Source organism: Dendropsophus ebraccatus, chromosome 13 (genome assembly GCF_027789765.1).
Source record: "Dendropsophus ebraccatus isolate aDenEbr1 chromosome 13, aDenEbr1.pat, whole genome shotgun sequence".
NCBI lineage: Eukaryota > Metazoa > Chordata > Amphibia > Anura > Hylidae > Dendropsophus > Dendropsophus ebraccatus.
This window is the reverse complement of record NC_091466.1, coordinates 47,322,060-47,466,238: the sequence shown is the minus strand read 5'-3', so window position 1 is coordinate 47,466,238 and position 144,179 is coordinate 47,322,060. Positions and strand designations below refer to the sequence as shown.

At 44.2% G+C, this 144,179-nt stretch overlaps 3 protein-coding genes across 4 annotated transcripts in view; all 3 read left to right on the top strand.

The window, feature by feature from the left end:
• The window catches only part of PRKCH (protein kinase C eta), a 139,532-nt gene extending 133,645 nt beyond the window's left edge, over nucleotides 1-5,887 (top strand). For both annotated transcript variants that reach the window (XM_069949153.1, XM_069949152.1), the window contains 2 exons: nucleotides 5,335-5,478; nucleotides 5,629-5,887. In XM_069949153.1, the coding sequence (XP_069805254.1) occupies nucleotides 5,335-5,478; nucleotides 5,629-5,808 (324 nt within the window). In that variant the 3' untranslated portion in view covers nucleotides 5,809-5,887. The remainder of the gene's footprint in view (nucleotides 1-5,334; nucleotides 5,479-5,628) is intronic.
• Nucleotides 5,888-69,380: 63,493 nt separating this feature from the next.
• On the top strand, nucleotides 69,381-106,233 carry HIF1A (hypoxia inducible factor 1 subunit alpha). Its single transcript, XM_069949487.1, has 15 exons — nucleotides 69,381-69,705; nucleotides 96,297-96,487; nucleotides 98,053-98,198; nucleotides 98,789-98,873; nucleotides 99,338-99,450; nucleotides 99,770-99,972; nucleotides 100,273-100,379; nucleotides 100,557-100,704; nucleotides 102,169-102,395; nucleotides 102,484-102,752; nucleotides 102,998-103,120; nucleotides 103,345-103,718; nucleotides 104,042-104,150; nucleotides 104,319-104,445; nucleotides 104,953-106,233. The coding sequence occupies exons 1-15, from the start codon at nucleotides 69,674-69,676 to the stop codon at nucleotides 105,102-105,104; spliced, it is 2,406 nt and encodes an 801-aa protein (XP_069805588.1). The 5' UTR covers nucleotides 69,381-69,673; the 3' UTR covers nucleotides 105,105-106,233.
• A 4,668-nt stretch (nucleotides 106,234-110,901) lies between these two features.
• Nucleotides 110,902-138,213, top strand: SNAPC1 (small nuclear RNA activating complex polypeptide 1). The gene is made up of 11 exons (XM_069950372.1): nucleotides 110,902-110,977; nucleotides 118,810-118,965; nucleotides 119,413-119,572; nucleotides 122,025-122,165; nucleotides 123,526-123,630; nucleotides 124,291-124,446; nucleotides 125,962-126,015; nucleotides 127,288-127,350; nucleotides 127,828-127,972; nucleotides 130,153-130,230; nucleotides 136,555-138,213. Exons 2-11 carry the CDS (start codon nucleotides 118,841-118,843, stop codon nucleotides 136,587-136,589), a joined length of 1,062 nt encoding a protein of 353 aa, XP_069806473.1. The 5' UTR covers nucleotides 110,902-110,977; nucleotides 118,810-118,840; the 3' UTR covers nucleotides 136,590-138,213.
• Nucleotides 138,214-144,179: the final 5,966 nt, after the last annotated feature.

Sequence of the window (144,179 nt, the reverse complement as noted above, 5' to 3'; positions counted from 1 at the left end):
TCTCCGTTACTTCCTGTAGAAGGTGTGACGTTTCTTTCTAAGGAGGCTTTGCATTATATTTGTAGGCTAGTTTATACCTAGATATAGTATCCATAGTGCTCAGGTCCGGCCTATTATTGTTCTCAGCCTAAGCACGTCCAGAGAATTCTCTCCTCATTTCTCCCCCCAATCTTGTGAATTTATTAACTAAAGGCGTAAATATCCAATTTATTTAACTTCTGGAACTGTCTATAAATGTGTTGCTTACTTTCCCCACCTGCTAAAGCTGTAACAGAACCAGTATTCAGCGCTCCGGGGTGGAATTTCTCCTGCTGGAGCTGTGCCAATGCAAACTTGACAGGCATCAGGTAGTCATGAATGAGATGAACTAACAGGGCAGACAGAGTAATAAAAAATTATTTCTTTTGGTCCTGAATAATCGGCAAAGCTTTATGCATAAAGAATACTTGATTATGAAGTTATAAAGGCGTCTTCAATCTTGGTTTGTTTCAAGGAAAAAGAAAGGCGTAGTTTGGCTTACATAAAGGAGTGAGGATGAAAATGGTGCCGCATGTTGCCACCCTGGATGTAGTTAGGGTGGCAACACCATAACCCTTGGGCCTATCCCCCTTCCGCTGTCATTCGGTAGTCAGGACTCCAACTTTATACAGTCCTGGTTCTTGCTGTCCAATAGCAAAAGAGATGGGACTAGCCAGTACTGGTGCTCCCCTCTCCTTATAGCAACCTCACAAGCTGCCATGATAGTACGTACACTCTTGGGCATGAAGAATTGTAAGGTCACCCCTTTACTGTATTTGTGGGCATATAATGCAGCCACTGAGTACACGTGACATTTTCTAGCCCTGGGGTGTAAATAATATAGAGGTAGCCGATGTAATTGATATTGGACCTTGGAGAGAGATTCCAAATCAATTACGTTAGGGTGGCAAGGTCCTGCACAGGGTGGCCCTCTCCAGAGGAACCAGAAAGGAGAGGGATTTCCCCAAGGACAATGTAAAGATGTTCTTTCCGTTTTATGGGATTCTTTACGGGATAGATGCACAGATGGGGGGGTGATGCTTAACAGTAGACTGGCCCAGTTCCAATTCACTGCTTTTAAAGTTTTCTACTTGAAAAGAGTGCCCCTTAAACAGTGACTTCCAGAGAGCCCCCTTTAAGAAAAACTTTAACCCTTTAACGACCCTTTATTTTCGTCATGGGTCCTTTAGGGTACGTTCACGCATACAGGATCTGCAGAAGATTTGATGCTGCTGATTTAAAGCTGCAGATTTGCTTTTGAATCTGCAAGTTCAAATCTGCGCCATCAAATCAGCTGCCGATCTGCTGCAGATCCTGTACCCTTAAAGGGTAAGTGAATGCACCCTTGAAGGGTAAAATTGGTACCAGCCTTTTAAGAGTGAATTCATTTTAAGAATGAATGCAGCGTTGGTCCTTTAAGAACTATTTTGATAGCGGCCCCTTAACAGTGACATCCACAGCGACCTTGTAATTGTAAAGAAAATTGCTTGGTTACCATGACAATATCTTGTGGAGATCTCTATTTATGTAATTGAGGCAAACTAATAAGGACTTGCCTTCTTCTATTGGCCAATAGGGGACATGTGACTGCATGGTTGTTGTCGGGCACTGAGTCAAGGACCTGCGACTTTCTATTGGCTGCTACATTTTAGCTATTTGCATTTGTGCTCAAGGACTCTATTTAAAAAAAAATTCTTTAAAATAGATTTAAAGCGCTACCGTCATTTACAAAGAAAACCTTTTGATGTATAGTGCAGACATGTAAAAGGATTTGAATAGTTTGCCACTTACTTGAGTGGATTGAGTGCCAAGCCCAGGAATAAAGTGCTCTGCTGCATGTGTCCCTTAGCTATATCTAGAGATTTGATGGGGATTTTGGTGGGCACTGACTCCCTGATCAATCAAAATTTATGCCATGTTGAAAGTAGTTTTTTTTCTCTAATAAGTGACAGTAGTTAATACATTATTTTCTAATCCTTTGCAGTTGAGACTAGAGATGGGTGCAACTTGAGCATGCTCTAGTTCCATTGTTCGGGATTTTAATACCGGTGCCTGAGAAGTTGGATGCAGCCCTTGGGAATCTGGGAAAACATGACTGCATCAAACTGCTTCAGCCACCGTTATTCGAATGCCGAACAATCGGACTTGACTTACACTCTTCTCTAGTTGAGACATTAGTGTAGTTTCGTGGTTTTGCCTGCAGTTGTTGAAGACCACTCAATCTGCTGTATTACTATCTGAAACAGAAGGGGGATATGTGTAGGGATTGACAGAGGCAGTTTAGGGTGTATAGGGTGAGTTACCCTTATTGATTGTTCTCTCAGTTGGAATCGGCATAGTCACAGACTACGGTATGGTACATGGATCCTTTTAAGTAGGACCTAAAACCTGACAAAAAACAATTCCGCCAGGGAGATTCCTGATTGCCACTATTTTGGGTTTTCCTTATTCAAGTCAAGAGCTTGTCTGTAAAGAAAATTTGCAGTATGTGTGACACTTGACATTATCTATTGCCGTCTGAACCGTACAATGTGTCAGCTAGACCTCTCTTCTTCATCAATGATTGAGAAAAAAACTTGGAATGTTTTTTAACATAAAAACACAACATTGTTGCCCAGAGTTGATGGCAGCTTCCATATTAAAGTGACAAGTTTGTTAAGATGTTATTGATGGAGGCGATCTCCTGACGGCTGATGTCCTTCCCGGAAGGTCATCTACAGTAAGACATGCAGCTGCTGAAAATATCAACGTGCCTGGCACAGCAGTCATTACAGTAAGAGCCTTGATCGCTGCCTGGAGAGGCTGACACTGACAAAAAGGACTGAAAACTGAGCTGAAAATGATGGCTGGGAGGAGAGCATTGTTCATAATTATTTAACCGCTTTAGTCATGAATAGATTGTTGCAAATAGTCAGTCATAGAAAATTTTTATAGAACGAAGAGAAAAATATTTTCTGTCATGTTTGTGTCAGCATCTTTCTCCTCTTCCTTCTACATGTTGGCTGTCATGCATTGTACCCTGCTTGTCACATGAATTGAAGCTTATATGGGTAACAAAATAATATTCTAAACAATCCCTTTTCCCAATACCACCCTATGTCTAATATACATGTATACCTATCTTGCACCCTTTCCCTGTTTTTTTTTTTATCTCATACTTACCCGCTCTGAGTTTCTAAAATCATCTTCTCTGTGTCCTCTCTGACAATGCACTGCTCCCTCTTCCCCCTCCCTATGTAGACACAGGACATGTGATCTTCTCTCTGGGGGCTGGGTTAGCTTTCTAATGACTTGGTAACCTGGCCCCCAGGAGACATCATCTTCATGCACCTGTGCTGCTTCCATAGATTTACATGTGTCCCTGAGCCTAGGTTTTTGTAATATGAAAAGTTATAGTTCTGTCTCTGCTTGCCGTCAGTGCATACAGGCATATGTACCTGTCTTTGTGTCACAGCTCTGCATATTGTAAGTGCTATGGATTTTCTTAGAGTCTGGATGGAACTAGAATGTTTTCATTCAGTCAGCAAGCTGAGATCTAAACCTACACTACACCCCTCTGTAAAAAGATTCCCGCTATGCAGGGCATAGCTACACCATGCGCGCCTCAGCTCTGCTACATCATTGGCAAGTACATACTGGGGTGATGTGATGCAAAATCAGTGATAAAAACAATCCTGGGTTTACTGTGCAATCGTAATGACAGCAGTGGTCAGTAATGAAAGCTAAGGGAGCGTGAACGCAAATGGGACTAATCAAGGAGATAGGAAATGTAGTTTCCTATCTTGAATGTAGATCGGCTTTTAGAAAAACATGTAACTCAGGAATGGCAGCAGCTAGAAAGATGGGAGACCAGCTAGGTTTAGGTGGATAAGCCCTTTAAACTGTCAAACTTGTAAGACATTTAGGAAATTGCACAAAAGTCTTTTCCAAGTCTACAGTAAATTTACAAAAAAGCTATGATATAATAGTTTGAACAGTTCTAGAGAGGTTTCCACAGTATCCTGAAGACTCTTTAACAGAAACAGGTGCTTATACTTGGATATTCCAGCAGCAGGCTCTGGATATCCCTGCCAGGGCTGTAGCTGTCATGAGGCGAGATTAGTATCTTGCCTCAGGCAGCAGATTGCAGAGTCCATGAGGGGCAGCATATTCCATGGAGTAGCCAGAAATCATACTATCTGGCATCTTCTTCACCTCCACCACCATTTTTCACATTTTCTGTTTTCTGTTGACCCCATGACCTGCAAATGACAGCTAGATACAGATGTGGAGTGCAAAGTGGTCAAGGCTGGGCATGCAGCAATTATTTGGTGACACTACCACTGTTATATAGAGGTATCACAGGCCATCACTGAATTTCACCCCTGGCAGTACTGGACTTCTCATCTTGCCTACAGAGATGGCTGTCAATCAGTGAATACAATGACCACCCACTGGACTCCTAAGCCCAGCATGAGAAATAATTATACTGAATACAATACTGAAAATAAAAGTTATATTGAATCTTTTCCTACTAAATTATATCTATTAATTTGCTTGGTCTCTCCTGCTCTATAACATAATGCATAACGATGAGAAATCAATTTCAATGTAACTGGGTCCCTTTTAAATGGTCTGCAAAATGCAGTGCCATTTATTCCAGTGTCTGTTGTACCAGATGTGTAACAGTGTCTGTTGCCTGAGGAAGGCGCTCATGTAACATAGCGCTAATAAATGATTAAAATTTTTCGGTTCACACTTAGGGTAGATTCACACGTACCGTATCACAGCGCATTTTTGCAGATTCGTAGCAGATTTGACAGTGCGGATTTAATGCTGTGTTCATTTATTTAGTTAAATCTGGTGCGAATCCGCAGTAGAAAATGCGCTGTGATACGGTACATATAAAGCTACCCTAAGGGTATGTTTACACTGAGTAAATCTGGCGGAATTCCGCGGCTCTCTACTCAAAGAGGTGTCATGTCACTTATTTGAGCAGAGAGCGGCGGCAGCGGAGGAGCGCTCTAGCTCCCCCATAGACAGGCTATGGGACACTAAGACAGGTGGGAATTTTTAGGGTGAACATACCCTAAAATCCAGTCTTGTTGCTGCAGTTGTGGCAGGCCTTCATATGGTCACCAACACGATGTGTAACTGCCCAGAGTGACACCCCAATACCTGCGCTAAGTCCAAACAGACGGGCCTTGGTCCCAGATGATTCTGGTTGGAATAATCTATCCATGTTGTACCAGATGTAGCACATAAAGAGTTTTTGTTTAATTTTACTCTTCCTGTGCTTATGTATTTCATTTTTTTTTTTTTTTTTTTTTTTTACAGTTCATGAAGAAGAAGCCCAGTAAAAGGTTGGGGAGCCTAGCGCTGGGTGGAGAGAAAGCCATCCTGTGGCATCCATTCTTTAAAAATATTAATTGGGATCATCTGAACAAGAAAGAGATTGAACCTCCATTTAGACCGAGGATTGTAAGTATTTAACAGTTTGCTTAGTTATGTATTATTATTATTATCATTTATTTGATTTAATACTTTGTCAGCTTTGGAATCTGTATACAGTATATATGATTTCCCCCAGTTTATATGTACCTACTTACATGTTTTGTCTCTACTTCACAGAAATCCAAAGAGGATGTGAGCAACTTTGACCCCGAGTTCATCAAAGAGGAAGCAGTATTAACCCCCATTGACGAAAGGTTGCTCCCAATGATTAACCAGGACGAGTTCAGAAACTTCTCATACACGGCTCCCGAATCCCAGTGCACGTCACAGTATGGAAATGCCCAGATGCTGCAATGAAACTAAATAGGAAGGAGTCGCCTCCAAACCGAACCAAGAAAACCTGGCTTATGTGCCTTTGTTGGCTTAGTGCAGCTTGAGAAGATGAATAATTTATCATGCTGGTACTGTATCTCCATGCCCTGAATTTAAAGCATCTCCCGGTGTTTGAAAGCAGAAGGCTCCAGCGTTGGACACATTAATGATGGAGGAAGAGGGAATTTCTCCAGAGCATTAAACTTCACATTCTTGCTAAATCTTAATTCATCTAAAGCCATGCTTGCAAGCCACTTAAAGAAGATTTACGCTGCAGGCTATAACTCCGGTCTCTGCTCCAGAGCTGTGTATGTGAATGCTTAAATGCTTTGAAGGCAACACGGTGCATCCTTGCGTGTGACGATTGGCTCAGGTGGAGCAGTTATAACCTAGCCAACCCGTCACTTCCATCCCGTAGCTACTGTGTATGGAGTTAGATATATATAGCCCAGCACATGATACATTATGAGATATAGAAGAATGGTAGAAACAGCAAAAAGAAATTTAAAGGATACAACTGTTACAAAGTGCAAAAAAAAATAAAAAATACTGACATAGAAAATAACCTGACAATAGCTAGCTACGTCCCAATGGTTTATGAAGATAGTGAAGATTTGCCGTTTTACAGTGAAGGACGTAAACCTGGTACCGTCCTGCTCTACAAGGCCAATAAAAATGTCAGCCAAGTGTTGTTTATATCTGGAACTGAAGAGGAAAGAAAAGACAGTGGTTGGCATGAAGCAGATGCTCGATGCCAGGCGGTGAAAGTAGAGCAGTTACATAACAGCACAAAGTACGGGACGAACTAATTCCTTAGTTTTCCAGTTTTCGATGCTTCCTTTTTCTATTGTATCTCTTCATTAAAAGACGATATAGAACCAAAAAGCACAAATAGCGTGAGGTTTAGAAGTCTTTCTACTGTACTTATTGTTGATAGATAAGCTAGGAGGTTCCTATACTGAACACATGGAAAGATCCTTAAAGTGCACACTTGAAGTAAGCTGTAACGTCAATCAATCCAAGGCTATGGCTAGATTAGAAAATTTGGTGCCTTGAAGTTGCTCCTGTGACTGAGATGACCCAAAAGGTTGGTGGGTTGTTCCATTGAGCCAGCAACGCTTCAGGGAGTCAATGTTGTTTCATCAACCGGACGACCCACCAATGTTTCTGGTGTTTATCATCCATGACCGTATCTTAGTAGGTCATTTAGCCATAGCCTAAAACCATATTGATCTATCGAAATGATGAGCCAAAGCCTGTAATAGTCTGCTCCATTGGCAGATGTACGACATTTATATTCTAGTCTGATTTATGAATGTGTGAATAAATGCAATACCTTCTGGAGTTTTTAGAATATATTCTCAGATATGGAATGTAAAACAAAAACCAGAAAAAAAAAAACTTGCTTATTGTATTGAACTATTTTGACTTTTAGAAATATATTTATAAGAATGATTGTGATGTGTTGTATTTTTTGTTGCTTATTGCCGCTTGGCGAAAATACATGCGATGACCTGTCTTTTTTAAAAGAAATCAAATGTCGTTACGCTGCAGTGCCTCCACAGGGAAAATGGAGTATTACATGGTGGTGAGTCCTCCAGGCCAAGAGATGCCTATTTTAGCCAGACTCCACTATGTGATGTAGGACCAGAATTCCCTAACGGTTTGACAATTAGTTTTTTAAACCAGACAAGCTCTTTAACCCCTTCAAGACCAAGCCTATTTGCACCTAAAAGACCAGGCTCATTTTTCAAAATCTGACCTGTCTCACTTTATGCGCTTATAGCTCAGTGATGCTTTAACGTATGCTAGCGATTCTGAGATTGTTTTTTCGTCACATATGGCACTTTATATTAGTGGCAAAATTTGGTCACTACTTTGTGTGTTTTTTGTGAAAAACATCAAAATATCATGAAAAATTGAAAAAATTTGCATTTTATGAACTTTGAAATTCTCTGCTTCTAAAAAAAAGAAAGTCGTATCACATAAAATAGTTACTAAGTCACATTACCGATATGTCCCCTTTATTCTGGCTTCATTTCATAAACATATTTTACTTTTTTAGGGTGTTACGGGGCTTAGAAATTTATCAGCAAATTACCACATTTTCGTGAAAGTTTCCAAAACTGATTTTTTTAGGGACCAGTTCTTATTTTAAGTTGATTTAGGAGGTTTGTATACTGGAAACCCCCATAAGTGACCCCATTTTGGAAACTAGACACCTTAAAGAATTAATCTAGGGGTATAATGAGCATTTTAACCCTACAGGGGCTGGAGGAAAGTATTCACCATTAGGCCGTAAAAAATGAAAAATTAAAATTTTCCAATAATATATACGTTTAGATTAAAGTTTCTCATTTTCAAAAGGAACATGAGAGAAAAAGCACCCCAAAATTTGTAACGCAGGTTCTCTTGAGTACTACGGTACCCCATATGTGGGCGTAAACCACTGTATGGGCACACAGCGGGGCTCAGAAGGAAGGGAGCGCCAATTAGCTTTTCCATTGCAGATTTTTCTGAAGAAGTTTCCGAGCGCCAGGTGCATTTGCAGAGCCCCTGTAGTGTCAGCAGAGAGAAAAACCCCCATAAGTCACCCCATTATGGAAAGTACACCCCTCAAAGAATTCATCTTCGGGTAGGATGAGCATTTTGACCCCACAGGTGTTAGAGGAAAGTATTCAAAATTAGACAGTAAAAATGAAAAACTCTAAGGGAGGCATTTATTAAGTCCGGCGTTTTTACGCCGGACGTAAAAGATCCCCCGCAGCTCCGGCGCTACGGAGATTTATGTAGAGGCGGACTGCCTCTACATAAATCCCGTGCGCCGTTGCGCACCGCCGAAAACCTACGCCAGCTGAGGACTGGAGTAGGTTTTCGGCGTACATTTTGGCGGAACGGATGATAAATGGCACGGACTCTGAGTCCGCGCCCTCCGTTCCGCCCACTCTACGCCCCTTTTCCGCCCCCTTTCTGCCCCCTGGTGTACTCGGCGGAAAGTGCCGATTTGCGAATATTTTATTCGCAAATCCGCCATTTTTGCTTAAAAAAAGACGCAAATCGGCACTTTCCGCCGAAAATCATCCATTCGCCGGATGATACATGTGGCCCTAATTTTTTCCAATAATATGTTCGTTTAGTTTGAAATTTCTCAATTTCACGAGGAACAAGAAAATATTGTAATGCAGGTTCTTTTGAGTAAAAAGGTACCTCATATGTGGGCATAAACCACTGCATGGGCACACAGGAGGGCTCAGAAGGGAAGGAGCGCCAATTAGCTTTTTTAATGCAGATTTTGCTGAAGAAGTTTCTGAGCGCCAGGTGTGTTTGCAGAGCCCCTGTAGTGCCAGCGGAGTAAAATCTCGCCATAAGTCACCGCATTTTGGAAAGTGCACCCCTCAAAGAATTCATTTTGGGCTGTGGTGACATTTTGACCCCACAGGTATTAGAGGAAAGTATTCAAAAGTAGACAGTAAAAATGAAAAACTCGAATTTTTCCAATAATATGTTCCTTTAGTTTGAAATTTCTCAATTTCACGAGTAACAGGAGAGAAAATGCACCCCAAAATCTGTAACGCAGGTTCTCCTGAGTAGAACGGTACCCCATATGTGGGCATAAACCACTGTATGGGCACACAGCCGGGCTCAGAAGGGAAGGAGCGCCAATTAGCATTTTCTGTGCAGATTTTTCTGAAGAAGTTTCTGAGCACCAGGTACGTTTGCAGAGCCCCTGTAATGTCTACACAATAGAACCCCCCCAAAAGTCACCCCATTTCGGAAAGTACACCCCTCAAAGAATTCATCTTGGGGTAGGATGAGCATTTTGACCCCACAGGTATTAGAGGAAAGTATTCAAAATTGGCCAGTAAAAATGAAAAACTTGAATTTTTCCAATAATATGTTGGTTTAGTTTGAAATTTCTAAATTTCACAAGGAACAGGAGAAAAAATGTACCACAAAATCTGTAACGCAGGTTCTCCTGAGTACAACGGTACCCCATATGTGGGCATAAACCACTGTATGGGCACACAGCAGGGCTCAGAAGGGAAGGAGCGCCAATTTGCTGGAGCAAAACCGCAGCTAGTAATAGTTATTAGAATAGTGCAGTTACTAAAATAAAATAAAAAAATTAGATTACAGGTAATGTGGGGTGGTTACGGACAGTCTGGGGTGGTTCCGAGTAATCTAGAGGTGGTTACGGGTAAGTCTGAGGTGGCGGGCAGTCTGAGGTGGTTACGGGTAATCTGGGGTGGTTACGGGTAATCTGGGGTGGTTACGGGTAATCTGTGGTTACGGGTAATCTGGGGTGGATACGGTCAACATGGGGTGGTTACGGCAACCTGGGGTGGTTACGGGCAACGTGGGGTGAATACGGACAACCTGCTGTGGTTACAGACAATCTGGTATGGTTACAGGCAACCTGCTGTGGTTAGAGGCAACGTGGGGTGGTTACGGACAATCTGGGGTGGTTACAGGCAACCTGTGGTGGTTACAGGCAACCTGGGGTGGTTACAGACAATCTGGGGTGGTTACAGGCAACCTGCTGTGGTTACGGATAAACTGAAGTGCTAATAGGTAATCTGAGGTGGGTACCTGTAATCTGGCGTGGTTACGGGCAATCTGGAGGGGGTCACTGGCAATTTGGGGTGGTTAGAGGCAAGGTGCAGTGTTCAGAGGCAAGGTGCGGTGGTCAGAGGCAAGGTGTGGTGGTCAGAGGCAACTTGCGTGTAATATGGGGGGTTACATGTAATCTGGCATGATTACGGGCAACCTGGGGGGGTTACAGACAATCTAGATTTGTTACGGATAGACTGAAGTGCTTATAGGTAATCTGGGGTGGGTACATGTAATTTGGGGTGGTTACAGGCAATCTGGGGTGATTACGGACAATCTGGAGGGGTTCACTGGCAATGTGCGGTGGTTACGGGTAATCTGGGGGGTTACGTGCAATCTGACGTGATTACGGACAACCTGGGGTGGTTGTGGGCAACCTGCGGTGTTTACGGGTAATCTGGGGGGGGGTTAGGGGTAATTTGGGAGTAAACTGCAATTATTACTATAATAAAAAGTGTGTGTTTTATTTTTTTGTATGTTTGTCACTTTTTGTACTTTATACATTCATTTTCACTGTATTACTATGATTACTGTGATATTTTCTATCACAGTAATCATAGTTCAGTGACCGAGACCAAATTGGTGTCTGTCACTTTAAATTTTCAGAGCTGGCTGGTTGTGGAGCGCATGCGCACTTCATAACCAGCCAGGACACCGAAGAGGAAGGAGCTCCAGGAGCTCCAGGATCAGGTAATGTAAGGAGTAGGGGGGGACGAGGGTGACAGGGGGGGTGGGGGGGACATCACTTTTTATCCCCCGTCACCAATCATTTATGGTGACAGGGGATAAAAAGTGCCTGGAGCACATGGCACAAGCGATCAGCGGTTTATACCGCTGATCGCTTGTACCGGGACCCCACAGGGGGGGGTCCCGATGACTGCCCCATGCTCTCCGCTACCTCCAGTGGCGGAGAGCATGGGGCTTTCATTCATTTTTCTTTTTTGATCACTGTGAACAGACATTAGTATGTTCACAGTGATAGCGGTGGCCATCTTGGATCCGATGGCCGGCGCGGGAGGGGGGGGTTAGTGACTGGGGCACTAGGGGGGCTGATCTGGGGGCTGATTTTACTTATTTCATCAGATGAAATACAGCGGCGGCACCAGCCCATTAGTGACAGCCGTTTTGGCGGTCACTAAGGGGTTAATGGGGGTCAGCTGCGGGATCGCAGCTGATCCTCATTATCTCCAGTGCTGTACACAGATGAGAGCGGGATCGCTGTCCCTGCAGCGATCCCGCTCTCATCACAAAGCCCCCTCAAGTCAGGAACGTATATGTACATTGCTACTGCACGGGGCATGTGCAATAGGAACGTATATATACAGATTGCTGACGTGAAGGAGTTAAGCTGAAGCTATCCATTAATGGAAATTTACATAAATTTAAAAAGTTTTCTATTGTTTTTTGTATTGCAACTTTTTGTTTAGTCCTGACTAGAGTGTTTGTGGATCTCATCTTCCATCTCATCTTCTCATCCACGATCAAAAACACACAAAAAAATAAACAAAATAAAAAACATTGGTTCTTAACAGGTTACTAGGGCTGTGAAGTCGGAGTTGGAGCTAGTTTTGGATGGAGTCGGAGTTGAAGCTAGCTTTGGCTGGAGTCAGAGTTGGAGTTGGAAAAAAAATGTTCTGACTCCAGCTTTAAAAAAATCTTTAAAAAATATGTAGAATTGAATTTTAATATGAACTTTACAAGTTGTGCTCATGAATATATGTTATGAGCAACATTCTAATAGGATACTGGTCCTATTACATAAGGGTGGTCATGGAAAAGTTGTCAGTCACTATTTGGCAGTTTGTTTCTGAGCTGGAAGAGTCCATTGTGTGGGGGGAGATCTGTGCTGTTCTCTTCCTGGATGCTGGATGATTGTATATGAGCAGCAGTGTAATATGGAGATATCCTGTGTAATATAGAGGAGGAGGAGGAGACATAAGTAGTGTAGCTGTAACCTCTGTCCTCAGTGTGGTGTTTTCTCTCTGGGAGAAGATTGTGTGTTTTTCTTCCGTGTTCTATGGCTGCAGCTGTGTGTGTGTGCTATGGCTGCAGCAGGCTGTGTGTATGTTTCCTATGGCTGCAGCAAGCTGTGTGTGTGCACACACTATGGCTGCAGCAGGCTGTGTATGTGTGCTATGGCCGCAGCAGGCTGTGTGTGTGTGTGTGTGTGTGTGTGTGTGCGTGCTATTGCGTGCCCCCACAGTGACCTTCTATATCACTGTGTGACCCCTCTCTATATCACTATGTGTGACCCCTCTCTATATCACTATATGTGACCCCCTGTGTATCACTATGGCTGACCTCTATATTACAGGGATCTGGCATTGTTAGCAGTGTTTCTTGTATGGTGAATATTTAGTTAGAAACATAGAAGATGTCAGCAGAAAAGACCACCTGCTCCATCTAGTCTAGTTCTGAGTTGTTCAGGACATGGAGGCTGGAGACTGGCTGCATCCACTGCACACACAGGAGAAGCTGCTTTATATCTTTCCTTATTCCCTCAGAAGTCACCCCAGGATCATGTAGGACATTAGGGAGAAACTGATAAGCCAGTGTGATATATAACTCCCTTGGTATATGACTGGCCATTTATGAAGGAGCAGGAGTCGGGAGTCTGAGTCGGTCCTGATAAAATTCAGGAATCGGAGTTTGAGTCGGAGCTGCTCATTGGTCAGCCAATCGCTGGGCCTGTTACACAGGGCAGTATTAGCATGGTCAGACAATAATCCCCCTATGTATTAGGGCCCTTAGACCAAAACCACCGCTGTAGGAGGGAGAGCAGGAGGATGTCAGCAGGGGTCTGGGAGCAGTAATACGGCACTGCTGGGCACGGGGATGGTTTCCCCTGCCCCTGTCTTCACCTGAGTTTTTATTTTCATTGGACTTCTCCTTTAGGCCTATTGCTCCACAGAGATACAGTTGTAAAGTATGTCAAACACAACCCATGACATTATGCAGTCTTTTTTATGTAGCAGAGCCCTGGTCATGTTCTTCAGAGACAAGACATTTTTATTAGGGATTTGAATCAAAGCAGAAAATGTTTGTATCCTTAGATTTAACACTGTTTTCTGGAATGTTCTTTTAGGAACATATTGCTTTCCTTGAGGACGCTATAATTTTGATTTGTTTAGCTTTGTCCTGGTGGATCACTGTACCATAAGATGCAACATACACTTGTTTATTAGGCGCTGGATATAGAAAGATTCCTTTATATACTTGTATGATTAGAATGACTATAATACTGGATAAAATGGGATTATGCAATAATAATAGATCAGAAACATCAATGAAAATTCATTTCTCTGCAGCCCCACATTCAGCCTGTTGTGTAGGCTGCCATAAACAGCAGCTCATACACTGGCAATAGTGTAGAGAACAATTGGGTTTCTGGCCACTGTTCTGCTCTGAAAATTTGTGTAAATGTAGCTTTATAAAGTGGCTCGCCTTGTCAAGAGGATCCCTGGCCATATATTCAGTTCATACGGGTACCATAGCAAGAATTCAATGAAACAAAGGACAACTGCTAAGGTGTCACAAAAGAAAGTGCAAAGGTAGCAGTCACACGCTGTTGTGGATGCTGCCATCTTGCCCGACCTATTGTAACATCATTTAGAAATTTGGAAACTCCATGGACCATGGGGAACAATAAACAGGATTTGTCCCATTCAGATGAATAAGAAGGGCTTCTGGGCATGCTCAGTGACCTTTTTATGGAGGTCATTCTATAGAGAAGGAGTTGCCAAATTGTGAGCTATTGTGTATTCCTCTGTTATCTATATATTGGTGTCACCTTTCACTGTACTCCTGTCTGTGATTATAGGGAGGACACTGCTGGGAGATGAGCTATACAGAACAGCACGCCTCTGCTAAGGTTTAAGCTGGCCATACACCTTAAATGGGGGAGTGTTCCTGTGTTCTTAGGGGAAAGGGCAGCTCTAGCTGCCGCTTATCTTTCTCAGAACAAAAGGTGTTATTTTCCATCACACCCGGCCACTATCTCCACCAACATCATCTGTCGGTCCCATACACCCTATACCGACGTCTGAACACACCGTGAGTAACTGGTTTGGCTGACAAAAGAATAATGTATATGGGGACCTTTATCTCTGTTGACCAGAATGACACATGCAAGGTTTCAGGATTATTTTAAAATAGAGACAGTAAAATGGAAAATTATTAAAAACCTCACAAAAATTCTCACATCTGTTAGAGTTTGTATTCAGGATCATGAGCTACAGTCATGGCCAAAAGTTTTGAGAATGATACAAATATTAATTTTTACAAAGTCTACTGCTTCAGTTTTTAAAATGGCAATTTTCATATACTCCAGAATGTTATAAAGAGTGATCCGCTTAACAGCAATTACTTGCAAAGTCAATATTTGCCTAGAAAATGAACTTTATCCCCCAAAACACATTTCAACATCATTGCAGCCCTGCCTTAAAAGGACCAGCTAACATCGTTTCAGTGATTGCTCCATTAACACAGGTGTGGGTGTTGATGAGGACAGGGCTGGAGATCAATCTGTCATGATTAAGTAAGAATGACACCACTGAACACTAAAAGGAGGCTGGTGCTTGGCATCATTGTTTCTCTTCTGTTAACCATGGTTATCTCTAAAGAAACACGTGCAGTCATCATTGCACTGCACAAAAATGGCCTAACAGGAAGGAGTATCGCAGCTGGAAAGATTGCAACCCAGTCAACAATCTATCGCATCATAAAGAACTTCAAGGAGAGAGGTTCCATTGTTGCCAAAAAGGCTCCAGGGCGCCCAAGAAAGACCAGCAAATGCCAGGACCGTCTCTTAAAAGTGTTTCAGCTGCGGGATCGGGCTACCAGCAGTGCAGAGCGTGCTCAGGAATGGCAGCAGGCAGGTGTGAGTGCATCTGCACACACTGTGAGGCGTAGACTCTTGGAGCAAGGCCTGGTCGCAAGGAGGGCAGCAAAGAAGCCACTTCTCTCCAGAAAAAAACATCAGGGACAGACTGATATTCTGCAAAAGGTACAGGGAGTGGACTGCTGAGGACTGGGGGAAAGTCATTTTCTCTGATGAATCCCCTTTCCGATTGTTTGGAAAATCTGGAAAACAGCTTATTCGGAGAAGATGAGGTGAGCGCTACCACCAGTCTTGTCTCATGCCAACTGTAAAGCATCCTGAAACCATTCATGTGGGGGGTTGCTTCTCAGCCAAGTGAATCTGCTCTCTCACAGTCTTGCCTAAAAACACAGCCATAAATAATGGTACCGGAATGTCCTCCAAGAGCAACTTCTCCCAACGTCCAAGAGCAGTTTGGTGATCAACAATGCCTTTTCCAGCATGATGGAGCACCTTGCCATAAAGCAAAGGTGATAACTAAATGGCTCAGGGAACAAAACATAGAGATTTTGGGTCCATGGCCTGGAAACTCCCCAGATCTTAATCCCATTGAGAACTTGTGGTTAATCATCAAGAGACGGGTGGACAAACAAAAACCAACAAATTCTGACAAAATGCAAGCATTAATTGTGCAAGAATGGACTGCTATAAGTCAGGATTTGGTCCAGAAGTTGATTGAGAGCAGCCAGGGAGAATTGCAGAGGTCCTGAAGAAGAAGAGTCAACACTGCAAATATTGACTTGTTGCATTAACTCATTCTAACTGTCAATATAAGCTTTTGTTACTCATAATATGATTGCAATTATATTTCTGTATGTGATAAAAACATCTGACACACATAAAAACCAGAGGGCAGCAGATCATGTGAAAATATATTTGTGTCATTCTCAAAACTTTTGGCCATGACTGTACACATCTGGTAAGAGCAGCTCATGCTCTGCTGGACCTAAATTAATGATGTTTTATATGATCCCTTATTATAAATTTCACATTTTAATATCTGTTGATTATTGATTGTTCCAGATGATGGGCTCACAGCATTTAGCTGATTTTGCTCCTTAGCAGGTATCAACCCTGCCGGCCTCCCCCAGCTTTCTGCACCTTCCCCAGGCCGCCAGCAGGGGAGGCCAACAGGGGTGATCAACTCTGAGGGGAAAAAAGGCAGTACACACTGGGAGCAACATGAGCCGGTGGCATGGAGAGAGGTGCTGGGGGAGAATGGAGAGGGGGATCTCTTTAGCAGAGGGACTACAGCAGCGTGGGATGGACTGGAGGAGGAGGAGCCGTCAGTTTATTTGACGTGACATCACCAACTTTACTGAGAATTAAACATGCCATGATGTAGTAAGTGCAGGGAAAATGCACTATTAGTGATTTTTTATAACTTTTGTTGAGCAATAACATATCTTAAAATTCATTTTGCCCGGACTTCTACTTTAAAGGGGAACCCCAGGTAGAGGTTAAAATAAAAGAAACTTCTGCAGAAGCATAACGGATTACTTACCTATCTATCCCAATTTTGAAACTACCAAAAATCAATTTGTTTGAGGGGGGGGTTGTTCTGTATTGTTTCTGTACTTCCTGGTTGAGTAGTTCCCAGAATGCAGTACTGGTTCCAGAATGCATTGCTTTCCCTCAGCTGTTCATCACAGTCCCAGAGAAGTTGCAGCAGCTGCTTCTGGCCGTTCAAAGATGGTGAATCACTCAGGGGATTGGGGGATCCAGCCAAGCCTCCTGTGACATCACGCCCTGCCCCCTGTCTGCATCATCAGCCTGTGCTCAGCAAACACACACAATGTGAGACAGAGGCATGGAATATTGGTCTCCTAAGGTGGGAGAGCAGTGGGAGCAGGAGACAATGTAAATTGGCACAGAGGCCATTTTTCTTCACTTCCTGGATTTTTACCATACTGATAAATGTTCACAGATTTCGATAAAAATAATCATCGATTTCCACCTTTTTTGTGAATTTGTTGTTGCTATTCTTACAATGTTCTCAGAATTCATGAGATTCACGTTTGTATGTCAGGAGAGGCTGGGATTGTCTGCAGATGTGCACATTTCCTGACCTCCGGACATTCTGCAATGTTATTTCCTTACTTTTGCCCACGATGTAAAACACATTGGCTTCAGCGGTTTCATTTCCAGACAAATTTCTAAAGTTCAAAAGGAGCCTGACAAACATATTTTGAAGCCACATCTATTGTTTTCTGTTTTAACTCCTACTGTCTAAGATTAGAATGTTTTGTTATCATGTAGGGGTCTACTGAAAGGAAATGTCCTCTATAAACAGGGCTGCGCATTGGGAAAACCCTTAACAATTCAGTAAAATATTTCTGGAAATATCCACCGTTATAAAGGGGATTGTCTGGGAGTACAAAGAAAATGAAAGTGGCTGCAGGAAATATTATAACAACCAAACCATTGCTCACCTATTAAGCCCTCCGCTGCTACAGCAGTGATGGACCGATAGACCCCTCTAGACTCAGCAATATTTGGAAGTCTCATAGGCAGTGAATGGAGTGGTTGCTGGAACAGGAAGAAGCCACTGAGTCCACCCCAATGACCCCAGGTTCAGGCAGTATAAAACTGTAATTTTAAAGTGACACTGTCACCCCCTTTTTGCATTATGACTTCTCTACACAGGTGTAAAGCGTAAATTTAGCAGTTTTCATAGCTTATATCATGTGTCATGGTGCTTGTTCCAGTTAAAAGTGATCTTTATCATCTGTGGACTGTACCACCTGGACGGGGCTTCTCGACTGAAGCACCACTTAGCCCTGCCCACAACGTGCCGTTGACCCCACCCTCTGTGAAGTCATAGCTGTCTAAGCTCCACACCCTCGATGGCCATTGGAACATCTGCATGATGATCTGCAGATGATTAAAGATCACTTTCTACTGCAACAAGCCCGATGACGTATGATATAAAGTCAGGTATGAAAACTGCTAAATTTACCCATAACACCTGTGTTGGGAAGTCATAATGTAAAAAGGAGGTGACAGTGTCACTTTTAAGTCTGTGTGTACTGCCACCAGTGCTTCATCCTTGCATCAGCCAATCTGAGGTGGGTGAGATGGCTAACTAGTCTTATGCGGACTGTTTGGAATTTTATAGAAACACATTCATTTGCATGAAGGTCCCAAACTAGGCACCCCTCCCTTTTATACTATCTAGAATTCCTTAATGGCCATGTTCACGCAGAGTAAAGAAAGCAGCCGTTGTTTGACGTGGCCGTGTCAAGCAACGGCCATTGTCTTACATGTTTGCCCAGGCGATACTGCAGTATCGGCTAGATAAACATCATTTGATTTTGATTGGAATGCGGGTACATTAGATTGGCCCCGCAATCCAATTTACTATTGACCACAGTGTAAAGTACAGCCGGGAGCCGTACTTTACTCTGTGAGCATAGCCGTGGTTCGACCTGTCAGTTATTTTATGCGGCCACAGTAAACAACGGCTGCAGTTTATACTGTGTATGTACACTACTGCTGTGTTCCTATTCACTGCAATGGACCAGAGTACTATTAATAAATTAATAACGGCCATTGTTTAACAAACAAATATAGAGTGTGAACTTAGCCTTAGGCTATGTTCCCACACACTATTTTTGCTCAGTATTTTGCAACCAAAACCAGGAGTGGATTAAAAACACAGAAAGGCTCAGTTCACACACTGTTGAAATTGAAAGGATGGACACCATTTAATGGCAAATAACAGCCATTATTTCGAAACCACGGCCATTGTTTTAAAATAACGTAATTATTTGTCCATAAATGACGGCTATCCAGTCAATTTCAACAATGTGTGAACATAGCCTTTCTGTGTTTTTAATCCACTCCTGGTTTTGGTTGCAAAATACTGTGTGGGAACATAGCCTTATACAATATTTTATGTTTTGTACAGCAATAGTATTGTTGGTGGGTAACCTACTGAGAGATCTCTATGGAATATGTAAGTGCTATGCCTACTTATAACAGTAAATGGTTGTATGGCTAGAACATACAGGTGTTTTATTACCCCCCTCCTAATAGAAATAACTGAGATTTATTAAGTTTCAGCAAGCAGAATGTAATGGAAGAAATGGTGTGACTGCACTCCTATTTCTGCATGACCAGGCCTGTAATATTAATAGGTAATGTTATCTGTGTAGGTGTTATATACATGTATAGGTATGGTTATTACAAGGAACACAGAACTCACTTTCCAGCTATGGTTTATGGATAGATTAATATGATGCATTATTAGAGATGAGCGAACCAGACTAAAGTGAGGGTTTGCACAAATCCAAACAATCACTATTTGAATCCTGCTGCCTGGAGAAGGTACAGCCATAGGCTGTATTCAAATTTCCAGGCTGTCCTCGGGCTGCATGCACCTTCTCCAGGCAGATGGATTCAAATACTGATAGTTTAGGTTTGAGCAAACCCGAACTTTCAGTAGTTTCATTCATCTCTATATGCATTACTTAGGCTGGCAACTATTTCCCCTAAAGGCCCCCAATACACATTAAAAAGTAGGCCAAACCCTCCCATTTTAGCGATTTTAGTGTGAACAAATGTCTTTTAATATGGGGACCTCCAGACTCTTCACCAACAGATGTGGGGAGGGGGATCGGATGTGTTGAATTTTAACTGCCTGATCCCCTTTGTTTTCTAAGAGATAATCCGCTGCTAGATGAATGAATGTTTAGCTGATAACTATGGGTACCTTAACCCCTGCCCCATGCTTGTATGTATTTTTAACAGGGAGAGGGGCATCTTTGCTGGAACTTTATCTCTCATAGTGCTGCCCTTGACTCAGGGCAAAGATTCAGGCAGCTATCCTAGCCTTATATCTATATATTCTGGGTATGGCTCATTGACTGAACTCACCTGCACTGGCACCCGGGTAACACCCTTCCATCTCAACCACTATACTGTATATTCCAACTTTGCATTGTTAAGTGATACTTATGAACTTAGCAATCGCTTGCTGTAATCTTAAAGGAGAAGTCCAGCTAAATTTTTTATTAAAGTATTGTATTGCCCCCGAAAAGTTATAAAAATCACCAATATTCACATATTACGGTAAATGCTTATAAAGAGCTTTTTTCCCTGCACTTACTACTGCATCAAAGCTTCACTTCCTGGATAACTTGGTGATGTCACGACCCGACTGACAGAGCTGTGCGGCCTGTGGCTGCTGGAGAGGATGATGGCAGAGGGATGCTCAGTGTCCCTCAGTGCCCTGTGTCCCTCAGTGTCCCCCTGCCGTCATCCTCTCCAGCAGCCACAGCCCGCACAGCTCTGGGAGTCGGGTCGTGACATCACCATGTTATCCAGGAAGTGAAGACTTGATGCAGTAGTAAGTGCAGGGAAAAAGCACTTTATAAGCATTTCCCGTAATGAGTGTATATTCAGGATTTGTATAAGTTTTTGGGGCGATACAATACTTTGCCGGACTTCTCCTTTAAATAGATCTTTGTTAGAATAACTTCATGCATATAGAAGCCGTATAGCAGCTACTTCACGGTAAGAGGGAATGAGTAAAAGCTGGGAGTGGGGACGGAAATAACGATATATGTGTGTGTGTGTGTGTGTGTGTGTGTGTATATGTGTTGTAATATTCTAATGGGAAGTCTATACGTACAATGTAAAATCTGTTCTCTGTTTTTTCCTCTGAAATACTTTAGAAAATACAAATTGCAGATTTGAGCAGCTTTAATCTAATCTGATTAAAAATCACTTTCAAAGGGAGGGCTGTATCTTCCTGTAGAAGCTCCAGTATATGAGAGGCATAGCTGTAGGGGCTGCAGAGGTGGCAGTCACTATCAGGCGGGGAGGGGGAGGGGGCACAAAGCCTCATTGGCACATAGGACGGCAGTGTTATAAATAGCATATGGTAGGTGGGAGCCCGTTAAAGATTTTGTGCTGGGGGCCAAGACTTTTCATACTACATCTCTGAGCTATACATTTGGCAGAAGATTAGACGAAAACATATGTAGGCGGAATAACCAGCCATCTCCTAAGGATTAGGTGGGGCTTGTAATATGCAGTTTGTATTGACAAGTGCATTGGTGCTCATGATGAAGATGGCAAAATGCCCATTGAATATATACTCTGTCAGTTTCCTATATGCACTGCACTTCCCATAGGGTGGTTTAGGTGTTTGGATGACATTTCTGTGACATTCCTGGTGTCTTTAACCATTCCTTTCCCCAGGTATACTAGTTACTGCTAAAGGGGAACTCTGGGCCGCCTTGTTTAAAAACAAAACAAAGAAAAAAACTTCCAAACAGTGCAGGTTTCTATTCCTCCCCCCCTGACCCTCTTCACGTGGTTTTACAGTAGTCCTGCTCCTCTGATGCAGTTTTCTGTCTCTCTTGCTGTTCCTCTTTCCCTGCACTGAATCAGACTACAGAACCAGTGGAACCATGGAGGCAGACCATGCAACTGCTATGGGGCACATCAGGGTGTGGTCTGTCTTCATGGTAGCTATGGGTAACAGCTCCCCTTGTGGCCGGCATTGCTCCTCCAGCAGCGTTCTCTGACGTTCCACTCTCCGAGCACCTCAGTGCGCCAGCAATGTCACTCGTTGGCCAGAGATCTGGGAGAAGTGGGACTGCATCGGCTCATGAGGAGGGGGGATTTATGGGGCGCTGTCCAGCTTGGGGCTCAATGAATACCGCTACACACCTGTTCAGAACATCCTGTTTTTCTCGCCTTCATGACCCTGCTAACTCCTATACATGCCCTACCCCCTAACACCTCCTCTTCCCCCTCTACCCTCCCCCCCGGTCATGTCTGCATCCTTATTCTGTGCTCGGCAAACAAACTCAGTGGGAGACAGACGTCACATGATCTCTGTCTCCTAAGGTGGGGGCAGCAGAGGGAGAAAAAGACAGAGTGGATTGACACGATAATTTTTTTTATAGAAAATAACTTTCTCTATGTGGAGTTGCCCTTTCATATTGATGCTATAGGTTAGCTGCAGGACCTTGCACTACTGCTACTATAAGTTGTTTTGTTTTTTTTCATCTATTCATCATAGGGGCCATCTACTGTAGGAGGATGTACAATAGGGGAGACATGCTTATAGTTAAAGGGGTTATCCAGCGCTACAAAAACATGGACACTTTCTTCCAGAGACAGCACCACTTTTGTCTCGAGTTCAGGTGTGGTTTGCAATCAATCTCTATTCACTTTAATGGAACGGAGTTACAAAACTTGCACCCAAGCTGGTGTGGTGCTGTCTCTGGAAAAAAGTGACAATGTTTTTGATGCGCTGGATAACCCCTTTAAATCAGGTACCCTGATTGACAGTGCTGTCAATGCCTGTAGACACAAGAGGCCGCTCTGTACCTCTGTTCCAGGTTGACGTGCTATATAGGGGAACAGAGTATACCGAACTATTATGTGGGGGCACAGAGGGACCTAAATACTATGTAGGACCAAACTATGGGACCCAACTACTATTTGTGCTGGAGCAAGGAGACTGAAATGTTTCTTTGGCAGATCCTAGAGAGTGGATTGGTGGCAGGGAGAAGACTTCAAGCCTGGCCCTGGCTGGATGGAGAATAAAGGGAAAAGGAGAAGCTATCCCCTGCCGCCAAAAGCAGATTCCACACAGGGGGCCATCTATCCTAAGCAGGGTCGGATTAAAGGGAGGGCACCCGGGGCATGTGCCCTGGGCCTCCACCACTTAGGGGCCCCCACCAGCCCGAACTCTTAACAGAACGGTGCTGCTTACCTAGGATATCAGGACATGAAATAGGGCCCCAACACAGTGGGCAACAGCGCACAGAAAGTGCTGTGTTCTCACATTGTGTTATTAACACAAACACAACGTGGGAATACACTCTGATACTTAGTCTCCCCTTCCACCCCGCTCCTGTCTCTAGAGCCTCGCATCATCCTCTGCACTGCAGCCTCTAGTGACCACGTGCATAACAGAGAAGGATGCTGAGCCATACAGCCTGGAGCGAGGAGGGGTCTGTGCTAAGTCACCTGCAGTAAGCAGCCATCTGTATGGATCTTGGTATAGTTTTTTTCTTTTTTTTTGGGGGGGGGGGGGGGTTTGTCATTGCCCGGGGCCTCCATCAACCTTAATCCGGCACTGATCCTAAGCTCTGCCCTGCCTGGGGACAGGGGTGGTGCTGTTTTTTTTCCTTCTAATCCTGAATAACCCTTTTAAATTATTTCAATTGTACAAAAAAAAATTAGTTATGGTCAATACAAAAGGAGAAAACCCTATGTACAGTATGAAGTGTTAGTTGTTTTTAACAGGATTTCACTGGTTACATAGAGGCAAGGTTTGTGGTGCACAGTAATTTAGTTGCCACCCCTAATGCCTTATAGTCAGGCAGTGTATAACCTATCCTATGGGTCCAGAGCCCCACCATTCTCCATGGCCACCATTAGCAGCTTCAATATCAACTTCTATTATGTGTAAGCGTATGCCCTTAGACATGATGGAGGACTGTACATTTTGTGTCTGGTTTGCAGTCATCCTCATGTAACTATGTCTGCAATCACTGAATTGCATCAAATACAGTATATTATGACCTTTGATACTTCCTTTACTAAGTTTGTTTGCTCAGCAATTTATAGGAAGGTTTGTAAAAAAAATAGAAAATTACCAGGAAGGATTTGTTATGAGGTAACGCCAGTTGTGTGCATGATCTGTGAACTGCATGTGACCCAATGTGATCTCCTAACACAGTACATGAATAGATACAAGGGGGTGCTGATAAGTCTTTGGCTTTAACAAGAAAGAAATGAGATATGTAACTTTATATTCTGCACGGTTGAATGTTTGAATTGAAAGGTGTGAACATGAGGTAGCTGCTGTCTAAACAATTTCTCCATAAATTTAAACAGGACCTGATGGGACTTAAAAACAAAATCCGATGGTGGCAAATATTGGGGATGCTCTGTCAGTTTCTATAGATATCAGGTTGTGATCAGCTCATCCAAGAAACATTTGAGTTTCCACCCAAGACAGCAGCACCTATTGTGCACACCTTGGCCTATACTGTTAATCCAAAAACACCACAATAGTTATAATTAGTTAACGCGAAAGAAAGTGTCTATAAAAGTGACAAAAAATTCCTAGAGCTACCCATCAACATAGCTGTCCACATCAGATAACATAGGACGCTGGCTTGTTTTCTTCATAAATCTCATACACAGATGTTCTCACGTACAAGAATCATTATTGTACATTGCTAATTTTCTCCGGATCCTCTCCCAGAAGACTCTCGCAGAAGACTGCATGTGTGCTTGGACTCTCCAGGAAACAACTTGGACTTTGGGAAGGGTCCAGCTCTGTACAGGTCAAGATCATGGGGGTGTGATAAGACAATGCCAAAAAGCATAATGGAAAGTCGTTAATCTAGCCAACCGTAGGTATGAGCACATCTGTATTTTTAATTCAATAACGGAAATGCAGATCCTGCGGAAATAGCCAATACCTCCACGGCTGAACAATGCTTGGTTATTTTAAGTTGTCAAGGTATTGGTAATGACACATATTTGGAAGTGTTTCTGCATTATTCTCATGGGGTGGGGAATGTCCCACAGGGGCGTAAACTTAAGACTGAAGTTCAATAGCAAAACAAAAATGACAGTCTACCATCATGGGGCATTGTAATCGTCTATTGTCATTGTCTAGCAATTGGTCCATATTGTTGCCACATTTTTTCCCCAGTCTTCACAAGGATCGGCAGAACTGCTGGTTACTGGGTAGACAATGTGCTATAAAAACTGTAGCCAATTTCAGAATTGGGCAGCACAATATTTTGGAGGAGAAAACTAGTAGATCCAATAGTACTGACCTGGACTACTTCCAGATCAGGTAGTTTAGTATAATTTGGCTGAATATAACAACACATGACCTTATGTTTTCCAGAAAAATGTAATATTTCTCACTACAGCCACGTAATTTACTTAACCAATGTAGTAACATTCAATGTATTGAAACCAGCACAGTGTGTTTATTCCGAAGCCTTGCCTACAAGCCTTACAACAGAAGGTGGCTACAAGAGGAGTATCTATTGGTCTGTAGGACCTGAGCTGTCCTTCACTTAGATGGACAACCCATTGATGTAATTGAGTAATGGTTTATATCCCCTGTGGTGGCGCTGCAGGGTAACTGAACACTTGTTACTGGATTAGCACACAAATTACAGCTGATTGCTTTATATTTAGCATAGCATTGTGGCTTTCTAACAGATAAGAAATTGTATTTTCACTATCACCTATAATTGTTGGCCATTTACAATAAAAATGCTGATATAGTACCCTCATGTTGAAGAAATCAGGGTTGGGCTAAATTTTTTTCCAAATCTCTGATGATCCCCTGAACCAGAGCGTGTGACGTTTAATAACCAATGGCTGCTGAAGTTGCATGCAGACCCAGAGAGTCCTAGAAAACATGGATAATGGATAATCCTTCTTTTTGCAAGGCTTACAGAATTTGGAATACCGATGTAAGAAGTGTGTTGACACCAGTGGAGAGTATGGGGAATAACATTCATATGTATGGGGAAATAGGGAGAAATAAATGTTGTCCAACTCACTGGGAGAGAAGATATGTACCACTGACCTATGCATCATATAGGCTTCTCATAGGCAGGAGATGTGTGTTATTTAGATGAAAGTTTAGATGTTGACTTTGTGATATCTTGATATACAAATGTAGCTACAGAGGTTGTACTCGGTTTAATAGAAGCAACGATCAGCTGCTGAAACAATCATCGGCTGATCGTTGTTTTAGGTTTGGACCTAAAATTGTCGGGCAATGACTGCGCATTGCTACGTGTAATAGCATGACGACAGCTAACGATTGCTCAAACACGTGACACCTTACCTCTCCCCACTCCCGGTCTTCTCTCCTGTGCTACGGCCATAGTTGGCCTGTGTAATACTCTCTTAGGCTCCAAGGCATGGGTGCACTCACAACCTCTTTACCCCCTGTACAGTTACTGTATATACCAGGTATGGCTCTAATAGTACATTTTGCAGAAACAGCCATACTGGTCCATGCTGAATTTTTTTGGTTGCTCACACCTGCTAAACATGCTCAATCACATCAGTTGAAGGACAAACAAACATCCTTTTTAGAACATTCCGAAAATATTACAACATTCTTTCACGTAAGAGCATTTATTGACAAAATATTTTTTTCCAAACAGAAGAACTTAACTTGGCGAAAAATAACAAACGCAGCCAACTTCTTTCCAGACAAGTAAGATCTGCCATCAGTTGACCCAAACATTTATTCGTTGCTAATTTCACCCAATGAACTATTGTTTTGGTTGAAATTGTTTGTTCTCATGATATTTATTCTAATGTGTATGGGCGCCTTTAGTGCATGCACTCTATAGTATGTCATAAAACCTATTTTACACTAGAAATACCATAGTGCATCTGTATTGCCCAGAGTGTTCCTTTAAAGGGGTTGTCCGGCGCTAAAAAATTATTCACAGAATAATACACATTACAAAGTTATACAACTTTGTAATGTATGTTATGTCTGTGAATGGCCCCCTTCCCCGTGTCCCACCACCCCCACCCGTGTACCCGGAAGTGTGGTGCGCTATACATACCTGTCACGTGCCGACCACGGTCTCCGATCCTCAGCAGTGACGTCTTCTTCGGGCGGACGGCGGATCTTCCCGAGTGCCGGCCCCCCTCTGCCACGTCATCAGCTGCTCAGCTGCGATTGGCTGAGCACAGTTATGCTCAGCCAATCGCGGCTGAGCTTCGGATGACGCTGCAGAGGGCGGCCGGCACTCGGGAAGATCCGCCGTCCGCCCGAAGAAGACGTCACTGCTGAGGATCGGAGACCGTGGTCGGCACGTGACATGTGAGTATAGCGCACCACACTTCCGGGTACACGGGTGGGGGTGGTGGGACACGGGGAAGGGGGCCATTCACAGACATAACATACATTACAAAGTTGTATAACTTTGTAATGTGTATTATTCTGTGAATAATTTTTTAGCGCCGGACAACCCCTTTAACCCTACTAAGCCTCTTCATTGTAATTTTCATTATAATGAAAAATATAGCCTAAATGTTAATGTACATGAGCTTGCAGCAAACCACTAGTTCTGCATTTTTTGATACTATAGTGGTTGGTCGTTCACACAGAGCAAAAGGGGCGGATTACGCGAGGAAATATTTCCGCCTGAAGTCAATTGACGCTGAATTCCAAGCAGAATATAAGCAGAATGTAAGCAGAATCCCTGCGTATTCTGCTAGGAAAGTGTTCAGCTCGTAATCAGCTCTTGACAAATTCAGCACGGAATACTCGAGGAATCCGCACTGAATCCGCATGCATTCAGCGCTGAAATTCAGCTAGTATTTGGCGAGTAAACTAGACTATACCAGAATATATACTAGAATCCTCCTCCCCCCCTTTTCTCCCCATTTCCGCGCTGATTCAGCGCGTAATTTCCGCTTGTATTAAGTGCTGAATACGCGCGTATTCCGCGCTGAAACAGAAAATCAGAGCCCCATTGATTTGTATAGGCTTTCGCTAGCGGAAGAATGAACATGTTCATTCTTCTGGCAGAAAGCGGATTAGTTCAGTGTGGAAATTCCACCGTGTGAACTGCAGAGCAGAATTTCCATTCAACACAATGGAAATTAGCTCTGCACCTATTTTGCTTATTCAGCGCAGAAATTCAGCTGCTTTTGCTCTGTGTGAACAAGCCTTTGCTTCCAGCTTCTGCTTTTAGAGTTCACGTTGTTCTGCGCAGTTCAGAGTAATTTGCAGGAATTATGAGCTGTGCTTGGATTTGTTACCCGCAAGCTTCATATTGCATCACACTAACACATCTGTCTGTCAGTCTTCTTGGCAGAACTGTATTCACACACATCGTGCCATAACACTAGTGATCTATATCCTTTGCTATGCTAACATTAGCCAAGAATAGTTCGATCCTATGTTGTCAGTCACATCTAAAAATATTCCACCACTCTGATTTATAACCATTGCTGTTGGAAATCCACCAAGTTTTAATTTGTGGTATACATGTTGTGGAGCTACAACTCCACAACTTGTTTCTCATCAATAGATGACCATGGAATTAGGCATCCCTTAAAGGGGTTATTCCAAGATTCTGAACTTATGACCTATCTGCAGGATGGATAATAAATAGCTGATGGGTGGGGTTCCGTCCTAAAGAACCGCCATTATTCATAGGGTCCCTTTTCTGATCGCTCCTCAATTCACTTGCTATGGGATTGCTGAAGATAGCAGAGTGCTGTACTAGGCTACCTTTGCCGATCCTATAGTGAGTAAATGGAGCAACAGTTGAGCATGCATTTCCCATAATTCACGAGGGCCCCATTGGTTTGACCTTCATTACTTAGCTACTTATGATCTATTTCATTTATAGTTCATAATTTTTAAGCGGTTACCCTATGATTCTAACTTGGATTGCAAAAATTATCATAAAGACATGTCAAAATTTTGATTTTAATTGTCTGGGTACTGAGACTTCGTTTGCTAGAATGAGTCATGTATCTATATATCTTGTATAACTCTATGGAGTCTGCAGCATGGAGTGTGATTGGGAGAATGCACTTAGCTGAGTACTTCTCTCTACTCGTGATGAGTGAAGGTCTCAGCACCCAGACACTGACACTTTATTAGGAAGCCCTGATGGCTCTATGTTAGAAAGTGGCCATAGACTGCTATGGTCCCATATTATAGCATTATTCTCATAGGCATCTCATGTGCCCCAGTATGGTGCTTTGATGAAACACCCTATATTCTACCCTATATGTAACACTATGGTGGAATACTGGTGGCTCATTACACCACCAAATGTTGCTTCTAGGGAAGATTGTACCTAATGGAAAAAAACACATGGATAATAATAGGATAACCCATTAAACCCTAAGCAACCCAGTGAGAAAAGGGGCAGAGTAACGTGTGGAAAAAAAAAAAAATCCGGCTTAACCCTTTGAGGACCAGGCCCAAAATGACCCAGTGGACCGCGCAAATTTTGATCTTTGTGCTTTCGTTTTTCCCTCCTCCCCTTCTAAGAGCTCTAGCACTTTCAGTTTTCTATCTACATGCCATGTAAGTGCTTGTTTGTTACAGGAATAGTTGTACTGTGTAATGGCGTCTTTCATTTTACCATAACATGTATGACGGAATCCCAAATATATTATTTATGAAGATGTAAATAAGTGAAATTGTAAAAAAGAATGCAATATGGTAAGGTTTGGGGGGTTCCTGTGTCTACGTAATGCACTATATGGTAACAGCGACATGATACCATTATTCTATAGGTCAGTCCGAACACAACCATATGCAGGTTTACACAGATTCTGTAATGTTATATATATACATATATATATATATATATATATATACATATTTTTTTTTTTTTTTATGAAATCCTTTTTTTTTTTGCAATTATTAATAAAATGGGCCTATTGTGACGCTTATAACGGTTTTATTTTTTCACCTACGGGGCTGTATGTGGTGTCATTTTTTTCTGCCATGATCTTTAGTTTTTATTAATACCATATTTGTGAAGATCAGACGTTTTGATCACTTTTTATACATTTTTTTTTATATAAATAATGTAACATAAAATTGGTAATCTGCGCACTTTTTTCCCTCTTTTCGTCTACGCCGTTCACCGTTCACAATGACGCTTGTAATATTTTAATAGATCGGACAATTACACACGCTACAGTATATTATATGTTTATTTTTATATGTTTTATATAATGGGATGGGGGGTGATTTAGACTTTTATTGGGTGAGGGGCTTTGGGGTAGTGTATTAGTGTTTTTAACTTTTTTTTTTTTTTTTTTTTTTTTTTTACACATTTGAAGTCCTTTTGGGGGACTTTTACATTCATTACTTTGATTTAATACACTGATCATTGCTATGCCATAGGCATAGCATTGATCAGTGTTATCGGCGATCTGCTTATTGAGCCTACCTGTGCAGGCTCAGTGCAGCAGATCGCCGATCGGACCGCACGGAGGAAGGTAAGAGACCTCCGGCGGTCCGTTTTAACGATCGGGACCCCCGCAGTCACACTGCAAGGGTCCCGATCGGTAAGCTGACAATAATAAATTTAAAGGGCTACACAAACAATCCATCCATTGTTTGTCCATCCTGGTCTACAGCTGATCGAACCATGTAAAGGTTCTTTAAACGATATTGACAATCGTTTACAGGCATAGATCTGCACATGTAAATTCGCCTGGAAACAGCAAAGTTATGGCGGACATTTTTGTTAGTTTTTGAAGAGAATGAATCTGTTTACCATATATTAGGAGTTAGCAAGAAACGTTATATGTGGCAACACTAATTTAGTAGAACAGGTTATATTTACCAATCAGTTTATGTAGAATAAGGATAAATGTATGTGTAAGGGACCCGGGACCTGGATGGAATACAGGGACAGACAGACTGTGAGCCCTAGTGCTAGGCCCCCCAGTAATGTCCCTGACTACTTGTTGGTCGTGTGGTGACCGCTAGTGGCAACTGGGCATTGATCCCTACACTGGAAGCAAGACAAGATGAACAAAGACAATAAAGAATGGTCAGGCAGATATAGGTCAAACCAGAGATTGCAAAACCAGTACAAGAACAGCAGGCAAAAGTGAGGTCAGAAAGACAGGCAAAGGGGTCAAAATTTCAAGTAATCAAATACAATAAGAACGCCAGCTCAAGCTGCAAAAGACTATGGCAAGCGAGGTCCCAGATCACAAGTAGAGTTCTTATGAGATGTCGGAGTCACCGTCTAAAACGTAATTGGACCAGCTGTCTGACATCCAGACCCAACACAGAACACAGACCGTCAGGTAAGGGAGGTAAGTGGAGGAGGCAACTGTGCATCACTACTCAGTCTAAACTATATACAGACCGGGACTAGGCTAGCAGAAGAAACCAGACGGGTGTGGTGGGACCTGTCAATCACACAGCAAGTACTAGAATAGAAAAGACTGGTGCAAATAAAGGCACAAGGCTTGCAGGCACAAGACCAGGCTACGGTCTGAACAGGTGCAGACATGACAGTATGTCAATAGAATTCCAAAAAATAAAATAAAAAAGAATAGAAAAAGTCAAGCATCATTCGGCCTCATATGTAACTCTGATCTTTTTATTGTGCAGCTCATTTCCTGGATATGTTTGTTAGATGTTATCATAACCTCTACATGAAGGAAACACGAGTCTTACTTTCATCCTTGGGGCTAAACCAAAATGACTGCTGACGTTCTGTGGTGTTTTTCACTGCATTATTTCCCAAAAGCAAGGTTTAAAAAATAATAGAAAGAGGAAATGATTTCAGTTCATTTGTAATTGCGCAAATAAACAATACAGCTTACCTCATTGCACTTTAGCATTTGCATGCAAGAACCTTTACTCCCGAAACTTGTTTGCGACCTGTATAGTTGGAGGTGAAGGGGCTTTTCCAAGACTTTTACGTTGATGGCCTGTCCTAAGGATAGGTCTGGTCAGCACAAGTAATGATGACATCTAATGTGGTAGTTTCAAATCTGTGGCTCTCTAGGTGTGGTGAAACTCCCAGCATAATGGTAAGGACTATATCACTAATGTAAGATCTGCTAGATTGGCACTCTCTTACTGAGCCTATTACATGGATCCATAATTGGGCAGCACTGACATTGTTAGAGATGTCCGTGCAGTCAGGGCCGGCGTCAGCACAGGACTCACCTGGGCAAGTGCCAGGGCCCCAGCACCTCCAGGGGCCCAGAGGGCTTAAGAGGGACACTTGTGGATCACTCTAGGAAAATTTTACAGACATTTCTGTACTTTTTAATTCAATGATACATTCACACATACAGGATCTTCTGCAGATTGATGCATTTAGTTACATTAATATCTGCAGGAGATCCTGTATGTGTGGCTGCATCCTCAGGTCCCATTCACACATCAGTAACCCTGTCTGTAATTTCAGACCTGCAACCACAGAAAGGATTACGAGTGTGTTTCAGTAACTGTCCATGTTTGCAGGGACCCATGGTCAAGTGGGTGACATGGACGCATAATGGCTTAATAATTTTTTATGGCACGGATAATGGCCCCAAAATGGAGTCGTAACACCTACAGATGTGTGTATGGGGTCATAGAAATCAATGAGTCTGCATGTGAAAGGGGTCATAATGTCACATGATTCATCTGAATATAATAATTTTTTGGATCCAATTTGCACCACATGATGGAATAATATGCAAGTTTGGGTCTATTATACAGTAAGCAACCAGACACTTTTTAGAGCAACATAAAAAGTAAATTGATGCAAATCTAATTCCTAGGTCAGAAAGAGGGACAGAGGGACATGGGTAAAAAGTAGGGACCGGCCCTTCCAAAAGAGGGACACTTGGGAGATATGTGTATCAGTCCGTAATGTATGTCAGGCAGTAAGTGTCTCAGCCAGTAATGTGTGTCTGTATATTAGTGGTATCTCAAGTGATTGTGCATAGTGGATGGTTGTTGGGCCCGCTCAGGCACTATCGCTCCAAGGGCCCACAAAAACCTTGAGCCGGCCCTGCGTGCAGCCCTTGCTTTAACCCCTTAACGACACCGGATGTAAATGTACGCCCCCGCAGCCCGTGCCTTAACGCAAACGGGAGCCAGTACTCGGGAGAAACTGCTACATATTGTGTTTTTTTTTCTTTCATACCCTTGTAAAAATGAAAAATTGAAGGCTAGAACAACCTTTTTTAGTGTAAAAAGTTTCATTTTTCACACCCTATTGTTCTGAAAATCTGTGATGCACCTGTGGGGTCCAAATGCTCACCGCACCCCTTGTTACATTTTTCGAGGGGTGTAGTTTTCTAAATGGTGTCCCTTTTAGGGGTGTTTTTTATGTTTTGGCACCCCAGAGCCTCTGCCAACCTGAAGTGGTACAGTCAGAAATGACCAAATATAACGGAGGCCTTGAAATTCACTAGGCGCTCCTTTGTATCTGAGGCTTGTGGTGGCATCAAGTAGCGCAATAGGGCCACATATGGGGTATTTCTAGAGACGAGCAAAACTCGAGCATGCTCGAGTCTATCCGAACCCGAGCATTTGGCATAGCGGGGGCTGCTGAAGTTGGATAAAGCTCTTAAGCTGTCTGGAAAACATTAATACATGGATATGTTTTCCACATAGCCTTAGGGCTTTATCCAAGTTCAGCAGCCCCCGCTATGCCGAATGCTTGGGTTCGGATAGACTCGAGCATGCTCAAGGTTCGCTTATCTCTAAGTATTTCTATAAACTGCAGAAACTGGGCAATAAATATTGGGGTGCATTTCTCTGGTAATAGGTTTATAATTATGAAAGATATTGGATTACAATAAAATCTCTGAACAGAAAATTAAAATTTTCAAATTTCTTATACACTTAGCTTTTATTTCTGTGACTCAACTAAAGGGTTAAAAAAAACTTTCTGGATGTGCTTTTGCAGAGTTTGGGGGGTGCAGTTTCTGAAATGGGGTGCCCTGTGGGGCTTTCTTACATACAGTCCCCTCAAATACACTTTAAGGCTATGTTCACACTGCGTATAAGTCCGGCCTGAATTTCGTATGCCGCCGTACATGTGCGGCTGAAACTACGGGCGTGGGAAAAATAGACATGCGGCCGAATGCATACAAACTGCGAACATACGCCCGTAGTAGAGTTATGCTTCCCTAGCTTGTTTCGAAGTGATCTGAAACAGGTCATTTACTTGGAAATCTTCACCCAGCCCCGTAAACCACACAGAACCTTTTGGATTGAAAAATCAAGTTCAATTTGGCTGAAATAAGTACCCCGTACCGGACCGCAAGGAAATATACGGCCGTCCTCAAACAATGGTCTTGTTCATTATTCACGGCGCCGCATACGATCCGGCCGTATGCTCATACGTAGTGTGCATTGTACGGCCGTATATCGTATACTTTCAAGCGAACGCATCAACCTCAAAACTACGTGCGTATATTCGCGGTTCGCACTACGGCCGGGAACATACGCAGTGTGAACATAGCCTAAACCTAACATTTTTTAATTTTACTGAAAATTTTGAAAATTGCTGCTATTGTTTTAGGCTTCCTATTGTCTGAATAAATTGAAAGATAGTTTAATAAATGCCGCCAACATAAAGTAGACATATTGCTAATGTTATTTAATATATAATTTATGTGGCATAACAGTTTTCTGTACAAGCAGAAAAGTTTCAAAGTTGGAAAAATCAGCAGAAGGTTCTGCAGGGTGGAGGTACAGCCAAGCAAAAAGTCCGGGACTTTGGTGGCGCTGACGGCAACAGATGAATTTCACTCCTTGAATGATGGGAGTAGTAGTGTTGGATGTAAAGTCAAAACTTTATTGCAAGAATTACGCGTTTCAAGGCACAGCCTCTTCATCAGATTTGTATAACTGCAATTTTTCACAATTTTTCACGTTATTTTGGTTTTTTTCCATAAAGATTTGTTATAAGTATCGACTCCAATTTACCAGAAAAGTACCATATGTCACGAGAAAACAATCTCAGAATCAGCCGGATATGTAAAAGCATCCCCAAGTTATAAATGAATAAAATAAAACAGGTCATATTTATAAAATTTGCCTCTGTCCTTAAAGAGGTTCTCCAACATTTTTTGCTTATTGAAAATGTGAATAATAAATAATCTGTCCCTTTCCCTGAGTGGTTTTCTCTCACCTTTTTTTTGCCTCTGTGGCCCCGGGCCTCCTCCTCTGTTGCTGCTTTTTGGATTTGTGTTTGTTTACATAAAGAATTTCCAGGTCACAGGGGTCAGCAGTGACATCACAGCTCTGCACGCCTATAGCTCCACCCCTTCCCTTCGACTCTAGCTCCGCCCAGTCTACCCGTAGGCAGGAAAATGTCTGTATTACTCCAAGTGCCTATTAAGCAGCATGGTGGCTCAGTGTCTACCAATTTCTTACATTACCAAATTAACTAGTTTTTTCACTCTTATATCTGTTGTAGTACTACAAACCCCAGCACACATGTACATGTTAGGAGTTGTAGTCCTGGATTACATATACAATAAGTAGCCATCCTACAGGTGGGGGTTTCGATAAGGCAGGATTTTGCTGCGGGTTTACCTCAGCAATAGATAGAATGGTGACTGCCATGAGGTGAAGTCTCCTCTCTCCTCTCCATATTACAGACAGCAGCAGCTCTGCCCTAACACATACATCCTTACAGTACAATAGTAACAATATAGGAGAAGATTTAGCAAAGTCTGTGCAGGGGAGCAGTTACCCATAGCGACCAATCAGATTACTTCTTTCATTTTTAAAAAGGCCTTGGAAAATGAAACCTAGAATCTGACTGGTTGCTATGGGCAACCGCTTCCCTGTTCCTCTGCACAAGTTTTGATAAATCACCCCCATAGTTTATTTATTTACTGTTTATAGCTCCAACCTCTGCTGCAGTGCTGTACACAGATTATAGTCTATCATGCTGTCCTTACTGCTGCAGTTTCTTCTGGGCTCAGATGTTAGTTAGATGTTAGGGGTGGGGCTAAATCCATGTGGATACATAACCCCACCCACCTGATGACTCAGTGTTCCCTCACTGGCAGAAAACAGGGAACGTGACATCACAGGAAGTAAAGAAAACACAGGCACAGTGGTCATGTGACTATGTATGTAGAATATGCAACACCCACCGAAATCAATGCAATGATTATTTATTGAAAAATCCCGGAAAACCCCTTTAAGGCCATTTCAGGCCCGGTCCTTAAGGGGTTAAAAGTGTAAAATAATAAACTTTATACATACCTGTCCACAATCCCTGCTGGTGTTCTTCCTGCAGCTGCCGCTGGACCTTGAGAGCCGGTCTCTGAAGTCAGGCCGCCCAGCCAATCACTGGCCGCAGCACTGTCCCGTCTCGGCCAGGGACTGACTGAGTGTCTTGTAACTTTAGAGGCCGGCTCTGAAGTTCCAGCGGCAGCTGCGAGCAGCTGGCAGAAGCAGGGAGAACATCGGGGGCGTGGACAGGTATGTATAAACTTTACTCATGTTTTTTTACCTAGTCATCAGCTGTCAGACAATTACATATGTAGTGGTGTGCAGTCCACGGCCGATGATTTTAATTAATTTTAATCTGGAATCTTCAATAAGAATGTGACGCATACAGTGCTGTGCTTTATGTCCAGCAGGGGTATAGCTACAGGTGGTACTAAGGAAGTGGTAGCACCTGGGCGAAGTTCAATTCACACATAGTATTGATAGCATTAGCTGTAATACAGGCTCAAAAATGATCATTGTGGACAAGTTTAGTCTGGCGATAGTGACAGAATATGGTGCCTGTGTGTGCTGCCAAATTACACAACCTGGTAAGGGTGTGACTTATAGAAAAAATATAACACAAAGGGCAGACATGAGCTCACAAAAACATCTTGCGCAATACATTTATTGCCATTTTGTCCTGAATTATTATTTTGCCGACATAGTAGGTAACACAAAACAGATGAATCCTGAATAGTCATGTTACTTGGTGGTCCCGATATACTGTGCTAGAAAACCTTTTGCAGTCCCACTTTTTTTTTGTAATCCAGAGGTAAACTGGTAGCCTGTGTGTCTCAATGTAAGATCTGCAACACGATTAGTGATTAAACTACCAATGTCATTGAGCATTCTCAGGCACCAAGGCCAATGCACTTACCAATTCTATACCCTCAAATGTCAACTTAGAAGAGCCCTCCACAGGGTGATATTTCAGCAGCAGGTTGTGGCAAAACTTACATAGCTAATAAGGTTGAAAAAAAAGACAAGAGTCCATTAAGTTTAACCTATAACTCTATTGTGTTGATCCAGAGAAAGGCAAAAAGCCTCATGAGGCAGACGACAATTGCCCCACCACAGGGAGAAAAATTCCTTACCGATTCCAATATGGCAATCAGAATAATCCCTGGATCAACGTCCTATCTCATGAAATCTAGTGCCCAGGCATCCAGGCCTCCCTTGAACTTATTTAAGTAATCAGCCATGACAACATCATGTGGCAGAGAGTTCCACTGGAGCGAGTGCTCCTCTGCACCCGCTTCAGTTCAGCTGTGTCTTTCTTAAACTGTACACAGTATTCCATATGTGGTCTGACCAGTGATTTATAAAGAGGCAAAACTATGTTCTCATCTTTAGCATTGCTGCCTCTTTTGATGTATCCCATTATTTTATTAGCCTTGGCAGCTGCTGCCTGGCACTGATCACTAAAGTTGCGTTTACTGTCCACCAATACCCCTTGGGTCCTTTTCTAAAGAAGTTTTACCCAGTGTTTTATTATTTAGCACATAACTGTACTTATTATTTCTACGGCCCAAGTGCATAACCTTACATTTATCCACAATAAACTTCATTTTTTCGTTTCTCTGCCTCAGGCCTCCAGCTTCTCCAAATCCATATTTAATATTATATTATCCTCCTCTGTGGTGATTACTTTACCCAGTAAATTAAGTTCCATCAATAACCACCCTCTGTTTCCAATCACCCAGCCAGTTACCCATTTACATACACTTTCCCCTACTCCCAGCATCCTCATTTTATAGACCAACCTTTTATGCGGCACAGTATCAAATGCCTTTGGTAAGTCCATATACAAAACATCCACAGCCTCCCCCAGGTCCAGTCTATAACTGACCTCCTCGTAGATCAGATTAATCTGACAGGACAGATCCCTCATAAACCCATGCTGGTGCTGTGTGTTAAGGTTACTTTTAAAACATACTCCAGTATAACATCTCTTAACCCTCAAATGCTTTACCCACAATAGATGTTAGACTTACAGGCTGATAGTTTCCAGGATCACTCTTTGACCCCTTCTTGAATATTGGCCCCACATTGGCTATGCGCCAATCTTATGGAACAATCCCTGTCATTATAGAATTTTTAAAGAGGAAGTCCCACAAAAAAAAATTGACAGGCAGGTAGGGGTGTGAGAGAAAATAATAAACAAGTAAATTCACCCATTCCTGTACCTCTGTTGGGCCACTTCCGGGTTCTGTTCACAGCACTCGCCTGTCATTTTCTGCTGGAACCTGGGAACAAGACGTACCAGCAGCATCGTCACGGTCTGGCTAAGCGATTACCCACTCAGCCAGTCAGTTACTAGGGCTGTGTCCTGTCCTAGTCACTGATTGGCTAAGTTGGCAGTCACTCAGCTGGAGACATGACATTGCAGCTAGCAGAGCTGCAGGATCTGGCTGCAGTGAACAGGACCTGGGAGCATCGCTACGAGGCAACAGGAGGGGTACGTTTACTTGTTAATTATTCCCCCTGCCTGCTCATTTTAGTGTTTGTGAGACTTCTCCTTTAAATACTAAACTGAACGATTATCGGCCTTACTTGGCCAATTAGCGACCTTCAGGCCAATAATCATTTAGTTTACTAGTGCATGTTAAAATGATCAGTAACTGATCTAAATCTCATAATTCAACAATCATTTAATCAAACTCCTTGTGCATTTTAAAGCATGCCGGACTATGAGATGTAACATCTGACCAAGATCAGCATACAGAGCAGTAAGAACTTCCACACCAGGCAATCCCTGCCCATTACTCTCCACTTTTTATCTTCTGCTTTGGTGCTGCCATTGCGTCATTTTCTGGCATAGTGACATATGAATGTATGTCCAAGATAAGAGGGTATGTTACAGACTATTACGTACAAAATGTACCCCTGTTACTGTAATAGATAGGGAGGGGAGGCATGGTGTAGATATCATGTCTCAGACAGGTTTGCATATGGTAATTACTTTTGGTTTATTATTTTCTTTATTTTTGGTTTGGTTTTTAGCCAATACAGACTGTCACCCAGTGTCTTACCATAAGCCCAGACCCTTCAAGAAATCTATGTATGGTATTTTCTATAATAATCATAAGATATGATATACCATGGAAGCACACTTTATTATATTACAGATTAAATATGATTAATTTACAGTAATTTGTGTGTATTAATCATGGATTCACTTGAAATGTATTTTGGGCTATATACTGGTACAACACAATTTTACAGTAATAAAAATAGGCAATGTTCCCATGCAGTATTTTGGTACAATAGTAAAAGGGCCCTTTATCTAAATTAAAATTAATTTTACAGCCACAAATTGGTGCCCTGAGGGCTGTAGTCCCGCCCCCAGTGCATTAAACTGTCTAATTTGCATATTAAAGGACAACTCCTGCGAAAAAATTTTTTGGCTTATTTAACACACATTACAAAGTTCTATAACTTTGTAATGTGGTTAAATAACCGGTCTGGCCCCCTTCCCCCACTTTCCGACTCCCGACCCCCCACCCCGGAAGTTAAAGAATGTATACATTACCTATTACGGTCGTCACGGTCCTCTTCTCCCGGGCGGCATCTGGTGACGGGTGACGTCAGAGCTGGGGGGCGGTCCGGGTCTTCTTCCTCTTCGGCGTCTTCATTGAGAGTGAATGGGAGAGAAAAGGCTGCTGGTGCACATGCGCACCAGCAGTCTTTTCATTGGCTGGAGCGCATCACATGGCTTCCAGCTTGCTCAGCCCTGATTGGCTGAGCTTGCTGGAAGCCATGTGATGCGCTCCAGCCAATGAAAAGGCTGCCGGTGCGCAAGCGCACTGGCAGCCTTTTCTCTCTCATGGACCCGGAAGCAAGAGACATCGCTGGACTGCGGACGCAGGTGATGGTGAGGCGGACGGCGGGCGAATGGAGTGGCGATCGTCACCGGAGGGATTGTGAGTATGGTGTCTGTGTGTGTCTGGTTTTTTTTTTTGGGGGGGGGGCCCGCCGGAGTTGTCCTTTAATTAAACAGATTTAAAGAAGTCCGGTGAAAATTTTTATTAAAGTATTGTTTTTATTAAAGTATTGTATTGCCAAACATTATACAAATTACCAGTATACATTTATTATGGGAAATGCACATAAAATGCTTTTTTCCCTGCACTTAATTACCCCCAGAGCTGTGCGGGCTGTGGCTGCTGGAGAGGATGATGGCAGAGGGATGCTCAGCATCCCTTCAGTGCCCTGTGTCCCTCAGTGTGCCCCTGCCATCATCCTCTCCAGCAGCCACAGCTGCACAGCTCTGGGAGTCGGGTTGTGACATCACCATGTTATCCAGGAAGTGACATCACCATGTTATCCAGGAAGTGACATCACCATGTTATCCAGGAAGTGACATCATCATGTTATCCAGGAAGTGACATCACCATGTTATCCAGGAAGTGACATCACCATGTTATCCAGGAAGTGAAGCCTTGATGCAATAGTGAGTGCAGGGAAAAAAATCACTTTATAAGCATTTCCTGTAATAAGTGTATATTGGTGATTTGTATAACTTTTGGGGGGCAAAACAATACTTTGATAAAATGAAATTACAGCTGTAAAATTACTGAATGGTTTAAAAAAAACCTGCCGTTTTGTTATGGAGTTTTATGGTCTAAAAACGGCTTTGATGTTTTGAGAACCAACTATGCCACATCAGAAACAAAAACAGTGATAAATGATATAATTTAATTTATTATTCATAAAATTGTCACAGATATAGACAGACAGTTTTATTAAAGGGGAGCTATCAGCAGGTTAGACAAATCTGCTGATAGCTCCCTAGTGGGCAAGGACCCGACTAGGGCAAGGGGCCGACATACCTTTATCCTTAGTGCCGCTCCTGTGCTGTTAGCTGTGAAATCCTCTGCCCGATAAGCCATTAGGAGCACTGTTGGCCCCCTCCATTGAGCACTTAGGTGTGTAAGTGCCTACAAATAGTCTTCAATATGAATGCAACTCACCACAGCAAGGGCAGTCCTCATTATACTCAGCACTGGGGAATCAATGCAGGCTGTAAAAGATTAGTGAGTCCTTGACTGTGTAGGAAGAATGGGAAATGAGGTCCCTCTGGAGCATTGTCAATATCTGTTATCATGGAACACTAATGCACATGTAAACTTTTCCCAATTTATAATGAATGGCTCCAGCAAGAATGATGTGTGGAAGCTCGAGCACACCATGTCTTGTCTTAGGGCCCTATTCCACCGGACGATTATCGTTCAGCTTATCGTTAAATCGTTCGAATCTAAACGATAATCGTTCGGTTGAAATGCAGTTAACGATTAACGACCGAATGAGAAATCGTTGATCGCTTTATAAGACCTGGACCTATTTTTATCGTTACTCGTTCGCAAAACGTTCACAAATCGTTCGCATTGAATAAGACATCGTTCGGTCATTCGCAGCAGATACGAGCGCAATAGCGAAGAAAAAACTATCGCAAATACGATCATAAGTAACGGGCTGGCATAGATTTTTTTAGCCTGTATCGCAGCAGCCACCACTATGCTAGGCTTGCACTGCTTGATAAACCCAGTGGTGGGAAATCTGCCCCTGAGTTTTTAATAACACCCAGTTTTTTTGTGCATTTTTAGGCCATAAAATCTTGAACTTTAGGGCCTAAAAAACATTTTTCCCTACTTTTGAGTTGTATTGGACTCAATCGTAAAACACCTCTTTGTTCATATATACATTAATGTAATGTTATGTAATGTAATTTTAATTTATGGCATGTTTTTTTTTTCCCAGCCGAAATGGCTCAGCTAATAACTCACACAGACGTCTGTGAAATGGGACCATCTTTTCGATATGTGGCTAAATAAGGGTATAAGGTGGAATCACCTGCACCAGATGAATTACTATGGACTCATCACCTACCCTACATTAGCCCTGATCATTACACGCTGAGAAAAACAGGCGGAAATTTCGAGCAGAATCCCCGCTGTGGACTTCGCTCGGAATCCCCCCCTGCCTCACTGTCTCAATGTTATGTATAAGGCGCCTCCGCTCTCCGCTCAAAGAATTGACATGTCAGTTCTTTAAGTGGAGAGCGGAGGCGCCCAATCAATAACATTGAGACAGTGAGGCAGGGGGGATTCCCGAGCAGTGTCCATGGCAGGGATTCCGCTCAGAATTTCCGCCTGTTTTCCTGTGAAAGTACCCTAAGCTATTAGCATCCTGTGGCTTTCACCAACAACACAGGATATGCAAATAGAGACTAAGCAGGTTTCAAAACAACCACAGATACCAACCCTTTCATAATTAAAGTAAAGTTTTTAAAGAGTGAAACTGGGACTGGGCGAGCAATTGTTATGCTACCATCGACCTTCTCTATATCCCTCTCTGGTGGAACCTGTTCAGCATCAGCAGATCTGCATTGTTGCAATCCATGATATGGCGTCTATCTCATGGCCCTGTACATTTTACATAAAGCTTTAATCCAGTCTTTTGGAATTGTATATATTGTCTATGCAGCACAGAACATAACGTGATATCCAGTGGAGATTTTCCCACAGTACTTAGGTATATTACACCATAACAACATCTTTTGACACGATAGAGGACATGTGATTATGTTCCGAGAGCCAAGTACTTGGCAGAGGCCGGTGGACTAGTGCCAGCTTACGTGGTGTGGTGGGGTGTATGGTAAAACACAGCATGTACCCGCCAGGCTTGTAGGTGCTGCTCTAGGATTTTTCTCACTGATCTGGTTACAAATTGCTGACTATATCATTACATAGATGGTTACATCATACAATTATAACGTATAAGCTTGTATCTGAGTATCAATTACCTTTGTTATCCAGCTACTAGATCTTGTAACATAACTATAGGCGGTGCGGGTATGGTGGTCCACAAGGCAACTCTTTACACAAAAAGATACCAGTCACCTTATGGAAAGCTCCCTTTTGTACCCTCTTTGCTTTGGTTCAAAGATGAGGCCCAAACTGGAGACCCTCTTCTATGATGTTTGTATGCTCTGGGGTGTAGAGAGCACAATGTTACCTTCACACGTACTGCTGTAAAATGTAAAAAGACTAAATGATACGATATGCTGATTTATGGTGCAGTTTAGGCAGTGGCACAAATCCATTGGACTTGCACAATCACAGTGCCTACCCTTAAAAGAGTCAACAAGATTATACCAGTTTATATGCCTGTATGGCGTCATATTTTGCTCAACTCTTTTAGCTTCATGCGTTATTATGTATTACATTTTTTTAAATGTAAATGTAAATGTAAAAAATGTAAATGTAAAATGTAAATGTTCAATAACAATTGTTCAGCCAACCGTTCTTCTCTTATCTTCCCTATACATATTCCTGTGTTCTTTATGGGAAGGGGAAGCCACTGCTAGACAGCTGCTTAGAGGGGGCCAAGAAATTTATGACGCTGGACCCCTATTTCTGCGCATCGCAGGAAAGACAGCGGGAGCTTAGGGAGTTAAATGCATGGCTCAAGTCATGGTGTAGAGGAGAAGGGTTTGGGTTTTTAGAGCACTGGGCTGACTTTTCATTGGGGTACAATCTGTTTTCCGCAGATAATTTGCACCTTAATGGAAGGGGGTCCGCTGTGCTGGGGGAGAGAATCCTAGAAGGGGTGGAGGGGTTTTTAAACTAGGGATGTGGAGGGAGGACAATGTAATATGTAATATAGTGGCAGATAGGTTAGAGAGGGGACAGAACAATGAGGAGGGAGGAGAAAGGTCCTGTGGGGGGAGGATAAAAACAGTGCCTAGGGAGATCTATATGTTGCGGATGAACAGTGAGGATGATTGTAGCCACAGCACAGTAATAAATCCCATTTCTTATAATGAAGAGGTTAAACTCGATGGTAATATAAAGTGTATGGTTACTAATGCCAGAAGTCTAGCCAGCAAGATGGGGGAGCTAGAGGCCTTGGTTCTGGTGGAGTCCATTGATGTGGTTGGTGTGACTGAGACATGGCTGGACTCCTCACATGACTGGGCTGTCAATATTCAGGGATTTACGTTGTTCAGAAGGGACCGGGTGGGCAGAAGGGGAGGAGGAGTATGTCTGTATGTCAGAAATGATATTAAAGTGAGTGTAAAAGATGCAATAGTGGGAGATGACTGTGATGATGTGGAAGCATTGTGGGTAGAACTACAGAAGGAGGAAAAGAGGGAAAAAAATATTCTTGGTGTAATCTATAGACCCCCCAACATTACTGAGGAGGTAGATGGCCAGTTGAATAGACAAATAGAGCGAGCTGCCCGGGAGGGAACAGTAGTGGTAATGGGGGACCTCAACTACCCAGATATAGATTGGGGTCACGGTTTAGCTAAAACCACAAAGGGGAGGGAATTTCTTAACCTCCTGCAGGATAATTTTCTGGGCCAGTTTGTGGAGGAGCCAACTAGAAGTGATGCCTTGTTGGATCTGGTTATTTCTAACAACGCTGAGCTGGTTGGGGATGTCACTGTCCATGAACACCTGGGTAATAGTGACCACAATATAGTGACTTTTAGCTTAAAGTGTAGAAAAGAAAAACATGTTGGGAGGGCAAAAACTCTTAATTTTAAAAGGGCCAATTTTCCTGGGTTAAGGGCAGAACTTCAGGGCATAGACTGGGAGCGGCTGCTGTCACATACTGATGCAGCTAATAAATGGGAAATCTTCAAATCCACATTAAATAACTGTACTGCCAAATATATTCCTATGGGTAACAAATATAAACGGTTAAAATCCAATCCCACATGGCTTACAACCGAGGTTAGAAGGGCTATAAATGAGAAAAAAGGGGCATTCAAAAAATATAAATCAGAGGGGTCAGCTGTAGCATTTAAACATTACAAAGAAGTCAACAAAACCTGTAAAAATGTAATAAAAGCAGCAAAAATTCACAATGAAAGGCAGGTAGCTATAGAAAGCAAAAGAAACCCCAAAAAATTCTTCAAATATATTAATGCAAAAAAACCAAGGTCAGAGCATGTAGGACCCCTAAATAATGGCGACAGGGAATTAATAACTGGGGATCAGGAGAAAGCTGAGTTACTTAATGGGTTCTTCAGTTCTGTATATACAAAAGAGGATGGAGCTGTGGTGGGTGGGGCCAGTACTGAGGTGGGTGGGGCCAGTGCTGCTAACACATGTAATGTACTGAACTGGTTTACTATAGATATGGTCCAAGATAAATTAAACAAACTCAATGTAACCAAAGCTCCAGGGCCTGATGGATTGCACCCCAGAGTTCTTAGGGAACTCAGTTCTGTAATTTCACTACCCTTGTATGAAATATTCCGTGATTCTTTGCTTACTGGTATTGTGCCAAGGGACTGGCGTAAGGCAAATGTAATGCCGATCTTCAAAAAGGGCTCTCGAACTTCCCCAGGTAACTATAGACCCGTAAGCTTAACGTCCATTGTGGGGAAACTATTTGAGGGGCTTATAAGGGACTACATCCAGGAATATGTAGTGGCTAATAGTATTATAAGTGATAACCAGCATGGTTTTACTAAGGACAGAAGCTGTCAAACCAACCTAATATGTTTCTATGAAGAGGTAAGTAGAAGCCTGGATGTCGGCGCGGCTGTGGATATAGTGTACCTGGATTTTGCAAAAGCGTTTGACACAGTTCCTCATGGACGTCTGATGGGTAAGTTAAAGTCTATCGGTTTGGAAAATTTAATGTGTAACTGGATTGAAAACTGGCTTAATAATCGTACCCAGAGAGTGGTGGTCAATGATTCCTACTCCGAATGGTCCCCGGTAATAAGTGGTGTACCCCAAGGGTCAGTACTGGGCCCTCTTCTGTTTAACTTGTTTATTAATGATATTGAGAATGGAATTAACAGCAATGTTTCTATCTTTGCAGATGACACCAAGCTTTGTAGTACAGTACAGTCTATGGAGGATGTGCAGATGTTACAGGATGACTTAGACACACTGAGTGTTTGGGCGTCCACTTGGCAAATGAGGTTCAATGTGGATAAATGTAAAGTTATGCACCTGGGTACTAATAACCCGCATGCATCATATGTCCTGGGGGGAGTTACACTGGGAGAGTCGCTGATGGAGAAGGATCTGGGTGTACTTGTAGATAATAGACTACAGAACAGCACACAATGTCAGTCAGTGGCTTCTAAGGCCAGCAGGATATTGTCATGCATTAAAACAGGCATGGACTCTCGGGACAGGGATATAATATTACCGCTTTATAAAGCTTTGGTGCGGCCTCATCTGGAGTATGCCGTCCAGTTTTGGAACCCAATTCATAAAAAGGATGTTCTAGAGCTGGAGAGGTTACAAAGACGGGCAACTAAACTAATAAGGGGAATGGAGCATCTTAGTTATGAGGAGAGATTAAAAGAATTACATTTGTTTAGTCTGGAGAAGAGACGTTTAAGGGGAGATATGATTAACTTATTTAAATATATAAATGGCCCCTACAAGAAATATGGGGAAAAGATGTTCCAGGTAAAACCCCCTCAAAGGACAAGAGGGCACTGCCTCCGCCTGGAGAAAAAAAGGTTCAATCTCCGGAGGCGACAAGCCTTCTTTACCATGAGAACTGTGAATCTGTGGAACAGTCTACCACAGGATCTGGTCACAGCAAAAACAGTAGAGGACTTCAAAACAGGGCTAGACAAGTTCTTAGACCAAAATAATATAGATGCATATGTATAGAACATATCACCCCTCCCCCTTCCCTGTATCCATCCCCTCCTTGGTTGAACTTGATGGACATGTGTCTTTTTTCAACCGTATTAACTATGTAACTATGTAACTATGTAACTTCTGTTGGAGGAGAGTCAGGAGTCCCTTATACTGTACCATATACTGAAAGCAGTGGATTTGGGTAACTTTATTATACTATATATAAATAGACAAATCTCTAGCATACAGTATGCCCCATAAGTCAGTTTTAGCCAAAGATGAAATTAGCATGAAGACTATTGATATGCAATCCTCTGTTCATCCTGCTGTGGCACTAGTGGGACATTGGGCAATAATGAAGCAGTTCTTTGTTATTTGAAGCTTTAGGACTGTTTTAGATAAAGAGAATGCTTCCCAGGGCGAGCACTGATCAAGTGGACGGGCAGGTGTTAAGGAAGTCATTACACAGCTCCACTATTATTTGGGCAGGGCCACACAAAAGATTGCTAGCTTGTTTGTGTGGCCATTTACTTCCAACAACCTCTAAATGGCTCACCAAAACAGATAGCTTCTTTATAGTATAAAGTAAACTTTACAAGTTGTTAAATACATTTATTAAAGGATGGAATTCCCTATTACTAATGGCCTTCTCCCCAGGTATTGCAATAAACGTGCAGAGGATTAAAGAGAAGCAAAGAGTAAGCATTGCCATTAAAGGCAGAGAAATAGTCATTTCAGAGGAGCAGTTAACATTTTGCAATTTATTATTGGCATCTTCACTTCCTCTGATGAAATCTTAAGATATTAAAATACTTGCTTGGCTGCAGCAGCTTGGACGAAACTCAAGCGTCTCATTCTGGAACATAAAACTATTTACTGTAAAAAAACAGCCATGGAAAAATAAACTGGAATAAAAGGGGCGGTCTGTTAGATTCCCTTTGGGGATCTGTAATAAAATTGTGTTGAATGAACATAACGGTAAAGAAAATTTGACCATACTTTAGTGTGGACCTGTCCTAATGGAATTTACAGTACAATCTAAATGCTCAGAAGGCTGGATATGGCTGAATTTGAGGCAAAGGAATAAAACTATGTGCCAAGAGGAGACTCATTCAGACTAGAGGAGAACCTCCCTGTACTCTGCTCCATCTGATACAGTGGACTTGAGACCCTTCCTTTACCTTTTTTCACATTTTGAGGCACATTTATTAAAGTCTGTGTCTAGCGCAAACTTGAAATTTTTGAGCAAGGGCCCCTCGTGCAACTGTGTGCTTTTTTTAAAGTTTGCACCTTGTGTGACATATGGGCAAAGAGAGGGGACAGGGAGGGGGTGCAGCATTGTACAAGGAGGTGACTCCTCCCTAGGCTCAAAACTTTTTAAATTTTTGCACCTGTCACGGCCGCAGCGGCGTCCCGTGCTCCGGGCCGCCGCCGCCGCGACCTCCCTCCATCTCATGCAGCTGCCGGGGTCCCTGTGCAGGGACCCGGCGCTGCTACATGTTCGGCCCCGGGGGGCGCCTTACCTGGTCCCGCTCCTGCCTCCGTCTGTGCCGGCCGGCGCGCGCGTCCCCGCCTCCTAGGGCGCGCGCGCGCCGGCTGTCTCAGGTTTAAAGGGCCAGTCCGGCCCTTATTTGCACCTTTGCTCCTGTGTATTGCCTGTCACCTGCGGTTACGTCCACTGACCTCTGCAGCACCATCTCCTGCCTACTGCTCCTGCCACGCCTCGCCTGCCGTCACCAGCAACCAAGCCAGGGGTAGCGACCTGGGGGTCGCCTGCCGCAGCAAGTCCATCCCGCCTTGCGGCGGGCTCTGGTGAAAACCAGCAGCCCCTTAGACTCCGCTCCCTGGGGAGGTTAGTGCCATCGCTGGTGACGGTCCAGTGGATCCACTACTCCAGGCGATACAGTAGGCTCCAACCATGGATCCCGGCGAGGTGCCTGATATCCGCGAGGTAGCCCGAGTGGTCGCCCTACAGGCTCAACAGATTCAGCAACAGTCACAGCTGATCCAACAACTGACTGCAGCCGTTCAGCAGCATACCACAGCTCAGCAGTCATCACCTCCGGCAGCCTCTTCTAAACTACGACTGGCTCTCCCAAGTAAATATGGAGGTGACCCCAAGTTGTGCAGAGGATTCCTGACCCAATGCACTATGTATATCGAACTTTTAAGCAGTCAGTTTGCCACCGAGCGCTCTAAAGTGGCTTTCATTATCAGCCTATTGGAAGGAAGAGCTCTGGCCTGGGCCACACCACTATGGGACCGTAATGATCCGGTTGCTGCCAATTTCCGAATCTTCCTGGACGAGTTCCGCTCTGTCTTTGAGGAACCTGCCCGTGCGTCTTCGGCTGAGACTGCTCTTCTCAATCTATCCCAAGGTACTTCCTCCGTTGGTGATTACGCAATCCAGTTCCGCACCCTGGCTGCGGAACTAGACTGGAATGAGGCCGCTCTGATTGCCACCTTTAAAAAGGGCCTATCCAGCCAAGTGAAGGATGTGCTCGCTGCCCGGGACCTGCCTACCTCCTTGAACGAACTTATCCTACTGGCTACCAGAGTCTACACCAGGTTTTCCGAGAGAGAGGAGGAGGTCTGGCAAGGACGGCGTCTGAGTCTGCCCCGTCGCCATCCTCGGCTGGCACCGGTGTTCCAGAATCCCATTGCTCCTATGTCCCAGTCGCCTCCAGAGGTTCCTATGCAGGTTGAACGTGCTCGCCTGACGACTGATGAGAGGAACCGTCGACTGGACCAGAATCTCTGCCTCTATTGCGGTGGCGTGGATCACTATCGGCAGAGATGTCCCCAACGCCCTCAGCGTCCGGGAAACGCTCGCACCTAGGTCCGGTGGGAGAGGCCTCCCTAGGTGTGAATGCCACCTCTCCAAGGTTGACTATGCCCGTCTCCATCCAGACACCCTCAGGGCAAGTTTTCCAGACTACTGCCCTCATCGACTCTGGCTCTGCTGGCAGTTTCATCTCTGCTTCGTTGGTCCAAAGATGGCGGCTACCCGTGATCCAGCTAGCCCAACCCCGGTCTATCTCTTCGGTTACGGGGGAGGTTCTTACCGAAGCTGTGTACTGCCAGACGGCACCCCTAGTCCTCCAGGTGGGAGCCTTACATCAGGAGAGGATCTCCTTCTATGTCTTGCGCCATTCCTCTTCCAACCTCCTGCTGGGTCTTCCTTGGCTGCAATTCCATACCCCTAGGCTGGACTGGAGAACTGGGGAGGTTCTCAGCTGGGGCCAGGACTGTCAAAACCGGTGTCTGAGAGCTCCTCAATCCAAGTGCTCTACAAGGTCACCTGCTTATGTCAAGCCTCTATCCGGGCTACCAGAGGACTACCAAGACTTTGTCGATGTTTTCTCGGCCAAGGAGGCGGACTCACTACCACCTCATCGAGCCTATGACTGCCCTATAGACCTTCTTCCAGGGGCGTCTCCTCCACGTGGTCGAGTATACCCTCTCTCTGTGCCCGAGACTGAAGCCATGTCCTCCTACATCCAGGAGAACTTACTAAAGGGCTTCATCCGTAAATCCACGTCTCCAGCTGGCGCTGGATTTTTCTTTGTTCAGAAGAAGGACGGTTCCCTCCGCCCATGCATAGACTATCGGGGCTTGAATAAGGTGACTGTTAAGAACCGCTATCCTCTTCCGCTTATTCCTGAACTATTCGACCGTCTTCGTGGAGCTAAGATCTTCTCCAAGCTGGATCTCAGGGGAGCGTATAACTTGGTCCGTATTCGTAAAGGAGACGAATGGAAGACCGCTTTCAACACCAGAGATGTGCACTACGAATATCTGGTCATGCCATTCAGCCTATGCAATGCCCCAGCGGTCTTCCAGGAATTCGTGAACGATATCTTCCGAGACCTCCTCTATGTCTGCGTCATTGTCTATTTGGACGACATTTTGGTCTTCTCCCGGACCAGCAGACTCATGTGGCACAAGTGCGTCAGGTCCTACGAAGACTACGGGCCAACCATCTATACGCCAAGCTAGAGAAGTGTGTTTTCCATCAGCGCAGTCTTCCATTTCTTGGCTATATCGTCTCCGACCAGGGTCTACAAATGGATCCAGCCAAGCTCGCAGCTGTCCTTCAGTGGCCCCGCCCTGTGGGACTGAGAGCCATCCAACGTTTCCTTGGCTTCGCCAACTATTATCGGCAATTCATCCCTCACTTCTCTACCCTGGTCGCACCCATAGTGGCTCTCACTAAAAAGAAGGCGGACCCCAGACGTTGGCCTCCAGAGGCCGAACAAGCCTTCAATAGCCTCAAGTCTGCCTTTGCCTCTGCTCCTGCTCTAGTCCGCCCGGATGTCTCCAGGCCGTTTTCTCTCGAGGTCGATGCTTCTTCTGTGGGCGCAGGAGCCGTTCTCTCGCAAAGGGACACGTCAGGCAAGACCAGAACCTGCGGGTTCTTTTCTAAGACTTTCTCCCCTGCCGAGAGGAACTATACCATTGGGGACCGTGAACTCCTGGCCATTAAGTTGGCACTGGAGGAGTGGCGTCATCTATTAGAGGGGGCTAAACACCCTGTTAACATCTACACGGACCACAAGAACCTCCTCTACCTCCAATCGGCTCAACGCCTCAATCCCAGGCAGGCTCGGTGGTCCCTCTTCTTCTCTCGGTTCAACTATACCATCCACTTCCGTCCAGCCGAGAAGAATCTAAAGGCTGATGCATTATCCCGAGCATCCGATGTCATGGGGCAAGAGGAATCTCCTCGTCACATAATACCTCCCGACCGCCTAGTACCAGTTGCCACTTTTGCTCTGCAGAGACTGCCTCCCGGGAAGACTTATGTGCGCCCCGCACTCCGTAAATGCATCTTGAAGTGGGGGCATTCCTCTTTGGTAGCCGGGCATCCAGGAGCCCAAAAGACCGGGCAATTGATCTCCCGTCACTACTGGTGGCCCAATCTCCTCCAGGATGTCAAGGATTTTGTGGCTTCCTGTGCAGTCTGTGCCAGGAATAAATCTCCCCGTCAAAGACCTGCCGGCCTACTATTGCCCTTGCCAGTCCCGGACCATCCCTGGCACCACATTGGGATGGATTTCATCACAGACCTACCTCCATCTGCGGGCAATACCGTTATTTGGGTGGTGACGGACCGCTTCTCTAAAATGGCTCACTTCGTGGCCCTTCCTGGTCTGCCCTCTGCTCCTCGTCTGGCTCAGTTGTTCTTCCGACACATCTTCCGCCTGCATGGACTTCCTCTCCACATTGTGTCCGACCGAGGCTCTCAATTTGTCTCTAAATTTTGGCGTGCCCTATGCTCGCAACTCCAAGTGAAGCTGGACTTCTCATCGGCCTATCATCCTCAGACTAACGGGCAAGTGGAGAGAGTCAATCAGATTCTGGGTAACTACCTACGCCATTTTGTTTCCAGCCGCCAAGACAACTGGTCCGATCTACTCCCATGGGCAGAATTCTCATATAACCATTTGGACTCGGCTTCCACAGGCAAGTCCCCTTTCTATGTGGTCTACGGGCATCATCCTCGTCCTCCTCTGCCTCTCTCTCCATCCTCTGAAGTCCCAGCCGTGGAGGAGTTGTTATCTGACCTGCAATCGATCTGGGAACAAACTCGACAGTCCTTACTCAAAGCCTCTGAACGCATGAAGGACCAGGCTGATAAGAAGAGGAGACCTGCCACGAATTTTCTCCCAGGTGACAAAGTCTGGCTCTCGGCCAAATATGTCCGACTCAAGATTCCCAGCTACAAGTTGGGCCCTCGATTCCTCGGTCCTTTCTCGGTGCTAAGACGCATCAACCCTGTCACCTACAAACTCCGCCTACCCCCCACTATGTGGATTCCGAACTCCTTCCATGTTTCCCTCTTAAAACCAGTGGTCCTGAACCGGTTCTCCGATAAGTCTTCGTTCTCTGCTCCACAAGCCGTCTCTGACGACGTCTACGCTGTTAAAGACATTCTGGCCATGAAGACTGTCAGAGGGAGAAGGTTCTTCCTGGTGGACTGGAAAGGATTTGGTCCTGAGGAGAGGTCCTGGGAACCCGAGGCTAACATCCTGGACCAAGATCTCATCAAGAGGTTCCTGCAGGCTAGAAAGAGGGGGAGGCCAAAGGGGGGGGTACTGTCACGGCCGCGGCGGCGTCCCGTGCTCCGGGCCGCCGCCGCGACCTCCCTCCATCTCATGCAGCTGCCGGGGTCCCTGTGCAGGGACCCGGCGCTGCTACATGTTCGGCCCCGGGGGGCGCCTTACCTGGTCCCGCTCCTGCCTCCGTCTGTGCCGGCCGGCGCGCGCGTCCCCGCCTCCTAGGGCGCGCGCGCGCCGGCTGTCTCAGGTTTAAAGGGCCAGTCCGGCCCTAATTGGCCAGTTGCACCAATCACTCCCTATTTATTCCAGCCCTGCCCCACTACAGGTGTTGGAGCCTCTACTTGCTTCCCATAGCGTTTGGCCCAGCTCCCTGTTGTTCCTGATTCCCGTCCGCTACCTGGTTCCTAGTCCCTGTTCCTGATTCCTATCCGCCACCTTGTCCCTAGTCCTTGTTCCTGTTCCCCTGCATCACGTTTGCTCCTGTGTATTGCCTGTCACCTGCGGTTACGTCCACTGACCTCTGCAGCACCATCTCCTGCCTACTGCTCCTGCCACGCCTCGCCTGCCGTCACCAGCAACCAAGCCAGGGGTAGCGACCTGGGGGTCGCCTGCCGCAGCAAGTCCATCCCGCCTTGCGGCGGGCTCTGGTGAAAACCAGCGGCCCCTTAGACTCCGCTCCCTGGGGAGGTTAGTGCCATCGCTGGTGACGGTCCAGTGGATCCACTACTCCAGGCGATACAGCACCCCGATTAGCCAGGAAACATGCTCCAAATGAATGCCAGCCCTGAGCTTGCTGCTTGTTGCGCAGCAGGCGGCTATGCTGGATTTGTTAAGAAGTGCATGCCTCATAGAAAGAGGTGTGCTCCTTTTGATAAATCCAATCGCTAGAAACCTGAGAAATTTAAAATTAATTGTGCATGGAAAAAAAAAAACCACGCACACATTGATAAATGTGCCTCTTTATGTCTTCCCTTACCATTTTACACTTATTATCCCATAATGACAAATTTGATGATTGTTTGCCATTCTTCTCCATAGATCCTCTCAAGCTCTGTCAGGATGGATTGGGACCGTCGGTGGACGCCATTTTCAGGTTTCTCCACAGATGTTCCACTGGGTTCAAGTTAAGGCTCTAGCAGAGTTGTCCCTAAGCTCCTGTGTTGTCTTGGCTGTGTGCTTAGAGCCATTCAATGCACTATCCTGCCCGCCTGCCAGCTCGTACATCCTCCCCCTTATTCACATTCATATATATATAAGAAGTAATGTTTCTTTGTGCTCTCTAGATCTTGGACATGCGCGGTAACAGCCCCACGTCCGACACTGGGCTGCTGGATAAGATCTGGAGAGACCAGAGAGTACTGATTACTTATGTGAATGGGCTGTAGAATGCTCCCAGTTCACCAAAACTGCTGATCGTTTTCCTTTAACTGTACAGTATATAAGGTTGGTGGCCATGTTAAAGATTTTGCAGAAATTAGTCTTCAAAATTGTCTGCAGATTTGTATTATTTCTTGATGCAAGCTGCTGTTACAACAGACATTTGTGAAAGCTTCCTTCCTCTTATTACATAATATTATAATATTTCTATAGTAATAAGATTTTATTGTTGCAAAATTGGTGTTTCTGGTAGGTTTACTGCCACAGAGGCATATTCAGACCATAACTTCTTTATAATACTTATGGTTGGTCTTGGATTTTGGCTTCCGTCCCCATTCACTGTGTAGTGTCGGCACCAAACACCTGATCGGCGGAGGTGATGGGTGTCAGCACTCTGTTGATCAGTGACTGATGACAGCTATACCAGATAACACCTTTAACGTATAGAACTAATTTATGTACAAAGAGACTTTTTGACACTTTGAGGGCCACAGTTATTCATGACACCAGAATGAACCCTATTTGGAGGATACAATAGGTTAGGGTCCTTTTACATGGGCCAGATTATCGGTAATGAATAGAGATGAGCACAACATGAGCAGGCTTGAGTCTGATCATACGGACAACTTCGGTGGCAGAAGAAAAAAAAATACTAACAGACACAGATCCTATACTCCCCATCCCTCCTGAGTCGATCACCATTTGAAATTACCGCCGGCCGCGGTCCCCATCAGCTTCCTCCACGTCTTCAGATCTTCTGTACTTCCAGGTTACTCTGGCATGAATGGCAGCCTTTTCATTTACTGTATCGCATCACAGGGCTACCAGCTTGCTCAGCCAATCGGGCATGATGCATTCCAGCCAATGAAAAGGCTGACAGTGCGCACGTGCAGCAGTAGCCTTTTCGCTCCCATTCATTCCAGAGAAAGAAGCTAAAGAAGAAAAGAACAAACCTGACCCACTAGGCCCCCCCCCCTTTGTGACGACATTGTCACAGAATGGCGGCGGGCGAAAAGGACGTGGGTGACAGTGAATGTGTAATTCCAGTCACTCCCTTATCCCATATCCCTTACTCCCTAGGGCTACATCCAATTTCTTCAGCCACCAGTATTCACATCAGTCAGGCACAGGAAACTTGAGTCTGTATCATATTATTTCTGTTGTGTGTCTGTGATGTAGTCATTGTGGTTTCCAGCTCTTTTCTGTGGAAACTCAATGCTGAGCAGTGCCAAGCCGGAGGACCTCAGGGTATAAACTATATACAACCTAGATTAAATCAAGTGCCCCGTGCTTTATGTACTATCCAGTATATGCTTACAACAAATCATAGACTACACTATAAACAATCCCAATGTGTGATAATGCATGCTTTATAATTCATCATCCATGTTTACAGATTGTTCTCCGAGTACAGGACTGTGAGTCCTCATGGGCTATAACTACTAGACTTACTTCTATTTTGTATAGTTACTTGTGCAATACAAGGATTCTTGGAATTTGGTAACAGTTCCTCAGAAAGCAACAGCCCCCCCCCCCCCTATACTAAAATGGTTCTGAACTACTGCTATAATATCTTGCTAAAGCTGGCTATATAGGAAGAGCTTTTGCTGAACAGTCCGAGAGCTCAAAAATCAGGCAGTTGAAATCCAACATGCCTGATCCTTATTGTCCGAAATCATTTACTGTTGGCGGGAAGTTGGGAGACCAACATCAACATACATATTAGATGGTTGGCTGGTCCTGCGAAAATTGTGAAATGCTTCCTATTCAGCCAATGCCCTGGTGTCCTGTCTCAGCCGCCGCTTGGCTAAGAAATAGAGACGAGTACTGCTCAATCTAATAGGTATTCGATCGAATAATAATACACTATTCAAAGTAAATAACAACAAATAAAATATAATAAAAAATATAATAAAAACAAAAACGCAGTAAAAATTTCATTCCCCTCCCCCCTTTCCCTGCCTTTTTTTTTAACCAATAACAGCGGGGGGGGGGGGGGGTGACCTCCAAGTGGTCGAATTTTGGTTTCCAAGAAACAGGCATTTTTCTCACATAGACTTTAATGGAATTCTATATTCAATCGAATAGTCGAGTATCGGGGTCTACTCGAATCGGATTTTGAAATTCCAAATTTTTCATTACTCGCTCATCTCTACTAAGACACAATTAGATCTGTACATTATTACATAGAGAGATGACACCAGTAGATGGCAGAGACAATAGCACCTCTGCTTCCCCCTCTCTTTGTACAGGTCACAAAGGTTACAGGACGTGCAGAAAGTGTTTCCCATACAAAGAATAAGGTCAGGAGTTGTTTATTGTGCTAATGTCTAAGACATAAAGCATGAAACTAAATGCTGTAAAATCTCAGGCAAGATGGCTGTCCCCATAATAATGTTCTAAATTTTAAAAAAATATATAAGCTCAGAAAATAGAAACAGATAAAACAGATAAAAAAGAACATGTTTTAGTATCTGACTGTAATCCATAAAAACAAATCTAGGCGATATATTCCCTTTAGGCTTCCAAACAGCCAAGGGTTAAAACTGACAACATTGGTGAATTGTGTTTCGCTGTCTTGATTTGTATACATTAGCTTTTATGTTGTCAGACTTCCTGTTCATCCAGAATTACACAATCCGGATGGAAACACAGAAATTTTGTACTTTCTACATACTTGGTGATCATTGTGATGCTAGTGCCAAAACATAAACTTGTCCTTGGCATTGAATCCTTCCTACATTTGCATGCCCAGAACATGGCCTGTTCCATGAAATACCCAACATCAAATATTAAAGAATTCATATAAATGCCATTCCATGGATTGCAAATCGATATTTGAACCTGATATTGACCTGAAAAATCACTTAACGTGTGAAGGAGGACTAACACAGTGCTCTCTGCTGCCACCTCTTTCCATGATAGGAACTGTCCAGAGCAGTAGCAAATCTCTATAGAAAACTTCTCCTGCTTTAGGCTGGGTTCACACTACGTATATTTCAGTCAGTATTGTGGTCCTCATATTGCAACCAAAACCAGGAGTGGATTAAAAACACAGAAAGGATCTGTTCACACAATGTTGAAATTGAGTGGATGGCCGCCATTTAATGGCAAATATTTGCTGTTATTTTACTCTTATATGGCGGCCATCCACTCAATTTCAACATTGTGTGAACAGATCCTTTCTGTGTTTTTAATCCACTCCTGGTTTTGGTTGCAATATAAGGACCACAATACTGACTGAAATATACGTAGTGTGAACCCAGCCTTAGACAGTTCCCGTCAGAGTGGAAAAAAGACACCACTTCCTGCAGGACATACAGCAGCTGATAAGTACTGGAAGACTTAAAAGCTTAACTTCTATAACGCAGGGGCAGTGGTGAATTATAATAGGCATGATTCAGGCGTCTGTTCTGGGCCCAAAGTTCTAATGGCTGCCAAAAGTTCACACCTTATAATCTACCACTACTCGTTATTCCTTCATCTGGGGTGTCATCATCATGCATGCCCTGTGCACACAAGGCCAAAGACTTGGCAGCAATGTCAACACTGAACTGGAAGGGAGCAAACTATGCTTTTTTAAAAATTATTTCAATTACTATAAAACTGGAAAGCCCCTTTAATAGAGATGAGCGAACCGGGTTCAGGGTCGAGTCGATCCGAACCCGAACGTTCGGCATTTGATTAGCGGGGGCTGCTGAACTTGGATAAAGCTCTAAGGTTGTCTGGAAAACATGGATACAGCCAATGACTATATCCATGTTTTCCACATAGCCTTAGGGCTTTATCCAACTTCAGCAGCCACCGCTAATCAAATGCCGAAAGTTCGGGTTCGGATGGACTCGAGCATGCTCCAGGTTCGCTCATCTCTACCCTTTAACTTTCTATTGATCAGACTGCACTTCCCTGAGTGCATATTATAAGAACAAGCTCTATGAACACTGACACCTAACAACTACTGCTATTTAACAATACGAGCTGTAGACAGCTGCAAAATGGTCACACCATAGGGCCCACATTACATCTGCAACACTATGTAAGGGAACGCTGCACCTTGATGGAAGATAGAGACAGATGGTGTGAGCCTTAGTGCTAGACCCCTCAACACTGTCCCTTCTGCCTACTTGCCTGCCCGACCCTAGGTGGTCGGCAACAACTGGGCGAAGCTCCCTTCATTAAGTAAGTGAAACACAGAATGAGACAAGACGACCACAATAAAGAATAGTCAGGCAGATATAGGTCAAACCAGTACAAGAGCAGTAGGCAAAAGAGGTCAGAATTCCAAGCAATCCAATCTCAAGCCTGGCTTGAGAAAGGTGTTGTATGTGCACCGAAACGCGTCGCCCCGAATCCCTGAATTGTTATGTTTAATGCATGGAATAAATCGTGGAATTGTTTCATTGACGAGCATCGATCTTGATTTGGCAAACATGGGGGGGGATATACTTTCTTAGTTGAAACTTATCCCCCAACCAAAGTAAGTTATATACTTCTTGCTAACTGTATGCACTACTACCTATATGGTTGATCCTTTCAGCGCCGGAAACTTTTTTGTTTCTATTGCATGGTTATATATCGGTCACCGCTGGTGGATCAGAGGAATTTTCTAGTTCATGCTGTTCTCTTATTCGAGATGAGTGAACTTCAAGTATGTTTTAATTTTTCCAAACCCAAACTCTCAACCTTTGATTACCGGTGGCTGAAGAAGTTGGATACAGCCCTAGGGAGTCCTGGAAATCATGGATACAGCCTATGGTCTATGGCTGTGTCTTTCCCAGGACTCCCTGGGGCTGCCAGGGCCGGCTCCAGCTTTTTGTGGGCCCTTGGGCGACAGAGCCTCGGCGGGCCCCTTTGAGGAGCAAATCATGGAGAGACAGGCGAGGAAAGATTTGCAGCAGAAGAAAAATGCGGCTGCTACATATCTTTCTCCTCCTGTATCTCCTGATCTCTGCAGTAGTCAGGACTCTGGAGGAGTCAGACACAGTGACAGGAATATATATATATATCATGCTGGTGCTGCTAGTTCTCTAGTATACAGCTCCTTCTGTGTGTGTGTGTGTGTGTGTGTGTGTATATATACATACACACACACAGAGCAGGAGCTGTATACTAGAGAACTAGCAGCACCAGCATTATATATATATATATTTATTTATAATATGAACATGGTGAGACCTCTAGTTCTCCTATATACAGGCCCTGCAGTGATATACAGTGTGTGTGTGTATATATATAATATATATATATATATATATACACACACACACACACACACACACACACACACACACACACACACACACACACTGTATATCACTGCAGGGCCTGAATATAGGAGAACTAGAGGTCTTACCATGTTCATATGATAGATAGGAGATAGGGAAATAGATAGATAGATAGATAGATAGATAGATAGATAGATAGATAGATAGATAGATAGATAGGAGATAGATAGATAGATAGATAGATAATAGATAGATAGATAGGAGATAGATAGATAGATAGGAGATAGATAGGAGATAGATAGGAGATAGATAGGAGATAGATAGGAGATAGATAGGAGATAGATAGGAGATAGATAATAGATAGATAGATAGGAGATAGGGAAATAGATAGATAGATAGATAGATAGGAGATAGGGAAATAGATAGATAGATAGATAGATAGGTAGGAGATAGGGAAATAGATAGATAGATAGGTAGGAGATAGGGAAATAGATAGATAGATAGATACAGATATCTAGTTGTTTTGTGTATAGAGGTCCTGCTGTAATATATATATATATATATATATATATATATATATATATATATATATATATATATATACTGCTGTAATAGATATAGATATATTACAGCAGGACCTCTATACACAAAACAAGTAGAAGAACCAGCACATACAGGACACTTAGTTTGCAGAGCCTACCTGCTGCCCTCTATCAGGTCATGTGTCCGATCACATGACCCGTGACATCATCAAAGGTCCTTCAGACTCAAAGGTCCTCTTTCCTACTCGGCTGTAGGGAAGATTTGTGATGGAAGACAGGTGCTCGGGGGCCCCAGTATGGATCGGCGGGCCCCTAACTGTCACATGCGGCCTCTAGGGGCCCAGTCCCCTTTGTTACTACACTTTTTTTTCTTTTTTACTAACAAAAAAAATGTAGTAACAAACGGGAGTGGGCCCCTAGAGGAGCTGGGGGCCCCGGCATTTGCCCTACTTAGCCGGGTGCTGACGCCGGCCCTGGGGGCTGCATCCAACTTCTTCAGCCATCGGTATTCAAATGCCAAAAAATCAGAATACATCATTCTTAATTTGCACTCATCTCTACTGGACATGTCCGAAAATTGAGCACTACTACTGCTACTACACATAAATGTCAAGTCAGTTTTCAACTGCAGAACAATGTGACCCAGAGCAATAAATCACTGGGCATTTGGAAAACAGATTCTAAACCACTGGTGAATCTGTAATGCTTTGATGTAGGGGGGAGACATCTGCTTCACACCACTGAAACAAGTCACATTGTTTGACAGCAGAAACAGAATATAGTGGCAAAGATGAGACATCCAGGATGTGTCCACCTACATGGATGGCGCAGGGGAAATTGGTGTCTATTTCCGTTCTTGAGGTCCCAGTAGGGCCGTAGCTATAGGAAGAATAGAGGCTGCAACCACATCCGGACCTGATGCCTGAGGTGGTCAAAGACCCTTCTGCTGGACAAGAAGACAACAGTGTTATAAATAGTATAAATAGCACATATATATAGCACATGGTTACAGATTTTGCACTGTGTTCCGGCGGCTACAAATCTCATCTCTATGCTCCAGCAGTGATCAGCTGCTCTTCAGGAACCATCTGTGTTTCCAAGCTAGATATCAGCTACTTAGATTGTCCTGTTGATTTACTAAGGCAAAAAACTTTTAGCATGCGTCTATTGAGGAAAACATATTCCAGTGTCCAAACATGGTAACACAATCGGCTTTACCCCCCTGCTCTGCAGCCGAGACATCAACGCTGATCTTCATGACTGTGATCTGTTATTACTATGACATGACTGCAAATAAATCTCCCTGTCATTACTCGTCAGTGCCAGAACATCTACAAAGGGCTTCCCATTAACCTTTTAAACGGTCCGGGACATAGACATATACACCTGTAGCTTATAATGGGGCTGGATATTATACACCTGTGGTAATGGGGCTGGATATTATAAACCTGTAGTAATAGGGCTGGGTATTATACACCTGTAATTTATAATGGGAGCTGGATATTGTATACCTGTAGTAATAGGGCTGGATATTATACACCTGTAATTTATAGTGGGGCTGGATATTATATACCTGTAGTAATGGGGCTGGATATTATACACCTGTAGCTTATAATTGGGCTGGGTATTATACACCTGTAGTATTGGGGCTGGATATTATACACCTATGGTAATGGGGCTGGATGTTATATACACCTGTAGTAATGGGTCTGGATATTATACACCTGTAGTTTATAATGGGGCTGGATATTTTATACACCTGTAGTAATGGGGCTGGATATTATACACCTGTAGTATTGGGGCTGGAAATTATACACCTGTAGCTTATAATGGGGCTGGATATTATATACATCTGTAGTAATGGGGCTGGATATTATACCCCTGTAGTAATGGGACTGGATATTATACACTTGTAGTAATGGGGCTGGATATTATACACCTGTAGTTTATAATGAGGCTGGATATTATAAACCTATAGTAATGGGGGCTGGATATTATACACCTGTAGTAATGGGGGCTGGATATTATAAGTAACCACAAGAAGGATACATTTAAAAATTGAACTTTATTTCTAATTACTAAAATATATATCACACAAGGTGAAAAGATACAAATATATACAAAAGTCTCCAAGAACAGGTCCGTAGTCAGTGGGAGGGGGGTTGGGCTGTCATGTCCTTGCTGGTATGGAGGGAACTCTGTATGTGTCCACAGATAACCGTACCAAGTCCAGTCTCATTCACAGACAGTACCATTAGTACCTCCTGACTAATCAGTTTGAACCAGTAGTAAAGGTAATCAAGCTACCTCCGGACAGTCAACAAACCATAATCCACTAGTTTCGACTCATCCAAGGCAAACAGACCGACCAACATGCCCAACGTGTTTCAGTATTAAATGTCGGATACGTCATCAGGGGCTAAACGGTCATAGCGTCATATACGTCATAGATTTGACAAGGTAAATAAGACATCACATCAACACATGATTTATGGCTAATTATACACGCCAATAGTTTATATGTGTGTGATGTTAGTATGGAGCGCTGCTGTGTTCTGTAATCACTGTACCAACGTCCAGGTGACTAACAGATATTTATCCCCCCATACGACACTGGTTGCGGATACTATATAATGTAAAAAAGTTGTATCAGTATGACCGGAGTATTATGTACTTATGTGTGATAGGATTTATCATATAGTACTTACTCTGTCGTGCTCAAGAGTCTACCTGGGTACAGACTCAAATCTAGGACCAGTCAACCTGTAAGTGAACACGCACTCATTGGTATCACAGTAACAATATGCTCAGGGCCGTACAATACCTGCCACTTCCAGCAAATAGCGCTATAATAATATAATTTAATGCTACTTACAGCCAGCGCTCCCAACTAACATCACACACATATAAACTATTGGCGTGTATAATTAGCCATAAATCATGTGTTGATGTGATGTCTTATTTACCTTGTCAAATCTATGACGTATATGACGCTATGACCGTTTAGCCCCTGATGACGTATCCGACATTTGATACTGAAACGCGTTGGGCATGTTGGTCGGTCTGTTTGCCTTGGATGAGTCGAAACTAGTGGATTATGGTTTGTTGACTGTCCGGAGGTAGCTTGATTACCTTTACTACTGGTTCAAACTGATTAGTCAGGAGGTACTAATGGTACTGTCTGTGAATGAGACTGGACTTGGTACGGTTATCTGTGGACACATACAGAGTTCCCTCCGTACCAGCGAGGACATGACAGCCCAACCCCCCTTCCACTGACTACGGACCTGTTCTTGGAGAATTTTGTATATATTTGTATCTTTTCACCTTGTGTGATATATATTTTAGTAATTAGAAATAAAGTTAAATTTTTAAACGTATCCTTCTTGTGGTTACTTGTACTTAAGCGTAAGGATAAGATCATTGTAGGGTTGGTGTATCCGGGATCACACTACTGTTTGCATATTTTGATTATATAGCTGGATATTATAAACCTGTAGTAATGGGGCTGGATATTATAAACCTGTAGTAATGGGGCTGGATATTATAAACCTGTAGTAATGGGGCTGGATATTATAAACCTATAGTATTGGGGGCTGGATAATATACACCTGTAGTAATGGGGCTGGATATTATACACCTATAGTATTGGGGGCTGGATATTATACATCTGTAGTAATGGGGCTGTATTTTATACACCTGTAGTAATGGGGCTGGATATTATACACCTGTAGTTTATAATGAGGCTGGATATTATACACCTGTAGTATTGGGGGCTGGTGGATATTATATAGTATTATTATATTATATTATATATATATATATATATATTATATACACCTTAGTCCCCAGCCTGACACCAGTGACACCTTGGTCCCCAGCCTGACACCAGTGACACCTTAGTCCCCAGCCTGACACCAGTGACACCTTAGTGCCCAGCCTGACACCAGTGACACCTTAGTGCCCAGCCTGACACCAGTGACACCTTAGTGCCCAGCCTGACACCAGAGACACCTTAGTGCCCAGCCTGACACCAGTGACACCTTAGTGCCCAGCCTGACACCAGTGACACCTTAGTGCCCAGCCTGACACCAGAGACACCTTAGTGCCCAGCCTGACACCAGAGACACCTTAGTGCCCAGCCTGACACCAGTGACACCTTAGTGCCCAGCCTGACACCAGTGACACCTTAGTGCCCAGCCTGACACCAGAGACACCTTAGTGCCCAGCCTGACACCAGTGACACCTTAGTGCCCAGCCTGACACCAGTGACACCTTAGTCCCCAGCCTGACACCAGAGACACCTTAGTGCCCAGCCTGACACCAGAGACACCTTAGTGCCCAGCCTGACACCAGAGACACCTTAGTGCCCAGCCTGACACCAGAGACACCTTAGTGCCCAGCCTGACACCAGTGACACCTTAGTGCCCAGCCTGACACCAGTGACACCTTAGTGCCCAGCCTGACACCAGTGACAGCTTAGTGCCCAGCCTGACACCAGTGACACCTTAGTGCCCAGCCTGACACCAGTGACATCTTAGTCCCCAGCCTGACACCAGTGACACCTTAGTGCCCAGCCTGACACCAGTGACACCTTAGTCCCCAGCCTCACACCAGTGACACCTTAGTGCCCAGCCTCACACCAGTGACACCTTAGTGCCCAGCCTGACACCAGTGACACCTTAGTGCCCAGCCTGACACCAGTGACACCTTAGTGCCCAGCCTGACACCAGTGACACCTTAGTGCCCAGCCTGACACCAGTGACACCTTAGTGCCCAGCCTGACACCAGAGACACCTTAGTGCCCAGCCTGACACCAGTGACACCTTAGTGCCCAGCCTGACACCAGTGACACCTTAGTCCCCAGCCTGACACCAGTGACACCTTAGTGCCCAGCCTGACACCAGTGACACCTTAGTGCCCAGCCTGACACCAGAGACACCTTAGTGCCCAGCCTGACACCAGAGACACCTTAGTGCCCAGCCTGACACCAGTGACACCTTAGTGCCCAGCCTGACACCAGTGACACCTTAGTGCCCAGCCTGACACCAGAGACACCTTAGTGCCCAGCCTGACACCAGTGACACCTTAGTGCCCAGCCTGACACCAGTGACACCTTAGTCCCCAGCCTGACACCAGAGACACCTTAGTGCCCAGCCTGACACCAGAGACACCTTAGTGCCCAGCCTGACACCAGAGACACCTTAGTGCCCAGCCTGACACCAGTGACACCTTAGTGCCCAGCCTGACACCAGTGACACCTTAGTGCCCAGCCTGACACCAGTGACACCTTAGTGCCCAGCCTGACACCAGTGACACCTTAGTGCCCAGCCTGACACCAGTGACACCTTAGTGCCCAGCCTGACACCAGTGACACCTTAGTCCCCAGCCTGACACCAGTGACACCTTAGTGCCCAGCCTGACACCAGTGACACCTTAGTCCCCAGCCTGACACCAGTGACACCTTAGTGCCCAGCCTGACACCAGTGACACCTTAGTGCCCAGCCTGACACCAGTGACACCTTAGTGCCCAGCCTGACACCAGTGACACCTTAGTGCCCAGCCTGACACCAGAGACACCTTAGTGCCCAGCCTGACACCAGAGACACCTTAGTGCCCAGCCTGACACCAGAGACACCTTAGTGCCCAGCCTGACACCAGTGACACCTTAGTGCCCAGCCTGACACCAGTGACACCTTAGTCCCCAGCCTGACACCAGAGACACCTTAGTGCCCAGCCTGACACCAGAGACACCTTAGTGCCCAGCCTGACACCAGAGACACCTTAGTGCCCAGCCTGACACCAGTGACACCTTAGTGCCCAGCCTGACACCAGTGACACCTTAGTGCCCAGCCTGACACCAGTGACACCTTAGTGCCCAGCCTGACACCAGTGACACCTTAGTCCCCAGCCTGACACCAGTGACATCTTAGTCCCCAGCCTGACACCAGTTACACCTTAGTGCCCAGCCTGACACCAGTGACACCTTAGTGCCCAGCCTGACACCAGTGACACCTTAGTGCCCAGCCTGACACCAGTGACACCTTAGTGCCCAGCCTGACACCAGAGACACCTTAGTGCCCAGCCTGACACCAGAGACACCTTAGTGCCCAGCCTGACACCAGAGACACCTTAGTGCCCAGCCTGACACCAGTGACACCTTAGTGCCCAGCCTGACACCAGTGACACCTTAGTGCCCAGCCTGACACCAGTGACACCTTAGTGCCCAGCCTGACACCAGTGACACCTTAGTGCCCAGCCTGACACCAGAGACACCTTAGTGCCCAGCCTGACACCAGAGACACCTTAGTGCCCAGCAGGGGCGTAACTAGAAATGGCTGGGACCCACAGCAAACTTTTGATTGGGCCCCCCCCCTCCTCGACCAACCACTATGCCATCAACACACCCAGCTCTACACAGGTTCTATACACCATATAAATTACACTGCAGTTATATTAAGTGACTCACAGGGGACGCCTTCTCTCATTAGAGTTGTTTCCTTTTCATTTTCTTCTCCATCTGTCCTGGGCCATTATAAGAACTCCGAGCCACGAATCCACAGAATCTGCCAGACAGACAAATTAGGCTCTGTGTAGACAGCTTATAGATTGCCCCTTGTTCAGTCCTCCATATAGATGGCCCCATGTGCATCTACTATAGTAGAGATCCCCCTCTGTGTAATCCATTTATAGTAGATGACACGCTCTGTGCATCACCTATATCAGAGGTAGGGAATCTCTGCTCTCCAGCTTCTGCAAAACTACAACTCCCATCATGTATGGACAGTCAAAAATAAAGCTGTAGTTTTGCAATAGCTGGAGAGCCAAGGTTCCCTATCCCTGCTCTACAGTATATGGTCCCCTCTGTGTAGTCCTCTTAGATGACCCCTCTGTGTCAACCCCCCCAGTGTAGTTCCCCTTATAGATGCCCCCTAGTCCCCTTCATAAATGGCCCCTCTGTGTAGTTCCCCTTTTAGATGGCCCACATTCCCCATAAAAGTAGCCCCCAGTGTTGTCCATCCCCGTCCCGCATATAGGTAGCCCCCAGTGTTGTCCATCCCCGTCCCGCATATAGGTAGCCCCCAGTGTTGTCCATCCCCGTCCCGCATATAGGTAGCCCCCAGTGTTGTCCATCCCCGTCCCGCATATAGGTAGCCCCCAGTGTTGTCCATCCCCGTCCCGCATATAGGTAGCCCCCAGTGTTGTCCATCCCCCATATAGGTAGCCCCCAGTGTTGTGCATTCCCATCCCCCATATAGCCCCCAGTATTGTGCATCCCCCCATATAGCCCCCAGTATTGTGCATCCCCCATATAGCCCCCAGTATTGTGCATCCCCCCATATAGCCCCCAGTATTGTGCATCCCCCATGTAGCCCCCAGTGTTGTCCATCCTTAGCCCCCAAGGTTGTCTATCCTTAGCCCCCAGTATTGTGCATCCCCTTCCCCACATAGCCCCCAGTATTGTGCATCCCCTTCCCCACATAGCCCCCAGTATTGTGCATCCCCTTCCCCACATAGCCCCCAGTATTGTGCATCCCCTTCCCCACATAGCCCCCAGTATTGTGCATCCCCTTCCCCACATAGCCCCCAGTATTGTGCATCCCCTTCCCCACATAGCCCCCAGTATTGTGCATCCCCTTCCCCACATAGCCCCCAGTATTGTGCATCCCCTTCCCCACATAGCCCCCAGTATTGTGCATCCCCTTCCCCACATAGCCCCCAGTATTGTGCATCCCCAGCCCCCACATAGCCCCCAGTATTGTGCATCCCCTTCCCCACATAGCCCCCAGTATTGTGCATCCCCTTCCCCACATAGCCCCCAGTATTGTGCATCCCCTTCCCCACATAGCCCCCAGTATTGTGCATCCCCTTCCCCACATAGCCCCCAGTATTGTGCATCCCCTTCCCCACATAGCCCCCAGTATTGTGCATCCCCTTCCCCACATAGCCCGCAGTGTTGCCCCTCTGATTAAAAAAACAAACACATAACTCACCTAACCCCACGCTCCCCCGTCGGTCGCCGGTCTCCTCTTCTCTCTGCCTCCGCCCGATGAGCAGCCCTCTGGTGAAGTCCCGGCAGCGTCATCGCTGAGCGCTCAGTGTGCGCCGCGGCGGCTGGGACTTCCGGTTTGTGTTCTTAGTACCGGAAGTCCCAGCCGCGGCGGCGCACACTGAGTGCTCAGCGATGACGCTGCCAGGACTTCACCAAAGAGCTGCTCATTGGGTGGGACACTCTTGTGATCGCAAGCAGAATGCTTGCTTGCGGTCACAAGAATGATTGACAGGGTGGGAAGCCTATGGCTTCTCGCGCTGTCAGTCAGAACACTGAACACCCGGCAGGCCCGCTCGGCCGCCGGGTGTTGCAAGCGTTCATCTTCGGGGGGCCAAGGCCACGGGCCCCCTGATGTTAGGGGCCCCGTAGCAGCCGCTACGGCTGCTACGGCGGTAGTTCCGCCCCTGGTGCCCAGCCTGACACCAGAGACACCTTAGTGCCCAGCCTGACACCAGTGACACCTTAGTGCCCAGCCTGACACCAGTGACACCTTAGTGCCCAGCCTGACACCAGTGACACCTTAGTGCCCAGCCTGACACCAGTGACACCTTAGTGCCCAGCCTGACACCAGTGACACCTTAGTGCCCAGCCTGACACCAGTGACACCTTAGTGCCCAGCCTGACACCAGTGACACCTTAGTGCCCAGCCTGACACCAGTGACACCTTAGTGCCCAGCCTGACACCAGTGACACCTTAGTGCCCAGCCTGACACCAGTGACACCTTAGTGCCCAGCCTGACACCAGTGAGTGACACCTTAGTGCCCTGCCTGACACCAGTGAGTGACACCTTAGTGCCCAGCCTGACACCAGTGAGTGACACCTTAGCCAGGGCCGTATTAACAGCTGCTGGTGCCCTAGGCACTAAACCTGAATCCGCCCCATCTACACGCACCTATTGGCGATACCAGACCTGACCAATACCACCATACCCCCCACCCCCCTGGAAAAGACACCAGATTTACTGGCAAGTCTGAACAGGAGGAGGGAAACTAAAAAAATAAAACAAAAAAAAAAGTTTTTTCTGTCCCCCTGCTCCCAGGTGCTGCCCTAGGCACCGGACCACGGCTGCCTAGTGGTAAATACGGCCCTGACCTTAGTGCCCAGCCTGACACCAGTGACACCATAGTGCCCAGCCTCCTCCATGACTAATCTCCCAGTGCGCTCTCCCAGCCGCTTTAGTCAGCCAGCCATTTCCGGCACTTTGTGGGTTAATCGCGCTACACTCTCCTGACCCCGCCACATGGTCACACCCCCCACCAGCTTTCGACATCAGCTGACACCATAGAGTGGGCGTGGCGGAAGAGAAACGGGGGCTCGGCTTTCAGGCGCCCTGGTTGGTGGATTGTACTGACGTCATCGTCCGCTCTGGGATCCGCCCCTTCCTGGTGACGCAGGCGCAGCCGTAGCGTTTTGTTTGCGTAGAAGCGAGAGAGAGAGAGAAAAAAAAAGAAGAGTCCGGGAGAGACCGGTGAGAAGAGCAGAGCGTGAGAGCTACGTACCGGCGACGTATTGCGTCACCACCGCCGCCGCGGCCTAGCGCCAGCACAGGGTAGTCACCGAGCAGCAGCGCCGCTTTCCTGGGCTTTTGTCTCCTGAGTGGATTATTACAGACTCGGATCTCTAACTCCAGGCCTCAGTGTCCGGCCGCACCGACAAGCCAGCGTTTGACGCAGCTCTGGAAGCCTCCTTGCCCCAGGCTGGCATGGAGGAGATAGTAGTCCCCGACAAGAAGAGGTGAGTGTGCTGTGTGTGCACGGGGGCACTATGATGGGGCTGCCGCTGGGGGGCGCTATAACAACCTGGGGCATATAGGCCGGTTATATTGTGGTGTAGTAGTTTCTGTATCTGTGCTTGGGAAAGCTGGGTGACAGTCAGCATGGCTGGATTATGGCTTATGCAAGGGTCATCCAAGCTACCCAGTGATGTGGATGGATGAATGATGTACCATGCAGGAGCCTGGGAAAGCTGGGTGACAGTCACCATGGCTCGATTATAGCTTATGCAAGGGTCATCCAAGCTTCCCAGTGATGTGGATGGATGGATGAATGATGTACCATGCAGGGGCATGAGAAAGCTGGGTGACAGTCACCATGGCTGTATTAAAGCTTATGTAAGGACCACCCAACCTTCCCAGTGATGTGGATGGATGAATGATGTACCATGCAGGAGCCTGGGAAAGCTGTGTGACAGTCACCATGCCTGTTTTATGGCTTATGCAAGGACCACCCAAGCTTCCCAGAGATGTGGATGGATGAGGTATATACCATGCAGGAGCCTGGGAAAGCTGGGTGACAGTCACCATGCCTGTTTTATGGCTTATGCAAGGGCCACCCAAGCTTCCCAGATATGTGGATGTATGGTGTATATACCATGCAGGAGCCTGGGAAAGCTGGGTGACAGTCACCATGGCTGTATTATGGCTTATGCAAGGGTCACCCAACCTTCCCAGAGATGTGGATGGATGAGGTATATACCATGCAGGAGCATGGAAAAGCTGGGTGACAATCACCACGGCTGTATATTAGCTTATGCAAGGACCACCCAAGCTTCCCAGTGATGTGGATGGATGAGTGATGTACCATGCAGGAGCCTGGGAAAGCTGAGTTTTGCCTCCTGAAAGGGTTGGCACTCAGATATAGGCGCAGGAAATCGGTCTCTGTATGGGTAGATGAGCATCAAGCTTCCCAGAGATGTGGATGAATGAGTCATGTACCATGCAGGAGCCTGGGAAAGCTGAGTTATTGTTCCTGAAAGGGTTGGCACCTAGATATAGGAGCAGGAGCGCTTGCTCTGTATGGGTTAAAGAGCATCAAGCTTCCCAGAGATGTGGATGTATGAGGTATATACCATGCAGGAGCCTGGGAAAGCTGAGTTATGGCTTCTGGAAGAGTTGGCACCATGCCTTCCCAGAGTAGGAGCTCGGTCTCTGTATGGGTAGATGAGCATTAAGCTTTGCAGATACCTGGTTGGCTCATATGTGCAGGAGATTGGTCCCAGCATAGGGATATGTATTATGCAGGAGCCTAGGAAAGCTGAGTAACAGTCATCATGGCTGTTTACAGCGTCTTCAAGAATTGTCACAAAGTTTTCCTAGAAATTGAGATGGCGTGGAAGCAGAACTCAATCTTTGCTAAGGTAAATGTGCTGTGCAGAAGTCTGGGAAAGCTGGGTATGGCTCCTACAAGGGTCACCCAACTTTGAATGCATCATAGGAGCAGACGATGTCATGCAGAATCTTGGAAAGCTGGATAGTTCCTATATACGCGGATAGCCTGGGCAAGTTATATGAATAACCACGACTGTTATGGCACCAACTGTACATGGGGGCAGGAGATTAGTCTCCGCACAGGTAGTTATGTAGGGCAGGAACTTAGGAAAGCTGGATAAGAATCCCCGTGACTGCAGCCCCTTCAGCACTTGGCATCCAGATTTCTTAGAAATTCCAATAAAACCTAGAAGCACATAAGTAAGTGTGTCCTGCAGGAGCTCGGAAAGCTGATGGCCCTATAATAACATTTTGGTGGGTGTTTATTCGTGTATGTTCATAGTTCTGTGTTTGCACAACTCTTGGTTTAATGGTGAGATGTTGACAGGATATATATATACATATATATATATATATATATATATATATATATATATATATATATATATATATAATATATGTGTGTGCACTTGGCAGATTTGGTAAAAGGGTTAAATTCATCAGTTGTGGAATTGTAGTTTTGCAACATTCGGAGAGTCGCAGGTTCCCCTCCATTCAAGTGACTAAGGACCCAATAGTCCAGGGGTAGGGAACCTTGGCCCTCCAGCTGTTGCAAAACTATAACTCCCAATATGCCTGGACAGCCAAAGCTTTGGCTGTCCAGGCATGATTGTAGTTGTAGTTTTGCAACAGCTGGAGAGCCAAGGTTCCCTATCCCTGCAGTAGTCAGACCCATGTCCTGGCATATACTAGTGATACCCCTTTAATTCTCAATGGCCGGACTGACTAGTTAATGTCTTGATTTGCAAGTCAGAGTCAAGTGTTAGCAACATGAAGCGTGTCCGTCGCTCTCTACATGGCGGCCTGTGGCTCTATGCTGCGTTGTATGGGAATTGCATGACTTCCTATTAGAGAGAGTGTCTCCCGGAGGAGCCGTGTTTCTAGGAGAGAATATCTTGGTAATATTACATGGCACATGTTTTCTTTCCATGTAAATCCTAGGGGAGGAAGAAGCCTGTATGAAATCTCCACCATACGTAAGTGTATTAGGACACTGGAGACGTTCTGCCCCACATTGCGGTTGTATGGAGGCGACCCCTTATAGACACCAATGCTAGAATCTCTCTACAAGAACCCAGATTTCTTGAAATCTCTCTGTAGCGATCTGACCCAGTGACCGAACCCATTAGCAGGAGCGAGACGGCTTATCATTGTAATCTTCAGACTTGTCACAAGCCGCAGGACTCTGTAGAATTGATGTCTTACGTGTGGTCTAGAATCCCATCTTGCACTGACACATTTGCTTCTTGGGTCAGATGAGCACTAAACATTAGTTGTGTAACTGGTTTGTGTATTGTTCTCTATAGGCCTGGGGGGGGGGGGGTAATCGCTGTTTTTGCACCCCCCTCCTCTATACATATCCAGACCCTGGGGTGAGAATTTGCCCTCTGACTTTCTGTAGTTTACCTTGTTATTGTTAATAGTTTCAGCCTTGAAACCTGCAGATCCTTATAATAATCCGGTCCTGGAAATAAGCAGCGTGCTGTATACCCCTATTGTCAGGCCCCAGACCCCTCATATGCATGGGGTGACATACTTGGACTGGGTTCACACTACGTTTTTTGCAATCCGTTTTTTTCATCCATTTTTTGCAAAAACGGATGTATGTGTGTTGAAAACAGGTTGAAAAAACCTAGTGTGAACCCAGTCTTACTGTTGCCATTATTGATTTCCTGTATAACACCGACATACCTTGCAGCGCCGTACAGCGATTGTCATTATATCCCATAGGGCTTACAATCTACTTACCCTGTCTCAGACACATGTACTTGTAATGTTTTTGCAGTATGGTGGGAAACCCATGTGAACGCAGAGAGCATACAACCTCCAGGACCCTTAAAAATCCCTTTAGTGCATATAAAATAGTCTGTGATGCTTTGCTTATGTGGTTGAGAAGGCCGTGGTCTCCAGCTACTACAGCTCCCAGCATGCACTGTCATCTGGAATTGTAGCACGGCAGCTAGTGATAGTTGGTTTGCAGGACTTGTAGATTATTGCATTGTTGTCAGGGCATGCTGGGTATTGTAGTAGCACGGCAGCTAATGATTGTTGGTATGCAAGAACTTGTAGTTTTATTGCATTATTGTCAGGGCATGCTGGGGCCTGTAGTACTACAACAGCTGGAGGGGGACACTTTACAGACTATCGCCCTCCCCAGTCCTGTATACTTTCCGCTGCAGTGTCTGCACCTTAGCAATAATTTCCAAGTAGTCTTCTAGAAACTGCAGCTCCAGGAAATGTCTGGTACTTCCCCTTTTATACAGAACTACATTCATATGTCAGCCATGACCTTGGTGCCTTATACTCTCGGCAGCGTCTGCTCAGGCTTTAGGCCTACTTTGGTTTTATGAGCGTTTGAGGCTTCCTGTAAACCTTATATCTGCTGTTGCATTGGCTCCCATACAGTGTGGGAGTCATCTCTACTGGCATTTCTATAGTAGCCTCAGCATATAGATATACCCTAGGCTCTTTACATTATGGCTTGGGATAGGCGGCATTTTTATAAATCAAATTTACACAGAGATTTTGTTACACAATAAAGTACACGTATACAAAACGTTTCCCGGCTCGGTCAATTCAGGTTTTGGATTTTCCAGAGTTTCATTCAAGCTGTAGTGAAAATGTAATCTGACCTCTTTGTGTGAACTCACCGGCATTATACCAACACATTTTCCAAACGTGTGTAAATAGGGGATGTGTGGCCGATAGTGATACATTTAAATGGCCGCACAAACAATACAGGGAACGTTTGTGCGGCTCGGCTGCAAAGTCACTGCAAACATTTGTTTGCGAATGGCTGAAGATCGACACCAGTAAGAGGACCTTTTAGGCTTAAAGGGGTTATCCAGTTCTACAAAAACATGGTTACTTTTCCCCCTCTCTTGCCTCCAGTTCAGGTGTGGTTTGCAATTAAGCTCCATTTACTTCAATGGAACTGAGTTTGAAACCCCACCTAATCTGGAGGGGGGAAAGTGGCCATTTTTTTTTAGTGCTGAATAACCCCTTTAAGTCAGCCATGCCCATCCCTTCAAAGACAAAACAAAAGTAAAATTAGGCTGTACGCCAGCCTCTTATCACTGCATAACTTGGTGGCATTACCATTCAGTAGGTTGGTAAAGCTGGAACCAAAAAATTGGTATTAAAGGGGTTATCCAGCCAAAATCAACTGGTTTCAGAAAGTTATATAGATTTGTAATTTACTTCTATTTAAAAAAAAATCTCAAGTCTTCCTGTACTTATCAGCTGCTGTGTGTCCTGCAGGAAGTGGTGTACTCTTTCCATTTTGAACTGTCCAGAATTGCAGCAAATCCCCATAGAAAACCTCTCCTGTCTCGGGCAGAGGTGGCAGCAGTTAGCAGTGTGTCAGGCTAAAAGGTTAACCCCTTTAAGATTTTAGAGGGTCAATACAACTTGAGGACGACTCAAGGTCTCGGGCTAATTTGTATAGCAATGTGGTCAGGAATGTATGAGGACAAGGGAATTCTTTGGTCAGATGTCCATAAGATGGTAGAGGCCATCACCTGCTACTGAGCCGTCTGTGACCCTGGATTCCTGGCTGCTATGGTGTCCTAGTCCTCAGTATGCTATCTATACCTTGTTATTTAGCCGTGATCTCCAGCTTGGGCATCACCACTAGTGGGATATCCAGGTTTGCTGGGAGTAGTAGTTTTGCTACCACCAAAGAGCCCTGGTGACAATGTCTGAATTATTCCCCCCCCCCCCCAGAAACCAGTCATTGCAGCATTACTGTATACGTCACCCATGGTGCTTCCATGTAGCCATGCTTTGGGTGTGTTCATACATTCAGGTTTTTAGTTGTGTTTATTAAATACAAAGCCAGGAATGGATTTAAAAGAGAAGTCTCATTCTTTCCATGTGTCAATCATTTCCAATCTCTTCCTGGCTTTGTATCCACTAATTGCAATTAAAACCTGAAGGTGTGAACACAGCCTTTACCACCGTTATTATTAGTACGTTTAGTTACCCAGAAAACTGGATGTGGGAGGCTGCGGACTTGTTACATTGCCATAGCGGGGATGTTGTTTGTGGTCTTAAGGATATAATAAGACGCTCGGCGTAATAAAGGAAACCTAAGCAACCTGTAACTAATGTACATAGGAAGCAGCTGGGTGGCAGGCTGAGCGGACCATGTATGCTGTGATCTGCTCTGTACAATGCACAGTGCTCTATTGTCATTCTGTTTTACATTGTACAGTAGGTGTATATTCACACATGAAGCAACTTCTGCATCTGAAAATATGTTCCTTACATCTGAATATGAAGCGTAGGCCTGTAGACTTCACTGAGCCCTATGTCTTTGTGCAGGGGGCCGTGTTTGCTTCTGTCTCTTAGGGTCCTATTACATGGAGCGATTTTTAACGACTAACAATAAACAACTGCAAACGAGATTGTTTGTCTGCCATATTACTCAGAACGATAGTCGTTAGTTATGATCGTTTATTCCATCTGATCCCAGCAAAACAATGAACAATGTGCAATTACACTGAACGGTTAGGGAATAAATGCGAAACTTGAGCGAATGAATGTGGAATTACAGCGAACGATTAACGATAATTTTAGGTTCAGCTCTAAATCAGCGACACAAGAAGGTTTTTTCGATCGTTGCCTGCAATTACACAGAACGATTATCCACAAGCCAAAAAGACAGAAATGGCTGCACATCGCACCCATGGCTGACACGAAAGCTTATTCAGCTACATTTAAAACCAACATCAGAAGTTAGTATATAATTTGGCCAAACCATATTGCCTCATGTACCACATGCAGGTCTTCTGATACACATGAGTCCCTAACCAAACATCATCACTGTGCCGGTCAGCGACCACAATCCCCGCAAAACTTGCGCAAGCAGAGAAGAGGGGCCACGGAATGGCCCTGCAACCCCATTGTCACAGGACCAGCCCCAAAAGGGCACCCCAAACCCCGCAGGCGCCACCGGCGGAAAAAGTGGACGCCAAGCAACACAAGTGTGAACAAGCTCCTACCTCTCTCCATTCCTCTGCAGGTAGAATGGGAGAATACTAGGAGATCCTCCCCTTATGTACACAGGTGCTTCCTGCTAATTTGGATCACATGGGTCTTACACAGCACGAGTGCTAGCCACAATGAAAAAAGGGACAGAATACATAAAATATGCACAAGCCAAAAAGACAGAAATGGCTGCACATCGCACCCATGGCTGACACGAAAGCTTGTTCAGCTACATTTAAAACCAACATCAGAAGTTAGTATATTATTTGTCCAAACCATATTGCCTCATGTACCACGTGCAGGTCTTCTGATACACATGAGTCCCTAACCAAACATCATCACTGTGCCGGTCAGCGACCACAATCCCCGCAAAACTTGCACAAGCAGAGAAGAGGGGCCACCGAGGACCTGCGCGGTGGTACACGGGGCAATATGGCTTGATCAATTCATATACAGACACTTTGGTGTTGATTTTTAATATAGGCCTAGCGGCATTAGTATCAGCCATAGATGGGATGTGCAGCCGTTCCATTCTCTCCAGTTCGTGTTTCACAGTTCTCCCTCTCTGAACAGCTAGCACTCCTTTATAAGACCCACATGACCAAAATTAGCAGGATATGCCTGTGCTCACATGTCTGGACCCTATGTCTTCCCCATTCTGTGAGAGCAGCAATGGTAAGTGTAATACCATATCCATACTTGTGTCGTTTGGGGGCAGCCTTCCCCGCCGGTGGTGCTGCCTGGGTTTTGGTGGGGCTTTTTGGGTCTGGTCCTGTGACATTGGGGTTGCAGGGCCGTTCCATGGCCTCCCTTCCCTGCACGTGCACGCTTTGCGGGGTTGGCGGTCGCTGACCGACACGGTGTGGAGTTGGCGTGGGGACCCGTGTGGACCGGAGGACCTGCGCGGTGGTACACGGGGCAATATGGCTTGATCAATTCATATACAGACACTCTGGTGTTGATTTTTAATATAGGCCTAGCGGCATTGGTGTCAGCCATAGATGGGATGTGCAGCCGTTCCATTCTCTCCAGTTCGTGTTTTACAGAACGATTATCGTTTCGTACGATAATCGTCCCGTGTAATAGGACCCTTAGTTCTGCCAGCTTTTCTATTGTACTAGCTTTTCTTCTTCTTGTCTATAAAGATGTGTCCCCTGTTGGACTTTGGTTGGCGCACATTATTTTGTCTACGGCTTTAGGAAAACATTGGATATTGTTAGAAACCTTATACCCTTCCTGATGGACGAGGCCTGACCTGTGACTTGTCCAGACCTGCATGCTGAAATCCTCATAGAGTAAATCTGTTTTTATACTCATCTGTTTGTATTGACATAGTTAACATGTTCTTTGCTAAAAATAAATAAATAAATAAGTCTCTATTCTTTCCTATGGAACTGAAACTAGTGCCACATCCTGATGAGATTGGTCGCACAGCAAAATACTGCAAACAGAATTGAGAGTTTGAAAGGGTGCCGAGTCCTAGAGGTCAGACCTCCACTGAGCACAAGGACATAGTGATAAGTCATCCCTTTAAGAGACAGAAAGACCCCTTTAAATATTTGTTTGCATGCTGCAGTTACCACATTGGTTGTCACCCAGTTTTCCCCGTTATAACTTGGAAATGATGGAAGTATTTGTAGACATTAGACTGGACAAATGCCATGTTGGAAGTGACTTGTGCCGTGTGTAATGTTAGTGTCCCTGCAGATTGATGGGATGACACCAGCCTGTGACATATGACAGATCTGCTTTGTGTACAATGCTCAGATGTCACCGCTATTATATTGCTGTATCACAATGCCTTGTAAGGAAATCACTGGGAGGACAGGTCTCCATATCGCTACACTTTGTTTAGTTACAGTTACCAAGACTGATACGTTTCCTTGTTGTAATAGTGAATTATCTCCAAAAGCCCCCCAAATGTTCCTAGTACACATATAGTGGATGTTCTGCTGAATCCCCCCATAAAGACAGGTATGGCTAAACCTGAGGGGGGTCACAACACTTGGAAGCACAGAAGCCTTATGTATACATTACAAGATGTAATATACGCTTTCTCACTTATTTACTTAAATAGGGATTTCAGATTGTAGTAGCTTTCTCTGCATTCTCATAAACCCCCTAATGTAAGTACATTATCCATTCATAGTAACTATTGTCACATTTTTACAGTATCAGCAGCAGATGAAGCCATGTTCTTAAAGGGAACCTCTCACTAGGATAAGGCTTTTTGCAGATTCCGTAGAACGAGTGCTAATTGACCACTAAATGTCCCACTAAAGTGCCAATGCTGACCATACACTCACATTAGACCCAGAAACACAGGGCTCTAATATGGATATATTTCTGTGTCTGTACAATAGCTTGTGGTGTAAAATCATGTATATGATGTAATGTGGCTTTTTTTCTTTATAATATCTCATGTTTTTCTCCATAGAGGTAATTCCACAGCATGGCATAGCCCAGAAAAGTCCAGCCCATGTCCTTGTTCTCTAGTGGCTGGCAGTCATATGGGGTAGGCAGATTTAGGAGAACATGGGTTGGATTTACCTGGGCTCTTCCCACGTTCGGGAACACCCCCTGGGCACTTGATACTCATTTGCAGAATACACTTTGGAAACTATACCATCAAGCCATAAACATTATATGCCCGTATATTATATAAAACAAACAATCCCTCTACGTATGTAAACCCTTCTGACTCTTATGAGTCAGTCCCCAGGTCATAGAGTTGTCAGGGTCTCTAGTTGGGGAAGTTTGGCTGAACCAGTTTTCTCTAGTTCTGCATTTGGAGCCAGTCTGTTTCCCCAGCACTGGGCCGGCTATGAGTAAGCTGACTGTCTCATTGTATTCCTCTGCTCACACCTCCCTGTGTACTTTGTATTTTGCCTCTTAACCTAGATTTGTAGCAGCAGCTTTCTCCGCTAATGAACAACAGATGATGGATCATAAAGAACGAGCTCGGAGCTGAAGCAACAGGCTTGGAGAGCAGCCAATGAGCCACATACCATGTGAGCAGCTCCTCCGCTCCCCACGCTACTTGTCACATATCAGGGAGGCTCGGCTTGTTTTGGAAGTTCACTGTTTATCCGTTGCGAACTGAATCTTTTTTAGAGCTGAAGGAGAAAGTACTCGCCTGGTTCATAATATGGCGTGACCCTTACGCTGATCTCATTTATGGATTATAGGATGAACCTTGGGAATACATAGGTGTCTCACCTTAGAGGAAATCACTTTCAGTTCATTCCTAAGGACAGAAGTCTGACATGTTGGCTCCTAGTAAAATGAGTTTATATGCTGTGAAATCTCTCCGAAAGACAATCCTCTTATGCAGACCAGATTGTATGTGATAGATTTTCAGTCCACTGTACATTACGTATAGTGTGCACTTACTGTGAGGAGACTGCCCCTATAGAAGACCACTTTGCAGTGCAAATTTGGGCCGTCTTTTCAAAGAAGCTGTCTAGTATTGCAGTATTTGGGTGCTAATTTGCAGCCAGGGATTGTCTATTGAAGTCGATGGGAATGCTAAATAATTGCATCCATTATGCGGTTTCAGGCTGGGTTCACACTACGTATATTTGAGGCTGTATAGCAACCAAAACCAGGAGTGGATTGAAAACACAGAAAGGATCTGTTCACATAATGTTGTAATTGAGTGGATGGCCGCCATTTAATGGCAAATATTTGCTGTTATTTTAAAACAACGGCTGTTGTATTGAAACAATGGAAGTTATTTACTGTTATATGGCGGCCATCCACTCAATTTCAACATTGTGTGAACAGAGCCTTTCTGTGTTTTCAATCCACTCCTGGTTTTGGTTGCTATGAGGACCTGACATGAGGACCAAATACAGCCTCAAATATACATAGTGTGAACCCAGCCTAATTAGGGTGCGTTCACATGTACAGGATCCGCAGCAGATTTGAAAAGTGAGGATTTGATGCTGTGTTCATTCATTTAGGCTGCATTTACACGTTCCGGGAAGTCTACTGCAATACGGTACGTGTGAAGCTACCCTAAGGGTAGATTTGGTGGTGCAGGTCTGCAGCTGATCTGCAGCAGAGTTGATATCAATGTAACAAAATAACTGAACCCAGCATCAAAACTGCACCATATCTGCTGCAGATCCTGTATGTGTGAATGCTCCCTAAAAACGGTGGATCTGTAATGGATCTGCATTCATCAGGTTAAGACAATAGAAGGTTGTAGTTTGCATTATTAATATGAGTATTTAAAGTCATTAAAAATTGAATCCAATGTGGTGTTAATACATAGGCTTTAAATGATTCTTGTTTTTTTTTTCTCCTTATGCTTCTTTAAAATAGCCCTTAAAGGGGTTTTTACTGTGAACAACACTTATTACCTATCTACAGTATTGTTGTCAGTGTCTGATCAGTTACACAGGGCAACAGAGAGGAGCAAGCGAACGCAGACCTGTCCTATTCCACAAAGCGCTGGCCTGAAAGACAAGGGTCAGCCATCATAGTGCATGTCAGCTGATCCTTGCCTTTTAACAGTGGCTGTTTCACCAAGCGATTAACGGCCAATAAGCAATTGGTGTAATAGAGCCTTTAGTTATTAATGGCCCATCGCAAGGATAAGCCATCACTATGTGGTTTTGGAAACCTTTTAAAAAGGGGTTGTCAGAGTTACCAAAACTTTCTTACTTTGTCACCTTCTTTATAATGGTTAATGCTTTGCAGACTTGCTGTCACAGAAACAAACAGGCTGTGTAGCTCTGTAACCTATGTTACCAATTTACTGTATCTTCTTTCTGTAACCTGCTGTAGGCAGGCCCGTATCTGCCATGAGGCGAGGTGAAGTGTTCGCCTCAGGCGGCAGATAACACAGCCCTTGAGGGGGGCGGCATCAGCGTCCTGTGTCCTTATCATTACAACTAGTTACGGCTCAGTGCCCAGCCGTGTTTCCTGTCAGTTGCCTCATGAGAAGGCACTATTCACATCACATAAGACATAGATATAGTGTCTCCTGCTGTTAACCCTTTCAGTAATGCAGAGTTATTATACTCCGCATCACTTACACACTGTAGAAAAGAAAAAGTTAACAGCAGCGGGGACGCTATATTATGTCTTCTCTGCAACTCCGAGCTGACCTCAGCATAGTGCAAGAGCAGGAGAAGAGGCATAAAAGTAATGTTCTGCTCTGCTGTTAACTCTTTCTGTATTGCAGAGTGTAAGTGATGCACAGTAATACTCTACATTCTGCAGTACTGAAAGAGTTAACAGAGCAGCCCGTTTTATGGCTCTTCTCTGGCTCCTGATGTTAGAGGTTATCTATAGTGCTGTCCCATACACACTGCGATGCTGCACTGTGCCTGTCCTGGATCTTCTCTCCCTGACTATTGCTCTGAGGTCCCTGCAGTTTACACTGCTGTCAGGTCACAGGATAGGATACTCAGCTGAGGCATTAATCATGTTGAATGGGGGGACCTGGTAGTGCTGGAGTTCTTGTATGGGGAATGTAAGGGGCCCTATGCACATGGTGATATTACAGGGAATGTGGGGAGGGCAGGGGGCATGATAATCTTGTAGGGGGAATGTGGGGGAACAGGGATATAATGCTGAAATGCAATTTTTCAGCTCATTCAAGTACAGCTGCTAGTACTGCTTCATCTGTCTCTTGGTGTATTTTTAACATAAAAAACAAAAAATCGAGATTTAAATCGAGAATTGTCTCAAAATTAAAAAAAAAAAAAGATTTTATTTTTTGGCCTTGGGGGTGGGGGGGGGGGGCGCTTTGTCAGTTCTCGCCTCAGGCGGCAGAAAAGCTAGAATCAGCCCTGGCTGTAGGATCAATAGAGATTGGGATTATAGTGGCAAGACCTCTATTTAGGCCACTAGCTTTCTCTAAGTAATCTGCGGTCTTCTTGGTGGAAGTGTGTTTTGCTTTGTTTCCTGGTTTTCTTTCTGAAGGAAATCAAGGGTTCTGCCCATCGTAAAGTTTTACAGCTCTGGCTTTGTTATTGATGAACCTATAACAGAAGGAAATCCTGTTACTGTGTTAGCAAGGGCTTCAGAATTTGCAGCTTGGGGTCTGCATGTGGCCCACAGTGCCGTTCTGTATGACGCCCAGCCATCTTGATAGCAATGTAATGGGATGTAGGGCCCTATGCGGATGGTACAAGGTGCTGAAGCGTTGTCCCATGTATGTGAACTGGGTCAGTACAGGACTTTGTAGTACAAGTGTGCCCCTACCTATCAGACATGTAAGGCAGTGGCATATACAGTTACTCCCCTCTAGGTGGTGATATACAGTTTTTATGTGGTCCTTTGGAGTGTCACAGTCTGCCAATATGTATAACCATTTGCAATGGAAACATCTACTTCCCAATAATCTGAGCAATCCTTACCCATACTAGATGAAGGGGCCATTTAATAATAATATTTATTTGTATAGCGCCAACAGATTCCACAGCTCTGCTTTCATTTGCTGCCATTTGATGCTTTCTTCATATCCCTGCCGTTGTAGAGGAATATGTCACTTATACCTCTCCCTGTCCCTTTGTTTTTCCAGTAGTATAATAATAGCGCATGTCTTGACCTATATAGGTTAATAGAGGAACCCGTTCCTGGGGAGTAGCCAGGCTTTGTTTTCCTTCTTGTCAGACCTGACATTGCCCCAGGCAGAATGCTCATATGAAGTCCTATTGCCTCATGAATTACATGTCACTACACCCATAGATCATGCCAGCACTTTTTTATTTTCTTATTTTTATCTCTATTGTTTCTTTGTTTTTAGCAAATGATCAAAACAAAGAACCAATGTTGCACCTAAAGGGCACAATAAATCTATATAATAAAAATAAATGCCTGCCCGTCCTTCCACCTGTCCATCCGTCTGTCCTTTGTAGACTTCTGAACGCTTGAACAGTTTCACCACAAACATTTGGCACACAAACATTGCTTATAACGTAGGTCCCCTCCTTGCCAGATGTACAGGAGAGGAGGGGGGATGGGGAAGAGCGCCCCATAGAAATGCACAGGTGAGGGAATTGGCCTCAGCCAGAGCTATAGAGACACAAATTTGCTGATCCAAAGCATCACAGTCACAGATAAGACGGGCAGGCCTGTTGGTAGCTCAAGAGGAGAGGGATGCGGAAAACAGACCCATAGAAGTAAATGGTAGAATGTTCTGGGGATCAAATTTTACTTCCCAAAGATGTCAGTGTCTGACCACACACAGACACAGTAATGGTAGTTGGGAAGCTATGCTATAGCCTTACCAACCAATAGGATTACTACTTTCATTTTAAAGGGAGCTGGAATCTGATTGGCTACTAGGGGCGGCTGCCTCAAAACAGACCCATAGAAATAAATGCTAGAATGTTCTGGAGATAAGATTTTACCTCACAAAAATGTCAGTGTCTGACTGAACACACATACGCACACAAGCAGTCTCTAGATGTATTATCATAGAGGGAAAGCGGTCAGTCACTGTCACTGCACTAGTATAACTTGCCGCATGTAATTTGGGCAGCTTGTTCTACCTGACAGGTTCCTTTTTAATAGCTTCCATGTGTGTATTCACGCTGAGACCAGATAGTGTTGTTTGTTTTTTTTTGTTTCCTTAATGCAAAGTAAAGCAACTTTATAAATTTTCCCTTTAAGGCTAGGAAATTTCTAATGAAAACTATCGGCATGTTTATTTCATTTGCTAATAAAAGGGTAATCCCGCCCCTAGTGCACCGAAACACCTCATTAGCATATAACAGCACAGAGGATGGATGCAAGAAACGTACCTTTATTATCAGCGCCCCATGGCCTATAGGGACATGTTAGCCGGTTAGATGCTTCTAACCTGCTGATGGTTTCCCTCTAAGCTGCTAACCACATAAAACAAGTCCGTCAGACATGCTTTCTGCTTTATTAGTGTCAGAAATGACAGCAGGGTGGGTTGGTTGCACAAAAGCTCAGATTGTAGACAGGAGCATATAAACCTAGGAGAAAGGCTCACACAGGCTGGAAGGAGAGGGGAGAGCAGATACGAGCTCTGTATATAGACCGTGTACAAGAATATAGAGAAATTACAGCTCAGACAGCACATTGTATAGGCTATACAAGCTAAATTTTCTATAAAGACCGGTGGGGAAAATGCTATGTACTATAGGTAAAAGACGAGAATAAAACCAATGTCTTGTCTGGGAAAATGCTGCCGCACCGTGCACTGCTGCTTGTAGCAGGTCAAGCACAGGCAGGGGTAGACATTGAGAAGACTACAGGGCCCACCTAAGCTCCGCAGACCACCAGGGGTAAGACCCCCACTGACCTAACAGTAAAGCTCTATGCTTAGGCTGGGTAACCCCTTTAAAAAAGTTTGACCAGAAAACATTGCCGAAGCCTACAGAGTCAGAGCCAGGAGTTTTATTGGATACGGTATTGCTGCGTTTACACGTGATAACAATGGCATTTGAGCAATAATCTGCTCATGTAAACACAGCGAACGATCAAGCGACGAGCGAGAAATTGTTCATTTTGATCTTTCAACATGTTCCCAAATCGTCGTTGGTCATTCGCTAAAAATTTGCAGATCGCTTTGTGTTAAGTCTTTCAGCAATTCACCTTATGTGTGAGATGGGCTTAAGTGATCGCAATAACGATTTTTCCAAATGATATATTGTTCCGTCTAAACGCTGGTCGTTATAAAAAACACATTGTTCATTCAAAATCGTTAATCGTTCGATTGGGTGAATTATGGCTCTGTGTAAACGCAGCATTTGGGTGGTCTTTCAGTATAATTTTCAAGCAAGGCTGAATGATTCTCATTATTGGTTTCCACGTCAGACCTTAGTTTGGCTAGGCCTGGCAGTCTGACAGAGCATGCCCTCATATGTAGCCTGTGTAAGGTTGAAGTCTCTAGTCTAGGCCATGTTTACATGTTATGCAAGCACCTAGTCAATGAGTAACTGCAGCCCATAAACATTACTGTAATAATCGACAGCCCAAAGGAGCCACATATACATCTGCTATTCCTCAGAATGGCTGGCTGCTTCATTCCTCCTCAGCGTGACTGGTGATGACTATAATACATGATCAGGCCGTGTCTGAGGGTCTCATAGGGTGGGCTCAGGAGACTCTTAAGACATGGCCCAATCCTATAATATGGCTGTGTGCATGTCAGAGCTTAGTGTATATGACCCAGTGACCTTTACCCTTCATATGTATAAGAACTCTAGTTCACACCCAAAGCCTGTGAATCACTATGAACATATAAACTTTGGTTATTTGTAAACCAATGAGCGGCATTACTTTGACTGGCAATGAAGGACATCCAGAAAATGATTCTATTGCCTCTTTACACACATTTGTTATTCTCTGTACAAATCCCTTTTATAGGGATATTTCAAGGTGCATTTACGCGTAACGATTATCGTGCAAATTTGCGCGATAACGATCGAATTCGAATGATCGTACGTGTAAACGCAGCGAACGATCAAACGACGAAGAGAAATCGTTAATTTTGATCTTTCAACATGTTTTCAAATCGTTGTTCACAAAAAATTCGCAGATCGTTCCATGTAAACAGTCGTTCACCGATTTAACCAATGTGTGAGATAGGCTTAAGTGATTGCAAAACGATTTTCCGTACGATATAATGTACCGTCTAAACGCTGATCGTTATGAAAAAAAATCGATACTCCGACATCGTTAATTGTACGATCGGGCCAATTATCGTTTCGCGTAAACACACCTTTAGGATCTCTGTTTTTGAATCTCTATCTCAGTGCCCTCCAACTTGTTGTTTTGCAACAGCTGGGGAATGACAACTCCCAGCAAGCCCTGACAGCTGGAGCACCACAGGCAGAAGACCTCCAAATCAAATTGTTGGGGCCTGACGTTGCCTCTGGGGTATTAAAGCTGCAGCAGCCACAAGTGTATGGCAGCTGTCAGAGCTTGCTGGAAGTGGTAGTTCCACCATAACAGGAAACAACTGTACTAGATTGTTGTAAATGATCCCTAAATGAAAGTAAATTAGTCATGGTGACAAGCGTCCAGAGATGAATGTCGGCCAGATTTGCACGGATCCATGTAGTCTAGTGTGTTAGAACTGTAGAGACAAGTCCTATTCCAGTAACACAATCAGTATAAACCAGTAGCACCAGAGGCAGGCTGGGTTTAAGGTTTCATTCTAAAGAGTGAGCTATTCACTGCAAAATGTATAGTATGCCGGACAGAAAATGATGTGCACCCCCATAAGAATTGCCAGTAATGGATCCATGATAAAATATTTCATTAATTCAATGTAAGTCACATGCTACTGCAACCTGCTTGCAGCTTCTCTGCAGTTTGACTATATCAGTAATGTTGTGCCACAGCAAGTTACATAAAATAATTTGGTAACATGACTTGGATGCTATTTCCTATGTGTAGCCCTAGTCCAAAACACAGCCGGCCACTATAGTTGGTGGTTTAGTGTTTTAGGAAGACAACCGTATTTACAGAATTCAATGGCCATGTGGTTTGAGCTGACATAGGAGTGTTATTCCCGCATAGGTTATTGTCAGGGGGATGCTAAATGCTGCCAACCCCGGCATGTGGTGGCCTCAGCCCACTTGGTCTACATAGGTGTAAGTGATATGTCATGAGAGCTGTAACTTTTAACATATGTGTTTTGGTAGCATTCGTTTTTATTTAATTTTTTTTGCCATAGAAATATTTGTATGGTGTAAAAAGAAAAAAATTGCCTTTTGTATTGTTCTACCTGTAATGTGACAATTTTTGAATTATCTACTCGCCTGTGTCCACGTGTAGCAGAAATTGTGCTAATTTTCAATCCAGTGACATAAAGTTGCAGCAAAAAAGCCTTGGTAATATATCGTGGCCTATATCCTTCTATTCCATTTATTCATGTTTTCTCCTTGCCCTTGGTTGAACTCTGGACACGACTGTTTCTATTGGAAAAAAAAATGCTTATATCTTGCTGGGGTGTGTTAAAGGGGTTATCCAGCGTTACAAAAACATGGCCACTTTTCCCCCTCTCTTGTCTCCAGTTCAGGTGTGGTTTGCAGTTAAGCTCTATTTACTTCAATGAACTGAGTTTGAAACCTCACCCAATCTGAAGACAAGAGAGGGGGAAAAGTGGCCATGTTTTTGTAGCGCTGAATAACCCCTTTAAGCTTAAAAAAGATGCTGTACTCATCTACCCCAATCCTCTGCAGCTTGCGGTCACTGCTACTTCCTGGTTTCTGTTAAAGGGTTGGCCACTTTATAGTAAAATAGTTCCGTGTTCAGTATAAGTGTATTCTGACAGCAGCTCCTTATGTACCTCATGGAGACACTTGCCACAGGGCAGAGCTATCCAGCCTGGAGGAGGGGAGTCTGATTTTAGCGCTAGAGGTACACAGGAAGCTGCTGTCAGTAAGGGCAGTGAGGACACTTACTAATATTGCACAGTGCCCTATTTTACTATTAAGTGGCCAACTCCTTTAAAGGGGCACTCCAGCGAAAAGCTTTTTCATAGTAATTGAAACACATTACAAAGTTTTATATAACTTTGTAATATGCTTCAATCACCTGTCTGCCCCCCTTCCCTATCTCCCCCCCCCCTCCCCCCTCAGTCCCCCACCAGGAAGTGAAGTAAATTCATGACATAATCAATGACATGATTAGGAGGGAAGCGGGTCTAAGCCCTGTTAGGCCAGCCTCCCTTTGTCAGAGGACTCAGGTTGCTCAGCTCTGATTGGCTGAGAATGCTGTAAGCCATCTAACAGTTCTACAGAGTCCCTTAGACATCACAGGAGACAATAGGCATCTTGGGAAAGCCCAAACCAAGAAGCTGTGCCTATGCAGAAGATGTCATTGTCACAAAATGGCTTCCACAGAGCAGCCTGGGGTCAACAGTCATTAGGTAAGAATGAGTTTATTTCACTTTCCTGGTGGGGGTTGAGGGGGGAGGGCAGATAGGTGATTCAATCATATTAAAAAGTTATATAACTTTGTAATGTGTTTCAAATACTGGGAGAAAGCTTTTCTCTGGAGTACCCCTTTAAGTTGATTCAGCCAGGGCAGCTGCTCAACCAGTGATGATGATGGTGAAGAAACTGGGACTGGGAGCTGTTGGGCATTGAGGTAGGTGAGTATAGCAGTTTTTCTTGTTTGGCATGCCCTAACACAATATTTTAAAAAAAAATTCTCTCACTGGACAACCTCTTAAACCCCGTTGCAGCTTTGCTTTAGAATTCACATAGTCATAGTCCTGCATGAGCCGGAGAACCAAGAATTGACTTGTTCTGGGGCCCAGCACACTAGCATGCCCATAAAACATAGCAGTGGACTCTAAGGGCACCTTTACACAAGATTTATCGGACAGATGTTTGAAGACAAAGCCAGGAACAGACTATAAACAGGGAACAGGTCATAAAGGAAAGCCTGAGATTTCTCCTCTTTTCAAATCTATTCCTGGCTTTGGCTTCATAACTCTTTCAGATAAGTCTCTCTGTGTAAAGGCATCCTTAGGTCTTATTCACAGTTTCGGAAACACTGATCTCAGGACATGTCCTGTTTTTTTCACAGAAAGGTTTGTGGAGTCATGAAAAAGTGGAATGTGTGAATAGCATCATAGAAATCAGTGGGTAATGGGACAACTTTGTGGGACGTGTGAATAGGGCCTAAAGCTTGTTTACTACTTGGACAACAATGTAATCCTTTCCATTATGTTTATCAGATATTGCACAATCTGTAACATGCGGGAACATAGGGCTGCATGTTCTGTTTCTGCTCCACCACCTTTCTCTAAGTGTTATAACCGGAGTCAAGGTTCTTCAGAGTTCAGGTTCACCGGTGATTATAATCTATATTCTGGCTGCACAGAGCAGTATCTCTGACAGAATGTTCTGTGTAGGAGAAGGAACATGTGCTTGACATTCTCAGAAAGTTCAGTCCCAACCACAGCTACTGTCTGCTGAGCAGGACTTGTACACCTGTATCAGCAAGTGCAGTGTTTGTGTATAGGGTGAATTTATAAAGTGTACAGCCACTGCCAAAGTGAGGGGATTGCCACACTTAGGCTAGGTGTACACTGCGTTTTTCCATCCGTTTTTTTGCAAAAAAGACGAAAAAACAAATGCATTTGTGTGCACCCGTTTTGATCTGTTTTCCATTGATTTCCATTGTAAAAAAAGAGTATCAAAACGGATCCGTTTTTTGACTGACACAAAAACTTGGCTGACACTACTTTTGTGTCCGTTAAAAAAACGAATCCGTTTTGATCCATTTTTTTTTTTACTATGGAAGTCAATGGAAAAACTGATCAAAACGAATGCACACAAATGCATCTGTTTTTTTCATATGTTTTTTTTTTCTTTCTTCAAAAAACGCTGTGTGAACCTAGCCTTAGGCCTTATTCTCACGCTCCATAATCCACAGACTCTACGGAGGATGAATCTGCACAGTGGACTGGGCACCTCCCGGCATTATGTATCAATATGATTACGGTAGAGCAGGAAGGGTTTAAATCTTTGCAGAACTGTAGAGATGGTACACAGGTATTTTACATAAAGGGGTATCCCATTCAGGTATCATACATGCTGAATCACCTCCCACCCCCCCCTGGAGAGTAACAATTCATTCCATACACTTTATTACTTTATCTGTCTTCTTTCCCCAGTTCTGGGCATATGGCTTTCTGCTGAAGACACAGAAAACTGTTGAGAGCTGTTCTTTCAGTCTCCTCCTCTCTCCCTGACCAGCTGTCTCTGCACTCTGTAATGCTGGAGGGTTACTCTAAGGTCAGGTTGTGATTAACCTTCTTGGCCAGAGTGCAGAAACAGCCGGCCAGGGAAACTTTACATGAGCCGTCTCAGAAGGGAATGAGGAGGGAGGGGATGTGTATACAGCAGAAAGCAGCAGCTTAGAACTATGGGGGAAGGAGATGTAAAAGGTAATGAGAAATATGAAATGAATTGGTAATCTCCAGAAGGAGGCATGTATTTTACCTGAGTGGAATACCCCTTTAAAGGGGCTGTCTGGGCAGGTATTTTTCAGACAGCGATTGAATACGGTTTGTCACATCCCCAAACCCAGAAGTGGCTGCACAATAGGGACCAGAGTGACATCAATACCAGCAGGAGCAAGGAAGGTAGGTACATGGTGGTGTGTTTTTTATTTTTATTTTTTATTTTTTTGTCTTCATTCACCCCCTTCCTGGACATACAGGGTCCAGCCCGGACAATCTCTCTAATGGTAAAAACACAAATCTCAGATATGACACAAAACAAAGTAAAGTAGCTTAGTTCTCTAGTGCCACCTACTGGAGGTATTTATTTACCAGCTTCCTGAAAGGTTGAACAAATGAAAGATTATTTTACTTATCCATGTGCAGCCCATGATATATGGCCCGTGTGTTAGGTGTTCAGCTCATGAGGCTATCTGTAACAGGACTCTGTATTATAATGCAGGGCGCTCCCGATTGGCCAGAGCCTTCTGAACTGACAAATCGCAAGTGCACAAGGAGAAAACGGATGGATGGAAACAGGAGTCTCTGTGACAAATGTCAGAAAACATTTGGAATAGAGGAAAGTTTCCTCTAAGCCTGGATAGGTAAAGGGTGTCTAGACCTAATGGGCATTGAAGTTCTGCAGCAGCCATATCGGTACAAACACGGCTGTGTAGGCTTCCTAAAACATGGAGGCTGCAAGAAATTGTCAATGGGGACTAATAAATGACAAGTTTCCTATAAGGAGATGACTTGCAGGTGTGCATTACATTACATTGCTTGGAGATATAAAGTTATCTTCTATCCAGGTGTTTGGGTTGTCACCAGTCATGTCCTCTGAGGCAAATGTACTCGGCCACTACTCTATTCACTGTCTATGGGACCTCTAAGCTGCACGCTGCCGCTCCTTTTACATAGAGAGTGATTTGCTTTTATTCTCATTATTGGTGGGGTCTGATCAGCTGCTTATTCTTTATTGTGCTGATCAGTTTTGGGATATCCTCTATACACTTGGATATCCATTTTTCTGCTTTCTGACCACCGCTGCCTCATTGCCTGCAGCTCCTCCATTCTGTATAGGCAGCATTCAGTGAATTTTATAAAGCTAATAATAATCTCTGTACATTGAGATTGAAGGCCATATATAGCCTGACCTATTTCTTACATTGCCTGGAGAGCTTTACAGTAAGTGTTTGCTGCACGTTAGGAGCCGCTGTATACATGTGCTGAGATCTTTGCCATTTCTGCGAGTCTACAGCAGAATAAAAACTCACAGTTGCCAAGGGCCGATGCCCAAACGTGACCTCATTCTGGAAGCCCCTGTAGTAGGGATCAGTTCTGCAGAACTAGCGCCCAAACACAAGCCTCACATCTGGGCTGGCTAATCACGGTGGTTTATGGGACGCACATCTTTATGGCCTGCTGAATGCATAAGGATTTGTTTCTTGTATAAACAGAATATAGGATCTGGAAGGTTTCAGTGAAACATATTGTTTCTTAGCGAGGTTGCCTGGTTTCCAAAAACACATGTACAATACTCACTTTAAGAGCAGTTATTAAGAGTCTTCCCCATACAGGTGCCTCATCTATTAGCCAGAGACTCCTTCAGAGGACCCAAAGCTTTCTTGTATTATTCTGATTGCAGTAGCAACTGTGTAATACCTCATTTCCCCTGTGGAGGTGCTGCAGGGAAATTGATTGATTGCCATGTTCCCTCACATATCACAGCCAAGCACTGGGGTTCCCAGCAGTTAGCCAAGCAGATGAGCTTCTTGTTTAGAGGCTCCTTATACCATACAGCATTATCTATTATGGAATTGTGTTAACACGGTGTCTACAACGAGACACTAGGTGGTAGAGGGATTAAAACAAAGGAATTTAAAAAAATAAATAACCCAGAGATCTGGAAAGATCTGTATTTTTTTTTATTTTTTTTTTAAGTGACTTTAGGTCTGTGTTTTATGTCTTACATGTGACTAGTCAGACCTGCTCTCCTTACATTTAGTATCGTAGGAGACATCTAGTCAGGAATGACGACTTGGATCATTTTATCTGAATCTATAATAATTAAAGGGCTGTTCCAAAAAATACATTTTTATAAGAGCGCAGCATAGGATAAAAAAAAAAAAAAAACTATAAAAAAACTTTTACTCACTTGACCCCAGTCCCTATTGCTGAGTGCTTTGTTTTCTCCAACACACATATTATGTACACTCCAATCGTGGGGACATAGTGGTGGCACACCAGTGATAGGCCATGCCCCTTCAGCCAGTCATTGTCATGTGTCACCACTTTGTTCAGTGACTGGGCAGGTCCTGTTTCTCAAAAAGTGGGGGATCAGAGGCAAGTGAGTTTAAGCTAGGGCTGGGCGATATGGCCAAAAAATAAAATCTCGATTTTTTTTTTTTTTTTTTTTTAAATTTTTGGGACGATTCTCGATTTAAATCTCGATTTTTTTTTTTTCTCTTTTTGCTAAACAAACAGGACATTTTTCTCCCTGCAGCATCAGAAACTATTTTATAGACGTTTGAGACAACAACCATATTGCTTCCCAGTGTAACAGTGCTCCTCCCGTGCCCCTATGTAGTAGACAAGCCCATTGTGTGCCCCATATAAGTAGTTTTCCCAAATATGTGCCCTATGTACTAGTGTATTAGTAGTAGTACAGATGAGGGGATTAGCAGTACAGGTAAAGATGAGCGGTGTAGTAGTGGTACAGATGAGGGGTGTAGTAGTAGTAGTACAGGAACAGATGAGGGGTGCAGTAGTAGTAGTGCAGGTAAAGATGAGGGGTGTAGTAGTAGTACAGGTACAGATGAGGAGTGTAGTAGTAGTACAGGTAAAGATGAGGGGTGTAGTAGTAGTACAGGTAAAGATGAGGGGTGTAGTAGTAGTACAGGTAAAGATGAGGGGTGTAGTAGTAGTACAGGTACAGATGAGGGGTGTAGTAGTAGTACAGGTACAGATGAGGGGTGTAGTAGTAGGGTTGCAGGTAAAGATGAGGGGTGTAGTAGTAGTAGTACAGGTACAGATGAGGGGTGTAGTAGTAGTACAGGTAAAGATGAGGGGTGTAGTAGTAGTACAGGTAAAGATGAGGGGTGTAGTAGTAGTACAGGTAAAGATGAGGGTCAGGGACATAGCTAAGAGCATGGGGCAGACTGGGGGGGAAGGGCATGGGGTACACTGGGCTGGAGAGCATGGGGTACACTGGGGGGGCAAGTATGGGGCACACTGGGGGGAGCAAGGGGCAGACTAGGGGGGAAAGGCATGGGGTACACTTGGGGACATGCATGGGGCACACTGGGGGGAGCATGGGGCAGATCGGGGGGAGAATAGGGCAGATCGGCAGGGGCATGGAGCAGACCGGGGCAGGAGGGAACATACCTGGTGTACCCGCTCTGCGCGGGCGCACACCACCGGCACTTGCGCTCTCCTCCCGCCCGCACTACTCCCCGCAGCGGACCCGCCCCATAGCCAGACATATACGCGCGCTTCCTCCCGGCCGCACATGGAGGTCCCCGGAGGAGGCTGCAGATACTGAAGCATCGGGTGATAGTGTCGCTGCTGTACAGCTCCAGCACCCGCAGCGATCACCCGATGCTTCAGTATCTGCAGCCTCCTCCGGGGACCTCCATGTGCGGCCGGGAGGAAGCGCTCGTACACGTCCGGCTATGGGGGCGGGTCAGAGGCGGGGACATAGGACGCTGCTGGGCGCTCTCGCTCCTCACGCTGTTTCAGTAGCTGGAGGATGCGAGCAGCCCGCCCGCGCGCCCAAATCCAATGATTTTTTTGGAAAATCGATTTTCCAAAAAAGTCAAATCGATTCTCAAATTCTGGGCGAATTAATCAAATTAATTCGATTAATCGCCCAGCCCTAGTTTAAGCTGTTTCAGTTTTGTTTTTTTTAAAATGTTTTTTTGCTTACTCTGATCTGTTTTGAGTTAGAACATGCTCCTGAATACTCATTTACCATCCGAGTGGAAAGAGACATGTAGAAACTAAATGGAGTCACTGTGGTTATGAACACAATGCAGCATGTCATGTGCTGCTTCTTGATTGGCTAAAAGAGTCTGCACACTGCTCCATATAGTGCGCTTGAACGAATAGCAGAATTAAACAAAAAAAGAGGTTCCGGCACTCACCATTACTTTGCAGACATGGAAACTTAATTTACATCACAAGAACAGAGTACAGTATGACGAGCTTCGGCATAAGGTGAGGTAGCTGAAGAAGGCTTATGCCGAAAGTATTGGTGAGTGCCAGAACCTCTTTTCTGTTGGCTCTCACTGTATGTCTTCCTATAGGGAGTTGGGGTCTGAACACATTTAGACCCTGAGCGATCACATATCGGACTGTCAATAGTTTTTCTAAATTACAGGGATGCTTAGGGCAGGTTCACACTGCGGAATCCGCCTGGATAAGTTCCGGCGGATTTTGTGGCTCGGACCTGTTCACTGGGGCGCACCTATCTGCCCGTGCCATAGATACCATCTTCTGCATTCCGCCGAAAGAACTGACATTTCTATTCTTTTGGTGGAAAGCGGAATCGGGCCGACCATAGAATGGTGTCTATGGCACGGGTGGATAGGCGCGCCGCCATGATCGGGTACGAGCCACAGAATCCGCCGGAACTTATCCGGGTGTATTGCGTAGTGTGAACCTGCCCTAACTCCTTATGTGTTAGTAAAGTGCCTCTTGTGATCGGGCACCACTGTAGATCTGTTACTTATTATAATGTAAGGTCTGTAGTACTGCCTGACTTCAGGGGTCCCTGACACAGTACATCCCTGCCTCCTCTCTGCAGCCTGGTAACTTGGGAGGAAATTCCTGGAAGCCAAGTGCTTCATGTCTAAACAATGCTAAAGAAGCGGAGGAGGGGGGGAGGATGTTAATCCCGGCAATTTTAGTTTCTCCTCTTACGTCAGCTCGTGATTTCTCATTTTGTAGACTTCAGATAAAACACTACGAGTCGTCAGAACCGCATGTATTCCTGGATGTTTAGTGGGTTACATGGCTCTGTTATTTGTGGCTGCATTGTAAGGACAAGCGTTGAAACAGTGAAAAAGAATCTCAAATAGTATATTTTTATATCTTTTATATAAAATATAGATCTGCAAAGCTGGTGGTAGGAGTAGGTAGACCCTGCACAGAATAGGTCATACCCCTCCTTCATGCACATGGAGTATCAGAGTCTAATGCGGCTGCATGAAGTGCACATAGGACACCATTGTAAAGGGGACAGATTTGCTTTTACTTTGTGAAAAGAGCAGCTCATAAACCACTACCTTCACTTCTATAGTGATCGATGGCTTCATTGGGACAGCTAATGTATTTGTGCCCAGACTATAGAAACTGGTAGGGCTAGTCTGCAAGAATGCCTTAGTTATTCCAGTGGTCAGTATCCTAGGGCCTATATAGGTTCTCTAAGACAAAGGGTCCCAGAGGTCAGGACCTGTCATGTGACCAGCAGTCCTAGGGGGAAATTGTTGGTTTTCAACATGACCGATCCTGCAAGTTATGAACTACCGTTGGCTGCAGATTATTCCACTTCCCTATCGAAAGCATATGCACATATGGCCCAGCCAAGTGTGTACTTGGGGGAGGAATGGCTATCTGGGGTGTATGTACACCTATCTGGGGTATATGGGGTGTATGTACACCTATCTGTGGTATATGGCGTGTATATGCACCTTTCCAGACCAAAGCAGACAACATTGATGCATATGAGCATGTGGATTATCTCTCCTACAGAAGGTCCATAACCTTGTCTTCTCCAATAGTAGGAGACACACGGAAACTGTTACAGCTATAGAGGGATGTTTCTTCCTTTTGCAGGAGACTCTGGTTCGGCTAATATGAGAAAGTGAGTCGCCATAAGCCAACTGGGTCTCCTTAGTAAGAAACCCTACACCTTGATTCCCATGAACTTCAGATGACCGGGCAGATTAAAACATGTACTGAGGAGCGCTGCCAAGTAGTACTGTAATAGTAGATCTGTGGATCTATCAATTATAAAAGGAAAATCCTATTCCTGTGATACGCTGCTATGTTCAGGCTGACTTTTTGCTTGACTGGCTACAACTTGAATCAATAACCCTTGAAATCTAATTGCAGGATCAGTTCGGAGCGTCGGAAGGAGAAGTCCAGAGATGCAGCGAGATGTCGTAGGAGTAAGGAGTCTGAGGTCTTCTATGAGCTCTCCCACCAGCTGCCATTGCCTCACAATGTCAGCTCTCACCTCGATAAAGCCTCCATAATGAGACTCACCATCAGCTACCTGCGTATAAGGAAACTGCTCGATGCAGGTGAGTGCATGTAATGTTTATCTAGCCTTTTTTTTTTTTTTTTCTTTTTTCTTTCCTCCAACATGGTTGATATTAGAGATGAGCAAACCAGGTTCGGGTTCGAGTCCATCCGAACCCGAACTTTCGGCATTTGATTAGCGGTGGCTGCTGAACTTGGATAAAGCTCTAAGGTTGTCTGGAAAACATGGATACAGCCAATGACTATATCCATGTTTTCCACATAGCCTTAGGGCTTTATCCAAGTTCAGCAGCCACCACTAATCAAATGCCGAACGTGCGGGTTCGGATGGACTCGAACATGCTCTCTAGTTGATATACTCCACTGTTGTCATCTTTAATGTGTATGGACACCTTTTATATTCTCTGATCACTAAAAGCTTCCAGTTATTGCTCTATGAAAAGTTGTATCCCTATAGTTTTACTTAATAACTAGATATAGATCTGTAAGGTTTTGTTCACTTGTTTGGCCCCCCTTCTAGAGAGTGGGGAGAAGAACTTGGCTAAAAAACTCTCCCTCCTCTCACTCCTTTTCTTAAAGGGAACCTGTCACCCCCCGTGCTGGGGTGAAGGCCGCCCGGCCCCCGCTAGAGACCCTTATACTTACCCTTTCTTTCCAAGTCCCACACCTGGAGATATCACTGTGGGAAGCCGTGCGCGCTCCTGAGATGAGTCCGATGCCTATAGAGAATGAATGGCTCCATTCATTCTCTATAGGCGTCAGACTCGTCTCAGGAGCGCGCTCCGGGCTTCCGACGGGGATATCTCCATTCCGGGACCGGCTTCAGGCGTGGGACTTTAGCGGGGGGTTGGGCGACCTTCACCCCGACACGGGGGGTGACAGGTCTCCTTTAAGGCCCTTTTCCCTGGGGCGACTATGAGGAGCAAACGAGTGCTATTAGCGCTCATTTGCTCCTCGTCCCCTGCGGGTGAGTGCGAGAGGGGCCGTGGGGAGCTGGGGGGGGGGGGGGGCTGCCCAGGTGATGGCTAGATCGTCTGGGCAGCCCATAGCAGATAGCGGCGGTCTGCTACCGCCACTCCACGGAGCAACGGCAGCAGATCGTTGCAGTCATTTGTTTTTCAACATGTTGAAAACCAAGCAACTGATATAGCAGCGATCAGCCGACGTGAACGATGTCGGCTGATCGTTGCCTTCTATTCCACGGGACGATTATTGGCCGTAGCGGCCGATAATCGTTTTGTGGGAAAGGGCCTTTAGTAACACTTTTTGAAGTGAATCTGTCAGCAGGAAATTCACCTGCCCATCTGTACCAGTCTGCCTATGACATTAGATCAGAAGTAACCGTAAGCCACATCAGGAAACCTTTGGTGGAGGTGACGTGTCAGCTGTCATTGTGGTCTGTGTAGTGCTTTTGTACCGAGACTTATATCCTTATTTGCAGAAGACAGCACTAAAGGGGTTAGCCGCTCTCAGGGTGTTCTTAGTTCTATCTATTTAACCAAATACATCAATGATTAAACAGGTCGTCCTCTTGACATAGGCTGTGATTATATCTGCCCTGATGAGTTTATTCCTGCGATGAGTAACAATGCCTTGTGCTTTTCAGGTGACACTGATGCGGAGTCTGAGCTGGAGAAACAACTCAACTGCTTCTATCTGAAGGCCTTGGAAGGGTTTGTTTTGGTCCTAACTGAAGAAGGAGACATGATTTACCTGTCTGAGAACGTCAACAAGTGCATGGGGCTTACACAGGTATGGATGGGTGCAGATCTCCTCCTGCTGCTGACTTGTTCTGCACAGGAAACTAAGTGTGCTGCAAATGCATTTTGTGTCTGCAACATTACAAATTTATCACATGATTTATTTATTCCTGCGTATTTTGCTCTTATCGATGTTGTCTGTAGCTTGATTTGCATGTAGTTTTCTGTGGGTTTTGCAGTTGTGTTCTTGGCATGCTGCCTCTGGTGGTTTTAGAGTGTCTGGTTTGGGGACGCATGTGCAGGAGGCTGCCACACTGTGGTAGTTCATCACACGTCGTGCGTTCTTCTAGATACAATCTGTCCAGAGAGAAAAGCCCTAGCTGTCTTTTAGACAGGCAAGGTTGTGCATGGATCTGTTGAATTTGGCCAAAACAGTGCCAATTACTATGTTTATACACCGATCCTGGCCTATAGTGTGACCCTTTCGTGCACCAAAATTACTAGCCTCATCTGTGCTCTATTTAGTGTGTAAATGGCCACTTATAGTTCTGACATTCAGGAGCAGCACCAGCAGTAAATGTGGTACATTGTCTATTCAATCATTCATTCAATAATTCTATCATTTTTTGCTTTTTTTTATAGTTTGAACTTACTGGGCACAGTGTATTTGACTTCACCCACCCATGTGACCATGAAGAACTAAGGGAGATGCTGACGTTTAGGAATGGTGAGTACTAATGGAAGTGTATCCAGGAGCCAATGCACCCCTTCAACTACTCCCACAATGCAAATTTCTTTTTTCTACACTGGATCTATGTGCTATCGTACAGCTTCTATTTGATCTTTCAGACAATGCTGGGAGTAGCGATCCCTCTGCATAAGGCCCCGTTCCCACTGAGCAAAGGTAGCGGAATTCCGCGACGGAATTGTCCGCTGCGGAATGCCGTTAGACTCCCATTATGAGCGGGAGGCTAACGGCATTCCGCGGCGGACAATTCCGTCGCGGAATTCCGCTACCTTTGCTCAGTGGGAACGGGGCCTTATGCAGAGGGATCGCTACTCCCAGCATTGTCTGAAAGATCAAATAGAAGCTGTACGATAGCACATAGATCCAGTGTCATTACCTGTGTCTAAGAGAGTCTGAAGGACTTCACAAGCTCTAAGAACTAACAGTATTCCCTACTCTCCTAGGACCAGCTAAAAAGGGAAAGGAGCAGATCACAGAGCGGAGCTTCTTCCTGCGAATGAAGTGCACGCTGACTAGTCGAGGAAGGACAGTCAATATCAAGTCTGCCACATGGAAGGTGAGGAAAGGATAACAAATTCTCTGTACTGTTAGTGATGGATGTGCAAGGTACTGCAGTGTTGTCTTATTCACTTAAACAGGGCAACAATGCAGTGCCTTACAGTACAGTTATTATTATATAAGCATTAAAGAGGCCATGGCACTCACTGATGAGCTGTTACAATGTGCCGCATTGATCAACTAGTAGTGCTGAGAATTGTTAGCCAGCAGTTATAATTGGTGGCTTATCCTGAAGATGGGCTATACCTTTTACAGGACTGGGTAACCTATTGGCGTGTTGAACATAAGAAATAATTTTTATATATATTTTTTTCCAGGTCCTTCACTGCACGGGGCATATGCGGGTCTATGACTTCTGCAACAATCAGAACCATTGTGGATACAAAAAGCCTCCCATGACTTGCATGGTGCTGATCTGCGAGCCAATCCCTCACCCATCAAACATTGAATTTCCATTGGACAGCAAAACCTTTCTCAGCCGCCACAGCCTTGACATGAAATTTTCTTACTGTGACGAAAGGTATATACTGAAGAAAGGATATGAGAACACTGCCATCTGCTGGCCAAAAGGAATACTTATGTTCTAGCAGAAATCTTGCCCATTTTTTACCGAGCAAGTGGTACAAGGAAGGGTGGAGAGAACAGAACTATTAATTGTTGGGATATATAGCATTTAGGTTATTCTATAATAGACAGTTCTCTAACCATTGGCGATAGTAACTTGTATGATAGTAAGTGATAGTAAGTATGTTTTTACATTTACTATAATGTGCATATGTGTCAAAATGACTGAAAAAGTAATTCTTGTTCTTTAAATTAGGGTAACAGAACTGGTTGGATATGAACCAGAAGAGCTTCTTGGAAGGTCGGTGTATGAGTATTACCATGCACTGGACTCTGACCACCTGACTAAAGCACATCATGACAGTAAGTCTGAATTTAGGCCTTATTGCATTTGAAATCTGGATACACATACAGTAGAAATGTAATACTTGGAAAGGGTTGGGGTAGTACAATCTACAGTATAAAGCACATTGAAAGTTCTTCCATTACTAGCTGTCTCTGAGGCTTGTAGATTTACATGTCCTGCTCTTCTCTACCCAGTGTTCACAAAAGGACAAGTGACTACAGGACAGTACAGAATGCTGGCCAAGCAAGGGGGCTTCGTCTGGGTGGAAACACAAGCCACCGTTATTTACAACACAAAGAACTCCCAACCACAATGCATTGTGTGCGTTAACTACGTCTTAAGGTAAGTGCCAACCAAGTCATCCTGGCCTTAGTTATACGTTCAGTAGAGAAGTATTCAGATGGTTAGATGTTACAGTGCTGAGTGTCCTGTGATATTCATTATGTATCATGTAGGTTTCTATAGGACAGTGTTTACATTTGTTGCATTATTTTAAGGACAAACAGAGCTCTGCTACATCTGTAAATCCACCTGTTCTTAAGGTACTGTTGGACGAATACTTATTTACCAGCATCCGTCTCCCTTGTAAACATGCACTTAAAGTGACACTGTCCCCCCCCCCCCCCCCCCCTTTTTTTGCATTATGACTTCTCTACACAGGTGTAAAGGGTAAATTTAGCAGTTTTCATACCTCATTTTACATCGTACGCCATGGGGCTTGTTCCAGTAAAATGTGATCCTTTATCATCTGCAGATTGTGCTATCTGGACGGGGCTTCACACCCGAAGCACCACCTAACCCCGCCCACAACAACACAGTTGGCCCCACCCCAACCGTCAGTGGCACGTAGGCCACGCCCCCTCAGGGGCCTTTGTAATGGGCCGACCTAGAGAGGTTGGGGGCTTAGATCTTTCGACTAGCCTTGTCCAATGGCCGTTGAGGGGCGAGGCCTATGCGCCGATTACGTCACTGGGGGCGGGGCCCAACAGTGGTGTTGTGGGTGGGGCTAAGTGGTGCTTCGCCTGTGAAGCCCCGCCCAGATAGCACAATCTGCATTTGATAAAATATCACTTTTTACTAGAACAAGCACCATGACATATATTATACAAAAAGGTATACAAACTGCTAACTTTACCCTTTACACCTGTGTAGAGAAGTCATAATGCAAAAGTGTGTGTGTGGGGGGAGGACAGTGTCACTTTAAGGCTTGTTTTACATACAGCGGTTTTTTTGGAAAGCTGCCACTGTGGGTTTTGTGCCAAAACCAGAAGTGTGTAAAGGAAAGAGAAGTACAAGACCTCCCTTTATATTTTTGATCCCATTTGAATCCACTTCTGGCTCTGGCACAAAAACTGCAGTGGCCGTGTGTGAAGCCAGCCTCAGTCTATTTCCTTGACAAGAAGGAAATAAGCTGCTGCCAGTCACCTCTGGCAATGGCTGTACAACTGCAGGCATTCTGCACAGTCTGGAGACTTCTTAACACATTACATCATCATCATCATCATCATCTTCTCCTTTGTTTTGATATACTCTGAATGGGTTGTTCATCAATCAACACATATAAAGGATAAGTGGATGATCATGTAGTGTATGATCTCAAGAACTGGGGTCTGAGTCTCCTGTTGTGATGGCGCAGTGGTCACACCTTCATTGCATATGAGGCTACCAGTGATAGCCAAGAACTGTAATACACTATCTTTGGTAGCCTCATACGCTGCTAATATTGACTGATTTCTGCAGCTTTAGTAGAATTGAGTCCTACAATATGACTTTTTAATAAATGGTCTGCTTCTTCTGTTTTATTAGTGGCATTGTGGAGAAAGACCTGATTCTATCCATTGGCCAGACAGAGTCTAATCTGGCACCAACTGAACCTGGTAACATAAAGATGCCTGCCATCTTCACTAACTTGGGCAAAGACGATGACAGCTCCAGCAGCTTGTTTGATGAATTGAAGAAGGAACCAGAATCGCTGACTGTTCTTGCACCAGACGCTGGAGATGAGATCATTGCACTAGACTTCAGTTCCAGTGGTAGGTATTCATTTCATTATAGTATTGTACGGTTTTCGCCATGTCTTTTATAGTATTTGGTGATTCCATGTATTTTTTTTCCCATTAGATTCTGAGCAGCCTTTTGATGAGGTTCCATTGTACAATGATGTAATGCTGCACTCGACCAGTAAGCCACCGGAGAGCATGTTGGTGTCTCCCATCCCGCTTCCAGAGAAACCTAAGCCTCTACGCAGCAATGCTGACCCTGCGCTAAACAGGGAGGTGGTGATAAAGATGGAGTCCTCTCCTGAACAACTAGAGCTGGCATTCACCATGCCTCAACTCTCCAAGCCGTCCAGCCCATCAGACATCAGCAGCAGCCAGAGCTCCACCGAGGTACTGACCACTGTCTGTAATAAGGGGGCTTTCAGCATTTAGAGGGATAATTGTTTGCCAGGTTAGCCATGAATGGTTATTTAAAGAGGAAGTAATCTATTGATTTGCTTTATTTAGTTTTAGATGCATTGAAGCAATAACTAAAACTAGTTCATAGTCTGTAACACATGAATTGATGTAGATGGATTATAATATTTTCCTTTATTAGATGTTAATGTTTTGTTTTTTTTTGTTCTTTTCTGTAGCCTGGCACACCTGCTGAGTATTGCTTTGAAGTAGACAGTGACATTTCCAGGGAGTTTAAGATGGACTTGGTGGAGAAACTCTTTGCAATAGACACCGAATCGAAGGCCCCATTCTCCACACAGGTCTGTATATGACTGTGCTTGTGGTTTGCGTGGGCAGTTTTTTTTTTTAGTACAAAGTATTCTAATTGCATAAACTGCAGACACCATAGATTATTTAACACGGTGAACGCTTAATAGAGAGTCAGCATGACTGTAGATGTGATGCCGTGGGGGGAGAGAATCCTTATACTCTTATTACCATTACTTTGTGTTGCATTGCTATATCGACTGTGTTTTCCTTTCAGGAAACAGATTTAGATCTGGAAATGTTGGCTCCGTACATCCCAATGGATGATGACTTCCAGCTCAGAAGCTTCGATCAGCTTTCTTCCTTAGAGAGTGAATCGGCATCATCCCAGCCTTTAGGAAACATGACCAATCTGTTCCAGCCGACCACCGCACCCATCACCACTGATTTGAAGCCTATCAGCACAGAGGCAATGAGTGACCCCAAGACCATCATTGTCCACTCACCCGCGCAGATGCTTAGCGCCCCATCCTCACCATATAATGGTAACCGGAGTCGCACAAGTTCTCCTGTACGAACAGATAAGACATTAGAAAAGACAGACTGCTCCCGTCCGGGAACTCCACACTTACAAAGCTCATCAAGTAAAAGGTAATCAGCTAAACTCAACAGCACCCTCTAGTTTCTGGTGGACCTTGCATATCTATTAGTTTCCGTGTGAACTCTCTCTGCTGAGTTATGTAAGTGCAGCAATAAGGTGCATGGTACTCAGAGTGTACGTTACCTTTTTGTATGCTTTTTTTTTTTTCTTCTTTATAATACAGATTTGCTTACATCAGCTCTTATAGTGCCTGCTGTAAGTATCTCTAAGTATTGTCAGAGCAGCAGTACCAGGGATAGAAGACATATATAAATGATGATAGAAATTCTTGCCCGTGCCACCTGCTTACCACAACCTCTCCCCTTCTTCACAGATCCACAGTCCTGGATGACGACATCAGTCCAAAGATGATTGCATTACATAACGCCCAGAGGAAACGTAAAATTGAAAGTGACGGTCCATTGTTTCAAGCAGTGGGAATTGTAAGTTTTTGAGGTTTTTTTTTTTTCCTCTTACCTTGTGGTCATGAATGCCTATATACGAATGGAAGAACTTTTTAAATTGCATGCTACACAGAAACTTATTGTACAGTATACTGTATTTCTTGCTTAGTATGTATGAGCTGACAATCGGATTGTTTTCTTATTCAGGGGACTTTATTTCAAACAACTGTTGACCCAGGGCCAAGCTCTTCTCTCTTGTGGAAACGTGTTAAAGGATCTGACCTGGAACGGCCAACTGGAGCAGAGCAAAGAACAATTCTCCTTTTGTCCACAGGTATTTTATACAGTATTTTTATTGCAATACTTTTCATAGATGCCCATACATATACATAGTATGTACTGACGTACGAGTGAACCTCTGTGTTCTCAAAGAGGGGTACTAGTGGTTCAGCAAATACAGCTTATCCATTGTGCAATTACATTACACAACTTTGTATCAGGTTCTTATAGCTCATTACAAAGAGAGCTGTGTTACTGGAAGTGAACAATGAAGGTTCCTTTTTAAATGGCCACAGGCAGAGAGTTTGACAGCCATGTGACCTGATAAGGAACTAATACTGTATATTAATAAGTCCTTTTCTTCCCACTATTACAGTTATTGTAATACAGAATTACATATTGTAGCTGACAGTCCTAATTTCATTCCAGGCAGCCATATCAGTTGTCACCCAGAGGTTCTTAGAGGAAGGTCATTTCAAAAGAATTTTCATCAACTTGACAACTTTTTTTTAATTTAGTAGAAAATTGTGTTCCCTCTGAGCTTTTTTTTCTTTCCTTCTAGACATGGCCAGTCGATTGCTTGGACCGTCGTTGGATGGCACTGGACTTCCTCAGCTGACCAGTTATGACTGCGAGGTGAACGCTCCCATACAGGGAAATAGGAACCTGCTACAGGGAGAGGAATTATTAAGAGCCCTTGATCAAGCCAACTGATCCTCTCTTTGTTCCACTTCTGGACACTTGTGAACCTTCTCCACCCAAAGCAGTGTATTTATATTTTCTAGATCAGATATTAGAAGCCTGTCTACAATACCGCAATACTTCAGTTAGCCCCATCTCTGCTCCACTTGGCCATCTTTTCCATTATATATTTTCTTTTTTTCTCTTTTTTTTTTTTTTTTTTTCTTCTATTTTTAACAGAAGAAATCTCTTCCAGCTCAACCCACACCAATACATATACTACTTAATAATCTATATTAACTCCAAAGGTGCACCTTCTGTCTGCATTTTTTTATGCTTAAAGACAAAACTTCACAAAAACATCCTCCTTGGTTTCTTTGTTTATTCCATTAAAAGTTCAGTTTATTTTCCTTATGTCATTGATCTCCATGTTGTCATTCTCCTATGTTATGCACAGAAAACAATGCTTTGCCAGCGGTGCATTGTAGTCACAATCGCACAATATATATTTTCTTAAGAAAACAAAAAAAAATACCAGCAAGTTCTTCATGCAATATATATTATGCATTTTTAAAGTTTTAGTTTATATATATTTTTTTGTTTGATTCTTTTTAGTTCATATTGTCTAAAAATCATGTTTAAGGCCTGATGATATTACCATTGCTCCGCATGTTGTAATGTAGACTCCTCAATGGAACCCAATGGCTGCGGCAGAGAATAAGACGATAGAAATGTAATCATCACAACCTTTTTTTTTTTTTTTTTTTTTTTTTTTTTCCCCCCCACCCCGAAGATGGGTATACACCAGTAGAGTTATACAGTTAAAAAATACAAAAAAAAAATCTTTCATAAGAGACTTGTAATGTAGCAGATTGTATGACAGCTCAGAGTTAAAAAGAAAAATTCCTGCTTGTAGTTGTAAGACTCCATGGCAATTTTGTAACCGTATGGAATATACATGTTTACCGCTCACCTGTGGTATAGAAATTCAAGCTCACTTTAAAAAGAAAAAAAATGAAATAAAGAAAAATGTAAAAAAAAAAAAAAAAAAAAAAGATTCTATGCTAGCAGAACGGCATCATATGTCATTGCTTGGTATTTGATTTTTAGCATTTTTAACATCCTCTGATTTTCCATCTAGTAAAAAAAACTTGTTTAGAAACGTCTCTCTATATTTTTTTTTATTTAGGGGTTGTCGTAACGTTCAACATCTTCTCAGTGTGATTGTATGTTGCAGACTGTGCAAATATCTTTTTATTTTTTCCCCATCTATCTTTTTTTGCTGTTTGTGGTTGGATCTAACACTAAATGTATTGTTTTATTACATCAATAAACATTATATGTGGACCAGGCCACACATGCTAGCAATTTGGCTTATGTCAATTATGCGTGTTTGTCTAGACTTGTGAATGGGACACTGAATGCTTTGTATGAGGACACCTGTCATTGGATTAGCTTCAGCCTCAACACATGACAAAGACCAAGTGCTTTACCTGTCTAAGGCTAGGTTCACATTGCGTTTTCAGCATCCGTTTAACGGATCCGTTTTTTTAACGTCCAGAAAAATAGGGTCAGCAACGTTTTTTGGTCCGTTTTGGTCCGCCAAAAAAAACGGATCCGTTTTTTTAAATAATGGAAGTCAATGGAAAAACGGATGCACACAAATGAATCCGTTTTTTGCAATCCGTTTTTCATGCGTTTTTTGCAAAAAAACGGATGCGTTAAACGGATGCTGAAAACGCAGTGTGAACCTAGCCTAAGCCATAGAGCAGAAAACCAAATCATGAATATGCAGCTATTTCTGGGCTCTATTGCTAAATGTCTTGGCTCCTGCACACAACTTTAAAACATATATATAAACATATAAACAATATATATATAATTTATTTTTTATTGCAACTACATAATCTGATGAAACACTTGTGTAAAAACAACTTTAATCTGTGTAGAGGCTGATAATATATGGGCACTATACTATACAGGCCAATAGCACATCTTGGTGATGTATGTAAAATATATAAATGACACTAAATCATTTGAAATCAGAGGTTATGCCAATCCTTAAAGGAGAACTCCAGGCAAAATTTATGTTATTACATACATGCTATTCGTCTCCTTTTGAGAGACAATTTTTCTAATATACACTTATTATGGGAAATGCACATATAGTGCCATTTCCCTCAATTTAGTAGATCAGGCAGGCTTCAATTTATCTTTAAAAAAACAAAAAAAAAAAAACGTGACGTCGCAACTAGAGATGATCGGACAGCGCTGATGTTCAGGTTGGTACAAACTCAAACCATCGGTATTTGACTCCCGCAGTCTTCCCGTTACGTGGGGAAGGTGGAGACAGCCCCGAATACCGCCTGGAAAACAGGCATATAGCCTGGGCCATAGGTTGTATTCCTGTTTTCCAGGCGGGACTCGGGCTGTCTCCACCTTCCCTACGAAACGGGAAGACTGCGGGAGTTAAATACCGATGGTTCGACTTCGTACGAACCTGAACATCAGCGCTGTTCGATCATCTCTAGTTGTGACGTCACGTTTTTTTTTTAAATAAAAAGAAATTGAAGCCTGCCTTATGTACTAAATTGAGGAAAATGGCACTATATGTGCATTTCCCATAATGCGTGTATATTAGGAATTTGTCTAACTTTCCTTATGTAATAACATTAAAAAAAAATTTGCCCAGAGTTCTACTTTACACTCCCACTACAGAATTTGCGTGGAAATTTCTAGCAGATTGAGCATCAGAATATCATTGAGTCAATGGCACAGGCGGAAGCGAACTCTTCTTAAAATTTCTGTGCAAATTCTGTAGTGGGAATATACCTAACAAGAAACATTTCTCATGTCCACAACATAGGTGATAAATGTATAATCACTGGGAACCCCACTGATCACTAGAATGTGATTTCCCAGACCCTGGTCTGGGGGTGTTTGGAGGGTGTCAAGTCTGAGACTTGAGAGTTAAAGGGACACTTCTGTCAGATGTGAAGGGTGTGCGCATATGTATGTATATTTATTTATTTATTTATTTGCTGTATTTATGGAAAACAACATTTGGCAGTATTTTTTCCTATGTCTGAAATTTTATGCACTTAAAAGTTAAACACTTTCTTGTATTTCTCTTAAGCAGTCAGGATTTAAATAGCAGTACAATCAGCTGGGGAAAAAATAAAATACAATACAATAAAAAAAAATATATATAATCAGTATACAATGGCAAAATAATTGCAGCTTGCGCTCTGGCCTTCCACCTGGTCATATCCAGTCAGATGAATCCTGACAGACAATATTAGAGTCATTGGGGTCTGTCGGCCTCTGTTGGTGTCTGGCGTGCAGTGGACCTCCTGGTGGTGTTTGCTTCTGCTAAGTGAAACCTGCAAAGGATGCCATAAATGGAGCCTCCAAAGCAGATACAAACCTAACCTTCAGGTGAGTGAGGCAGAGTTGCAATACCAAACATAGCCCTGTGCTCTGTTATGGTAGGGGGAGACTAACCTCTGGCCCCCCATTTACAATAACAGAGGTCCCTTCTCCCCTAGTTCACTATAGCGATGGTAATTCATGTACTCTGCCATGCTATGTTTGTAAATCCCATAGAGAATGTATGGAGCTGCAGCTGAGCATGCTCGCTTCCACTATATTCATTTAGGGCAGCACTTATCAAACTTTGTTTCTACTTGATCCTCACTCAACAGAGCAATCGGATGTCGGAGCTTCACCAGACAGGCCAATAAGATGCTGGAGCCTCACCATCTGAGGAGGAAGTCCTTGCAGAAATAAAAACTATTGCTCAGTCTACCCTTCACATGTTTCCCTAACTCTGTATAACATTAAATCAGTACAAAATGAGTCAATAATGTTACTAAACCTAATATTGTTGCGGCCAGGAACAGGACTGTGCACGTTATTGTCACTTTTGTAAAAACTGCCTCACCAACAGCTAGGGGGCGCCTCACAATTTGAGAAGCACTGATTAAGGGGTCAATTGACCTCTGTTCTTGTGATTGTGGTCACCGGTTGTGATTGTGGGACCGGTTGGGCCCCGCTGATCAGCAAGTTATCCTCTAACATGTGGATAGCTTTTATCTTGGGATAGCCCCATTAAAGGGGAACTCCAGCAAAAATGTTTTACTTTTCAAATCAACTGATGTCAGAAAGTTATATATATTTGTATATATATCTGTATGTCCTGCAAGAAGAGGTGTATTCTTTCCAGTCTGACACAGTGCTCTGTGCTGCCTCCTCTGTCCCTGTCCTAAGCAGTAGAGAATCCCCATAGAAAATCTCTACTGCTCTAGACAGTTACTGTCATGTACAGAGGTGGCAGCAGAAAGAGCTGTGTCAGGGTATGTGCACACTGAGGAGTTCAGATGGAAAGTCCGTTATGTAATCCGTCCCTCGCGCCCGCTAGGGGACAGCAGCGGGTGTGCGCATCTCTGCCCGTGTCATAGACTCTATTCTATGCAGGGGCGGATTCCTTCCTCCATCCAAAGAATTAACTTGATCATTCTTTGGATGGAGGAAGGAATCCGCCCGATCATAGAATGGAGTCTGTGACACTGGTGAAAACACGCGTGCCCGCTGCAGCCTGCGAGCGGGCGCGAGCTGGGAATTCCGCATCTGAGGTTCCGTCTGAATTCCTCAGTGTGCACATACCCTTAGACTGGAGAGATTACACCACTTCGTTAGTACTGGAAGACGTGAGAACTTTAAATAGGAGTAAATTACAAATCTATGTAGTTTTCTGACACCAGTTGATTTGGAGAAAAAAAAATTATATATATTTTGCTGGCATCCCCCTTTAAGGCACTGCCATAAACCTCCTGTATAGCCTGCTATGGGACTATACTGTGCTTCTGATGAGGCTTACAGAGGTTATTTTTTTTTTTTTTTAGCAAATTGCTCAGTAGGTATTCTAGCCTAGAGGATAGGTGTAAGGGTCCAGTAGGCACATCTTATGTTAAAGGGGAAGTCTAGCAAAAAAAATCTTTTTCTTTTGAATAAACTAATATCAGAAAGTTATATCGATTTGTAATTTACTTCTCTTAAAAAATCTCAAGTCTTCCCATACTTATTAGCTGCTGTATGTCCTGCAGGAAATGTTTTATTTTCAGTCTGACGCAGTGCTCTCTGCTGACATCTCTGGCCCAGACAGGAACTGGTTTTATATAAATCCCCATAGAAAACCTCTCCTGCTCTGGACAGTTCCTGTCTGAGCCAGAGGTGGCAGCAGAGAGCACTGCGTCAGACTGAAAATAAAACATTTCCTGCAGGACATACAGCAGCTGATAAGTACTGGAAGACACGATTTTTCAATAGAAGTAAATTACAAATCTGTATTACTTTCTGACACCAGTTGATTTGATAGAACAAGATTTTCGCTAGAGTATCCCTTTAAGGTTTGTGCATTACCTCCAAATCACAGCTTCCCATACATTGCTAACACGATAAGGAATGGCAGGGCGTATAGTTCACCAGAGCATTGCCCAATACCCACCACCCATACAGTATACCCCCGCTGACTATAGCGCAGCATTGCTGCAACTCCCAGAATGCCCTAGAATCCACGATGGGAGTTGCAGTTGTGAAACAGGTTGAGGATGACTGCTCCCTATCCCTCAGCCTCAACCAGATAAATACACAGCTCTGCAACTGAAAATGATCAAACAATAAGCAATATTATAATTTGTATGTTTATATAAAGTTAAAAAGAAAAAAAAAAAACTCCGGGTCTCCACGGCAACCAACGCATGAACGCGCAGGAGCTCTACATAGCTTGCGTGAGATGGGCATGCGGACGTACAGATTGTACGCACGCGCAGTAAGACTGTGAAGCCGGCGGACGTGATGACGTCGCTCCCATCGTAGGGTTTCTGCGCGCTGCACTACGGAGTACGGTGAGTGTCAGTCCAGTTGCGTTGTAAGGTGTTTTCAAGCAGTAAATGTCTGGTGTAGTAGCGCTGTGCTCATTTGCGGTTTAGGGCGCATAGTGAGGCTGACGTCATGTATAATGTACATAGACATCCACAGTGTCCCCCACAGTAACGTCCTTCACGCTACAATACATAGCCAGCCATAACAGAGACATCAATAATATTACAAAACAAAGCCAGCCATAACAGAGACATCAATAATATTACAAAGCCAGCCACAGCCCCCCCCCCCCCCTAACAGGAGATCTATAATACTACACTGCATCACCAGCCACAGCCCCCCCCCCCCAACAGGAGATCTATAATACTACACTACATCACCAGCCACAGGGCCCCCCTAACAGGAGATCTATAATACTACACTACATCACCAGCCACAGGGCCCCCCTAACAGGTAAATCTATAATACTACACTACATCACCAGCCACATGCCCCCCCCCCCCTAACAGGAGATCTATAATACTACACTACATCACCAGCCACAGGGCCCCCCTAACAGAGAAATCTATAATACTACACTACATCACCAGCCACAGGGCCCCCCTAACAGAGAAATCTATAATACTACACTACATCACCAGCCACAGGGCCCCCCTAACAGAGAAATCTATAATACTACACTACATCACCAGCCACAGGGCCCCCCTAACAGGAGATCTATAATACTACACTACATCACCAGCCACAGGGCCCCCCTAACAGGAGATCTATAATACTACACTACATCACCAGCCACAGGGCCCCCCTAACAGGAGATCTATAATACTACACTACATCACCAGCCACAGGGCCCCCCTAACAGGAGATCTATAATACTACACTACATCACCAGCCACAGGGCCCCCCTAACAGGAGATCTATAATACTACACTACATCACCAGCCACAGGGCCCCCTAACAGGAGATCTATAATACTACACTACATCACCAGCCACAGGGCCCCCCTAACAGGAGATCTATAATACTACACTACATCACCAGCCACAGGGCCCCCCTAACAGGAGATCTATAATACTACACTACATCACCAGCCACAGGGCCCCCCTAACAGGAGATCTATAATACTACACTACATCACCAGCCACAGGGCCCCCCTAACAGGAGATCTATAATACTACACTACATCACCAGCCACAGGCCCCCCCCCTAACAGGAGATCTATAATACTACACTGCATCACCAGCCACAGCCCCCCCCCCCTAACAGGAGATCTATAATACTACACTACATCACCAGCCACAGGCCCCCCCTAACAGGAGATCTATAATACTACACTACATCACCAGCCACAGGGCCCCCCTAACAGGAGATCTATAATACTACACTACATCACCAGCCACAGGCCCCCCCTAACAGGAGATCTATAATACTACACTACATCACCAGCCACAGGGCCCCCCTAACAGGAGATCTATAATACTACACTGCATCACCAGCCACAGCCCCCCCCCTAACAGGAGATCTATAATACTACACTACATCACCAGCCACAGGGCCCCCCTAACAGGAGATCTATAATACTACACTACATCACCAGCCACAGGGCCCCCATACCAGAGAAATCTATAATACTACACTACACCACCAGCCACAGGGCCCCCCTAACAGAGAAATATATAATACTACACTACATCACCAGCCACAGGGCCCCCCTAACAGGAGATCTATAATACTACACTACATCACCAGCCACAGGGCCCCCCTAACAGGAGATCTATAATACTACACTACATCACCAGCCACAGGACCCCCCTAACAGGAGATCTATAATACTACACTACATCACCAGCCACAGGGCCCCCCTAACAGAGAAATCTATAATACTACACTACATCACCAGCCACAGGGCCCCCCTAACAGAGAAATATATAATACTACACTACATCACCAGCCACAGGGCCCCCCTAACAGGAGATCTATAATACTACACTACATCACCAGCCACAGGGCCCCCCTAACAGGAGATCTATAATACTACACTACATCACCAGCCACAGGGCCCCCCTAACAGGAGATCTATAATACTACACTACATCACCAGCCACAGGGCCCCCCTAACAGGAGATCTATAATACTACACTACATCACCAGCCACAGCCCCCCCCCTAACAGGAGATCTATAATACTACACTGCATCACCAGCCACAGCCCCCCCCCCTAACAGGAGATCTATAATACTACACTACATCACCAGCCACAGGCCCCCCCTAACAGGAGATCTATAATACTACACTACATCACCAGCCACAGGGCCCCCCTAACAGGAGATCTATAATACTACACTACATCACCAGCCACAGGCCCCCCCTAACAGGAGATCTATAATACTACACTACATCACCAGCTACAGGCCCCCCCCTAACAGGAGATCTATAATACTACACTACATCACCAGCCACAGGCCCCCCCTAACAGAGAGATATATAATACTACACTACATCACCAGCCACAGGCCCCCCCCCCTAACAGGAGATCTATAATACTACACTACATCACCAGCCACAGCCCCCCCCAACAGGAGATATATAATACTACACTACATCACCAGCCACAGGGCCCCCCTAACAGGTAAATCTATAATACTACACTACATCACCAGCCACAGGGCCCCCCTAACAGGAGATCTATAATACTACACTACATCACCAGCCACAGGGCCCCCCTAACAGGAGATCTATAATACTACACTACATCACCAGCCACAGGGCCCCCCTAACAGGAGATCTATAATACTACACTACATCACCAGCCACAGGGCCCCCCTAACAGGAGATCTATAATACTACACTACATCACCAGCCACAGGGCCCCCCTAACAGGAGATCTATAATACTACACTACATCACCAGCCACAGGGCCCCCCCTAACAGGAGATCTATAATACTACACTACATCACCAGCCACAGGGCCCCCCTAACAGGAGATCTATAATACTACACTACATCACCAGCCACAGGGCCCCCCTAACAGGAGATCTATAATACTACACTACATCACCAGCCACAGGCCCCCCCTAACAGGAGATCTATAATACTACACTACATCACCAGCCACAGGGCCCCCCTAACAGGAGATCTATAATACTACACTACATCACCAGCCACAGCCCCCCCCCCCTAACAGGAGATCTATAATACTACACTGCATCACCAGCCACAGCCCCCCCCCCCCTAACAGGAGATCTATAATACTACACTACATCACCAGCCACAGGCCCCCCCTAACAGGAGATCTATAATACTACACTACATCACCAGCCACAGGGCCCCCCTAACAGGAGATCTATAATACTACACTGCATCACCAGCCACAGCCCCCCCCCCTAACAGGAGATCTATAATACTACACTACATCACCAGCCACAGGGCCCCCCTAACAGGAGATCTATAATACTACACTACATCACCAGCCACAGGGCCCCCATACCAGAGAATCTATAATACTACACTACACCACCAGCCACAGGGCCCCCCTAACAGAGAAATATATAATACTACACTACATCACCAGCCACAGGGCCCCCCTAACAGGAGATCTATAATACTACACTACATCACCAGCCACAGGGCCCCCCTAACAGGAGATCTATAATACTACACTACATCACCAGCCACAGGGCCCCCCTAACAGGAGATCTATAATACTACACTACATCACCAGCCACAGGGCCCCCCTAACAGAGAAATCTATAATACTACACTACATCACCAGCCACAGGGCCCCCCTAACAGAGAAATATATAATACTACACTACATCACCAGCCACAGGGCCCCCCTAACAGGAGATCTATAATACTACACTACATCACCAGCCACAGGGCCCCCCTAACAGGAGATCTATAATACTACACTACATCACCAGCCACAGGGCCCCCCTAACAGGAGATCTATAATACTACACTACATCACCAGCCACAGGGCCCCCCTAACAGGAGATCTATAATACTACACTACATCACCAGCCACAGCCCCCCCCCCCTAACAGGAGATCTATAATACTACACTGCATCACCAGCCACAGCCCCCCCCCCTAACAGGAGATCTATAATACTACACTACATCACCAGCCACAGGCCCCCCCTAACAGGAGATCTATAATACTACACTACATCACCAGCCACAGGGCCCCCCTAACAGGAGATCTATAATACTACACTACATCACCAGCCACAGGCCCCCCCTAACAGGAGATCTATAATACTACACTACATCACCAGCCACAGGGCCCCCCTAACAGGAGATCTATAATACTACACTGCATCACCAGCCACAGCCCCCCCCCTAACAGGAGATCTATAATACTACACTACATCACCAGCCACAGGGCCCCCCTAACAGGAGATCTATAATACTACACTACATCACCAGCCACAGGGCCCCCCCTAACAGGAGATCTATAATACTACACTACATCACCAGCCACAGGGCCCCCCTAACAGGAGATCTATAATACTACACTACATCACCAGCCACAGGGCCCCCCTAACAGAGAAATCTATAATACTACACTACATCACCAGCCACAGGGCCCCCCTAACAGAGAAATATATAATACTACACTACATCACCAGCCACAGGGCCCCCATACCAGAGAAATCTATAATACTACACTACACCACCAGCCACAGGCCCCCCCTAACAGAGAAATATATAATACTACACTACATCACCAGCCACAGGGCCCCCCCTAACAGGAGATCTATAATACTACACTACATCACCAGCCACAGGGCCCCCCTAACAGGAGATCTATAATACTACACTACATCACCAGCCACAGGGCCCCCCTAACAGGAGATCTATAATACTACACTACATCACCAGCCACAGCCCCCCCCTAACAGGAGATCTATAATACTACACTGCATCACCAGCCACAGCCCCCCCCCCCCCTAACAGGAGATCTCTAATACTACACTACATCACCAGCCACAGGCCCCCCCCCTAACAGGAGATCTATAATACTACACTACATCACCAGCCACAGGGCCCCCCTAACAGGAGATCTATAATACTACACTACATCACCAGCCACAGGGCCCCCATACCAGAGAAATCTATAATACTACACTACATCACCAGCCACAGGGCCCCCCTAACAGGAGATCTATAATACTACACTACATCACCAGCCACAGGGCCCCCCTAACAGAGAGATCTATAATACTACACTACACCACCAGCCACAGGGCCCCCCTAACAGGAGATCTATAATACTACACTACATCACCAGCCACAGGGCCCCCCTAACAGAGAAATCTATAATACTACACTACATCACCAGCCACAGGGCCCCCCTAACAGGAGATCTATAATACTACACTACATCACCAGCCACAGGGCCCCCCTAACAGGAGATCTATAATACTACACTACATCACCAGCCACAGGGCCCCCCTAACAGGAGATCTATAATACTACACTACATCACCAGCCACAGGGCCCCCCTAACAGAGAGATCTATAATACTACACTACACCACCAGCCACAGGGCCCCCCTAACAGGAGATCTATAATACTACACTACATCACCAGCCACAGGGCCCCCCTAACAGAGCCATCTATAATACTACACTACATCACCAGCCACAGGGCCCCCCTAACAGAGCCATCTATAATACTACACTACATCACCAGCCACAGGGCCCCCCTAACAGAGAGATCTATAATACTACACTACACCACCAGCCACAGGGCCCCCCTAACAGGAGATCTATAATACTACACTACATCACCAGCCACAGGGCCCCCCCTAACAGGAGATCTATAATACTACACTACATCACCAGCCACAGGCCCCCCTAACAGGAGATCTATAATACTGCACTACATCACCAGCCACAGGCCCCCCCTAACAGAGAGATCTATAATACTACACTACATCACCAGCCACAGGGCCCCCCTAACAGGAGATCTATAATACTACACTACATCACCAGCCACAGGGCCCCCCTAACAGGAGATCTATAATACTACACTACATCACCAGCCACAGGGCCCCCCTAACAGAGAGATCTATAATACTACACTACATCACCAGCCACAGTGCCCCCCTAACAGAGAATTCTATAATACTACACTACATCACCAGCCACAGGGCCCCCCTAACAGAGAATTCTATAATACTACACTACATCACCAGCCACAGGGCCCCCCTAACAGGAGATCTATAATACTACACTACATCACCAGCCACAGGGCCCCCCTAACAGAGAAATCTATAATACTACACTACACCACCAGCCACAGTGCCCCCCTAACAGGAGATCTATAATACTACACTACATCACCAGCCACAGTGCCCCCCTAACAGGAAATCTATAATACTACACTACACTACATCACCAGCCACAGGGCCCCCCTAACAGAGAGATATATAATACTACACTACATCACCAGCCACAGGGCCCCCCTAACAGGGAAATCTATAATACTACACTACATCACCAGCCACAGGGCCCCCCTAACAGGGAAATCTGTAATACTACACTACATCACCAGCCACAGGGCCCCCCTAACAGGAGATCTATAATACTACACTACATCACCAGCCACAGTGCCCCCCTAACAGGAGATCTATAATACTACACTACATCACCAGCCACAGTGCCCCCCTAACAGAGAAATCTATAATACTACACTACATCACCAGCCACAGGGCCCCCCTAACAGAGAGATATATAATACTACACTACATCACCAGCCACAGGGCCCCCCTAACAGGGAAATCTATAATACTACACTACATCACCAGCCACAGGGCCCCCCTAACAGGGAAATCTATAATACTACACTACATCACCAGCCACAGTGCCCCCCTAACAGAGAAATCTATAATACTACACTACAAAGCCAGCCACAGGGCCCCCATACCAGAGAAATCTATAATGGTACACTACATCACCAGCCACAGGGCCCCCCTAACACAGAAATCTATAATACTACACTACATCACCAGCCACAGGGCCCCCCTAACAGAGAAATCTATAATACTACACTACATCACCAGCCACAGGGCCCCCCTAACAGAGCCATCTATAATACTACACTACATCACCAGCCACAGGGCCCCCCTAACAGAGAGTGCAGTCCCATCCTCCCAGTTAGTGGCCTAGTGGGGAGGTCTTATGGGGAAGGGATGGGACACAGCCTGGATGACCCAGAGATCAGTGGAGGCCTGGGAACATTGGCACAGCAGCTGGGGGGAATCAGGGGAGGTGAGTATAGCATAGTTAGTATATTCATACAACCCCCAGCCTGGAGTAAATTAAAGCATTGACGTGCAGCATGTTTCTAAACCAGAGACTGGTGAAGCCATAGAAAGGATGGCATCACATCTAATGGCGCGTTTACACGGAGAGATTTATCTGACAGATTTTGAAAGCCAAAGCCAGGATTGGATATGAAGAGAGGAAAAATCTCAATCTTTCCTTTATGACCTGTTCTCTTTATAGTCTGTTTCTGGCTTTGGCTTCAAAAATCTGTCAGATAAATCTCTCTGTGTAAACGCACCATAACACCTCAACTGATAGACCTGATTCCAAGGAGGAGCCCCCAGTGCAGACTTATCTGTGGTCTTGTCACAGCTTATACAGGGGTTTAGGAGCATTCATTAGAAGCTTAGTCTCAGTATATCACATGTCAGATAGGTCTATCATGTCAGATAGGCCATGCAATCCCTAGCCGCCACAGTCCCTGTATGTCTCAGACTGTGGGCTGGTCTAGTGATCATATCTCAGCAAAGAAGTACATTTATTATATATCACTGCTGAACTGTTGTCTTTAATTTTTCTAGCAAGAAGAGTGAAATCTGATGAGCGCTTAACATGAATTTTCCCGGCATTAAAGAAGACTGTGAGACCATCCTTGGTCTCTTTCAGGCCACGGACAGCGTTCGTTTTGAGGAATTTTTAACAATATGGAAAGAGATCAAATTCGACACCATATACTAGTAAGTCCATGTGTTGACTTGTAGTGGAGGTCCAATGCTGGTCAAAAGACAATCTACAAAGCCCTGACAGAACTATTCACTTTTACATACAGGAGTACTTAGGAAAGCAGAAAATACGGTATTTGATCATATACACGGTATCCAACACTTGCATGGAATAGGTATAGCTCTCCTTGACTTAAAGGGGTGCTCCATTTCTGGTACATCCAGGAGAGGTGGCTGTGCATGTTCTCAGCTTTCCTTATTCATTTCGATGGAAGATACAAAATATCTAAGCACATTGTCAACCTTTCATAATGTATTGTTTATTATATTTTTTGTACATATATATTATCAGTGTTTAATGTTAATATTATATATAGCTTGTTTATTGTATTCTGTAGTTATGCGTTGGATAGACATTATTGTTTCCTCATGTACAGTAATGACATCTTCATTCATTTGCAGTGGTGGGATGAGGAACCTGGAGTGTAATAGGTTCACAAGGGAATTATTTTCTATTGCCTCAAGCTATTTCCTTCCGCCCTACACATTTCAGATTCGAGTGGGTGCCATGTACTTGCTGTATGGTTTGTACAACACTCAGCTATGTCAGCCCAAACAAAAGGTATTGTTATACTATTCTAATGCATTGTAACACACATTTTTTCACTGCCTTTTATTGTAAAGTGTGCAACATGATCTTTTATTAGAGACCAATTGTTAAAGAAGAAATTCAGCCTCAACTAACTTCTCACAGGTGGCGGTGGTAGGGGAGAGAGTAACAATGAAGCATTGCCACCATTGCGGACTTCTCCTTTAAGGTGTCTATTAGGATTTTTGCTTTGTTGTTTATGAATTTCTGCATAGTGTGAAATAATCTAGTGTACTAAGGGCAGAAGGATCTGCAAACCGTCAACAAGCTGTTGTTGAAACATTTTAGTAAAGCATTAGTCTCTTTAAAGGAGAAGTCTGTTGATTTTTTTTTTTTTTTTTAATTTGTTAGCTGCCAGGGAGAACATTATAAACATCTACTACTTGGCTCTCCCCATGCCCTTGAAGCACCATATCACAGCCACCAGGACCCCCGCCAGAAGGCATTTTCCTTTTAAATTCTGATGTCATCATGACTTGGGGGAAAATACTTGTCCTGGCTGATGGATTTTCCCATCAGCCAATCAGTGACTGAAGCAGTGTCCCACCCCAGTCACTAACTGTCTGAGAGGGATGTCTATCGTGACGATCCAGCTGAAGGAGATCCCTGAGCCTGGCTGGGGTCCCAGAGCGGCAAGTTAGCACTTCAGAGGCACAGGGAGAAGTAAGTAGTGATTGTCTGTTATGTTTGCTCCTGCCGGTTGACAAATTTAAAAAATTGCTCGGTCTGGTAATTGGCAGACAGCAAAGTTCTCTGCTGATAATCGGCGCACGTCAGAGGACCAGCGATCAGACAATAAACAAGAAATCTCTAGTTTGACGGCTGATTGTGTCTTTTATGCAGGTACTAAAATCATTACTCACCCGCACATCTTGCACATAACATAAAGTTGCAGCATGTTTCAGCTGAGTGTACTGATAGATAGGGCCACATCATATACCTCTCCAGGAGCCATGATGATGATTATTCTTTCCCCTAATCAGGTAATTTGTTTACTCCTGGACTCCAGTTTACTGGCATCAGGATCTTGCAGATTGTGCCCTCCTTAGGGTCCTATTACCCAAAGAGATAAACGATTGCAAACAAGATTGTTTATCGTTAACCTGAAATTGTTCAGCATATTAGGGTCTATTAACACAAAGATTATCTGACAGATTATCTGCCAAAGATTTAAAGCCAAAGCCAGGAATGGATTTGAAAATAGGAGAAATCTCAGTCTTTCCTTTATGACCTGATCTCTGTTTATATTCTGTTTCTGGCTTTGGCTTCAAATCTTTGGCAGACAATCTTTCTGTGTAAATGGACCCTTAGGGCAAATCGCTATATCATTCGAATTTAAACGATAATCGTTCTGTGTACAGTAATTGCAGGCAACAATCGAAAAATCGTTTGTATGTCGTTGATCATTGATTTAGATCTGAACCTAAAATTATTGTTAATCAGTCACTAATCGTTCGCTGTAATTCCACATTCGTTCGCTCTAGTTCCGCTTTTTTTTTCACTAATCGTTCAGTGTAATTGCACATTGTTCATTTTTTTTCTGGGATCAGAAGGAATAAGCGATCATAGTAACAATCGCAATAACGATTATAGTAACGATCCTAACTAACGATTGTTGTTCTGTGTAATAGGATGAACGATTTCAGGTTAATGATAATCAATCTCGTTTGCGATCATCTATCGTTAGTCGTTACTGGTTAAAAATCGCTCCATGTAATAGGACCCTTACACAGAGCGATAGTTACGATCGTTACTATGATCATTTACTCCATGTGACCCCAGCAAAACAATAAACAATGTGCAATTACACTGAACGATTAGTGAAAAAATGTGGAACTTGAGCCAACGAATGTGGAATTACAGCGAACTATTAACAATGATTTTAGGTTCAGATCTAAATAAACGATCAGCGACACATGAACGTTTTTTCGATCGTTGCCTGCAGCTACACAGAACGATTATCGTTTAAATTCAAACAATATAATGATTTTTCACTCGATGATCGTCCCGTGTAATAGGGCCCTCAGTCTGAATATTTTATGTAGCTCTGTGCATGCAAACATACAAATAAGTGGCATGTTCATGATCTTTACTTTTACCTTTAGCAAGTGTTGTCCATCTAAGGCTCTGCTTGGTTCTTCAAACATCTTGTTGCAGAATTGCACAAAGGCATCAATGAATATAAAGTGCTGGCTGGCATGTTTATAATATGCCAAGGGTCTGCTTTCAAAATATATATTGATATGGTTTTTATTCTGTACTTTACATTTTGTTTATGTATGTTAGCTGGAAAAATTTTAACTAGGGTTAATTAACCATTTAAAATGGAAAAACAAAACCAGTTATTTTTATTTCTTTATTAACTTGCATGTGGCTTGTACTGGATTAGTCTCTCATGACACTTTTTATGTTTGATATCCGGCAGATCCGTGTAGCCCTGAAGGACTGGGCTGATATAGAACAATTTCATCAGGAACTGATCAGCGCTGAGCATCTGGACGCTGTGTATATCTTCCGACAGATGCGCCGCATGCGAGCCTTTTATTTTACAGCGATGCCGACCATGGTAAGTCAGCAGGAGAACGAGTAAATTCTTAGAGATGTGTTGTCATTAGCTTGTATAACAGCGTGTTCTTCATGATCAGCACTCACTTGTCAGATAATATTGATCCAGAGGGACTGAATTATTGATGCATTTTACACTCAGAATTACTGTAGAAAACATGGTTTGCTGAATGTGTAAAGGATTGACCTCTTAGGATTACTGCCTCACATTTTTACTTGATGGATTCTCATTTGGAGCTACAGCTAATACATTACCTGCAGGATCATTAGCTGTTTTAACAAGCTAGACACATAGGGGGACATTTATACGCCAGTGTTAAAATAGGTCCCGACGGATTCACTAAGAAGTGCATGCCTCGTAGTGAAACTGGCCTGACCTGTGCCCACCATACCTGCTCCTGAGCAGGTGTAGATTTCTGCCATAATTTACACCTGCGAGCAAGTGTAAATCATAGTAAATCAGACACTGCAGAGGGCCACGGCTCCTCCCTGCCTTACTGCACCCCCTCTGCTCGCCTGTTGGAAATGTGGCTGGTGTACACCAGGGAGAAGGGACAAATCTGCGCCTTCTCCCTGGCATATGCCAGTGGCACAGCCCTCATAAATGTCTCCCAAGGTGATCACTGGACTCTATTCTGTATGAAAGGATGCTGTCATGATGTGTCAGCCTTTTAAACTTTCTTCCTATAAAATTTTTTTTTTTTTTTTTTTTTTTTTTTTACTTTATGAGTAGAATGGTAACATCATGGTGAAGACTGGTACATAGAATCACATAGTGAGACTGGGAGAAAACAGGGATTTGTGTTACTGTCAGAGACATGTCAAAAGTTTTGACTGTTCACGACCTGGGTGCTGAGAACCCCACCAATTGACAGAATAAATGTGGAGGCTCACTAAGCTCAGCTCTGCCCTTACACTCCACAAGGCGGGCTTATAGACTTTCTAAACATTCTGTCTCCTGCAGTGAGGAGATCGTAGGAACAATCGCTTAATTGAGTACTTCTCCCGGCTCATTTTAGAAAACATTGGGGGTCTGAATACCAAGACCTCTAGCAATCAAAACATTTGACATCTCTTTATAACCTAGAAATGACTGATGTAATATGGAAGCAGGACTGTAAGTAGAAATGACATATGGCTTTTGATGAGTTCTTGAGTTAATGGCTCCCTATAGGAGGAAGGATATTTATCATGTCACCTGTACTGACTGGACTACAAACAGTGGGAGGATTACATGTGGGTGTGGACTACATGAGGATCACAGTGTAGATTCATCTGGACGGGGGCTTGTTGTATGTATATATGTTCTGCACTTTGATGCACTTTTTCTTTTTTCTTTTTTTTTTTGTTCATCTCTGCAGCTGACCTTCAGGTCACAGAAGAGCGTCCAACCTGAAGTAAGTAAGGAGGAATTTCTAGAGAAGAAAGACAGAGTGTCCGATCTGATAACATTAGAATCTTTGGAGGTAACTAATATTTTATGTTTTTGTACATTCATTTTACTACCGTTTTCTTCTAAGCAGTGTGACATGGATTTATCTTAGTAAGGTTTACATCACATTTGGTCTTATTGTGGCATCCACTAGGCAGTAAGCCTGTTTTTCTAAATTGGGAAGCACAGTCTACTGCACCTTTCTATATAGTCCACCACTGCAAAAAAAAAAAAAAAGACATGGCATGCATGACCTTAGCAACTTTATGGCATATAATTGCATACATCAGGAGATTTTTATACTCTCACTTGGCTGATTCTGTGACTCTGTAAGCTGACCAGAAAGTCTAATGGGAGTCCATGTCATAACATTAAAGATGCTTACACACTCCTAATATACGTCTCACATACTGTCCACAATTGCATACAATAGAGAGAAGACCCACTGTAGTCAGTGATTTTGCCCGCAGAAAGTCTGGATTTGAGGTCTGGGCTCATATGCTTCTACGGCCTCTTGCATCTTGCATGGTCTGTGATTACAGGCAGCCTGCAGATGAAACCATGGACCATCTGTGCATGATATATCAGTGGTTTTACAGCTGTCTGCTGATCATTTTGGTTCTCAAAAGGTAGAAACTTTATGACCAGTTATTGTCATCCTTCTAACAAATAGAGATTTTTTCTTTTCTTCTAGGAAATAATGAATATTCAAGAACACTACCAGAAAACTAAATGTCATCTTTCTGTTAAATCTGAGCCTGATAGAGCACTCAGCTTGATAAAAGAAGATTTTACGGATAACCTGCAATCTGTGGCAGAAGAATATCAGTTCTGGAAACAAGAAAAAATGGTAAGCAAAAGCCACAGTATACAAAGCTGAAATATTACTTACATGGGCCTTGCAGGTGGTTGAATTTGTTACTGCATATACGACCTGCAAAAAAATAGAAGCCTTGGCCTCTATAGCAGATAATTGTATTACATTTTTAATGGATCCACGCAGCTGGATTCATACAGTCACCAAAAACAAGTATAAATTATATCTATAATAAACAGTCATTAGACCACAAGGATTGAGCATTCTTATTTAGAAGAGAGGCCATGTCCTTTAGTTCTTTTTCATTTAAAAACAACTAAATACATAGGCCATTCATAAAGGTACAGTGCTGTACTATCATTTTTCAGCTCCCCACCCCCTAAACCAGCTTAGTCAATAGCGGAGTCAAAGAGGCGTGGCCTAGCGTGTCAGTGCCCTAGGCCTGCTACGCCTCTCCTTCCTTTCTTCTCTGCCCTCCTCGTCATCTGTAACGCCCCCAGCAAGTAGTTTTTTCACCTGCCTGTTCATGCCCTGTAGCGTCTGGGGGCATTACAGATGACAAGGAGGAGAAGAAGGAAAGAGAGGTGTAGCAGTCCTAGGGCACGGATGCCTTAGGCCACACCTCATTGACTCATCTATTGACCCAGCTGCTGTGGATTGAAGATCGTTTTTTCGCCAAACCAAGGCACCGGGTGTGTTTTGGAACACGACCACTAATGACTTCAGCTCAGCAGATGTGGTACCTGTGGTTTAGAGGGGTGGGTAACTGAAGACAGTATCGCTTTAAAGGAGAAGTAGCACTGCTCCTGGGTCCCCTTTAAAATTGCCGTCCTCCTGCAGCTCTTTCAATGGCAATGTCACGTACAAGGGTGATCAATCACCCGCTCAGCCAGGCTGTGATGCTGCAGCTGGAAGATCTAGGTATGTGACCTCCCCAGATTCCAGGTGAAAAGGACACCCAGCAGCTGTTAGCGTGACCCGTTTTTTAATTTCACAGGGCTTCTCCTTTGAGGCTCTTTTATACAGACTGGTTCTCCGGCAAATGAGCTTTCTTATGGTGTGTTTACACAGACAGATTTATCTGACAGATGATTGAAGCAAAAGCCAGAAATGGATATAAAAAGATGAGAAATCTCAGTCTTTCCTTTATGACCTGTTCTGCTTATTGTCTCTTCCTGCCTTTGGCTTCAAAAATCTGTCAGATAAATCTCTGTGTAAACACAGCCCTAGGGCATGTGTTCTGCTGATAAAGGACTAAACACTTCATCTGCTGATTGGATCTCATGTGCAGCCATTTAAATTGTTTCTGGCCACACACTGCTTTGTGTAATCAAGTGATGTGTGGCTAATAATGTGTGGCTAATAATCCAGGCTTAGAAAATCATAGTGAATTGCCTTTAGAAACAGCACCACTCTTGTCCTCAATTTGTTTGTGGTATTACAATTCAGCCTCATTTCCATGGAACTGACCAGCAAACCACACCCAATCCCAAGAACAACTCATCAATATTGTTCTCCCAGAAATCCCAGTTATTTTTCTTTTGTTAGGCACTAAAAACCAGAACAGACGATGAGCAAGAAGGCACTTCTCAAGAATCAGAGGTATGTGCTACTGCTTCCATCCATCCATACTATTTAGAAGGCATAGAAGGTAGAAAGGTCAATATGGGTTGTAATTAGAGATGAGCGAACCTGGTTCGGGTTTGAGTCCATCCGAACCCGATCGTTCGGCATTTGATTAGCGGGGGCTGCTGGACCTGGATAAAGCTCTAAGGTTACCTCTGCACATCTCACCACTCCTTGAGAAAGGTCTACGAAACGCGTTGGAGGGTGAGGTGCAGGGGCCGCAGCACAAGGGGTTTGGGATTCCATGTGTTTTGGCACTGGTCTGAGGTTGTGTTACTTCAGGGATGGCAATATTAGCCATGTAATATACTAATGTATTCCCTTTTTCTATACTCAGTACCTGGTTGTTTGTATATTGGTTGCACATAGCACTTTAAATACTTGATTCTAACCATCTGGAATCCCATTATTTATGTAAACTATTATAGCTCTGCTTCCCCCTTTTTTTGTTTGCTGATGTATTGCAATATGTTATAGATTCTTATGGTCCCCTGCACCGTGTTTTTTAAGTGTCTTATGTGTATATGTTGTTTTTATGGGATAGGTTTGGGATTGATACAATAATAAAGGATTAATATTTTGTTAAATTAATCTTGGTATGTGATTTACGTTAACTTAGGGTTTTTTTTGGTTTTGGACATATAGAGTGAACCCTATTTGTTTATTATTGGTCAGAGACCCTAATATAGGTTTTTGTTGTTTAAAGCTCTAAGGTTGTCTGGAAAACATGGATGCAGCCAATGACTATATCCATGATTTCCACATAGCTTTAGGGCTTTATTCAAGTTCAGCAGCCACCGCTAATCAAATGCCAAAAGTTCGGGTTCGGATGGACTTGAGCATGCTCCAGGTTCGCTCATCTCTAGTTGTAATGTTATGTCGCCCAGGGCTGTGGAGCCGGTAAGCTGCAACTCCAACTCCTGAATTTTAGCAGGCTCCGACCTCTGGGTTTATGGAATGTAATCTAGTGGGAACATCATAGGCCCTATGCAAAATTTTAAGGGCAGTTTCAGCTAGAGAAATCTGCCAACTACCCTTGCTAAGTAGTTCACTGCTAGCTTGCCAGTGCAAAGCGGTTTACATAATATGTAGATCTGACTCCAGTTGTGTCATATATGGAAGCTTCTGGTCTGCTGGGACCGAGCTCAGCATGAAATATAAGATTGATAGCATGCCTGCCAAAACTATCCCCGACTCCACAGCCCTTTTATCACCAAGCATTCCCTGATGTGCTCATTTATTTTTCAGGGTTCAGAGAGAGCAAGATATTTGGAACAAATAAAATCTAAAGCCTACTCTTCAGTGACACAGGTAAGATATAAGAACATAGCTGTTCCATCTCTGGAACCCACACCTGTCTCAAGATTAAAGGGGTATTCGCATTTTGCCCTATCTATGGAGAATGAATAGAGTGGCTGTTCTGCAGGGATTTCAGGGTCCCCATTCTCACTTTTGCTGGGGGCCCCAGTGCTTGGACTATACTTACTGTGGATAAGGCATAACTACTCCATGCAACAATTGAAAAGGCATAAACAGTAGTAAACATTTTTCTTTCTTTTTTTAACTCAGTTTTTTTTAAATTGTTGCAAAAATGCTGCATCCAGAGGAGTTATTCTTTATAAGCTTTCTAATAGGACATAAACACCAGAAAAAAAGGGGATTCCTAAAAATGTATTAGTAAAAAAATGCACAAGAAAACCCTTGTAAGTAAACATTACACTGTGTGAAGGATTACTTAAAGTCAGGAGTTTAGTCACATTTATGAACCTTTTCAATATGTACACCTAGGCTGTCAAATCCAGACGTCACCGGCAAGTTGAGCTGGTGACAATGGCTGCCGCGACGTCTGAGGTGTTTATTCCATTCACTAGAGCGGAAAAGCAAAGATTGAGGAGAGCCAAGAGGAGGGCTGAGCGAGAAGCGGCAAAAAAAGGTAAACTTTGTTTTATAAAAGTCTCATGCTAACTTAAATGGATTTTCCTAAGGTTTAAGGGGTTATCCAGGACTAGAAAACACAGCTACTTTCTTGCAGAAACAGCGCTGCCTCTTTCCTACCTAAGGTTATGTTGGGTGTTACAATTCACCTCTATTTACTTCAATGAAACTGAGCTGCAGAACTAGCCCAAACTGAGGTCAAGAGCCGTGCAACAGGATCGGCCCGTAGCAGACCACAATTGACTTCAGTTGGCAGCCCGAATGATCTAAGGGCCCTATTCCACAGGAGCGATTTTCGCTCGGTGGAATAGAGAGAACGATCAGCCGATGACACGATCATTTAGGTTCAGACCTAAAATCGTCGTTCGCCACCAGCGCATTGCTACGGTTGAATAGCGGTGCGCGGCGGCGACCGACGATTTCAGCAGAACCATACATTACCTGTCCGTTCGCAGGTCGTCTTCTTCCTCCCGGTCCAGCGCCGCAGCATCAGCTTCGGAGCGGGGCTGTCTGAACAGACAGACCGCTCAGCCAATCACTGGCCAGAAAGGCCGCGGCCTTTCTGGCCAGTGATTGGCTGAGCGGTCTGTCAGTTCAGACAGCCCCGCTCCGAAGCCGATGCTGCAGCCCGGGAGAAGAAGACCTGCGCCCGGACAGGTAATGTATGAAACAAGGGCTGCATGGACATCGTTAACGATGTCCTTGCAGCCCTTGTTTCACGATCATCGGGGCCGTGGAACAGGCCCAGTAAACGAGCGCCGATCTAGCAGATCGGCGCTCGTTTACATTGTTGCTCGGTTCATGGAATAGGGCCCTAAGGATCGGTTGGGTGGCCCCTACCACTACTCCCCGCTCGCTGTCTGTGCGTATTATAGCACAGGCAGCGATTGGGGAGCGAGGGGAAAGTGAGCGCTGAACTTACAGTTGGGCGCTTGTGTCCCCCAGAAAATCATGGTGTGTAATGCAGCCTTAAGGGCCGTATTACATGGTCCAATATTCTATGTAAGCGAGCAGGAATCTGCTAGATCGGCACTCACTCACAGAGCCTGATGATTGTGCAGCCCTTGCATACACAGAAAGTAATAAAGCATTACTTTACCTCTCCACGCTTCCTTACGGCTTCTCCTTGCGCACCCTGCAGCTGCCGATGGCACTTCTGAGACGTCTCTGAAGTGACAAGCCGCTCAGCCAATCGCTTACCGAGACTGGACAGAGCCGCGGCCAGTGATTGACTAAACGGCCTGTCGCTGCAGAGAATCTGTGTGTGAACAACTTTAAATGACGGCTAAATGCTAAATAACGGCCACCAATAAATGTTAACTGCTGTTGTTTCCTTAGACCTCAAAAGAAATCATTGAAGACTAAAAATAACGGCTGTAATTTAACTAAAAATAACAGTGTGAGAACATAGCCTGAAGGTGTTGTCACTCTAACAAACAGTGAGGGCAGGTGTATCTCATCTACCTTTTAGCTTTTATTTCTAGGTTTGATAATCCTTAAAGTGCCCTCATATATACTCTTTTTATTCTGATTTGCGACCTAGCCCCCTTCCTAACATGAACTTTTGCTACTGTATATTTCAGAAGGTAGAGTTATTTTTTTAATGGGGATTTCTGTCTGCCTGTCAGTCTGCATACACATTCATCGCTGGCTCTGGAGCTACGTGCTGTCAGGTCACGTTAGTGATTTACTGAGAATACGAAAATGGGAGCAGTAATAGAAAACCTCTCAACAAACATCACCTGCTTTAGTGTTTAGTGCTACTGGAAAGCTCTTTCTTACCTTATTCAGTCTTTCCACATCCAGGTTTGATGGTAAATTTATTACATTTGTAGATAAAGACCTTCAAGGCAGATAAATAAAATCCAAGTGCAGATGTCGCTGCTATCAGATTTATCAAAACAGTGCGACAATTGTGCGACATTTGTTTGTTATTGAACAATGTAGGATTACCATTCTGTTCTATGCTGGATTAATAGAATTACTATATTTTTGGGTGTCAGAATAAAGGCACAAGTATAGGATCATCAGTCACTGATCAGCACCTGCGCTGGATCAGTTGTTAGTCAGTAAATGGAATTTGTCTCTGTTCACACTATAGTGGTGGTGAACAGCAACAAACTCCTGCATTCTTGATACATGTCTAATACTTTACTATGGAACTTATATGAATTGCAGCTTACACGCCTTTGCCTCAGAACAAGCCTATAAAGATGCCAGTGATTCCAGAGGAGGATTCCTCGTCCAGCAGTGAAGGTGGGTACATTAGTACATTCATTGCCTACTTGTTTCTGTGCTGTATTATTTAACAGTACTGTTTGTAGAATAATCCCTCAAATGGGTCCATGTACTCAGGTGAGCTATAGTCTACTGGCTGTGTCTGGTATTGTAGTCTTACCCTTATGTGCGTAAGCAAACACAATAGATTTACATTGTCAAAACCCACCAACTTTGGAGTTACTGGCTGACCATCTGGCTGACTGGGAGCTGCGGCCTGGGCAATTGTCAGATCATCCAGGCAGTCCATAGGAGACAGCAACAGTCTGATCATTGCCAGGGTGATCGTTCACCCTGTTGAAAGACGATGATCAGCCGACACTGTGCATGACGGCTTATCGTTGTATTCTATTACACCAAATGATTATCGGCCGTGATGGCAGATAATTGCTTAGTGCAATGGGGCCTTAAAGGGGAGCTCCGGATAAGGAAAACTTGTTTTCTATGAAAAGTACATTAAAAGTTATACAGATGTGTCTATACAATGTATTACCGTATCTGTGCTGTTCTGCCACACTGGTAGCTGATAGAAAACCAGGAAGTGAAAAAAAATGGCCCCTGTGCCAATCCACTTTGTCTCCTGCTCCTTCTGCTATCCCCCCTTAGGAGACAAATCTTCAATGCCTCTGTCTCACATTGTGTGTGTTTGCTAAGATCAGGCTGATGATGCAGACAGGGTGCAGGGCGAGATGTCCCAGGAGGCTTGGCTGCATCCCCCAATCCCCTGAGGGATTCACCATCTCTGACCGGCCAGAAGCAGGTGTTGCACTGATTTCTTTAATTGTACAGAAGTGTGCAGTGAAATTAGGGCAGTGTTCACACATGTTGGAGGGTCATTCCAGTACTGCAGCAAAATGACGGAAACAAAAATGATGCAGTAACACAAGTAAATGATGCTAAACGGCAGAGAGGATCAGAGCCTTATTGTGGGGCTCAACTTCAAAGATAAAAGATGCTTGATCATAATATGTGCGTGGAAGTGAAAAGAAAAAAATTTAAAAAGTTACATAGTTAATAAGGTTGAAAAAAGACACATGTCCATCAAGTTCAACCAAGGAGGGGATGGATGCAAGGAAGGGGGATATACAAGGAGGGGATGGATGCAAGGAAGGGGGATATACAAGAAGGGGATGGATGCAGGCAAGGGGGATATAAAAGGAGGGGATGGATGCAAGGAAGGGGGATATACAAGGAGGGGATGGATGCAAGGAAGGGGGATATACAAGAAGGGGATAGATGCAAGAAAGGGGGATATACAAGGAGGTGATGGATGCAAGGAAGGGGGATATACAAGGAGGGGATGGATGCAAGGAAGGGGGATATACAAGGAGGGGATGGATGCAAGGAAGGGGGATATACAAGGAGGGGATGGATGCAAGGAAGGGGGATATACAAGAAGGGGATGGATGCAGGCAAGGGGGATATAAAAGGAGGGGATGGATGCAAGGAAGGGGGATATACAAGGAGGGGATGGATGCAAGGAAGGGGGATATACAAGAAGGGGATAGATGCAAGAAAGGGGGATATACAAGGAGGTGATGGATGCAAGGAAGGGGGATATACAAGGAGGGGATGGATGCAAGGAAGGGGTATATACAAGGAGGGGATGGATGCAAAGAAGGGGGATATACAAGGAGGGGATGGATGCAAGGAAGGGGGATATACAAGGAGGGGATGGTTGCAAGGAAGGGGGATATACAAGGAGGGGATGGATGCAAGGAAGGGGGATATACAAGGAGGGGATGGATACAGGGAAGGGGTGATAGGTTCTATACATATGCATTTATATTATTTTGGTCTAAGAACTTGTCTAGGCCGGTTTTGAAGCCCTCTACTGTTGTTGCTGTGACCAGATCCTGTGGTAGACTGTTCCACAGATTCACAGTTCTCATGGTAAAGAAGGCTTGTCGCCTCCGGAGATTGAACCTTTTTTTCTCCAGGCGGAGGCAGTGCCCTCTTGTCCTTTGAGGGGGTTTTACCTGGAACATCTTTTCCCCATATTTCTTGTAGGGGCCATTTATATATTTAAATAAATAAATCATATCTCCCCTTAAACGTCTCTTCTCCAGACTAAACAAATGTAATTCTTTTAATCTCTCCTCATAACTAAGATGCTCCATTCCCCTTATTAGTTTAGTTGCCCATCTTTGTACCCTCTCCAGCTCTAGAACATCCTTTTTATGAATCTGGTTCCAAAACTGGACAGCATACTCCAGATGAGGCTGCACCAAAGCTTTATAAAGCGGTAATATTATATCCCTGTCCCGTGAGTCCATTCCTGTTTTAATGCATGACAATATCCTGCTGGCCTTAGAAGCCACTGACTGACATTGTGTGCTGTTCTGTAGTCTATTATCTACAAGTACACCCAGATCCTTCTCCATCAGTGACTCTCCCAGAGTAACTCCCCCCAGGACATATGATGCACGCGGGTTATTATTACCCAGGTGCATAACTTTACATTTATCCACATTCAACCTCATTTGCCAAGTGGACGCCCAAACACTCAGTGTGTCTAAGTCATCTTATAACATCTGCACATCCTCCATAGACTGTACTGTACTACAAAGCTTGGTGTCATCTGCAAAGATAGAAACATTGCTGTTAATTCCATTCTCAATATCATTAATAAACAAGTTAAACAGAAGAGGGCCCAGTACTGACCCTTGGGGTACACCACTTATTACCGGGGACCATTCGGAGTAGGAATCATTGACCACCACTCTCTGGGTACGATTATTAAGCCAGTTTTCAATCCAGTTACACATTAAACTTTCCAAACCGATAGACTTTAACTTACCCATCAGACGTCCATGAGGAACTGTGTCAAACGCTTTAGCAAAATCCAGGTACACTATTTCCACAGCCGCGCCGCCATCCAGGCTTCTACTCACCTCTTCATAGAAACATATCAGGTTGGTTTGACAGCTTGTGTCCTTAGTAAAACCATGCTGGTTATCACTTATAATATTATTAGCCACTACATATTCCTGGATGTAGTCCCTTATAAGCCCCTCAAATAGTTTCCCCACAATGGACGTTAAAGTGTCACTGTCGTGAATTTTTTTTTTGCAGAAATCAATAGTCCAGGCGATTTTAAGAAACTTTGTAATTGGGTTTATTATCCGAAAAATGCATTTTTATCATGAAAAAGCAGTTTGAAGCTCTCCCCCCTGTCTTCATTGTTCTCCTATGGAGAGAGCTAAAGAAAAGACCAAAACAGGACAACAAAGAGTTAATCTACAAATCCCTCACGGGATATCTCCTGTGACAGTCACCAGTGACCTGTCTGAGCTCAGATTACAGCTGTCACCCAGCTCCATGTCTGTAATCCTCTGTTATCTGCTTTCTGCTGCCGGCTAACTCCCTCCTTCCTCCTCCCCCCTCCCCTCTCCCTAGAGCAGACAGGGTACGACTCCTGCAACTCCTGGGAAAAGGCTTTTTACATGCAGATAATGGCAGATTTGGCTAATAAACCCAATTACAAAGTTTCTTAAAATCGCCTGGACTATTGATTTCTGCAAAAAAAAAAAATAAATACGACAGTGACTCTTTAACCCTTAGACGACCCAGGGCGTATAGTTACGCCATGGAAGTCTGTCCCCAGACGACCTAGGGCGTAACTGTACGCCCTGGGTGTTTCTCCCGCTATGAAGCGTGCTCCGGAGCGGAGCGCGCTTCATAGCAGGTGGGGGCCGGCTGCAATCAGCAGCCGGGACCTCACCGGTAATGACACGCTGCAGCGATCGCGCTGCCGCGTGTCATTAACTCCTTAAACGCCGCGATCGCGGCGCGACCGCGGCGTTAAGTGTAAGTGACAGGGGGAGTCCCCTGTCACTTACCGATCGGGACCCCCGCAGTGTGACTGCGGGGGTCCCGATCGGTAAAACGGGCCGCCGGAGGTCTCTCACCTGCCTCCGTGCGGTCCGATCGGCGCTCTGGTCACTGAGCCTGCACAGTCAGGCTCAATGAGCAGAGCGCCGATAACACTGATCAATGCTATGCCTATGGCATAGCATTCATCAGTGTAAAAATCCAAGTAGTGAATGTAAAAGTCCCCCAAAGGGACTTCAAATGTGTAAAAAAAAAAAAGTTAAAAACACTAACACACTACCCCAAAGCCCCTCCCCCAATAAAAGTCTAAATCACCCCCCTTTCCCATTATATAAATAAAACATATAAAAATAAATAAATAGATAAACATATAATATACCGTAGCGTGCGTAATTGTCCGATCTATTAAAATATAACAAGCGTCATTGCGAACGGTAAACGGCGTACACGAAAAGAGGGAAAAAAGTGCGCGGATTACCGATTTTATGTTACATTATATATATAAAAAAATTAATAAAAAGTGATCAAAACGTCCGATCTTCACAAATATGGTATTAATAAAAACTAGAGATCATGGCGGAAAAAATGACACCCCATTCAGCCCCGTAGGTGAAAAAATAAAACCGTTATAAGCGTCACAATAGTCCCATTTTATTTATAATTAATTGCCAAAAAAAAGGATTTCATTTAAAAAAAATATATAACATTAGAGAATCTGCGTAAACCTGCATATGGTTGTGTTCGTACTGACCTATAGAGTAATGGTATCATGTCGCTTTTACCATATAGTGCATTACGTAGACACAGGAACCCCCCAAACGTTACCATATTGCATTCTTTTTTGCGATTTCACCAATTTATATCTTCATAAATAATATATTTGGAATTCCATCATACATGTTATGGTAAAATGAAAGACGCCATTACAAAGTACAACTATTCCTGTAAAAAACAAGCACTTACATGGCCTGTAGATAAAAAACTGAAAGTGCTGGAGCTCTTAGAAGGGGAGGAGGGAAAAACGGAAACATTAAGATCAAAATTTGCGCGGTCCACTGGGTCATTTTGGGCCTGGTCCTCAAAGGGTTAAGCTTACAGGTCTAAAGTTACCTGGGGAAGTTCGAGAGCCCTTTTTGAAGATCGGCACTACATTTGCCTTACACCAGTCTCTCCGCAAAATACCAGTAACCAAAAAATCACTGAATATTTCATACAAGGGTAGAGAAATTACAGAACTGAGTTCCCTAAGAACTCTGGGGTGTAATCCATCAGGCCCTGGAGCTTTGGTTGCATTGAGTTTATTTAAATTATCTTGGACCATATCTATAGTAAACCAGTTCAGTACATTACATGTGTTAGCAGCACTGGCCCCACCCACCTCAGTACAGGCCCCACCCACCACAGCTTCTTTTGTATATACAGAACTTAAGAACCCATTAAGTAGCTCAGCTTTCTTCTGATCCGCAGTTGTTAACTCACCGTCACCATTATTTAGGGGTCCTACATGCTCTGACCTTGGTTTTTTTGCATTAATATATTTGAAGAATTCTTCACTTTATTCCAATATCAGCATTACAGGTAGAGAATACAGTGTGGTGTTACAGGTAGAGAATACAGTGTGCTGTGTGGTGTTACAGGTAGAGAATACAGCGTGCTGTGTGGTGTTACAGGTAGAGAATACAGTGTGCTGTGTGGTGTTACAGGTAGAGAATACAGTGTGCTGTGTGGTGTTACAGGTAGAGAATACAGCGTGCTGTGTGGTGTTACAGGTAGAGAATACAGCGTGATGTGTGGTGTTATATGTAGAGAATACAGTGTGCTGTGTGGTGTTACAGGTAGAGAATACAGTGTGCTGTGTGGTGTTACAGGTAGAGAATACAGCGTGCTGTGTGGTGTTACAGGTAGAGAATACAGCGTGCTGTGTGGTGTTACAGGTAGAGAATACAGCGTGCTGTGTGGTGTTACAGGTAGAGAATACAGCGCGCTGTGTGGGTGGGACACCAATGAAATGATAAAGTACTGCAAATAATTCAGTAACACAATGAAACTGCAATGTGTGAACACAACCTAGATGTTCTGCAACAGATTTGGGCAGGGAATGTGCAGGGTGGGGGACTGTGATGAACAGCTGACGGAAAGCATTGCATTCTGGAACCTGTAGTCCTGTGTACAACTGATAAACCAGGAAGTGCAGAAACACAAATCAGAACAAAACCCCCCCAAAACAAATGGATTTTTGGTAGTTTCAAAACTGGAATAGATAGGAAAGTAATGCTTTATGCTTCTGCAGAAGTTTCATTTTTTAACCTCTACCTGGAGTTCCCCTTTAAGTGAAGCTGCTCCAGAATTTTATGGGGAATGCAGTGTGCTAAAATATCAGGAGAGCCAACAGATATTGGGGATAATTGTGAAATGTAATAGTTATTACAAATACTAGACATTCTTACGCTGCTTTTTTCTCATCTGCAGATCTTCCCACTTCAAAGAGAGAAAGAGACAACTAAAATTCCATGATCCTTACTACCAAGCAGGACTTAAATGACATTCATATGTTAAAAAGAGAGGAAAAGCACCCCTGTGTGATAGGAGTGATGCTTACTGTATGTGTTCTAGGAGCACAACACCCACAAATAGCCTTTATGCCTGTATATGCTTGAGCCTCAGCTCCCTGTTTCCTAATTCATCTTCCATGTTTACAACAAGCGAGATCCAGGAGTGTACATTGAGAATCCTATGACAGACTAAAGAGCATCAAGCTGTGAAGTGGTGGTCCCAGTCTCACAAATATTCTATTTTTTCATTGTTTTATTAAAAACATTTATTATGAACTGTTTTTTTTTTCAACTACAGACACCAGGATCACCGCCCTACAACTTGTTCTTTATGACTAAGGGTTCTCCTTGGACACTAAAATAATTATCCCATGAATCAACATCATACCAGAAGCCCTGAAAATGATCTTAATGGGTGTTTTATAGTGTTTCCAGCATAGAAATATCTCTCTCATCTGACTTTAGACAGAATCAGTTGTCTTCCCCTTCTGGTAGCTGATAACACATTGCTTTCTTACTTTCACTACAGATATACACTCACCAGCCACTTTATTAGGTATACCAGGCTAGTAACGGGTTGGACCCCCTTTTGCCTTCAGAACTACCTCAATTCTTCGTGGCATAGATACAACAAGGTGCTGGAAGCATTCCTCAGAGATTTTGGTCCATATTGACATGATGGCATCACACAGTTGCCGCAGATTTGTCGGCTGCACATCCATGATGTGAATCTCCCGTTCCACCACATCCCAAAGATGCTCTATTGGATTGAGATCTGGTGACTGTGGAGGCCATTTGAGTACAGTGAACTCATTGTCATGTGTGTCAAGCAGAAATCGAGACTCATCAGACCAGGCAACGTTTTTCCAATCTTCTACTGTCCAATTTCGATGAGCTTGTGCAAATTGTAGCCTCAGTTTCCTGTTCTTAGCTGGAAGGAGTGGCACCCGGTGTGGTCTTCTGCTGCTGTAGCCCATCTGCCTCAAAGTTGGACGTACTGTGCGTTCAGAGATGCTCTTCTGCCTACCTTGGTTGTAACGGTTGGCTATTTGAGTCACTGTTGCCTTTCTATCAGCTCGAACCAGTCTGCCCATTCTCCTCTGACCTCTGGCATCAACAAGGCATTTCCGCCCACAGAACTGCCGCTCACTGGATGTTTTTTCTTTTTCGGACCATTCTCTGTAAACCCTAGAGATGGTTGTGCGTGAAAATCCCAGTAGATCAGCAGTTTCTGAAATACTCAGACCAGCCCTTCTGGCACCAACAACCATGCCACGTTCAAAGGCACTCAAATCACCTTTCTTCCCCATACTGATGCTCAGTTTGAACTGCAGGAGATTGTCTTGACCATGTCTACATGCCTAAATGCACTGAGTTGCCGCCATGTGATTGGCTGATTAGAAATTAAGTGGTAACGTGCAGTTGGACAGGTGTACCTAATAAAGTGGCCGGTGAGTGTATATATAACACTGTAAAGACTAAGTGGGTATGTGCAGGGTCCATATAGCTATGCAGTGACTGGGACAGAACACGTGTGTCCTCCAGCGTTGAGGTCAGTAGGTGGAAGTGCACATTGTTATAAACTTTGAACACCAGGTGGCGCTATAATGTGTAAGTAAATACAACTCTTCCCTAGATCATTTTACAACAGCATGTAACTGGCAACCACCTAATTATCTATTCAAGGAGTATGATATGTAACATGGGACAACACCTTTATGTACTGTACAGAACGTGTAAACATTTGTATATAAATGGAATATATTTTTATACTGTTCATTGAAGATTTTTATTTCAGGAACAATAATTTGACTATTTTTGGTCCTGCATTAATAATAATAAAACCACTAAATTAAAAAAAAAACTTGAGTCATTTTGATATTGAAGGGACAAAGAGTTAAATGCCGTGTGTCCAGAACCTTAAACAATGGAATAGAAAATCATTTTTGAGAATATTCTACAAGAACCCTTGCAGGGCACAAATAGCTAACAATCGTAAAGAAGTCTGTGAAGTATGTAGAGACATAGGGGGAGATTTATGAAAGGGTGTGAATATACACCTGGTGTAAACTGCCCACAGCCACCAATCACAGCTCAGCTTTCAGCTCTGGTACAATATAAGAGGAGCTGTGATTGGTTGCTGTGGGCAGTTTACACCAGGTGTATATTCACACCCTTTCATAAATCTCCCCCATAGGCTGTATCTGGTATTGACGCTTGAATTGGGTTAGGCCACACTACCATATACAGTCCATGGTGCTGAAACCCTTGGTTTTTATCATTAGGTTCAGGGAGATGGTAAAAATATATACACTTACCGGTGGTGGCAGCAGAGCAAGGAAGGCATCGAAGATCTAGACCCTGCTGCACAGCACTTCCAGGTTCAGAGAAGTAATGTCATAGGTCCGCTCAGTCAATCAGTGGCGAGCCAGTTCAAGGGGAGCCAGTCAGCATGTAAGTACAGCGGTACCTTGGATTACGAGCATAATTTGTTCCGGGACCACGCTTGTAATCCGAATCCACTCTTAAACCAAAGCAAATTTTCCCATAAGAAATCAGAAATGCAGATAAATGGTTCCACACCCCAAAAATAATGATTTGTTATTCTGAATAACATGTAAAACAAATGAAACAAACATTCAGAAACAGCAGAATATGTGATATTATAAGTTACTGTACAGTAATGGAGAGGATGGGAAACACAAGGGCTGACAGAGACTGCAGGGGGCATGAAGGAATGAGCAGGACAGATGTGGGCACAGTATAGCAGCACTCTCTGTCTGGAGAGAGGAGGGTTACAGCTATGGAGAGGTTACCCCCCCCCCACAGTCCTGTCCCCTGATGTAAGCCCCAGCCTGAAGTGGATCTGCTATGATTTGGAAGGTGAGGGAGACTCCCTGGGTCAGAGTACAGTGCTGTAGACCCCGCTATACAGACCATGCCCCTCCCCCACTCACCCTCCCACCCAGTACAGGGAGCTCTTAAACCAAAGCAATGCTCTTAAACCAAGTCACAACTTTGAAAAACTGTGAGCTCTTAAACCAAGTTACTCTAAAACCAAGGTACCACTGTATATATTTTCTGGATTATGGGAAAAAATTATAGCGTATTTAGGAAGAACAAAGGAAGAAAGGAAAATGAAGATGGTGCCTCATAGTGATGTATGTTAGGTTTGGAAAGGAAGAGTTAAAAACAATTCATGTATTGCTTACCTTATCTAGTTGTATACGTCAGTAAGAGCATAAAGATAGGGGCAAGTGGTGCACTTGATGCAACCTGACCAAACCAATGGAAACCACAAACATTACATATCTGGTCTGATAAGATGTTTAGTCTTATCTAAAGAGGGTATAAAAGTGCTTCCCCCCACTTTTCTATTACAAGTTTCTCAGAGGCTACTTTTGGGTAGTGTACTTTTTAGTGAGCAAGGACTGACTGCTACACGTCTCTATGATGCACTGGAAGACATTTTGTCCAGTTGACAGACTTTCTGTTCATTCTTTAAGCAGAGAGGAGAGGCGCGAAAGAAATCCCATTGAAGAAATAGGACAGGCAGAATTACAGACAGAATCTGCTCATAAATTTAGCCTCTTTTACTCAGTGTGCATGGGCCCTTAGGAGGACATGCATACAGAGAACAGGCTCTGAATGACCCAGGCAGATCACCAGTAGAAGACAATTGTTTAAATCACAGGTGTCAAACTTTGGCCCTCCAGCTGTTACAAAACTACAATTCCCATCATGCCAGGTCCAAGCATGATGGGAATTTGTAGTTTGGCAACAGCTGGAGGACATGCGTTTGATATCCCTGGTTTAAATGCTAAAAAGTACCAGCAGCTCCCTGTTTCCTCATCCACCATCCAAACCACCCCTGTCTGTCCCAAACCATTTCCAGGCATTTGACAGAAGGAAATTTGATGTCACAGCGCCCATTACATGTCCTGTCATAGACAGCCACTGTCGTCCTGCTGTGGTGGTGTGAATGAGGAATCTGGACTGCTATGGACTGGAATCTTATCCCCTTTATAATAAGTCCAGGTGATGACGGTCATTTTTTAAATATGGAGGATTTGTGGTTAGTGGTTTAATATTGCCTTTTTCTTTAGTGTAATGTTATAGATCCAGTAGTGCTATTCAGCGCCATTACTGGTTGTTGCTAAGCAGCCATATCAGTAAGCACAGCTTTTTCAATAGGGAATCTGAAAAATAATGCAGTCCCTAATTAAGTATTACAATGGGAAACAGTGAGAAATAAGTGTTTGCTTAGCGGCTGTGTGACTACTATATTATATTTGTCTGTGACAACCCCTTTATAGGGTATGTTCACATAACGTTTTTGAGGACCTATTTTCAGATGGCCATCATTTTAAAGTGAAAATACAGCCATATTTTGTAAACAAAGGGCATATACTGTACATTACTGTATTATTCCATAAAACGTGTGCACTGACAGCCGATTTTCCCATTGACTTTAATGAGACATGTTATAAATTTGATATTTCTAGAATATGAATAGTTTGCCCTTATTTTTACTTTGAGCATACCCTTATGTGTGGCAAGATTCTGACAGTCCCCTTCCCAATGTACTATAAGATACTCTCTTATAGTCGGGGTTCCTCAGGGATCAGTCCTGGGTCCTCTCCTTTTCTCACTTTACACTTTACCCATCGGACAAATCATCAGTAAGTTTGGTTTTCAGCACCATCTCTATGCTGATGATACCCAGCTATATACCTCCTCCCGTGATATCACCCCCGCACTTCTACAGAACACCAGTAACTGTCTGTCTGCCATCTCTAACGCTATGTCCTCCCTATTCCTAAAACTAAACCTTGCTAAGACTGAGCTTCTTGTCTTCCCTCCCTCTGCTAAACACCCTCCACCTGACATCTCCATCTCTGTCTGTGGTGCAACCATAACCCCTACACAACAAGCCCGCTGCCTTGGGGTTATGTTTGACTCAGATCTGTCCTTCACTCCTCACATTAAATCTCTTTCACGTTCCTGTAATCTGCATCTAAAAAACTTCTCTAAAATCTGTTCCTTCCTTACTGTCGAATCTGCTAAAACTCTTATTGTCGCTCTGATCCATTCCCGCCTTGACTACTGCAATTCCTTACTAATCGGCCTCCCTTCCTCTAAACTCTCCTCTCTCCAGTCCATTCTCAATACAGCGGCCAGGCTTATCCCCATGTCCAGCCGCTATACCAATGCCTCCTCCCTGTCCCAGTCACTACATTGGCTCCCTATAAAACACAGGATACAATACAAAGTCCTCCTGCTCACCCACAAGGCTCTCCACAGTGCTGCACCTCCCTATATCTCCTCCCTTATCTCTGTCTACCGCCCTACCCGTGCCCTACGCTCCTCTAATGACTTAAGACTAACATCCACCTTAATCCGCACCTCTCACTTCCGTCTCCAGGACTTCACCCGAGCTGCACCAGCTCTATGGAATGCATTACCCAAGACTGTCAGACTCACCTCCAATACCCAAAGCTTCAAACGTGCCCTCAAAACTCATCTGTTCAAGCAGGCTTACCAGGTTCCCTAATTTTCACTGCTACCCTCAAACCCAACCCCCCCCCCCACACACACACACACACACCCACACACCTCCACCACAAACACACACACACACACACACACCTCCACCACACACACACACACACACACACACACACACACACACATACATATACACACACCAAGCATTTAAGCACTTAGATCTGTGCATGCATGCATTGGCTGGTGACAGGTTCACCCACCCTTACCTGCACTGCCTTATTTATAATGATGGCCGGACCATAAGAACAATGATGCACTTTGCCCCTCTGCCATTCTGTCTCGCACCCCCTCCTGATAGTGTGTAAGCTCATGCATGCGAGCAGGGACCTCACTCCTCATGTATGGATAATTATATGTATCTCTCTGTAATGTCTATTTTTTGTCTATGTATGTACCCCAGAATTGTAAAGTGCTGCGGAATCTGTTGGCGCTATATAAATAAAGATTATTATTATTATTATTATTATTATTATTATTAGCAGGACAATTGGTAGCCATACATTATGCAGACAATAGTCGCTTTCAATGTGCGTGAAGTCTGTAATGAAGACTTAAAAGCCATGATGATTTTAGGATAACCAAATGTCCAATAACCACAAGCATGAATGGGATTTCTATTTTATTTGAGTTTGTTCAGGGGTCTGTATTTGGTTCAGTAGCCTGGCCCAGGATCTCTATTTGTTAGTGGATCTGGGACCTGTAGTTGACTAGATCATGGGTCTCCAAACTGTGTCTCTCCAGCTGTTGCAAAACCACAATTTCCATCATGCCTGGATAGCTAAAGCTTTGGATTTGGCTGTCCAGGCATGATGGGAAATGTAGTATTGCAACAGCTGGAGGGCCGCAGTTTAGAGACCTATGGTCTAGCGGGTCTACTCTGGGATTTGCATTAATTTAGGGTCTTTGGTCTGATGTTTCTATTTGGTATCTGGGGTCTGTATTAGATCAGATTTCAGGGTCATTTATAATGGTGATGAAGGGGGTTCTGTGCAGGATTTGGGATACAGATGTCATAGGCTGGGGTTCAATCTGTCCATTGCATAATAAGGTCAGACATTTTCTGATCCACTTCACCCATAACCTTCCAGAATTTCCTAAAGATTGTGAAGTCTGATTATGATGGTTGTTGTGTATGACATATCAGTCTGTCTATGGCCAATGTGAAACCCTGCAGAGAGAAAGACATGAAGTAATGCAATGTGCTATTACACTTGTCCTGATGCCAACGTGAAATGATGAGCAGTCAGTGTATACTTATAATTGATGATCATCAGCATCCACTCTGCTGGCTCTCCAGTGAGTTGCTCCAGATCTGCAATAGATTGCTTAGCCCTGAGCAGTACCACCTCACAGGAGGTACTGAGGCTGCAGCTGTGTGTGATGGGTAGAGGAGCAGAGCAGGGTCATCATGCATAGAGGCCAGCTGCAGCATCTTCACCAGCATTGCTCTTCTGTAATATGAAGCCTCTCAGCATCCTCCCTGCTTCTCACTGCAAGCTGCTGCTGGGCTAAGGGGGGGCTACTCCTGCACCAAGCACCATGGCCACAGACAGTGAGTATATTGCTGTGCAGGGGAGACTGGTGGGGATGGTGCAGGCATTTTGTTTACATTCGATGAGCAGGTACCAACCCCTCCTGGCAGATCTACAATAGGAAGCTATGCAGGAGGATGGGGAGGTTAGTAAGAGAGGGAGGAATCTGTGTGTGTGTGTGTGTGTGTGTGTGTGTGTCTCCTATGTGTGCCTGATTGTGGTTAGGTCATGTGTAGTAGTGTGTGTGTGTGTGTGTGTGTGTGTGTGTGTGTGTATAGATGTCTATCTATCTAGTATCTAAAATATATATTTCCATCTTTATCTCTGTCTGATCTATCTCCTATCTATCTATCTCTATCCCTCTATCTATCTATCTATCTATCTATCTATCTATCTATCTATCTATCTATCTATCAGCTAGCCTTTGTTTACACACATCCAT

Excerpts from the sequence above, each read along its gene's own strand:
- HIF1A (XM_069949487.1), top strand. The coding sequence starts at position 69,674 with ATGGAGGAGATAGTAGTCCCCGACAAGAAGAG. Across the intron at positions 102,753-102,997 it reads GCAGCCAGAGCTCCACCGAG|CCTGGCACACCTGCTGAGTA; the intron begins GTACTGACCACT and ends TCTTTTCTGTAG. Across the intron at positions 104,446-104,952 it reads AATTCTCCTTTTGTCCACAG|ACATGGCCAGTCGATTGCTT; the intron begins GTATTTTATACA and ends CTTTCCTTCTAG.
- SNAPC1 (XM_069950372.1), top strand. The coding sequence starts at position 118,841 with ATGAATTTTCCCGGCATTAAAGAAGACTGTGAGACCATCCTTGGTCTC. Across the intron at positions 119,573-122,024 it reads TATGTCAGCCCAAACAAAAG|ATCCGTGTAGCCCTGAAGGA; the intron begins GTATTGTTATAC and ends GATATCCGGCAG. Across the intron at positions 130,231-136,554 it reads TTCCTCGTCCAGCAGTGAAG|ATCTTCCCACTTCAAAGAGA; the intron begins GTGGGTACATTA and ends TCTCATCTGCAG.